Consider the following 144,179-nt stretch of genomic DNA (forward strand, 5'->3'; position numbering starts at 1 on the left):
ACATGTATATATATATATATATATATATATATATATATATATATATATATATATATATATATATATATATATCTGTGTGTGTGTGTGTGTGTGTGTGTGTGTGTGTGTGTGTGTACTTATGCATTTGAATATGTATGTATGAATGTGTAAGGATTGTACGCATGTTGTCAAATGTTAAAGACGATCAAAAAGTTGTTTTGCATTCAATAATGTATGGATGATTTGTTGTGACAACGTTAGGCTACCTTCGATTATTACTATTTTTTTCAGGCGTGCTAGAGCATCGAGGGAAGAACCATACTTGTGGAAGATCATCATATCAATGTAAATGTGTTTATTAACACAATTCAATTCTTTGGAGATTATGCCTTTAATGTTTACATTTTATATTAATTTGTGTAGATATCTTAGGTAGTTATGCATTTCTTATTAAATGTGTTTCTTAACACACTTTAGTTTATTTTTCATTTTGTTGTGATTGTTATGGCAGGCAATTACAAACACGATAAGGAGTCGCTATGTCGAAGACGACAAGCCTTCCTCTCAAGTAAAGTCAATATGGCTTTACTTTGGCAATGATCTAGTAGACAATACAATTTGTGATTTGTTTGTGTTTCAATTTGTGAATTGTTTATGTTTCAATTTCTAAATTGTTTATGTTTCAATTTGTTTAAATTCCTCACTTAGTTCATATGGTTGCAAGAAACACACTTAGTTCACATTAGAAAAAAATCTATTAGAAAATGCATTTTGTGAATTGTTTATCTTTGAATCTTCTCTTCGTGGGACTTTACTTTGGGAATGATCTAGTAGACGATGCAATTTCTGATTTTTTTATGTTTCAATTTGTGAATTGTTTATGTTTCAATTTGTGAATTGTTTATGTTTCAATTTATTTAAATTTCTCACTTAGTTCATATGGCTGCAAGAAACACACTTAGTTCACATTAGAAAAAATTCTACTAGAAAATGCATTTTTTGAATTGTTTATCTTTTAATCTTCTCTTTGTGGGACTTTACTTTGGCAATGATCTATTAGACAATGCCATTTCTGATTTGTTTATGTTTCAATCATCTCTTTTTGGGACTTTAATTTATTTCAATTTCAACATTTATATGCCTACGTTGTTGTGTTCATGTTGTATATATATATTGAGCAAAAGGAAGTGCCCCATTTGTAAAAGAAATTAGACAAAGTATTGTTTTATAGTGCCTTAAAAGATATTTTGGTAGATACTGCCAAGAAGGAAAACTTGGCATCTAACAAGATATCTTGTAAGGCACTAGAAAGCAGTTCTTTTTTCTGGTGCCTTTTTACAAATAGGACACTTCCTTTTATCATTTTGATGCAATGACCTAGTAGACATATTAGACACTGCAATTTATATATGATGACTACAATTTGAACACTTATGTGGCCTCTTTTGATAGTGAGAAATATATGAGATCAGTTTAATTGATATATGAGAAATATCACAATAGAAAAAACAAACATATGAGATTTATAACAACACCATCAATTTATTGAAATATCCATCTGAGATATCTGAAAACATTACAAAATATGGAAGTATGTCATTCTATAATCACATCATAGTTATATCGAAACTCAAAATATGCTCTTCGGAGGCCTCACAAAATATAATTGATCACAGACTCGATCAGTTCTACATATGGGTATTAAATGGAGGAGGTGTCACAAATCCAACCCCAACAGACTGTGGCCTACTAGGGTCTAGCCTAGCAATGGTGTTTTCTTGGCTGGGAGGGGTTTTTAAGCAACTTGCTATTTGAGCAAGTAATGTCTGGTTGACACCTGAAGTAAGTTGCATGGTGTCTGAGGATCCAAGTGCAGTCCCAACTTGCATAGTATTAATAGATGCAAAGGCTGGGGACAAGAGGTTCATCATTTCCATGAGAATTGGGTGTCGGATGGGTAGAGGTTTTGTGACTGTGGCCACATCTTTCATCCTCTTTGCATGCTTGGCTGCCTTTTCAGCTTTCATCCTTGCCTTCTCAAGCTTTGCTTCTGCATCTTTCTTTGCCTTCTCTTGTCTTTGAATGAACTTCTCTTGGGAATCCTGCAATTTTTTGGCCTGTTTTTCCACCCTCATAGCCTCCTTTTCTATCGCTTCTACTTCACGTTGTGCCTTCCTCTGTCTTATTTGTTCTTTCCTTCGTTCTGTCAATTCCTCATCTCTTTTCCTTTCAACCTCTTTATCTTTTTTTCTTTTGAATGTACTCATCAGATGTCAAGATCTGTGATTGGCTACTAAGACGTAGCACCCCTTTCCTACCTCCACGTGAAGATTGATTCATTCTCTACACTGGAAGTCTTAAGAATCTGGTGATTTGCCTTGGCACTTGCTGCCCATCCTCTTGTGTACATGACACAAACTCAGGTTCGTCTTCACAATCAGCACCATCTTGCTGCTCCCAGTTGACTGCATTGGTGAAGTAATGTATCAGATCTGCTGATCAATTTCTGGTAGACTTGGCATGGAAAGGGTTACATCATCATAGTTGATTGCTTCTTGGGTCTAGTTTGGTATGACAACTTGTGTTGGCAAAGACATGCCTACTGATGTACTTTCCAAACCCTCATTTGGCTAGCTGGTTTGTGGGGGTAGACCTGGTTCGATAGTTTGTGGTGTCAAACTTGTACCCTCAAATGTTCCTTGTGTTTCGCTATGGTGTTCTACAAAATCTTGAATATCTTCTTCATTAAAACCAACCAACCACAAGCAAGCCTCCACTGCCATATACTCTAGTTTTGCATCCCTTGAAGTGGCATCATGTTTTGTTCCAATAGTTGGTTGTATGTCAACTACAACCTCAAATGCCTCACTTGGCCTCATATCATTCTGCAATGCAGATCAGTTAAGTGGCCAAATCCTTGTCCTACGAAAGCAACTGATTATATTAGCCGGTGTCAATGCTTGGGAAAAGGCCTTGCTCGCAAGAGTTGCCAACTCTTTCCTTCCAATTTCAATTTGTGGGTATTTTAACATCCATATACTCCTTTGTTGTTTGAAATAATTCTTGAAAGGTGAGAATACAGAAACATCAAGTGGTTGCATTTTGTGGCTTGTATGAGCAGGAAGGGTTACCAAATCTATACCTATTTGCCTTGCTTCTTCAATTTTATTGAAGGCTACATGGCTGCCATGACCATCAAAGATCAGTAGGGCCCTACGTGACGATGAAACTCCACTAGGGACTGAACGTACAAAATGTTCCAACCAATTTAAGAACAACTCCTTTGTCATCCATGCATGTTCTTGGACTACCATGCATGCTCCTGGCTCACAGTTTGCAATGTAGTTTCAGATATGCCTCTTAGATTTGAATAAATAAAATCCAGGACTACTGAAACCAAATGCACTAACACATGCCAAAATAGTAATCCAATCTCTACTCTTGGAAATTAAGTGCGGTACACACCTATGGCCCAATTTGGCTACCACTCTCATTCCACAATTCCTCCCATCTTACGCACCAATCTCATAACAATTCCAAATCTAACTGCTACCATAGTGATTGAGGTTGTACATTACCTCAAAGTTGTTATAGAAAGAGGCAACAATACAAGGTTGAAGCATAATAGCCCTATCGGAGTCCACTCCTCCTGCTGTTCTCATCGTCAGATCAGGGTGCCTTTGTCTAAAATCTGCCCACCATGACCTCCCTGACATCCCATTTTTGAATGGATTAGGCCCATTCTCGGTAATTTGGGCAACGGTTGATTGAAGTTGACTGATTTGGAGACCATGACCAATTTCAGCCATGTCTTTGTACTATTGGACAACTTCATCCTCCTCCTCTGTTGATAAAATGGTGTATGAACCCCTCACAGTCGTGGTTGTGGCTCCCATCAACCATGCCCTCAAAGAGGCAATGGGGATACCATATTTGATTGATGTGCCTCTAAGAGACATGTGCTTGTCTTCTATGCATGATATTGCTTCTTTCATGTCAGATATGCTCCATTTTGGTTTGGGAACCTTTGAGGCCACCTGTACTTGTGGTGTTTCTGGAATAGGATTACAAGCTACAATAGAATGGTCATGTATAACGGTAGTTTCCACATCAGTTGCATTGTTAGGTGAATGATCATCTACAACAAGAGTCATTGGGTCTTCATTTTGGACAAAACTATCTTCATCAGGAAAGTGCACCCCACGAGTGACTCTAACTATTTGATGTCTAACACATCTGTTTCCCTTTCTATCTGGCATCATTATGTTCAGTGAATCTACAACGATAAGGTACCAATGATAAAATGCAATTGTGTGTGCCTATATAATATATATACAGAGACGGATCATTGAAATGAAACGCTCAATGCCATTGAGATAAATGATGAAAAACAAATCAATTTATGTAGATACCAATGAGTACAAATCCATCATTGAACATCTTTGAACAAAATAAAATGGTAGTGTGTCTCTATTTCTATATTCCTGATAATATAGACAATAACCATATAGCCAGAGAACTCGAAACGATCATGTAGGAGTTAAGTATGTAACTGTGATGTGATTGAAAATTAGATATTGCCGATATTCTATTAGATAGTGAACAATTACATCATTGAACATGTTTCAATAAAATAAAATGGTGTTGTGTGTGTATACACACACATAGGTACTGAACTTGAAACATTATATAACAAGGAGAGAAACTAGAATCATGAGATGCATGAGTGAAAGATGTAAGTGTGACGTGATTAAAAACTGGATATTGTTGATATAGTATTAAGATGCAAATTCATTTATCAAATGACTAGTAATTGAATGATGTTGTTGTATTTCTCATATGAAATTTATTGGAAGTAATATATTGTATGCCTGATAATATTATTTACAGTGAGTATATTAACAAATTGAAGGTAGAACAAATAATGAAAGTGCTATATATGTGTGTGTGTGTGTGTGTGTGTGTGTGGACAACAACCTTATAGCCAGTATATAGTCACTGTAAGTAATAGTACTAGGCATACACATTATCGTAATGATAAATAATGAAGGGGTTTCGAATAACTATGAACAATAATCAAATTTTTTTGCATTCTTTGTAATTATTTTGGCATTATAAACAAAGAGACACCATTTAACAGCGCACCCATAAAATGAAATGATAAATAATGAAGGGGTTTCAAATAAAACAAATAGATAATCATTTTATTTTGCCATTCTCTGTGAGGATTTTAGCATTATTATATTGTAAGGATTTCGACATTATTAAACTGTAACAGAGCATTGAAATGAAACCCATATCGCAAAATGAAGCAAACAAAGTGGAGTCAAGTTCACACTATAATGAAGCAAAGAAATTGGAGTAAAGTTCACACTATTAATGGACAATAACCATATAGGCACATTAAACTGTAAGAGAGCATTGAAATGAAACTGTAAACCGCATACAAAGAAATCATCAATAGACAAAGCATAATGTAGGTACGAAGGAGCTAAACCATCATTGGACATCCAATATGGCTGTTAATATTATTTACAGTGACTATATTGAAAGAAATGCTGGATTATTGAAAACAATATAATTTCAATTGAAAGATTTATAACATTTAACATTGACTGCAAAGGGAATTTAGTTATTCTGTGTGTACCAACCTGAATGTGTGCCCTTGAATAAAGAATGTGCAGAGGGTATTTGCAGAGCTCAGGAATATGCAATGAAAGTGACACAAAAAATTCCGTCTTATAATATAATTCAAATGTGCAATGCATTCGATTGTGGTAGCTAGCTATTTCTAAATTTGAATTTTTGTGGGAAACAGCCAATCATGTCATATTAAATATGCAGTCCTCCATTGCTTTGAATTGTTCAGTTTTTTTCTATGCTTTGAATGAAACTTGGTTTTTTAAATTTGATTTTATGCAAATTCTTGGTTACTGGGGAGCCTTACAACAGATGTTGCAAATGCAGGTACCAAATGCATGTCCATTTAATGCATGAAGCCGTGAAGTGATATTTGGAATAATGTACACTTGAGTGTCTAAGAAGTCTAAAGTTGATTGTTTTTATGTCGTGTAATGCACCAATAGATGTGCATATGTAATTGTAATTGGAGTGCATTTGTACTTTTTAGCCACTTGCATAAAGTGGCAAATGTAAACATTAAGTTTTTTAAAAAAGAAAAATGTTTATTATTTGTGCAAGTTGTTTTGTATTAAAATAGGAAATGTACCAGTAGTTGTTTATTTTTTTTACTTTTTTGTTGTCAACTACTAATTCATTTGTGAACATGTATTGGTGTTAAAATAAATATTTACTAGTATTTTTATATTTATGTATTGACAATTTTTTTTTTTATGTTTTGGGGGGTCAACATGACAATAAGGTGACGGTTATATTGGAACTATGTTATCTATTGGTACTCTTCCCCTAATGACTTTAAATAATTTCTATTACAAATTTAGTCAATCTAAAAATTAATTTCAGTCATTAGCTTATGTTTATTATTTTCTTTCAATTGCATCATTTAATTTTCCAAGCATTCACACTTTGCAAAAACACAAGAAAGTGAAAAAACCACAAAACAAACAAACAAAACCAATTTCCTTCTTGCTGACCAAAGAACACAAAAGTCAAAAAAGTAAGTTAGTCTACTACATTCCTAAGTCATCATCTTTCAGAAGCTTAGATTCCTAAATTAACAACATAAAAGGGTTAAAATCTTAAATCATTTTTCGAAAGTCTAAAATCTTAAATTTCCAAGACCTCTTACATTCTAAGAAATAGTAATGATTGAGATGGGCGAGGGAAATATGAATTGACTTGATTAAAAAGACTCAAAGCTAATAAGTGTTCTCTCAAATGTCTGGATTTAACATGGTCGATCTTACAACTTATTTGTGCCTCTTGTCCACCCTATTTTTTTGTTCTTACTTTGTTTAATATCCAAAATCTTGGTGAAAAGTTTTTTTTTGAAGGTTTCTAATTTCAAGTTGCCTTTTGGATGAAAAATAAAAAGTTTTTCTAGTTTATCAAAGTCTGTGATAGAGGTTTAAGGCACATGTTCAAGCCTTTTCAATGACAAGAAGAGTCTCTTGTACTTCAAGATTTTATGAGTTGTTAAGAATAAAAAGATGGTTTTGGTAGCACCAATAAAATTACTAGATGCCAAAGGAGCATGGTGGACATTGACAATGGCGATGGGCATATTTGAAGATTCCCCACAAAGTGTGAGGTCTTGTGCTATACGATCTTAGTTATTATCATTAAAAAAATAGCGTCTTGAACCTACATTATTTCATCATTCCTTTGATTGGTTGCTATAGTTTTCCATTTTTCATCTTGATCATCCTGAAATTCGATGGCAATTTCTCTTGTAATAGCAAACTTATTTTTATTTCTAGTACTTGCTTTATCTTCTCTATGATTTTGAGGAGGTCAAGCTTTACCTTTCCTACAAGCCATGATAAAGCCATCAACATTAAATGGGCCAAGAATAAACCCTTGATTATATTATTGAATTTTTTGCTTATCATTTTTATCTTCTTGTGCCATTTTATTGAAAGAATTATTTGCTTGGAGTTGGGGATAGTCACACAATAGGTGTTTATAATGACGACATTCCCTACATATAAAATGAATAGCTTCATAATCTAGGGTTTAACGCTAAACAAAATCTCCCAACTGAATATTAAGAGGTTTTGGCAAGCAATTCTTTACATCTAGTTCAATATAGATGTGGGCATAAATATCTAGTTTCTAGTCCATTTGATGATACTAGTTATTCTTATTCTCTTGCACATAAGAATGAACTAACTAGATTTATAAGTTAATTTGAACTAGGATTTCAGTATTGGGAAGTTGACATATTCTAAATCCATTATTGAAGATTGTTAAGAGGCTATCTCTACCATTTTATGTATTATCAACTGCACTAAAAGTTGTATTAGGTCTATCGGACTATCAATTTATTTTTTCTAAAATTTTCTTTTAATCATATGAAGTAGGGAACTTGAGATTCGGCATCCTTGGTGACATTCTTGTTAACTAGTTGGTAATATGTACGACAAACATTTCTATGCTCATGGTTGAGCTAGGTTATTATGGTTAAATATGTAGACACCTAAAATTGTCATGTCTAATTAAATAAATATTTTTATTTATTTAATTATTTTAAGCCTAATTTTTCTATTAATTAAATAAATATTTATTTATTTAATTAATTTATTTATCCTCTTCTAGCCTTATTTCTCATTTAAATAAATACATTTATTTATTTAAATTATCCTTTTCTTAAATTAAATAAATACTTTTATTTATTTAATTGATCCCACTTCTTCTATTAATTAAATAAATCTTTATTTATTTAATTAATTCATTAACCTTTTCTACCTATGACACATTTCATTCATATCTTAATTCCTACACTACCTACCCTCTCATTATTTTCTTATTTCCTCTACCTAACCTCTAATCATAGACGACCATTTATCTTTTACACCTCTCAATCTTATCCCTCCATTTCTTATGGTGTCTTCTATATAAGGAGATGTTTCCTTCATTATCAAAACCCTGCTGACTACCCGACTACTCTACGCTTTCAAACTTTCATATGCGATCAAGCCTACTTGCAACCACATTTCCGTTCTTTGTTGAGCTCTTGTGCACACATAAAATCCGAGAGCAAATATATCAAACAAGATCAATGGAGATAGGAAGAATGGAGATCCAAACCCTATTGGACATGTGATGGTATAATCTTTGTGATTTCATTTGATTTGCATTGTCTTAAGTAATCTTCATCTGTTATGGTGGATCTTTGTTGTTGTTAGGCTAGGGTTTTTGTGGTTGAATCTATTTAGTCCTTCAATATTGTTCTTATCCACTTTTCACCATATACAAAATATACATTAGCTTTGTCAATCCTTTATTGCTCTCCTCAACTAACCCAAATTTATGGGGCATTATTTTTTGAGATTAGATAACTAATAACTATGTAATATGTAATAATATTTATTAATTTTAATATTTATGATTAATTTGTATAACTTATTATTAATTTTTTTTATATATTAAATATTAAAGAAATTCTAAAACAATTTTCAATAATCATATAAAAATTAATATTGTCAATTTCAAAAATTAAATCATAAATGTCTAAATCTAGAAATTCCTCCAAAGAGTAAGTAATAAGATGTAAACTAATTAGGAGATCTGACTAAACCTTAAAACTAGATGGCACAATTAGTAGGTCTTTCCCTATATTTAATTTTAATAATTTCAAATTTATATTAAACATTTCAATTGTCGAGTGCTTGGCTCGTGTTCGAATGCAGGGCGAGCGTGTAAACCCCCTGCTCTGCAGCGGTTGGCATAGGTAACTCAGTCAGTTTATAGAGATGGAATAAAATTGGAGGGGAAATATATTAAAAAAACTTTAAAAAAAGAAGATCACCGGACAAGGCTTAAAATCGGATAAGCCTCTAATTGAGAGAAAGCGACACAAATTTAATTCTATACAGAAACGGCATGAGTCCATGTCATTGAGCTTGGTCCACGTGAGAGATTTTTTTTTCTAATAGTTTTCAGCGGTGAATTTGAGAGCTCGTTGTTTTTAAAGGGACGACCTCAGTATTTCGAAAATGTCTGTAGGCTCTACAAAATTTCAAGTGTGCAGAGAATAAGAAGTCTGCAATAAATCAAATTGGGTAATATGGCAGATGTAAGCAATGTGTGTAATACCACTGATGAAAACAGCCCAATTATGGTGTTTGTGTATTTTCACAGGGCTATATGTAATGAGTTGAATGGGCTTGTTGAAGAGGCCTTGGCACTCCAGAATGGCAGCTTGTGGAAAGAGCAAATTCAGAAACTTCGTAAAGGTTATCGTTTTCTCAGGTTTATTTGCAAACATCACAGCAACGCAGAGGACGAGGTGGGTGCTCTGCAATCATCTTCAATTTATTAGTACTATATTAGTTTTAGCTTCATGATGCCGTATATTTCTACATTGCTATCGTATATCTGCTATTGACTTTCATAAGAATGATTCGGATACAAGGCCAAAGTTCATAGGAGTAATTTGGGTGTGAGCTCAAAGTTCATAGGAATGATTTGAGTGTGAAGCCAATGTTCATGAGAGTGTTTTGGTTTGAGACTTATGTTCTTAAGAGTGATCTGGTGTGAGGGTGAAGTGTATAAGACTGATTTGGGTGTAAGGCAAAGTTCATTAGAACGATTCGTGTGTCAGGCCTAAGACTGTTTGTCTAGTGGTGTTGATCTGAAGAGTATTTTTAAAGGCTTTGGGAAACCATCCAAACCATGTTAATAATGTATTAAGGGCAAACTAATAGAGAGGTAGACGAAAAATCTAACATGATCTCATTGCCAGCTATCATGGTGGATGCCAGTGCTTAAAAGTTCTCTTAGTTAAATTGGTAGTTGTATATTCCCTAGATGAATTCAATTTTTGACTAATGCAGTGTCCAACATATTTAATTAGGTGTGAATGAAATTGACAACGCCCAAGCAGGTTATTTTGTTTTGCTTGCAGCCAAAATCATGCGGAACGATGTGGGTGTTTGGCAAAAGACTCTGGCAGTGTTGATTGTAAGAATATTTTCAAAGGCTCTCGGGTAAACTCTCTAAATGGGCATCAATGTAAAAAACATAAACGAACTTTCAGAAACCAAGGTCACAATGAATGGAAGTTAAATCGATAACTATGTAGCCAAATACTGTGTTTTGGCGGTTTATTCCTTGTCTTTTAAGAACTCTGTAGCCTGGCAAAATGTACAAAATCTTACTCACAATGCTGTTGTGGTGACTTTCAGTGCTCCATAAATGAATTCAATTTTGACTAATAAAATTTTCTCTGGATTCAATCGTCCCCTGTGCTTCATAGATGAAATTGACGAAGTACACGGAGTTTGTTTTGTGAGTCCTATAAGTGATTAGGCTAGTAAGAAATGATACCAACCGATGTTGGTTTTAGTGTTGTTTGCAATTATTGAAACAATTGTTTCCTTATGAATGTCAAAAGGATATAGCACAAGAACTGTATTCAATAAAACAATGAATTCCTGTTTTCAGGCCTCTCCTACTTTTTAGACTTCCATGCGTAATGTGTGTGTGTCATGCGAACACTCAACTAAGGATGCCTTGAAGTCTTTCTTTGGCACATCTTTATCAACACCGAGTCTTCAGTTTGGATTATAATAATTTGGTAGTTCGAGAGCTTCTGATCAAGGATTAGATCTGCAAGACATAGACTTATTCTATCCATGGAAAATCAGATACTCTCTTATAAATGCACCTTCCTTCAAAATTTTACTAAGCACTTTTTCTTTGATCTAGTAGTTTTGGATTAACATGGTCTTTAGCAACAACTTTCTTCTTTGTGATCACACCTAACTTGATTGCCAAGTTACTTGATCCACACATTAACGGTTTCAAATTGGTAGGAACAAATCTATCAGGATTTTATGCTCCTTTTAATATTTGACAGCACTCCTAGTTGTCCAATGGTCTAGTCTCATGGCATGATTTTTGCTGTTTCTACCAATTATCAGCCACCTAATCACCAATCAAAAACATATCTACTTAATTGAGGATCAACTTAGCCTGTACATTTTTTTTGCAGCATATAGATAATTGTTCTAGATATAACTGTCAATTCTTTGGTATTCCTCCTCATATTTCTCATTTCATAAATTTCAGTTTTCTATTCTTAGGTTTTGGGTTCCCTCATCCAATTGTTGGGTATTCTTTAAATTTTGAATTGGGTTTCTTTCCCATTCATGCACATATATTGATGCAGATTTAAGTTAAAAAAAAAGAACCCGATTCAGTGTTTTCATTTGTTCCGTGGTTGTGAAAGTGCTCTTCAAAGTTTTTCTTGATTGAATTAAAAAAAGGTTCATATTTTAGTTTTCATTTCAGTCTTATAAGGTAGCAAATATTCATTTTTTAGAGAGGAAAAAGTTAGAATGTGTATTTTGACCTTGAATTTGCAGTGTCAAAACTAAGAATTGATTTATCGTGAGAGAAGAAGCTTGATATCATTTTTTAAAGGTCCTAGGAATTTTTTTGTGAAGACTAGAGCCTTAAATTCAGCATTAAACTATATGGTGAGTGCACATACGTGTTAATTAGTCTTTCAAAGGGCTTTCACTGCTAAGCAGATGCCATATTATATTGAGGAGATCCAGTTAGGAGACTAGAGAGAAATGATGTACAGCAGAAATGCAAGTCTAGAGCAGTGGGATAATGGTAGATATCTTTGTAGGTTATCCCTCCATAATTATATAAAAATGGAGGTACTTGGTTGAATTTATAAAGGGTAAGCATATAAAAATTTATGGAAAGTATTCCGCATTGTAGACACCTAAAATTGTCCTGTCTAATTAAATAAATATTTTTATTTATTTAATGATTTTATTCTAAGTCTTCTATTAATTAAATAAATTCATTAATCCTCTTCTAAGCCTTTCCTCATTTAAATAAATATTTTTATTTATTTAAATTGTCCTTTTCCTAAATAAATATTTTATTTATTTAATTGATTCCACTTCCTCTATTAATTAAATAAATTTCTATTTATTTAATTAGTTCATTAGCCTTTTCTACCCATGACACATGTCACTCATCTCTTAATTCTTCTCTTACCTACCCCCTTTATCATTTAATTATTTCTTCTACCTACCCTTTAATCGTAGCCGACCATTTATTTTAAAGTGTCTTCTATATAAGAGGATACTCTCCTTCATTATCAACCCTAATTGTCTAATCGTTTAATTGTCTAATTGATCTTATGCAATCAAGCCTTCTTGCAACCAAGATATCAACCACATTTCCGTTCTTTGTTGAGCTCTTGTGCACACATAAAATTTGAGAGCAAATATATCAAACAAGATCAATAGAGATAGGAAGACAATGGAGATTGAAACCCTACTTGACATGTGAATGGTGTTGGTGTTGCAAATAAGCCACACCCGGACCGACGATGGACTGGTCCAAGAGGGGCCAGTAGCTCAGTGGTAGAGCACTTCAGCAGTGTATGGAAGGTCCTAGGTTCAAGTCCTAGCTGGTCCATGTCTCAACATGGTATTAGAGTCAGGTCCAGGCTAGGAGCCCCAAGCACACGAAAGGTGTGGCTTAAGGGGGGGTGTTGGTGTTGCAAATAAGCCACACCCAGACCGACGATGGACTGGTCCAAGAGGGGCCAGTAGCTCAGTGGTAGAGCACTTCAACATCGTATGGAAGGTCCTAGGTTCAAGTCCTAGCTGGTCCATGTCTCAACAAATGGTAGTATTGCTTTATTTTGTTGATTTACATGATGATCTTAGGTATCTCTATTGGTATTCTATTGGTATTGGTGAATGTTTCATTCTAGGACTTAGATTGTTTGTGGTTGAATCTTTATGACATGTGAATGGTAATATTACTTTATTTTGTTGATTTACATGATCTTAGGTATTTCTATTGGTATTGGCGAATGTTTCATTGTAGGACTTAGATTGTTTGTGGTTGAATCTTTATGGTTTTACAATAGTTTATCATCACTTTTCACCATATACACCCATCACCATCATGATTCTTTCATTGTTATGAGACTGTATGCATATATGGATCTGATTTTTTGCTGTTATAAGGAGGGTCTTTTGACCTGGATCATAGCAAATTGCCCAAGGTCATTGTAACCTCCAAAAACCTGCTTTAGGATAAAAATGATTTGCATCTGAGATGAAATTACTTATATTTATGGACACTGCTACAAAATAATTGTATTTTGAAGGATGGTAACTTGAATGATAAAAACAATATAGCGAATTGGCCTCAAATGAGGGCTGCCCCACCTTTATGACCATTTTTGGCCTTGATGCAGTAATTTATTGTAATGTTCCCAAAATAATAATTTTTTGAATTTTTTTGCAAATGTTACTATGAAATATAGACCCTCACATGTTCTGATCACCAAGATTCCGATGTGGGCAAGGTGTGAGTATATGGTGGTTGGGATACATACTTTCTGGTGGTAAGCTGCACAACACTATAATTTATGTAGTACAAAATCTTTAAATAATTGAACATGTTTTTGCGGCATTGCCATTTAGACTTGCAATTCAATGGTAATCTGGTGGTGAACCACACAGATGTTTACAATAAGAATTATAATCAATGAAATATTCTTCTATTTTAAATCGAGGAATTATATCAAACAATTGTCCAACAATCTAGAAAAAAATCATTTTGTCAAGTAGTTGGAAAGCAAACTACATAGCTCATAAAATACAAAATATCCAAAATATGAAGCATGAAGCATATGGCCAAATGGAGATGAAGCAGCTGATAGAGAAACTTCAATACTGAATCCAATTGATTATAAACTGCTGTAACAGTAATCCCGAAAAACCCCATGTCTCATCCCAGGTAAGTGGCCTTCCTCAAGGTTGAAAGTTTGTATGGCTTGAAGAAATGTGGCTAGCAAAAAGATATACAACCAAATATTGAGGTGGTGCGGTCTGTGATCGGTATGCAGGTCTGAGGTGGGGATAAATGACCCAGTCTAGGTGCAGAAATTAGTAACCAGCAGTTGGCTGATAGGCCACTTCAACTGCTCAATCGCCCTTCCAAAAATGTTTACACTATGGCCTATTGTGGTAGCGATGAAGTGTAGAGTCCAGCTGGTAATAAACATCAAATTAATAGAACTTTATGTTAGCCATAACCTTGTTTTGATCAGCACTGAGATTTTCATTGTTCTTTATTAAATCACCCTCCTAGATTGGCTTGTTTTGTCCATCCTTAAACTATAGAAATTTCACATAATAGAAACCCGATATTGTAGTAAAACTGCAGCAAATCCAATATTAAATCTTTTACAAGAACTTCAATCAAAATGATATGCAGAAATTACCCAAACAACAATAGTTAGCTTAAATGTGATCTCTATATGAAATCACAATAAATGAATTGGAGAGTTTTTGTCCTCCATCTGAAACTCGAGGGCTCCCATCCTCAAGAGAAAAGACGAATGTTGTTCAATTCTTGGAGGAGAAATTTGTTTTCAAAATGAATGTCTTCCTCACACCCCAAACCCATCTTTTATAGTTTTTTGAGGGATTTTACTATTTTTCCTTTCTCACCTTTTCCCTTAAAAAATAATTAAAAAGCCTTTTAAATACTTTAGACACTTCATCATTTAATAATTTAAATTTAAGTCATCCCTTTTACAACATCCCAATAGCTTGTGGAAAAGTAAAGATAGGCGAAGGGTTTTCATCGGCCTATATCCGGGAAGGGGACATAGAGGCTAAGGGTTTTCATCGGCCTATATCCGGGAAGGGGACATGATGTTTAAGGACATATTATTTCCCTCTCTATTCACTGTCTTAAGGCATTTCTATATTTTCATATAGGTTTTACCTCGTGTAGAATCACAGGAGGCGCATGAATAATTATGTTTTAAATTTCTGCTTACAATTGTGGAAAATCATAATACGGCTGTATAAATGTACTTGTAACCTCTAGAGTTCCTTCTTTATTGTCAAGAATGCAACATGGATGTGAGATGGTAGTGTAGACGATGGTATGATTTGTGCACTTGTAATTGAGGAATACATATTTATGTTTAAATATTGTAGGATGATTCAATCATTGCCAGTGTTTGTCTCTTGAAATACCATTAAATAATCTTTTTTTTTTGGTAGGTTAAAAGCTGCTAAGGGGCAGCACCCATTATATTAAGTCAAAAAAGTTTTACATTCAAGTCTTCTGCAATAGCATCCGCCATTGAGGCATTCAAGACCCAAAAACCACCCCTAATGATCTATAAGGGCTGTGCCCTGCTACCCTATACAAACAAAATATCACTAGAAGAGCAAAATGGTGACCACAACTATATATCTATGGCATCTACTGTCAAACTATTATCTATTATCACTATATTGATAATATTTCCACCGCTGCAAGTTTGGGCAACTGGGTGATTATCACTTTCTTCCTTATCAGGTAGTTGGGGCTGCATTCCATGTGGGTCTTCAGCTGCTCCCAATTGGAGGCCTCCTCCTCTACCTTTGCTGTCACCTTTTCCTCGATGAATGTGCCAAAATCGTCCTCCTCCAGGTCGCAGTCAAGCCTTTCCTCCTTCAGATACTTCTTAATCCATTCGCAACTCCATTCAGCATGATCCCCATCAATTTCTTTAGAAAACCAATATTTCTTGCTACTGCAGGCTTCTTTCTTTCATATGCTTTTGGTTCCACAGACATGATCATTAGTAGCCTTGGCACCATTCTCCCACTTCTCTGGAATACATAATAGTCTTGGGGAAGGGGAATTCTCTTGTCCTCGTCCACATTTGCCAATACATCTTCTATCTCCTCCAAATAGTGGGCTTTGAAAACCTTCTCACTCAGAGCCTTCGCCACCATCTTCCCCTCTCCCATGTCCAACAACATTCCCAGAAACATGCTTGATATGTCGGTATTTACCCTATACCTATGGCATGTCCTTATGAACTCCTCGCCTATGAGACTTCTACTGCATGCATTACGAGGACATGGGATGACTTGAGAATTGTTTTAAGGTGCTTCTCAGAGACTTCCCCAAGGAAGGACATTTGCCTCTTTCTTGATACCAACCTAATAGGAGTTTTCATATTTTAAGTTTGACAATTCTACAACTTAGAGCTGAAAATGGTGAGTCGTATCTGGCCACCATAGGGTATAAATAGAAATCTTCAGCTTGTCTTAGTCACATAAGACTCGTTCTCGGCATGCCTTGTCAAAATGCCACCCAAGTCACTTCGTGTCCTTTCCAATCTGCCAAATCTTATGCATGTCTGGGTATTAATTGCTCCACTTGCATCAACATTCCTCACTCTATCCTTCCTTGCTTTGTTTGTCACATTTTGTGGTGATGCGTGTCCTTTCACTGTTGATCTCTCGTTTACACACCACCATCGTGCATTTCTGATTTATTTGTTTCTCCAATACCATTGTGATTGCTGTGCGTTTCTCTATCCCATTCTTATTCTTGTTATGCAGTATGGGCAATATTCTGGGACCTACCACCCTTCGCCCTAATGATGTCACCATTCCACCTATGCAACATAGTCACCACTTCTAATTCCTTTTGTCCGTAGCCAGCTTAGCCAAACTGTCTGCCATCTCATTCCCATTGTGGTATACATGGGTCACCTTGAATTCTTCAAACTCTCCAATTAGTTCCTTTATGGGTTTGAGCCATCGGTCTAACTTCCAGTTGGGGGTGTTGTTTTGTCAAATGGCATTGGTTGTTATTAATGAGTCACCTTTAGGATGGATTAGTCTGGCTCGTAGGTCCAGTCCCTACTATAGCCCTAGCAATGTCGCCCTAAAGTCTACAATGTTGTTTGTTGTTTCACCCAAATGCTTCTATCGTTTTGCGATGATCTTCCCATTCTGACCGCGAGCCACACATCCTGCCTCGCTTGGGCCTGGGTTGTCCTTAGAGGCACCATTAAAATTAATTTTCATCCATTCCGTTTTTGGTGTAGTCCACTTGATTTCTTCCTTTGGGTTCCCAGGAAGATCAACCTTCCTAACCCCATTAATGTTGGCAAAAATACCATTAAATAATCTTAGTTGCACTTTGTGTACCATTTTTTTGGACAATACTTTGTCATTAAAAGTTATATTACTCAGGAGTAGATGGCTGTTATGTATTTTTACCGTAGTTTTTGGCCTTCCCTACATGTCTTCCTTAGTATTCTCAGGGACACTGATTTTCTTGCATGTATTCTTTTGTTTGTTTGCCTCAGTTCTTCTTAGAGCAGTTGTTTCCTTTGCATATGAGGGGAAAAAGAAAACTTTTGATAATAGGGAAATTTTAGTTAAGTAGGAAGGACAAGCTTGTTTCTAGGGACTTAGTCTAATCATTGGCATGGTGGGGAAGACCTTGAGGTACAAAGTAAAGCCATTGAGTGCATGGGGTACGAAAGGAGCTACTCTATTGTGGGGTGTCAATGATTGACTAGTGTTGGTGACCATAGGGATTATGATTCTATGGGAAGTTTAGTGACGATCATAAACTCTTCCTTAATGATGTGTTTTTAGGAGGCCATTGCTTATTGTAGCTTGATGCATTGATAAACCTCAAGCGTGATGGATAATCATGTCATTAGTTATTCTATTGGTGTACTACATTCTCTTTTTTAAATAAGGCTTCCAATTAATGGATAAAGGATTTGCAATGCTTTCTTACTAAAGAACATGTGTGGTATGGCAGTGTACCCCTAGAAAACCAATAGGAACATAGACTCATAAAGCCCTCATCATGGAAGAGCAGAGGAAGCTTCTTCCATTCTTTAAAAAACAGATTCGAGAAAACGTAGAAAGACCTCATTAGGGAAGAATGTCATGACCCGATATATGTATTGAATGAAACAGAAGATTGTAAGATTGAAATTGTCTTACGAAGTAAGACTTTACAATTTCATGGACAATAGAAACAATATTTGATAACAGCAGTCAAACTTTTGTAGATTGAAGGCAATAAGACTCATTGTTTGATCGACCCTTTTCCCATTTGGCAATAGAAGTTCCCTCTATAAGGGGATGATTGGTTAGGAAAAACAATAAAATGTTAAAGGAATGAGACAGCATGAAGATTCATGCATTTTGCAAGGAAGGGACACCACCATTCCAGCAGCCATGTCTTGATGGAAGGTCACAACTCTCCACCCCGATGGAGGGATATAAGAAGAACACGCCTAGCAGTCAAAGAGGCATGGGAAAAAGACAGATCAGATTTGGATATTAATAATTAAGTATACAGCAGTTTGAATATATATTGCGGTTTTGGTATGAGTTCCTTATACATAGCATGATGAATATTATTTATATCTGCTCATTGCTGATTAATAATTTGTTATTGTTTATGATTGTTTAATACATATATATATTGAATACATGCCATAACATAGGATTCATTATATGTTCTGCTTGATTATTATAATTAACCATGATAAGGGCAATGGGGGATACAAGGAGGGGAAATAGTGATGAAGTCCTCTCTTAAGTATGCCACCTCATGGTGGTGACTGAATGGTCCCATGAGGTGTTGCCCCTGGGCTTAGGAGGGAAGGATTCTTGGGACATCCTGCTGTAATTGTTCTAACTTCCCTATCATGATTGGCCATGAGATTAAGCAATTCACATCATAGGGGGGAAGATAAAGGGAGGATGGTGAGGGGAATGACTATGGGAATCCTCACTAGGTATGCCACCTCATGGTGGTGAATGAATGTTCCCATGGGGCCAAGAGGGATTGAATATCTGCTCTTCGTCCTAGGGTGGAGGAACATTTAGCCAACATACCCTTATCTTAGCCTCCCTATGGTTGAGATCCATCATTAAGTTATGTCTATCTTATAATCAAGTTAATGTTCCAAAACCCTAGTAAGAAGATCTATGTTTTGCTTACAATTTCTAACAAAGATTTGTTTAACTATGTTTTCAATGATTATCTAACATGTTTGTAGGACCTCAATTTGGGTGATCTAAGCTGGTACGCAACCCTATTCCATCAACTACTTCCTTGGAAATTTGATTTTAGGGCAAAGCTAGGGCATTTAATAAAAAGGGACATTACAAGTGGTATCAGGGCATGTTCTTGCCAGCCTAAGGGATGAGCAACTGTTAATGAAACTTAGTCAAAGGGCTTTAAGGGCTCTAGAGAGGGAAAAGAAGAAAACTACAATAAGCAAAGACAACACAAGAGGTGAACAAATGGAACAAGAATTTAGGGCCTTTATGGAACAAACAACCCAAGCCTTACAAAACATAAATGCCACCACAAGTACTCTTAGACCTAACTCAAGAAATGGGAGGCATAACACTCGTAGCCAAACTGAAAGTGACAATAGAACAACCCTAGGGTCATCCCCAAGAACCATGGGGCCTCCCTTCTTAACTAATGAAGGGTTGTCAAGAGGAGATGAGGAAATTAACACACCTAATCCCAATATGAATGAACTTGTCAAAGCATGTGCAAGATTTGATCTCGAAGTCAAGAGAAGCATCCTTTTCTTGGTGTATTGTGAGGCTGAGGCAAGAAGGAACCATAGAAAGAAAATGATTCAACCTAATCAGGACTTACAACACAAGGTAGGGAAATTGTCCATCCCTAATTTTCATGGGTTGGGAAAAAGCATGGCACATGCATGGATCCAAAAACTAGAAACCTACTTGACCCTCAAGCCCATGTTAGAGGAATATGCTATGACATTTGCCATATTACATTTAGAAGGGGTGGCACATGATTGGTGGCATCATGGCCTAATCACCCAAGACCATCAAAGTATAAAGACCTACAATGCCTTCAAGAAAAAACTCATTGAAAAGGTTTGACCAAACACATCCCCAAAAGAACTAACAAGAATAAGGCAAGGGGGAACCCTTGAGGACTATATCACTGAATTCCAAATGCTAGTAGTTATGGTCCCCGAAATATCTGAGGAGAGACTCACTTACCTATTCATAGAAGGATTATTGGATGCACTCCATGGCTTAGTAAGTGCTTTCGACCCTACCACACTCCAGGAAGCAATCCTAAAAGCCACACAACTTAACGCCAAAACAAGGGAAAAGGATCAATTTAATAGGATGGCATCAAAAGATAAGCACTCCTATGAGAAGGACAACCGCGAGAGAGCATACCTCTCTTATGACGACCAAGAAGAATTAAGGAAGAAAGGTCTATGTCTTGATTGCAAGATGAAATGGGAATGAGGACACACTTGTAAACAAGATGAAACCCAAGAGAAAAAGTTATGCTTTAAATGCAAAGAGGCATGGGGGCTTGGACATGTTGACGTGTGAATCATGACTACGTCTAACACATAATAGAGTTGCCCAATGATCACTTTACTCTCTCTTGATCAAAGTTCAATTGTATGCTAAGATTACGATAAATTCAAACAATTGACTCCAAGGTTCCGATTTTGCAATGGACGCGACCCTGTTGGTTTGATGTGATATGTCGGTAATCCAAGGGGACTTACGCACACTTAAAGAAGATTAAACAATTTTATGACTTTCAAGGAAATTGATCACGAATGATTTGTCAATGAAAAGCTCTTTTTTAGGATTTTTGATTTGAAAATGCTGAAAGTAAAATGAGAGAGGGTTTAGGGAAGCTATGCTAAATCTAAGAACAAGGGAGACAATGATTGCTTGAGTGAAACCAACCACACTTTGCTTTGCCAACTTTGTACAACTACACAAAGGCGATGAAATCTGCAAAGGCTGTGGAAGAGATTTTCATAACACCAATGAACACCATCAACAGACAATGCTCATCCGATGATCGAAGTTAAACTTTCACATAAAATGGGCTCAAACTAACCTTGCAATGTTAATAACAATCAGCTATTAACAAAAGGTATGAGGAAAAGTTTCACTACAAACAATATCATCAATCCCATTCATCTAAATGCTGAAAATAAAACTACTCTAAGTGAGGAAAGCAAGACCATGCAAGCTACAAAATAGGACAAGTATACACCATCAAAAGAACAATATATTACAGCTTACTGCTTCAATAGCTTATCGCAACAATCTTAGACAATCTATCCTTTACAAATGAGGGGATCACCCCTTTATATAGGCCTCAAGCCTTGATTATATGCAAACCCTAATTAGGGTTTGACCCCAAAAGATTCCACACACATGATGCAAAAAGATGGGAATAAACATTAAATGCCCATCATGCCCACTTACAATAAATTCTTTCATGCTAAAAATGGCGTCCATTGTGCATTAAATACACTTTTCATCAAATTCGCCCAATATGTCATAATATTCCTCCATGCAAAAATCAGCCATAATGCCATGAATGCTCCATCATCTCCTAAATGTGATAGCTACATGCAAAAAGATGCTCCACTACCTCTGCATGCGTTGACCCAACCGCCACTTGGTCAAATATTCTAGCCATGCATGCGCCACTATGTCAAAAGATTCCTGTCCAGAAATGGACGACCATTATCTCGCTCATTAATGGCATATGCAATGAACCTGGCGATGATGGCCTCCGATTCTCCTACGGAAACACTTGGCACGCTTTCCATCTTGAATTCCATCAAGGCAATTTCTTCTTCACACTTGGAGAAAAACTTCTCCCAATCCGCCGCCAATTCTTGAGTCCTTCGCGTTGTGCTGGAGAATAAGGAAACATTTTCCAGATGTGTGCTAGAAAATGATTCCACAAAGAAGTATTCATGCAATCTGTCCCTAAGGAAATCCACCATCAACTCCTCTTCAGTAGCTCTTCTGGAAAATAGTGCCTCAACTACCTTAAGGATTTTTCCTTGTACTTTCCTGACCGAGTCTCTCAAAGAAGTAGACTCCCTGTTGAACCTTTCAAAATTTTCCTTTTCGGTGTAGATGATAGGAAACTATCGTGGGGAATCATAAACATCGTTCTCTTGAACAACTTTCCTGTCAATCAACGTTTGCCTGGGAATTTTCATTAGTGCTCTAAGTCGCAGAATAGTCAAATCTTGGTAAATGTGCACATCTTCCCATGAACTATTTGTAACTTACAGCTTGCTTAGGATTACGAGAATTCTAGAGTGAAGGCGAGTCAAGTCCTCAATGGATCCTTCAACTAAAGTGAAAACACCTTCCACCCACTCCTTAGAGCATTGAGCTCTCTTCCTGGCTTCTTCAACACCATCAACAATTTCCTTAGGAAGAGAGGAGGGAAGTACAAAGAATGGATCCTCTTCCTTGAGTGGATGTTTAAAACTTTGCACATACTCGCACAAGGCCCGTTTTTTTCTCTTTAGCCTCATGCACTTCTCCTTCATCTTTTTCATTTTCTCCTTCATGGCCAAGGAAGATTCTGCGAAATCTTCCACCACCTGTGTCGTGGATGCACGCCCTAAATTGCCTTCCTTGATTACATATTCATCAGGCTTGATCGTATTTCTGTCTTTGCCTACTATAGGCTCGGCCAAGTGCAATGTTCTAGATCCAGACTCATCACTTTTAATCTTGGAAAACTTTTTGGCCACCTTCTTCTCAGCTGGTTTATCCATCCTACTTAGAAGTCTTTCTAATTCTTATGTTGGATCTACTTCATCCAACTCTCTTCTCATTCTTTCCTTGAGCCAATCAGGAGTGATCTCTGTATATTCTTGAACTTCCATGTGTACTTGCTCCTGTGAAACTTTCTCCATGTCTTCAAGAATTGTATTAATGAAAGCATCTTGGTCTCGTTGTTTTGGGCTGGGAAGAAGTTCCCGCCTTCGATTTGCCGACTGAATTGGTCTGTGAGAAGCACTGGTGCTGAGAATATCTTGTGTTAGTGCCTTATCAAAAATATTATCCTAAGGTTGACTTCTTGGAGCCTCTTGAGCAAACATCTCAACTTCCTACACATTGGAGGAACTAGCTGGCAAGCTGAGGCTCCTCTGGTTGAACTTCCTTCCTCTTCTTTGTTCTTGATCTTTCGGGAAGATTCTTTTCTCTATTATGCTCAACTCCTTCTTGGTGGATTTCACCTTCTTCGGCATAGGCCTATGATGATGCCTCTGTGGCCTCACTATGGGAATCCAAGTTTTCCATTAGTTGGTAGCTCAGGCAAACATTTCCTTCTTTTAGCATCCTAATGTGGTGATCCACCCAATGTCTGGTAAATTTCAGAAGTGGCCTAGCCAAAACTTCTAAATCATCAATTTTTGATTCTGACCAATCCAGAGCTTGGATAGGTGTATCCTTCAACTTTTCAAATCCTGGCTGTATCACATCTTGATCTTCCTTCACCTAATTTGGCACTTGAATAATTGTACCAATTTGGATCATATCAAGGGACAATCTAGAAAACATTATTTGCTTGATCTCAAGATCATCCTTGGCATTTGCCCAAAAATCCTCCAAGTGAAATTTGTGCTTGAACTTCATTCCAAGGACCATCTTGATTTTGTTAGATGGATCAAAGTAGGATCTGGTTGTATGGAATGTCAAGTGATCCGATTCTTCCATAGACTTCTCAACCGCTGCCAATGATGGACACAATTCCACATAGTCACTACGACAATAGGGAATTCAATGGACATCTTTTTCTTCTTCTGAATCATGTCGTAAGCTATCTTCTGCCTAGTGAGTTCGAACAATACCATTTTATTTGAGGGATACCTTGGTAACTTGTGCGACCGAAAGGCAAATCCTTGGACCCGGATATAAGTAAATTTTGGAAACTTGATGTACAAGGATCCAAATTTCTGTATCAGTGCCTTGGCCTCGAGCAACACCCTCGTGTGGAGTTCATTCTACAACAATCTAGTTAAGTACATGGTGAAAGTGTCGTTCACCAACTTGAAAGAATTGGTGCTATATGGATTCAATTGGGGATAGCATTTGTGGACCTTAAACTGTCTTGGTATACATCCCATGGGCCCCTTTCCTAGCAAGCCATCAAAACTACCCATCCTTGCCAACAAATAAATCACATACGAGCTCATGTAAAAGGATTGGGTCCACTTCTCATTCAGATTTTTCAACAATTCATGCACATAATGATTGATCAATCTTGCCCAATCCACTATCCTGTTGGCATTCATAACTTCGCCAATGAAGAAGAATATCCAGGTTTCAAATGTGAAGGCATGCAAACATCCCATTATAATATTCAACATCATTACAAGGTCTGCGTACTCTTGCTTGAAGCCAAAGCTGGTGATTTGTTTAGGTATCTTAGAAATATGTGGTCTTGACTTCTGCATCTAGGTTTTGTTGATCACCTCAGCACATCGTTCAACACTACTCATATACTGCTACTGCTCTATCCTTGAGTCTGTAAGTCATAGAATGATATATCGGAATCCCAAAAGTTTCTCCAATAGCTTTGGCTGTCAGGTTAGTGTTGACGTGTATTTTGTACACAATCATACACAGAATAAAATACCCAAGGGTACCTTATCCTCTCTTGAATAAAGCCTCTGATTGCTGAAGATGTCGCAAAAAAGGATCAATCAGGGTGACTCCAATGTTCTTTTATGTAGGGTCTCTATGTGTGGATAAGCACCAGTGGTCGTTGTGAATGCTGTTTCATCAAGGGGCCTTACGTCATCCGAGCTGCAGGAACAAGATTTCCCTAAACTAACAAGTTCTCAAAAAGATCAAAAGGTAGAGTTTGCAAGGGATAAATTCTAATCTAATCCCAAGAATGACTCAATGTAGGCTAGACTTGGTAAGATTCTACCAATTTCAATATTGCCATGAAATAACAACTCAACTGAAATTGATGCGATCTTCTAAGGTAACAAATGATCTTTCAATTCATCAAGGATCATAGACACTACCACAAAGGCACATATCCAAAGCTCAATGACGATTGAAGGTTTAAGTAATTCGAGTCTCTCCAGTTGACCACACAAGGCGTTCCTACAATCAGTAAGAAGCTAGTGGTTTGGAACATGAATCTCACCAAAGATCAAGCCCAACACTTAGTACTTCAAACTTAAATACTACTTTGACTGAGAATGATTCAAGAAAGTAAACAACCATGAAGATAGCCACAAGAATTGCAATAAAACACCATAACTTCAATATTTTATTGATCTCAAAGCCAAAATAGACAACAATTGCTTGAAATTCTTTCTTCAATACTCAATCTTGCTACAAAATAACTTTCTTCTCCAAAAGCTCTAAACTTCTAACTATTTCTTATTGCTAACTATTACAAAATGAAAATGAGTGAGGGTATATATAGCATCCTCAATTACAATGAACGGCCCAGATCAAAAGAAGATCAACGGCTGAGATTCTAACACCTAAACCCTAATTAGGGTTTTATTACAAAAGTTCCCCTTTTATTGAACAATATTAAATGCATAGCCTAATATTTAATTTGGCACAAAAATCTAGGAAACATAGACCAATGATAATTAAGTTGCCATGTCATCTATAACAACCTTTCTTCTAGAACCTTATTCCCTTTCCAATGCTCCTTTTTAGCATATGCAATGAATCTAGACACGATTCCTTCAATCTCAGCAATTGGAATCTCAGGAAGATTCCTCATTCCTTTCTCCAAGTGGATGACTTGATCGAAAGCCTTGAGAAGAGCCGCATCCCATTCAGGTTCAAGTTCTTTGATCTTCTCAATCAGGAGCATGGTAGCAAACATTTGATCCCGTTGCTCATCTGTGATAACATTCTCATCTTTGCAAAAGATGACCTTGACTCTTTCTTCTAATTCTTGAAGATCCACATCTGTCTCAACCTCGATCCTCCTGCCAAGAATAGTACACAACACTTCAAACACCTTGTCCTAGATAGGATGGATGACCTCCTCAACATGATTGCATTTGGTACTGATGTCCTCGAAAAGAACTTCCTTCATCTGGAGTAAAGTTGACCACTGGAGTAAATTATGAGATCCTCCATCCATTATCTTTTCTTGCGCTAGGATTTTCCTTGATGTTTGTCTGATTACTTGTAGAACAGGAATGATAACATCTCTAGTATGGGCAAAGGCGGCTACAGTTATCATTAGGTTGTGGATGATCTCAAGAACCTGGATAGCTCGGTGGATGGTCTGCATCATTCTTGTTGCAAATTCAATAGCAACTGTATGGGATTTGTCAATCCAAGAGCTCATAAGCTGGACCAAACTCTTGACTCTCTCTGCCTCACCAACTGATTCAATGGGAAGTGCTTGCACAGGAGATACTGTTGGATCCTGACGCCCCAAAGGCTGATTGAGATGGCTAAAGTAGCCTCTCCATGCACCGACCTCTCTCTCAAGCTTTCTATTTTTCTCCATTTCTTCCCTAAGCTTGTCCTTTAGTGCCTCAAACGAATCGGTTGCCTCATCCAATGTTTGCTCAGCGGTGAGTGGACCAAGTTCAAATGTTTCTACATCATATTCCTTTGCGAGGATCTCACCTTCATACTTGTCCACCGCTGGTGTAGCTATCTACAACTTCCTGGATCCTGTCTCATCTCTGATCATCTTGGACATCTTAGTGGCCTTCCTCTTTTCTGTCACTTCTTGAGAATTTCCAACAAGGCTTTCTAAATCAATCACATTATCTTTGTCCTCAATCACAATCACCCTTGTTAGTCTCTCCTTTAACCAATCTGGAATGGCAGACCTCGTCTCCCTAACTTGTATTTCTTTAGGCAATGTCTCTTCTTCTCGGAGGGGAGATGTCACTTCGTCATTATTCTTGTCTTCATGTAGCTCATTGACTTGGAGAGATCGACTTGATGAACGTTGAGGTGCTTGTCCTTCTTCATGTTTATCGTTCTAGACCATTGATTCCATAGATTCCTCCATTTCAAGTGTCCTCTTCTCTTGTCGAGAAGATGTGCCGGATGAGCGATCTCGATTGGCCTCTGGCTTCTTCTTGGAGGATTCCCTTTTCTCAGGTCTCTCTTTTCTCTTTGAGCCTCTAGGATGAGGATTACCTTCACTTGTGCTTTGAAGGTTGCCTTCGCTTGTGTTTCTGAGATGAGGATTGCCTTCACTTACACTTGGTCCTCCTTCCCCTGGCCTTTCCTCCAAAGTAAAAGTCATAGATATGTTCTGCTCTCTCAACTTTTGATGTTGCACATCAACCCATCTGCGAGTACAAGACAAAACTGGAGCCATCAGAGCATCTAGATCCAAAACCTCAGGTTCGTTCCAATCTATCCTCACTGCTTTGTTTTCTCGGTCATAAGATGATTGGAGATGTCTGCCACTGTCCTGAGCTTGATCGGCCACTCTGTAAACCTTGCATCTCCTGATGAAATCCAAAGGCAATCTGGAATGCATCTTTCTTTTTACTTCAAAATCATCTGAGAGATTCATCCAAAAGTCCTCCACCTGAAATTCATGCTTGTATTTTCTACCAACTGTCTCCTCTATATACCCATAAGGATCAAAACTCTCTCTCAAGGCAAAGAATGAAAATGAATATAAGGCCAATTTCCTCTCTGCATCATCCATGGCTAGAACATTAGGACATACCTCAACTGAATTTCCTAGTATGATCGGCACAGGAATTCCATTTCCATGCCTGTGTCTGAATGCCTTCGCATAAGCTGCCAACTATCTAGTCACCTCAAGTAACACTATTCTGTCTGTCGGATATCTCGGCAACATGTAGGGAGGTGAAGGACATCCATGAACTCTAATATAAGTAAATTTCTGAAATTGGATGAACCAAGCACCATACCTTTTTACAAGCTCTTGTGCGTCTTGAGGTAGCCGATTGTGAATCCCGCCTTGCAATGTCCTGGTGATGTTCATCGTGAAGGTATCATTGACTAACTTGTAGTCACTTCTTGGTGGATGATGCAAATGAACATAGGAATCACAAACTCTGACTTCCCCGGGCCCTCTTCCGATCACTCCTCTGTGAGGTAGTCCTGCATATTCAAAACTCCTGATCAAGGCATATATGATGTATGAACTCATGTGGAAGGACTTGGTAGCCTTCAGTCTTCTTAACTGCACGTCCAAGCAATGGCTAATCATTCTAGCCCAATGAATTGTTCCTTTTCCTTGAACTATCACTTGGATGAAGTAGAACATCCACTTCTCAAAATAGAAGGCTTGAGGAGCCCCTGTGACTCGGTTGAGTAAGGTTATCAAATCTCTATACTCCTCCTGGAATTCGATCCTATGTGGTGTGTTTGGAATCTTGCTCAGGCGAGGACAACTCTTGAGTAACCAATTCTTGTTGATGATGCTCAAGCAAGTGTTTGGATCATCTTCGTACATGGACCTGGCTCCTTCTAAGCTTTTATAAATCATATCTCTGTGCTCCGGAAGATGGAGAGCCTCACTTATAGCCTCCTCTGAAAGGTAAGCCAAAGTGTTTCCCTCCTTGGACACGATCGATCTTGACTGTGGGTCGTAATGGCGGGCACACTCGAGCATTAGCTCATGGCACTGGATTGCTGGAGGGAAGCCGACCACCTTGATAATGCCACTTTCAATTATTCTCCTTGCGACAGGTGATGGCTTTCCAATGTAAGGGACCTCTCGAAACTTCTTCACACTGAAGTTTCCCAAGTCGGTATCTCCAATGTTGCTCCACTTTGACACGATCTTGGTCTCCAATTCTTCGTTCTTCTGATCTTCCTTCATGAGAGCTGGACGACTAGTGGATGCTCCTGTCTTTGGGGTCGCCATCCTGATACCTGCACAACATTTCATAATGAGTAATAGATTTTGTAACGTAGAAATATAGATTAGTAAGAAGATTTAAGTTTTAAATTAGGAAACTTCATGATAAATCTTTGAATTATCATTTCCTAAATTTAACTAAGCCACTTGAAATTCAAAATTCAAAATTTGGACAAGGGAGATCTCGCCATACCTCTCTTTGAGATCTAGCTCTAAAAAACGATGCAAAAATTAAGAAATTCGCTAAGCAAAATGAAGATCAAAGTCCTCTAGGAAATGCGCCTCCTTCATCAACTTTACCACCCTTTGGGGTCTTCAACGCCTTGAGGAAGACTCGCTCCACCTCCAACAAAGTTCGCACTCCTTCTTGGATCAAAATTCGCACTTCTATTGCTTCTCCAAATCGCATTTAAATAAATGATTGAATGATGGATTAAAATGTTTCAAAATACCTCTCTTATATAGGCGCTCATTATTGCAATTGCCCATAGGCCGACTTGGAAAATAGGCCAAAAAAATAAATAAAATTTAATAAAAGAGGAGGCCGACCTTGCAAAAAAACATTAAAATAATACCCCAAGCGCACTTTTTTTTATTTAATTTAATAATAATTAATTTAAATGCCTTTGCAATTAAAAATTTCAATTTTTTAAAGGCTTAAATCAATTATTAAATGCCCATGCGTTCTTATTAAATGCTAATTTGATTAAAATATTTGGTTTTTAATGCAATTTAAAAAATATTGGCGCCTAAGTATAGGAAGAATAAGGGACATCAACAACATTGCTCTGGTCCCTGGGAGAGGGACAGGAGCGCTCATGCATTTTTAGCCTTGTGTTTCTCACTTTTCACGTTCAAAGTCTCTTCCTGGACGTCCAAAATAGCATTCTTGCTTGGCATTTTGAGTTTAATTCGTGCGACCTTTGGAAGGAGTGTGCCTTAAAGCACTTTCGCCCTAGTCCCTTGGAGAGGGACAGGAGCGATTTTACCTTTTGTCCTTGGTCCTTGTCTTTTCCAATCGCCAATTCATGTTGCAGGGCAATCAATGATCTTCCTTGTTTGTTCTATGCATGCCTAACTCATTTCTCCAAGACAAAATGAGCTCTTCCAAGGATATTCGCCCTGGTCCTTCAGTGAAGGACAGGAGCGATTTTTTGCTTTTGAGCTTAAAATTGTCGATTCTTGAGGTTAATTCCTTGTTCACTATCTTCCTAAAGACATTTCTCACTTTGCATAATCTCGCCTTGACGTGGTTTTGGAAAGGAATAATTGATTCTATAGAAATCGCCCTGGTCCTCCAGTGAAGGACAGGAGCGATCTTTAGTCCATGGCACAAATCCTTAATCATATCAATATCTAATTATCTTCAAGGCGTAAAACATCACTGCTTACTCCATCTTGAGTGTTGGAAACGAAAGTGGCATTTTAAAATTAGGCATACTTGAATATTTCGCTCTGGTCCCTTGGTGAGGGACAGGAGCGCCTTGGCCACTTTGAGCTCACTTATGTTTTGCTATCTTTCTGAAATTATCTTCAATGGATTGATCACGCCTCCCTTCATTCATGTCAAACTTGAAACGCGCTTTACCTTGGCCAGAAACTTGTCTCTTGAGAAAATCGCTCTGGTCCCTGAGTGAGGGACAAGAGCTTCCTTTAAAAATTGCTCTGGTCCCTTGGAGAGGGACAGGAGCGCTTTAGTTACTTAGGTTGATTTTCTCCTTCATAAGCCACTCAAGTTATATTCAACGAATAAAACATACTTCTCTTGACCTCCTCAAATCGCGAAATCATTTAAATCTTGTGAGGACAATGTAATTTAGGAACTCAAGCTCCGGTCCTTCAGTGAGGGACAGGAGCGATTTTGCAAATCCAAGCTTATCCATCCTTTGTTAACCTTCCAAATTATATTCAATGGATAAATCATGCTTTCCTTGGTCTCTTCAAATCATAAAATTGTCTTGATCCTGCAAGGACAGTGCAATTTTGAAAATCAAGCTCCGGTCCTTGTTGACGTGTATTTTGTACACCATCATACACAGAATAAAATACCTAAAGGCATCTTATCCTCTCTTGAATAAAGTCGCTAACTGCTGAAGATTCGCATGAAGGATCAGTTAGGATGACTCCAATGTTCTGGTTAGTAGCGTCTCTACATGTGGATAAGCTCCAGTGGTATGATGTGATTTGCTGTGTCCTCAAGGGGCCTTACACTCCGAAGTCCTTGTTTTTGCTAAACTAAAGGAGCTTTTCAAAAATAACAAAAGGATAGGGTTTGCAAGAGGTCTAATCTAATCTAACCCTAAGAATGACTTCATGTGGACAAGACTTGGTAAGATTCTACCAACTTCAATTCCGCCATAAAATAACAACTCAATTGAAATTGATGCGATCTTCTAAGGTAACAAAATGATTTTCAACGCATCAAAGATCAAAGACATTACCACGCAGGTACATATCCAAGATACAATAATAATTAAAAGTGATTCAAATATCTCCAGTTGACCACGCAAGGCGTTCCTACAATCAGCAAGAAGCTAGTGGTTTGGAAAGCGAATCCTACCAAAGATCAAGTCTCACACTTTGTCCTTCGAATTAACACACTACTTTGATTGAACATGATTCAAGTAAATTGAACAACCATGAAGATAACCAAGAAAGTTGCAACAAAACACCATAACTTCAATATTTCATTGATTTCAAAGTCATCATGTACAACAATTGCTTGAATTCCTTTCCTCAAAACTCAATCTTGCTACAAAAGTAAAATTGCTTCTAACTCTAATCTCTCTAATACATCAAACTCTCTCTCTAATCTCTAATTTTCTGATTACAAAATGAAATGAAAATGAGGGTATAAATAGCATCCTCAATTACAATGAATGGTCCAGATTGAAAGCAGATCAATGGTCAAGATCATGACACCTAAACCCTAATTAGGGTTTGTTACAAATGGCCTCCTTTTTACTGAACAATATTAAATACATAGCCAAATATTAAATTTGGCACAAAAACCTAGGAGACATAAACCAATGACAATTAAGGTGCCATGTCATCTATAACAACCTCTCATCTAGAATCTTATTCCCTTTCCAATGTTCTTTTTTAGCATATGCAATGAATCTTGATACGATTCCTTCAATCTCAGCAATTGGAATCTCGGGAAGATTCTTCATACTTTCTTCCAAGTGGATGACCTGATCAAATGCATCTAGAAGAGCTGCGTCCCATGAAGATTCAAGTTCCTTTGTTCTTTCAATCAGGAGCATGGTGGCAAACATCTGATCATATTGCTCGTCTGTGATATTAGCGTCCTTGCAAAAGATGACCTTGATTCTATCCTCTAATTCCTGCAAATCCACATCTGTCTCGACCTCGATCCTCCTGCCAAGAATGGTACGTAGTACCTCAAATACTCTGTCCTGGATCGGATTGATCACCTCCTCAACTTGGCTACATCTAGTACTGATGTCCTCAAAAAGAACACTTTTCATATGGAGTAAGGTTGACCACTGAAGCAAACTGTGAGGTCCTCCATCCATGATCTTTTCTTGCGCTAAGACCTTCCTTGATGTGTGTCTAATTACTTTCAAGACAGGAATGATAACATCTCTAGTATGAGCAAATGCGGCTACTGTTATCATCAAATTGTGGATTATCTCAAGAACCTGGATAGCTTGATGAATAGTCTTCATCATCCTTGTTACAAATTCTACGGCAACTGTATGAGATTTGTCCATCCAAGTACTCGTACGCTGGACCATATTCCTGAATCTTTCTGCCTCATTAATTGATTGAAGTGGAAGTGCCTGCACTGGTGATCTAGCTGGATCCTGACGTCCCAAAGGCTCATTGAGATGACTGAAATATGTCCTCCATGCACCTCTCTCTCTCTCAAGCTTTCTATTCTTCTCCATTTCTTCTCTAAGCTTGTCTTTCAATGCCTCAAATGAATCGGTGGCATCATCTAGTGTCTGCTCAGCTGTGGATGGTCCTAGCTCAAAAGTTTGTATATCATATTCCTCTGCTAGGATCTCACCTTCATATTTGTCTACTGCCGGTGTAGCTATTTGCAGTTTTCTGGATCCAGTCTCATCTCTAATCATCTTGGACATCTTGGTAGCCTTCCTCTTCTCTGCTACTTCGTGAGAACGTCCAACAAGGCTCTCTAAATCAATTACATTATCCTCGTCCTCTATCACGATCACCTTGGTTAATCTTTCCTTCAACCAATCTGGGATAGCTGATTTTGTCTCTTGAACCTGAATTTCCTTATGCACTACTTCTTCTTCTCTGGGAGGAGATGTTATTTCGTTGTCTTCTCTATCTTCATCCAGCTCATAATCTTGGAGAGATCCATCTGGTGACCCTTGCGGTGCCTGTCCTTCTTCCTGCCTATCGTTCTGTACCATAGACTCCATAGATTCTTCTACTTGAAGTGTCTTCTTCTCTGGTCTAGAAGATGTACCGGATGAACGATCTCGATTGGCCCCTTGCTTCTTCTTGGAAGATTCCCTCTTTTCAGGCCTTTCTTTTCTCTTTGAACCTCTTGGATGGAGATTGCCTTCACTTGCACATCGAAGGTTACCTTCACCTGAATTTCTAGGATTAGGATTTCCTTCGCTCACACTAGCTCCACCTTCGGCTGGTTTCTCTTCCAAAGTGAAAGTCATAGCTATGCCTTGCTCTCTCAACTTCTGATGCTGTACGTCAACCCATCTGCGAGTACAAGACAAGACTGGAGCCATCAAAGCATCTAGATCCACGACCTCGGGCTCATTCCAATCTAACCTTATTGATTTGCTTTCTCGATCATAGGATGATTGAATATGTCTGCCACTGTCCTGTGCTTGGTCGGCCACTCTGTAAATCCTGCATTTCCTGATGAAATCTAAAGGCAATCTAGAATGCATTTTTCGTTTCACTTCAAGATCATCTAAGAGATTCATCATAAAATCTTCTATTTGGTACTCATGCTTAAACTTTCTACCGACTGTCTCCTCTAAATGTCCATGTGGATCAAAGCTTTCTCTCAAAGCAAAGGATGAAAAAGAATACAAGGCTAACTCCTTCTCTGCGTCATCCATAGCTAAAGCATTAGGACATACCTCAACTGAATTGCCCAAAATGATAGGTACCGGAACTCCATTCCCATGTCTGTGTCTGAATGCCTTCGCATATGTTGCCAACTGTCTCGTTACTTCAAGTAACACAAATCTGTCTGTCGGATATCTCGGCAACATGTATGGAGGTGAAGGACATCCATGTACTCTAATATAAGTGAACTTCGGAAATTGAATAAACCAAGCACCGTACCTCTTTATTAATTCCTGTGCATCCTGGGATAATCTGTTGTGAATCCCGCCTTGCAACGTCCTTGTGATGTTCATCGTGAAGGTATCATTAACTAGCTTGTAGTTGCTTCCTGGCGGATGATGCAAGTGGATATAGGAATCACAAACTCTGACCTCGCCGGGTCCTCTTCCAATCACTCCTCTGTGAGGTAGTCCTGCGTACTCAAAACTCCTGATCAAGGCATAAATGACGTATGAACTCATGTGGAAGGACTTGGTAGCCTTGAGTCTCCTCAACTGTACGTCCAAGCAATGGCTAATCATTCTAGCCCAATGAATTGTTCCTTTCCCTTGAACGATCACCTGGATGAAGTAGAACATCCATTTCTCAAAATAGAAGGCGTGAGGGGCTCCTGTAACTCGGTTGAGCATTGTGATCAAATCTCTGTACTCCTCCTGGAAATCAATCCTGTGCGGTGTGTTCGGGATCTTGCTCAGGCGAGGACGACTCTTGAGTAACCAATTCTTGTTGATTATGCTTAGACAAGCATCTGGATCATCTTCGTACATTGACCTGGCTCCTTCTATGCTCTTGTATATCATGTCCCTATGCTCTGGAAGATGGAAAGCTTCACTTATAGCTTCCTCTGAAAGATAGGCCAAAGTGTTTCCTTCATTGGACACGATTGTTTTGGACTGAGGATCATAATGACGAGCACACTCGATCATCAATTCATGGCACTGAACTGCTGGAGGAAAGCCGGCCACCTTAATGATGCCACTCTCGATTATTCTCCGGGTGACAGGTGATGGCTTGCCAATGTAAGGGACCTCTCGAAACTTCTTCGTGCTGAAGTTGCCCAAGTTGGTATCTCCAATGTTGCTCCACTTCGACACGATCTTGGTCTCCACTTCTTCAGTCTTTTGATCTTCCTTCATGAGAGCTGGACGACTGGTGGATGCTCCCGCCTTCGGGGTCGCCATACCTACACAACATTTCATAATGAGAAACTAGATTTTGCAATATATAACATAGATTAGAGAGTAAATTTTAGGAAACCTCATGATAAGTCCTAGAGTTATCATTTCCTAAAAAACGATTGAGCTAGGGGAATTCAAAATTTCAAAATTCAAAATTTAAGCTATGACGATCAACAATTCAAAATTAAAACAATAAAGCCATATCGCCATACCTCACTAGAGAGCTAACTCTAGAATGCAAAACAAATGGATTCGCCTAGGCAAAATATCGAAAGTAGATGGCCTTGACGTGATCTTCAAATAAACATCCTCCTTATCAATTTCGCCACCCTTGGAGATGTCTTTGACGAGGTCTTAGGCAAGTTCGCCTTAATTCAAACTTCAAGTTCGCACCCCTTTGATGATAATGCGCACCATCTTGCTTGAAATGAAATTCGCACTCCTAAAACACAATTCGCACTTCTCCTTTGTCTTCCTCAAATCGCATGTAAGAGATGATAAATGACGATGTGAAAATGAAAGTTTCACTCTCCCTTTATAAGCGCTCACCCCATATTTACCTTAAGGCCGACTTTGGTAATTAAAAGCAAATTTTAAATAAAATAAAGAGGCCGACCTTACAATCCAAGCGCTCCATTTAATTTTTAATTAATTAATAATTAATTATTTAAATGCCTTTGTTTTTTAAATTAACAAATTCGATTTTTTACAAGGCAAAAATAATTAATTAATATTTTGCGCTATATTTAAATGCTATTTTAATTGAATTTTCAAAACCTATCGAATTTAGCATTTAAAATAAATTCAAAAATGTTTGTTTTGGCACCAAAATTTTGAAGGTGAAAAGTACAAACCTTATCGTCCTGGTCCCTGACTGAGGGACAGGAGCGATCTAGCATTTTAGCCTGGAATCTTGTGCTTTTGACGTTTAAAATCTCCCTCCTTACGTTGAAACTGGCGTTTTCGCTAGAGATTTCGAACTTGACTAACTTGCTTGTGTGAACGAGTGCCTCTTATGACCATTATCGCCCTGGTCCCTTGGAGAGGGACAGGAGTGAACTTCATGCTTTCTCCTTGATCTTGCTTTTTAATCACCAATCTCCATCATAAGGCGAATAATAACGTCACTTCTTCATTCTACGCTTGTTTCACTTGACTTCTACAAGGCATATTCGATGTTTGGAAGATTATCGCCCTGGTCCCTTGGTGAGGGACAGGAGCGAACTTAGTGCTCTAGCCAACATTCTTTGTACTTAACCTTTAACTTCTCGTTCATTGCCTTCCAAACGACGATCTTGATCTTGTGCGACCTTGTTTTGACATGATTTTGAAGGAAAATGAAGGATCTTGTGAAAATCGCCTTGGTCCTTGATTGAAGGACAAGAGCGATATAGCTTCCTTAGCTCAATTGATAGTCTTTTGACGTTTGAAGCCTTTGCATATCATCCTCTTAAGATAACTTAGACCTTTTGTGACCTTGCATAACCTTGTCTAGGCATGATTTTTGAATGAATTGGCAAGTATAGTAGATATCGCCCTGGTCCCTGACTGAGGGATAGGAGCGAACTTCAATGTTCTGGGCTCATGCTTGCTTTCATCAACTTGCCATTGTTTTCATAATGTAAGATGAAGTCCCTTGGTCCCTCTTAACCACTTAATACTTGATAAACCTTTGAAATCTAGGCCTTTATGAAAATTTCGCTCTGGTCCTTGCCTGAGGGACAGGAGCGAACTGGGACAGTTGGTGCAAAATCTTCATCATCTTAATTTGTAATTATCTTCAAAGTGCAAAACGATGTCCTTTACTCCCTTTCAAACATTCAAAATGTGAATAACAACCCAAATTAGGCCTTATTTGAACATTTTCGCTCTGGTCCCTACCTGAGGGACAGGAGCGAACTGGGTGTCTTGGTGTAATTCCTTCAACATTGGCGACCTTGGATACTTCGTTCTTCATTGGGACGCTTCGAAACGCCCTTGCCACCTTTCATCTTGACTTGGAGAGATTTAAACTTGGAGGAAAGGCAACATAATCATCATATTGCCCTGGTCCCTGGCTGAGGGACAGGAGCGATATTGTACTTTTAAGCTCAACTACACTTTGTTACCTTCAAAAATTATCTTCAATGGTCTTGTAGTGCTCCATTTCATTCATCTTTGGCTTGGAAATCATTCAAACTTGGCAAGAAATTCGTCCAAGGCAAAGATCGCTCTAGTCCCTGACTGAGGGACAGGAGCGAACTTGGGCATTTGGGTCCCTTGTTGATGTTTTGTAATCTTCAATTTGTCTTCAACGGGTTCAATTCACCTCCTTTCTTGCCTTCAAACTTAAAACTTGCTTGATCTTTGCCTAAAACATGCCTTATGAAGAATTTCGCTTTGGTCCCTGGGAGAGGGACGGGAGCTACACTGAACTTCGCCCTGGTCCCTGACTAAGGGACAGGAGCGAATTTTGCATTTTGGTCCATTTTTCTTCATGTTTGTGCCTTCAAATTATATTCAACTGGTAAAATGCACCTCTTTGGACTTCTTCAAATCGTCAAGTTGTTAAAATCCTGCAAGGACAAGGCAATATTTGATTTTGAGCTCCGGTCCTTCACTGAGGGACAGGAGCGATTTTGCTCCCTGGGGCATTTCCGTGTTCGTGAAATTCTTCAATTTATATTCAACGGAAAGATCACGCCTTCCTTTACTACTTCCACTTGAAAAATCGTCTTGACCCTGCAGAGACAGTAAGATTTTTGAAAACGAGCTCCGGTCCTTCACTGAGGGACAGGAGCGATTTTGCTCTTACAGGCCAAAATATCATGATTTCACAAGTTTAATCACTTCACAAGGCAAAAACAAATCATTTACAACGCCCGGGATCAAATATCAAAAAACTCAAAATTTGGTCAAAATTACTCAATTGGACAAAATTCACAATTTCATCATCAATACTTAGACAAATTCAAACTCTGCACTCAAAATTCCAATTGAAAATAGACCATTCAGGCGAATTCACTTCATTTCAAAATTTGCATCCTACGAAAGGAAGCTCAAAAAGCTCTCAAGACTGACTGGACTCTGGCCTAAAAAGATCGAAAAGGGAACCCTAAGGCTTGACCCTAATCCAGACAACTGACAAACTACCAAAACCCTAAAAAGCAAAGCGAAGAACAGGCAAAAACGAGCAAAAAAAAAAAGAGGGGGTCCCCATTTCAAATGGGGCGATGTGTGAAATGGTCACAACAGTCCTTCAGTGAGGGACAGAAGCACTTTTTGTCCTCAAGGTCAAATCTTTACAATTTTCATCTCAAATTTCTTTTGCTGGGGAAGATACCATCATTTTGCAAGCTATGAACAAAATCCCAAATCCAAAAAATGTCCAAGAAGGTGTGTTTGAAGAAAATCGCTCTGGTCCCTGGGTGAGGGATAGGAGCGAACTTGTCTTGCTAGGCCAAAAGTTCAACCTTTCATTGCCAACGACTAAGTCTGGATACTCCATTATGCTCGTTTCATCCTTCATTGCATCCTTGATGCTTCAGTTCGATCAACTAGGGCCAAAAATGATCTAAGTAGGCCATTTCGCCCTGGTCCTTCAGTGAAGGACAGGAGCGATTTGGTCTTAAACTTTAAAAACTTGTCATTTTTGAGTCTTCAAAATCTTCAAGATCTTCAATTTACGTCCAATTGCATCTCCTGGCGACCCTGCACAAAACAATTAAAACAAGTCAATAACCAAGATGCACCAAAAATCACTTTCGCCCTGGTCCCTGAGAGAGGGACAGGAGCGATTTTGCCCTTATAAGCCAAAATATCAAAAATTTAGGCCTTTAGATCACTTCATCATGCGGGGTTAGGTCGTCTTCAAGTCCAGGAATCGGTTACTTTGCTTCCAAAATTTGGTTAAAGTTTGCCCAGGCAAAATGTATAATTTAATCATTAAAATGCTAACACTTAGACCTAACTTGAATTTGCCCTCAAAATCCAGACTGGACCCATCCTGAGACACACTTGACTTCCTAGCAGGCTCATCCTATTTCAAAATTGCAACCTTCGGGAGGAGGCTTAATAATCTTTCAAAATTTGACTGGACTTCAGCTTGAAAATATCCAAAAGAAACCCCCAAGGCTTAACCCTAGTCCAGACGACTCACTCACTTACTCAAAACCCTAAAAGTAGAGAGAAGAACAGGCAAAACAAAAGCAAAAAAGAGGGGGTCCCCGTTCTAATGGGGCGATGTGTGAAATGGTCACAACATTTAGCCAGAAGCTTGCTATCCGATGTTAAAATAACTCTTCTTTCTTCATCATAGTGCTTTGTACATTCCAAAATCAATTTCTGTACATTGAATGGCTAGAGGGAACCCTGCAGCTGAGACAATTCCACTCTTGACAAATTTAACAGCAGTAGGTGATGGATTGCGTCCGACAATATGGAAAATCCTGTTTCAGAAAGTGCCTAGCTAGAAAGTTCTCAAGTCGCTATCACCGATTTCCTTCCACTTGGAAATAATCTTTGACTTTGGAAGGAATCCCTTCATCTCGTTCTTGATCTGTGCTTGCTGGGAAGTAGCCACAACCTTGCTGGATTCCACCATTCCTACAAAACAAAGTAAATTAACATTAAAGTCATCCTAAGGAATTAGGAATTAAATAAAATGATGGAGAGGGAATTCCAGCTGATAAATTCCTAATTCGGAATAAAATAGAACCTCTGCGAACAAAAGCTTCTAGAAAATAAGTAAACTCTTCAAATCTGATTTTTCTCCACCTCTCTGACTTCAAATTTCTCCAAATTACGCGTGAGAAATGAATTGTAATTCATTGTTTAAATAGAATTTCTCAAGGATGAAAATATCGGCATAAAATCGCCAAAATCATGATTTCTCCCGAGACATTCGAGCTGCCGATTTAATCAAGCAAAAAAATCGCGACCTATAATTTCAGAAAAAAATTGCAACTCCCATGCAGATAAAATCACGATTAAATTGCGTGAAAACTAATAAAAATCGCTGTTTAAAAAAACAAACCGCGCAACCCTAAAAAGTAAAATGGGTAAAGTTAAAAACAAAAGAAAAGGGCAAATTTGTATGCGCGCGTGTTGGTAAGGAGTGTTGACTTTGGCCAAACCCTGCAACATTCATCCCGAGTTTCAGTTTTTTTCCATATTAAAAATTTAAAACTAGTATCAACTGTGTAAGCTGCAAAACTACAACCTGTGTTGGGTAAGCTTACCCAAATTAGTTTTAATTCCTACCATAGTAAGATTTTTGAGGGTTTTAATAAAAAAATTATTTACAGTAGTTTTTATTCTTAATTTTATGAATCATTGTATATTAATTATTAATTTAGAGTAGTTTTTAATTAAAATTCTCACTGTAAAATTCATAATTTCATACTATGTTGTATTATTATTAATTTAGTCTAGTTTTCTAGTTTTCTATAAATTTAGTGTATGTGTGTTTTTTAGAATATTTTAAGAAATTATGTATTTTCAAATGTTCGATAATTTTGCCAATTTATTGCCCATTTTTTCTCGATTTTTTGCTGATTCCTGATTTTAAATTTTTTTCGGCCAAAAGATTTATTGCTGATTAAGATTTTTACATCTTTAGAATTTCTCCACCAAGTTGCTAAGTTGGCAAGAGGTTAAATGTAGCAGTTGCATGTAAAATGCATCATACTTCCTTGAGAACTCACTATGCAAACAGGGCCTACCGTTAATGTTGAGTTCAAAAATGGAATTTTCCATTATTTCTTAAGTCATGCGTCATAAATTCGGAATATTCCTTTGGCATGTTGCCAACTTGCCAATTGTGAAAATCTATCCATTTCGAATTTTTAGAAGGATATTTTGAAAGATTTTCCTTTCCACTTAGAATTTTATTGATTGTTTTCCGCTTAGAAAGAAATCCTATTTGTCCGGATTTTTTGAGAGAAAATTTTATCCGAGAAGAATTTTTTTGTGCTTTTTGAATTCATCTTGTTCGGAGGGAGCCTTTTGATTAGTTTTTCACTTTTCCTATTTTTTAGGAATTTTTTCTATTTTTAGCTCCGGAATTTAGGAGAGAGAAAATTCTCTCATATGGTCAATTTTGTCTTTGCCTTCAAAATTTCTTCAACTTTTAGTGAATTTTCATGCTTGAGAGACATTTTGAATTTTTCCCCTGAGGAGATTTCCTTTCTTCTCTATCCTTGACTTAATTTCCCTACCCCTCTTTCCAATTTCTTTCTTGGGTGGAATTTCTATGCCATGGAGGAATTTTTCATTCGGAAGGAAATTTCTTCCTAACCCCTGTCCAATGCCATCCACTTGACCCTAGGCGCTGAATCCATATGATGTAGGAATTTTGGTCATGGAGGAAAAATCCTCTACAACCCCATTTTGGCGCTTCTCTCCAAAGTCATGGTATGGAGCGCTAGACAAGGGCAAGGGAGGAATTCTCCCTCCAAGCAAGATTCCTCCACACCATCAAAACACTTTGGAAATTTTCAAGTAAATGCAATCAGCCGGTAAAAATTCAAACTCGACAAAGCATGCCATAGTGCGAAAAATGCATAGTTAAAGCCCTGTGGCTAGACAAAGAATGAACCGATTGACATAATGCCTCAGATATGGCATTCTGTGCAATAGTATGAACCGTTTGACGTAATGCCTCAGATATTGCACAAAATTCAGTTGTCACCAAAAAAAAAAAGGAAGAAAAGAAACAACGTGGATTCATATGCAGGTAAAGAATTTTTAATCAAGTAGCTGTGAGAGGATTAATTTGATATATTTTGATCAAAATTAAGTGCCAATGAAGTTACTTGTGGGATTATTCGGAGGACCAATGAAGCCTACTATAATTCATTGTGACAATCAGAGTTGTATAAAACTCTCCGTAAACCCTGTATTTCATGATAGATCCAAACACATTGAGATCCCTTATCACTATGTGAGGGATATGGTGGATAGAAATGTGAATCAGTTACAATATATTATTACAAGAGACCAGACAACAAACATACTGACCAAACCTCTAGCCAGAGTAAAAGTTGAACACTTCAGAAAAGGTCTTGGTATGATTGAGTTATAATCAGTTTTTGTAATCTGTACTAATATATGAGATGTTTAATGTGTAAACTACTTTTGTTGTGTTACGACTTTATGGGCTCCACCCCCTGTGTACAATTCTAAAAGGTGACGATCTTTTAGACTATGAACACTTGTATTAAACATTATGAGGTGACGATCTTGTAATGTTGATATCATGCTGACTTGATATCACTCTGACTCGTGGATGTGCCATGATATGTTATGGTAGACATTATGTGATGTAAAGTCAGTGCACATGCCATAACTTGGATATAAGGGAATTCAACATTCTTAAGTATTTTATATCCAAGGTATCACATGTTATGTGATATTGATATCGCGTGTTATGTGATATCTATATCATGAGATGATGTGATATATTCCTGTGTCACTCATTATGTGATGCTTCATGTCACGAGCATATGTGATATGATCCTTTGTATTATGTAGTCATATAATACATTTTATTATGAGAAATATGATGCTTATTTCATAGGTTTATAGTTATCTTCCCTAGCTAAGAGGGAGTGTTGAAACTTAGTAGCTTCGGTAAGATAAATGATTGAATGAGAGACTTCATTTATCTCTCATTCAATCATCTACCTTATCGATATAACTACAATATAAGGATAGACCTCATGATTAAATAAATGAACTTGTTATAATCATCTTATATGCATAATCGATAATATTACTCATGCTGTGATCAGACCAGAATTATAACTACCATAGCTATCATATGATAGCATCGATTGATGCTATCATATGATAACTATAATAGTTATCATCCTAAAATGCATGTTAATACCAATCATTTATTTGTTGATTATGATTGACTTATCTCGATCATTTATTGGGTAACTATATTACTTCACGTTGCCCCGATTATTAATAGTTATCGGCATAAGCATGTTAAATGACGCGACTGATAGTTATCGGTATAACACACGATAAAGAGAAATGACGTGACCGATAGTTATCGACATAACACATGGTAAGTGGTTATATTAAACTGAAACGATGTCTATGCACCGATCAAGACATGTCTTGATCGGGCATGTCTAAAAGACATGACCGATCAAGGAAGCATAGAACTATAAGTATATGCAAATGAAGTGCTGAAGATGCATCAAAATAATTAATGTTATCTTCAGCAACCTATGACATAAGAAACAGAAAATATCAGTAAAGAAAATAATAATATATATAAATTCAAACTTGAACATAAATTTGAATATCATTTATAGTGGATTTCACATGGTGAAGGAAAACATGCTTGGAGGAAAGAATCCTCCATTACCTTGTTCTAGCGCGCTCTCCTTCATGCTTGGGCACCAAATAAACATGGTGAAGAAATTTTGGGTGTGGAGGAAAATTCCTCCACAACCCCATTCTAGCGCTCCACCCTCATGCACGGATGCCAAAACCAAGGTGTGCAGGATTGTTAGCTTAGGAGGAAAATTCCTCCATGCGGTCACTTTGGTGCCCAATGCCATGATTAAGATTTCACTGCCTTAGGAAATTTCTTTTGACTTAGCCACTTTTGATCATTTTCCAGATTCGGGATGCCACATTTGGATTGAAGTGAGTTTTTCCTTTGCCTTGGAAAATTTGCAATGCTTTTTCATTTCAGGAAGGAATTCCACACTTAGTCATTTTTCAATAAATAGCCCACTTTTTCAACTTTCCAAATTTAGGCAAATATTCAAGAATGTTTAGTCTTCAGTGTGGGGACCTTTGCCTATGAAGAACTTGCCAAAAATAGACTTACTAAAAATAGTAAGTACTTCAAAACATTAAAATTAGGGTAAATCAGAGCAAGATAACACTTACTAAAAATAGTAAGTTTGATTTTTGGCAAAATAAAGACAATCCGGGAGGTAGTGAAATCCCTAAAAAAATATTAAAAATAAGAACTTTCTAAAAATAGAAAGTTGCCCAGAGTTCGCTCAAATTTCACTGGTAGCTTCCTTGAAGAGTCCCGATTGCAATACAATGTTCAATTTTTTCAAAACCCTAAGGAAAAGACCTCAAATCTAAGTTAGAGGGGCAAAACCCTAAAATGGACCAAACAGGTTCTAGACTTAGCCAAATTTGTTCAAATGACTTGCAGACTTGATCAAATTCACCCAAAACACTTGCAAATTGAGGAGACTGAAGGGACTGCTGTGACAAGATCCAAAGATCCAAAACCAAAAGACCAAGAGGACCTATAAAGTAGGGGGTCCCCATTTGGAATGGGGTGATGTGTGATTAGGTCACAACAAGACATAATTGCAATTGAAGGGGCCTTAAAAGTAAACACTTGTGCTACAAGTGCAAACACAAGTGGGAACCAGGACACATGTGGAAAGGAAAGCCAAATAGGTATAATGGAGGCAACATGGGATGAAAAAGTAGAAGGAAACCCAAACAAGCAAACAAGGTATGAAGAAGGAGATTGTTACATCCATCTTTTACACAACTATTTTGCAATGTTTTAATTTACATTAAGATTTGATGTTATGTGTAATTTCAATGAACATTTGGAATGTTTGATATTATGCAATTATGATTTGATATACATATATGTTTAATGATATGAGGATAATATGTGGCTAACTACAATGTTGTGTCCAAGTGGTTGCAAGGATCTGCCACCTCCGTGAAGGGAGGGGGAGTATCATCAGGTAGAGGGCGTAAACTTTTGTAAGATCAAAATGCCATCTATGCCGCTTTAACTGGTAAGCTTGTGAGATGTCTATGGTTTTTCGATCCTAAGGGCTTCCATGTCATGTTCTAGGGTCTGGGATGTCAAACCCTAGTTTCTTAGTTATTCCGTTAGGGCTTAATTCCTTATGTGAACCACTTTGTCATCTTGAGTTATATTTTATTAAGTTTAAAAGAAAAATAAAATAATGAATTAATTCTTCTTGTGTGATCCTTAACTTCAACAAATTTGAGAGAAATATATATATATATATATGTGTGTGTGTGTGTGTGTGTGTACACATGTAAATAAGTAATACATGAATATGTATGTATACGTATGTATATAGGTGCAATTATCAATAAACACATGTATTTATGTACATATACTTAAGTATTAATGTATAAATAATTACATAGAAACATATTCACATATATATTTAGTAAATATGGATTCAATTAACCGATGAGTATGTTTATTATAGTTTCATCGACATTATGGGATAGATATATTTTGAAATATATAACTATTAAATGATGAACGTATTGTTGATGAACTTGCTTATTCATTAATCGGCTATACTGCCACCTTCCTAATTCTAAGGAAGTTGTTAAATAAATGTCTCTCAATATTGATGAAATTCAAATGGAATTGAAATCGAACTAGTGAATTTCCATTTTGATGAGCAACCGTTCTTGTTAAGCTTAATTGGGAAGGAATTTGAAATCCGTACTTGATATTTTCTTTCGAAAAACCTTCATTGCTGGTCATGTTCAGTGATTCTCTTCACGGAGAAAGGAATACTTGCTACTGAGATTATAGTTGCGAGAACTGTTTAAGAACATATAGTGTTTTTAAAGGAAGAAACGAAGTCGTAGCTGGGTTAAGCATAGTGGGCTAAGGACTAGTCGTGAAGGTATTCACCAATATCGAGGGTCAACATCTTAGTTGCCAAGCATGTCTTTTCGTTTCCAAATCTTAAAGCTTAATATATATGCAACTTTATCTTGAATCACTGAAGAAGAATGTGTTTTGGCAAGTAATACTTCTGTAAAAGCTAGCTGCATCTAATTAGTATTTAATTTGAATGCTCACTTTCAAAAAGAACTTTGCAAGTCTGGAACAAATGATGGGTAGGGTGCTATGCTCCCTCCCGCAAACTCTTTAGTATTTCTGGAAAAGAAAGATTTACTTAAGTTGAAGCTAGCCTTGCACTTTAATGTCAAGGTTTAGTATCCTTGGTAAATTTAAGCTTAAGCCATGCCATTTCAGTGTTGGCTCCAATAGTTGAATGAAACCCAGTCTATTAAGGACAATTCTGTTGTTTAATTTCTTAAATCTTCAGACAATCTGACATGGCAAGGAAAATAGAGAATGGGATTAGTTTTCTTGCAAGGATAAGTAACTTTCCATCAAATATAGAACAAGCGGGACTTAACTCAAAGAGCTATTTTTGACCATTATTAAACAGTATTAGGCTTAGATGAACTGTGGAGCTTTGAAAAGCTGAAATACTTACTGAACAACAATCAAGATGGTGACTAGAATGTTATGCAACAATAGTTTTTCTTCTTGATTAAAGCAAAATTTAAAACTTTTGGAACCAAACCAAGGAGGTTGTAAATCAAGAATGAATGAATGCAAGTAAGAAATAATTATAATAAAATCATTTGAAGATTTTATTTGAGCGACACAGGCACGTATGCATATAGGCAGCTCAGCATGTACATGTATACAAGTAGGTGTCAAGGCTCTTGCAACTCTCAATTATTAAATATGTAATGCCATAATCTTGGCAGTAAGAAAGTTGTTCAATTTTGTGAATAGTAGGAAGTTGAACCCAGTCTGGTCCAAGAGTAACTATTAATGCTAGAAGATTTTTTATCAACGTAGTTAAATGAAGCTAGCAAGCCAGTCAACCCAAATCCCTCCAGGTTGGTAAAACCTTGAGTTGTTGAATTATGTCAGAGTGGGGTGGTGAGCTAGACAATGCATTCAATCGTGCTTGAACTTATTAGAAACCTTGGCTAAGGTGGCACTGCTTGCGCATGTGACTGTCAGTTCACATGAACCAGATACTTCTTCTAGTCGGAGCTTCATGCTAGTTAGGAGGCACCTATAGTGCGTGATCGATTAGTTGAGAGTAGGTTCTAAACACCAGGCTCAGATGGCATTAAAACTTACATTAGTTAATGCTCTTGCGAAGGGTCAGGCCACTTCTAGTTGGAAGGGCTGCGGGAGACCGCCAAGTCTGTAGTTGGGTGGAAAACGCCTCGATGATACTCTCCCTCTAGCTGGTAAGCATGGGAAGCCAGAGATTCAAGATCAGAACCAATACACAGTAGATTCTGAACCCTATATCTGTTCTTATTCTCAGTTGTGCAAAGATATAATAGTTCATTGAGTACTTTAGTTATGTTGTTTAAATAGAATTTAATTTGCAAGTTATCATGCAATTGTTAATGAAAGGAATGACATTTTTAATGCTGAAAGATAGAAGAAGTTCTTTACTTTGTTACCTATTTTAAAAAAAAATTGCTTATTGATTTTGTTCAATCATAGATTTAAATGCGCAAAGTGTTTTCTTCTGTTTATTTTCTGCATCTAGAAGTAGCTTATTATAGAGATCTTAAGAGCATCCCATCAAAAGAAGAGGGGACAATTAACAAAGGGTGCTTTGTGGAGGAACAAATCTAGTAATCATGACACCCTCATATTTGTAAGATTCCCTCAATAAAAATTGTAATATGTCAACTCATAAGAGCCCAAAGTTTCCTTGTCAAGTAAAGGAACACCCTCCTCACTAGACATTGCAGGGAAAAAAATGAATCAATGAATACATTCTAGTCAATAAGAAGGATCTAACAATACTTGCATTTGCGTCTGCATATATTCATGTGTATGCTCCGTGTTTGGCATATCTACTACATGAATATTTATAATTACTATTTCCTATCATCATGAATTCTATTTTTGGTTGATCTAGATGAGAATAACAAGAGTAAACCAAAAGAGATGAATTTATTTAGGAAAGAACATTGCAATTAAGGTCACAGATGTGTGCCATGCTTCTAATCCTCTTCCCAATATATGGGAAGCTTGTCCTTGCTTTGTCTCAAAGAGATATCCATGGGGCCAACCAAAACAGTTCTTCCAATAACAATTGATGAGAGAACTTGTCTTAAACTAAACCTCCAGTTTCCAACTATTGGCTATAACTCACATTCAAATTGAAGGAGGAAACATATAGGTCTTAATTCAAATCTACAACTTATGATAATATCTGAGTAGTACAAGATGGATTATGAGTTAGACCTCGTGATCATTCAACTATTGCTCGAGGACAAGCAATTTTTGGAAGGGCGGACTGTCATGACCCAATCCAAGTATTGAATGGTAAGGCTTCACAATTTCATGGACAATAGAAACAATCGTTTGTTAACAGCAGTTGGACTTCTGTAGATCGAAGGCAATAAGACACATTGTTTGATCGACCTTTTCCCATTTGGCAATAGTGGTTCCCTCTATAACGGGATGTAGCTAGGAAAAACAATAAAATATTAAAGAAATGAGACAACATGAAGAGTCATGCAGTTTGCAAGGAAGGGACACTGCCATTCCAGCAGCCACGTCTTGATGGAAGGTCACAACTCTCCACCCCGATGGAGAAATATAAGAACGCGCTCAACAATCAAAGAGGCATGGGAAAAAGACAGATCAGATTTGGATATTAATAATCAAGTATACATCAGTTCGAATATATATTGTGGTTTTGGTATGAGTTCTTTATACATAGCATGATGAATATTATTTATATCTGCTCATTGCTGATTAATACTATTTATTGTTTATGATTGTTTAATACACATATGTATAGAATACATGCCATAATATAGGATTCATTATGTGCTCTGCTTGATTACTATAATTAACCATAATAGGGGAAATGAGAGATACAAGGAGGGGAAACAACGATGAGGTCCTCTCCTAAGTATGCCACCTCATGGTCCCATGAGGCCAAGAGGGCAAAAGGAGTGTTGCCCTTGGGCTTAGGAGGGAGGGATTCTTGGGACACCCTTCTATAATCGTCCTGACTTCCCTATCATGGTTGGCCATGAGATTAAGGAATTCAGATCATAGGGGGGAAGATAAAGGGAGGATGGTGAGGGGAACGGCTATGGGAATCCTCACTAGGTACGCCACCTCATGGTGGTGACCAAATGGTCCCATGAGGCCAAGAGGAATTGAATATCTGCTCTTGGGCCTAGGGTAGAGGAACATTCATGCACCCTAACATACCCTTTATCTTAGCCTCCCTATGGTTGATATTCATCATTAAGTTATGTCTATCTTATAATCAAGTTTACGTTCCAAAACCCTAGTAACGAGATCTATGTTTTGCTTACTATTTCTAACAAAGATTTGTTTAATCATGTTTTCAATGATTATCTAACATGTTTGTAGGACCTCAATTTGGGTGATCTAAGTTGGTATGTAATCCTATTCCATCTCCTACTTCCTTGGAAATTTGAATTTAGGGAAAAACTAGAGCTTTTAATAAAAAAGGGACATTACAAAGAATAAAGAACACCACCTTTTTTTGTCAAATTATAAATGGAAGGATGAACCCTATAACAATTACAACACCTCTAGACATGCTTGCTATGGCATGGATTAAAAAAGGAGTACTATAATGGTAGCAGCCAATAGGGAAGCATTCGACCACTTGAAAAGTGGACTAGATTCCACCCTCCAAGCAATCATTAACAAATCTTAGTAAGCTAATTGTGTTGCCACTTGGAAGCCATAAAACATTTGTGACACAATGCAATAGTTGCAGGCATGCATATGTGAAAGCATGAGGTCAACTTCTGTCCTAACAACATTAGGACAAAGGAAACATACCTGTAATAACCATAATACTTAAATGGAATAACAACCAAATAAAATAGTACTCTAATGAAATATTAACTTCATTCAATTTCAGCTGAAAGGAAACGATTAACTAACTAACTTAACTACCATCTAACTAACTTACTCAATTGAAAGGGAAAATAACTGTCATATAAAAAATTAATAATTTTACTAAAAGAAATAGAAGGGTTAGAGATTACAAAGAAACGATCTCCTGCTGAAAGCAGATGCATGCCATGGTTTAACATGGGAGAGGGAGAGCATCATCAAGGGGTTTTCCACCCAACCATGGACATAAGTCCCTCATGCCTCTTCCTATTGGAAGGGCCCGACCCTTCGCGATGGTAGCAGACTAAGGATAGAACAATGCCATTAAGCCCTCTGAGCCTGGTGTTTAGAACCTACATTGACTAGCCGGTCATACACTATAGGTACCCTCTAAATAGCATGACACTCTGGCTAGTGGTGTATCTGATTTTTGTGAACTGACGGTCGCATGCTAACTGCAGTGCCACCTTGGCCAAGGTTTCAAAATAAAGCATGATTGTGTGCAGTCTATGTTCACCACCCTTACTCGGCATAATGAAAAGAAGTATTCTTATTCACAACATGACATAGGGTCCTACTGACCAAATATAACCTCGGTTAACCATTCAAAAAGAACAGACAGCAGTGACTACCAACACATTGGGTCTGGTATTAATAAATCAACTTGTTACAGGTGCTGGAAGTATAATAGTCCTCCTGACTCAACTCAGACAGATACTTGAATAGATCGAACAGATATTTGAACATTATTAAGCTTACAAGGACAGGGAAAAACAACTAAATTTTCCTCAGACTTACTTCCTTCTATTGAAACTGATATCACAAAATTTCTTAAAGAAAGATAGACCTTCGGTTCATGACTGAAATTAGACACAGTTTCAACAGAAGAATACTTGAAATGCATGCTCAATCACATGTTACATATCTACAATCAGATTGTTCAGAATCAGCACCATGAATTGGTACACTGAACAAAATCACAAGGATTTCATTCACACAATCAAAACTATGCTCAGAGAGTTAATGCAGCATTAACAAGAACAAATTCTATATGTTCCTTCGAGCACCCTTATTCAGAAATTAACAAGTAAAGTGGTTCTTAATGAACTCTTGACATAAACGGAGGAAAACAACATTTATATATATCTCATTATCGTATCTAATAAAGATTGCTCAATTACACTATACGATGATTGAAATGGATAGACTCATGCGTGATTAAGTAGAATCAGATTGACAATGCTGCCGCAGTCCCTCTTGTTTTGGCTCTGGTTCGAGCTATGAGCTCAACAAGATTCAAGCTTGACGGAAGAAACTAACACCTCAGAGTCTTGAATAAACTCTTTCCTCACTAGCATAAGACAATCATTTGCTATCGACTAACAAAGCTTTGTCTTTTCTTCTCCCTGATATGTATTACTTAATGGCCCCCCAAAAGAATGTCTTTTCAAAAAAATGGAAGCATAAATCCGTGACTGGCCATCAAATGGCTATCTATATTTGATGCCAAAGGGGAGGCTATGAGCCAAGAAACCGACATAGCAAGCGCAAGGTGGTAACGTCCAACGTTACCAAGAAACATAAGCCACAAGAACATGGACTCTTCCAACATGCTTGTCGGTGATCATTAAAAATGGAATCCATCACCAAGGTGTTACCCACACAATCATATGCGTGTAAAATATGAAATAAGGAGCATATATATATTCATGCACGTACGTCCATCTTCGTGCGTGTGAATATGTATATGATCCACTAATAATAATAATAAGACATTCAAAGGAAGGAACTCACACACACACACACATATATATTTATATGTATATATGTACACACACACACACACACACACATATATATATATATGTGTGTGTGTGTGTGTGTGTGTGTGTGTACATAAAGATATTTAACCGCTCAAGAGGCACACTGAGCGACAAGGTAAACACTGGCTGACATCAACAAGAAGGATAGAACAGGCACTACTCAACCAAGGTGGCAACGCTCTTAGGAATACATCCCACTACCTTGGCTCAAGGTTCAATGGCAAATTGTTCTTTTCCAAAGTCTACGATCCTCTCCTTGATGATAATTTCCCTCCCCCTTGAGGGTGTTGCAATTCCTGCATCCACTTGGTTACATGAAAAAAATCAGTTAGCCACATCGTAACCATATTAACATTGATAACAAAATAACTTCATAGTTCATTTTCCATTCATTGAGAATTTTCATTCATAGCAGTTGCAAAAGCAATATCATTGATTAGCTAAACCAAGCATAATAAGCATTTTTCAAAGTTAGGAAAGAGGGATGTAACAAAACCCCACAAAAATTAGGAAGATATAAATATTATGAATATCTAAGAAGCATAAATCTTTAAAATAAAACAACATTTTGTTGACTGATGTCTTCCATAAGGAGAACCAAGCCAGAAAAGCCAAGTACAGTGCCTTGAATAGAGAGGGAGGCTAGGAGCTTATCTCTTTCCCTGCCCTCTATTTTCATTTGTCAAATTGAATAATCATTAGGACCACTAGTTGTATACGTCATCACATTAGCAAACACAAAAGAACAGAATTATAATAGAGATTTGTTTGGAAAGTGAGAGAGCTGCCAAGATCAGTGAAACAAACTGATGGTCTGGTCCCATCACTAGTAACCTTCACAAAGGTCATTGCCTCTCTATTGTTTCTCATGACTCTTAATTAAAATTTTATGGGCTGTCATAGTATTGAGAGTTGAATTCGATTTTGTGTAATGTGTACAGACATACTTATAAAATGTGCAGTACCATCAGTAATTCCAAACAATCAAACCATAGTTACTATCTCATTCCTTCAAGACCATGCATCCTTGGGACCGTCTAACAAACTAGTTTTTTTCTTGATTCAGTACCAGTGAGCCTCATTTCTAGAGAATGGAAACAATGTCAGTTAAACCTTAAATTCTTATTACATGCCGATATACAAATTGAGTATCATCAGTTCACTAGTCTTTAGTTAGTACTTTTGTTGTCTTTTTGGTGGCACATAATTTTTTTGGTAACAATATCAGTCAAACCTTAACTTCTTATTACATGCTGATGTACAGGTTGGGAATCATTGGTTCACTGAATCTTTATTACTTATGTTTTCTTCTAGTTAGTACTCAATTTCTGTTTTAATTTTAGCATGAAGGTTTGTTTTAGGATTTAGGAACCACTTTTGAAATAAAGGTAAAATTCACTCTTACCTATTAGTTGAAGATAGACATAATATTATTTCATTTCATCTTGAGGCTTGATGAAAAGGAAGAAGCTAATTGTCAGAGGATCTGACTAAAGAAAGGAAGTAAGGGTATCGCATTTCCTTTGACAATATTTATTTGAACTGTATCCAATTTGTGGCCTAAACCTCATTGCATCTGAGTTGTTTCACAAAGAATAGAAGGAATCATCCCCACTAGGAGGAGGCACTGTAGTTAAACTATATTTTGAAGTGAATGCATTCAATTGGTGATTTTTTTTGCAAATCATCTCAAGCTAAATTCAAGTACATCTAAACATGATAAACTTTCGTGCCTCGCCTCCTATTATTTTTGCTCCTTAGTTTAGAAAAGTCCTATTGTCATTTTATGACACCCTTGGTCCATCAGTGAGAACCAATCAAAGATATGTTCCATGGACCAGGGCTGCCTAGTTGATCAAGGAGAAAAGCAGTGAAATCATGGTTTGAAGTGTTGCCTAGTCGAAAGTTCCTTGGCCCTCTCTTTCTCTTCTCTGGAATTCCGGAACCTCAAGGTTTCGAGTTTCTTTGCCTTAGCCTCTTTCTTTCCTGCTCTGGAACTCCAAGATTCCGAAGTTCCCTTCCTTCCCTTAGCTTTTCTTTTGTTCTCTTCCCCCGGAACTCCAGAACCACCAGGTTCCGAAGTTCCTAGTTCTCCTCCCCCGGAACTCCGGAACCCCCAGGTTCCCAAGTTCCTTGTCCTTCTACCCCGGAACTCCGGAACCCCCAGGTTCCCAAGTTACTTGTCCAACTACAATGATCCCGGTCTCCGAAGTTCCCCAACTACGGTGACCCCGGTCCCCGAAGTTCCCCAACTACAGTGAACCTGGTCTCCGAAGTCTTCTAAACTTGCTTCTGCCTTGTAACACTTCTGAATGGCGTGATCGACACTCAAGGCTTTAAGTGCTCCGACAGTTTTGGTGACGTATGCACTTTTTTGTGGAGCCATAGGGGTGCATTTAATGTTTTTGGCAGGATTTCCATCAAGGTAGGTACGTGGCCATGCTTGGTGACATGTCATGCCTGACTTTGGAAGGTTAGTCAATCTACCTTCTCAGGAATGCCCTTTGTGTGTATGGCTAGGTTGCTTGCATGTACAAGTCAAGTGCATGCACTTTTCTGCACCTCCAGACTGACATGCAGGGGTCATGATCACCATTGTAACCTATTTTTCTATATAAGGTCGTTAAGCCTCATTGTAAAGGGTTCTCTCCCTGCTGTCTTGAGCTTTCTTATGCTCTTCTCTTCTCTTAAAGACTTGTAATTATTTTTGCATCTCTGCAAGTGTAATATTGGCTTTTGACCTTATGATTAATTGAAAATCACTATTCTTGCCTCCTTCTAACCTATGTATGCTGTGTATGCTTTCTTACCTTCATTATAGGAGTATGTCTTGTGGCTTTTCTCTCCATCTATGCTATGTTAACTTGTTTTCTGAGTGTGACTTGTGGGAATACTTCTCCCCTCTTGACACTTAGTAAATTCTAACCTCCATACATGCGTTTGGGTCACTTATGCAATTGAAGTTGTGCATCTCTTGGGTTTTTTAGTTGGTTCCTTGTGCCATTTCAGTAGGGAGAGAAACGATCTCTTATTGGTGCATCAGCTCCTTTCATTTCAAGCATTCTCTCTTTCCTTTACCTCTACAAGTTGTTAGGGTAGGCTTAGGAGTTAGTTTTAAAGTGTTGAGTTGGTTCAACACCTGCACCTTGGATTGAGAAGGAAGCCGACCTTCTCCAGAGATTCAACCCCCTTGCGAAAGGTCCCACACTTCGGGGTTGTTTCCATGTTTCACAAGGTTGCTGAGTTGATAGCTCAGCAAGGGTGCGAGCTTTTGTGATAACAATACCATTGAGCTGGCATGCTAGGAGATAGTAATTCGATCTAGCTAACAAAGTAACAAGAAAGTGCAAATAGAAATTTTGACTGTGATACATCATCTTGTAGGGACCTTTACATTATTTTTTAAAAGAGTTCATGTAATATGGAGAAGTCTATGCTGAAAGTTATCTTTTACATGATTATATAGACAAAGGTATGTTGCATTGAGAAATTGTTAGTAAATGGCTTCTAGGGGAAGGAAGTCCCTTGTGCTGTTTTGCTTTATAAATGACACGATTAGTCATTATAGGAAACACTCTACATTGCATCACTGTTCCATTAAAGGATCTTTTAGATTTTATCTTTTGTTAAGTATAGTTGTATGGTGAACCTTACATTGAGGTTATTGTTGCTACTTTGTTTTTCACTATTCATATTTGGTCATTGTAAAAATCTCTTTCATTTATCTATTATATTAATTATTTCGACTAATGATTTAGATATTGCTGGATCTTTGATGTAGTCCAACTTTGGTTGGAATAAATTTGCATATATTGGACTACAACAATATTTTGCATTGATTATGTAAAATCTTAAAGTAGACCTTTCAAGACCAATGTTTTTCTGATAAAAAGTTGCTCTTTATTAGCATCCAATTTAAGTTGCATCAATGCCATTTGAAAGTAAAACTTGAGAGTTTGTCATGATAAATATTTTGGATATGCATTGAGAAGAGACAATCTCTAAAATTTGAAGTTGTAATGTCCCCATCTTTTTGACAGGCAAACAGCAGTCAAACTCTAGCCTCTTAATTCCCTGGGTTAGAGTTGATTAATTTAAGAAGTGAATAATTTATTATTGGCCAAAAAGCTATAGTAATGAATAGTTATTATAATTATTCATTATGACTTAAAGAGGGGCCATTTTTAAGTCATAACTTCATTATGTCTAGGTGATAACTTCATGGTGGGCTATCTAATAATTATTTACAAATATTAATACCTTTTTCCTAAGTTGCCAATGAAGAAGCTTCTAGAGGCATCGATGCTTTCTAAGGAGCTATAAAGGGGTTCTAAATGACTTTTAAATCATTATTATTGCATCAAACTTATTTTCTGATTTTGGCGCTCTGCAAATAGAGACCATTGTACAGGACAAAACCCCTATCAAGCAGCTCTGGACGTAGCCCCAGGTCTGCAGTAACAGCTTTTTCAGTACCCCAAAGCCATTAATCTGTTCTGAATACATATCGCAGGTGCTAAAAATGCTTTTCTGAGCTATTTGGAGGTATCACAATCTACTGGGAATTGTCGCTTGGTTAAAGGATTCAATCTAAAGCACTAATTTTCTGCAAATACAATCCAGCCGCCATCTAAAGGAGAAGTCCAGTAAAAGACACTCTGGGGTGCGATCAGGCTATGATTAATTGGTGTGAAGCTGAACCCTTCCAATCAATTGCACAGCATTGTAATCTGAAATAAGTTTCAGAATTTTCTACTCTAGCAATAAAATTAGAAGATTGTTAGTTTAATTGTTTAATATTGTGCTTAATCCTTCATTGCAAATCCTAATTCTTGCATGCATAAGAGTATTTCAGTGGTAAGAATATTTCAGAAGTACTGATCCATCTTGCATTAAGAATATCTCTTTGCTGAAGCATCTGATTGACGTCTGACTAATTTTATTTGAAAGAAATATAAAGAGCTTTCAGTAAAATGATTATATTGATATTTTAATCAGTATTGGGGAAAAACAACCTATCAAAGTTCACCTTCCAAAATTATCATTATTTTGCAGAAAATAGTGGCCTATATTGCAGGAAGCATATCTCCTTTTACAGGCCTCTTTATCAATCCATTTCCAGAAATATTTGGATTTCTAGTATGTTCCTAATTTTTTTTTTAATGGATCTATTATCACTCTTAAAACTTACAGTACAATATTATTTAAGTATTAAAGATAAGTAGGAAAGTCTTCCTTTGGAATGAGAAATAGCATTACAATTGCTTTCGTATGTTTACTACTAAAGACATTTTGCCTTAAATTTGGTGTTTGCATAATTCAAATAAATAAGTGTTAACTTGTACAAAATTTTATAGAAGCCTATGTTCCACAGGGATGCATCCCCATCCCTTGGTATCTGTTTCTGTACCCATGCCAGTTTCCTAACCAAATATTGTTTCTAGGATTTTGGAGGTACTTCTAGCCATCATCTTTTCACATTTTCCCAATTCCCTGACCCTTATAAAAGGGGGCTTAGTGCAACATAGTGAGAAATCTAGCATGACTAGGATCATGTCTCTTAAGGCACAGTTGCAGAGTCCAAGAGTGAAAGTAAATCAAGATATTATTGACCATCAAGATTAGACATCAACTTGATGGCATTGGTAAGCAAAATATGATGACAGTTTTGTTGAAATCACCCTCAATTGTCCTCTTGGTTGCTATCAAGGTTTCTTATCCCCTGTAATTTTGCCGATCAGTTGGACGTTTTGAGGTTTGCAAACTTGTGTGTTTTATTATTGCCAGATGAACTAGGCTCCAAAAGAAACATTGCAATTGAAAAATGCCAAATCTAAGTGTTCAATGGGCTTTATTTAGGCTAATTTAATTAGCATGGTTTGCTCTAGTAGAACTGACATTTCTATGTTCATGAACATTCTAATATGGCCATTTTGTTCTTTGTTTTGAAAATGTATGTCTATTTTGATAACTCTAAGAGTCTAAGCATATGTTTGAGTTGAAAGTCACTCAGTGGGTTATGTGATTGCATTTCTAAGACATGGTTTTTATTGTGAGCAGGTCATCTTTCCTGCTCTTGACACAAGGGTAAAGAATGTTGCTCTAACCTACTCACTCGAGCATATAGGGGAAAATGACCTTTTTGACCATGTGTTTGGTTTGCTAAATTCAGCTTTGGAACATGACAATAATGGGTTACTGGAGTTACGTCGAGAGCTTGTGAGTTGTACAGAGGCCATTCGGATCTCTTTACGTCAACATATGTCAAAAGAAGAGGAGCAGGTATGTACTTATTTAAATAAGATCCTTAGTTATGGATGTTGAGATCATATTATCTACACCATAAGGTGACATTCCATAGTCAGTGAACTATATACAGTTGAGCCTGCATCTGATAACACTACATAAACACACATAAAATGGGTTTATGATCATCTGTAAGGTCAAGGATATTAATTCTTGTTAACTAAACTCTTTTGTTGGTTTGCTGATTGTTTAGCTTTAGCTTTTGCTTCATTTCGGATCTTCTTTCTGACCTCATGTTATTTCAACCAGTTATACTTGTCACATTGATCCATCTTAGTCATCTATATACATCAGTATAAATTCTTTCTTTCTTTCTTTCTCTTCTCAGAAGGCTCCTGCAGTGCATGTTAATGTCTATTTACAATTATTTTCTCCTTTACATGTCTTATGTAAAAACAAATTTAAGTTAAATGCACATTGGCTCTTGCATGTTCCTTAACCAAACTTTAATCAATGAAACACCTTGAATTGGGCAGGAAATGCTAACCTAAAGTTTAAATCCGTCACTAGTGGGTGACAAGTCAACCTAACATGTTGTAACATCACACTAAATAAAAAGTGGCTGTACTTAGTCCTGATCCACATAATCTGTGATTGATGCAAAATATATGAGTACTCATTGAATTGGTTTTACTAATCCATTTACCTCAGCCTGAAAAAATGATTCACCTTTCTAATTGATTTCCTTGCCACTAGAAGTTCTATCATATTCATCTCTTTGAATTATATGAGAATTTTTTGTAAAATCATTACAGGACACAATTTACTAAACATAAAATGCTAAGATAGCAACTGATATTGTAGACAGTTGCTTTTGCAATTAGTTGCACTCATGGGACTTGCAAGGCACCGAAATATGAAATCTTAGTCTATCAAATAATATGCACCTCTGATTTGGAATGCTTTTCCCACTATCAATGATATGGGCAGATGTTCATGGAATTTATAATTCTTAAAAATGTTGCTTATATTATAGAATTCAGCCCTCAATTAAACTTGGCCAATAACTTGATTGGTTGCAGATATTCCCATTACTTACACAACACTTCTCCTTCAGAGAGCAGGCTTCACTGGTGTGGCAATTCATGTGCAGCATTCCAGTGAATTTGATGGAAGAATTCCTTCCGTGGCTTCTTTCGTCGATTTCAATTGATGAAAAGAAGTACATGACAGAATATATGCTTGAAATAGTCCCTGAAGACGAACTGCTCCAAGAGGTACTGTTTTTTGCAAGTTACTTAAGAGAGGCAAAATGAAATCACCCTTTCAAGTTATTTCTTTGACAAGTTTTTTTGTGGACAATGAAGGTTGTTAATACCTGGATGCAAGAGAAGACATTACGAGTGGACATCAAAGATATTATCTTACTCAAAGCTAAACAAACAATATACTTGTTAGAGGAACCAGAGTGTATTGGAGTGGTGGCAGGAAAAAATCCAATTATACATCGTTCAGATGTATTTAAACATGGTGAAAAAATTGGCAAAAGGCCCTCAATTATCAAGCACAACCTTGCAAGTAACCACGCCAGCAATTTGTTGACATCTCCTATCGATGAGATTATACATTGGCATAAAGCTATTAAAATGGAGCTTGCAGAGATTACTGAAGAGGCACGTAGGATGCATCATTCTGGAGAGATTTCAAATATGCCTGCATTCATTGATAGATTGCAATTTTTTGCAGATGTTTGTATCTTCCACAGGTATTCTGCTTGCTCTTCCATTTGAGGTTGAGCTCTTATATGTTACATTTTAATAAACTGACACCCCATGACCAGTGTTGCAGAAGACAACATTTTGTTTCCAGCTATTGGTCAGAAAGTTAAAAGATGCTTGTCTTTTATTGATGACCATGCACGAGAAAAAAGACAGATACATAATTTTCAAAGCCTTGTAGAGAGCTTGCATATTGTGGGAGAAGATTTGAATACATCTGAAAGTTCCAGTAAGTTTTGTGGACAGGCTGACCTGATAATGGAGACAATTCAACAACATTTTGTGGATGAGGAATTTGAGGTAAGATCCTCGGCTCTTTTGTAGCAATTTTGTTAATTACTGGGCAATAAATACATATAGCTCAACATCGAATGGTTGTTCATTAATGTGAATATGTGCACGGGTTATTTTCTTAGGTGCTTCCTCTTGCACGCGAGCATTTTAGTATTCAAGAGCAACGCATTCTTTTGTATGAAAGCCTACGTATAATGCCATTGAAATTATTGGAGCGTGTCCTTCCTTGGCTTGTTGCAACCCTGAGTGAACAGGAGATGAAGGAAATGCTTCAGAACATGCACCAAGCAGGTTAATTTTTCAAATATTTTATGAATGTTATCCTGAGTGTACACACATGCATGTATCTCAAAAAACTGAGTTATGTATTTTATGAGGAAAGTTACTAAATAGGTTAAAAAGCTTACTGCATTTTGTATTTTAAAATTCCTTAATGAGACAGTGGAAATAATTCTTGCTCTTAGTTACTTGTTATGCAGCTCCTAATGCTGATATGGCTTTAGTTACACTTTTCTCTGGATGGGCTTGCAAAGGAAAGACAAATACTGGCTTCATGTCTGGAAAGTTTATTTGCATTTCTTCAAATTCTGCAAAGGGTTGCTGCACAGAGAAGAAAAAAGAAAATGTATTAGACATGAAAGATAGCTGCAATGTTTGTGATAGAAAATCAAAAACCCATGATAATTTTGGACACATCAAAACAGAAATGCATGAAAGGCCTTTAAAACGACCTCACTCTTGTAAAATAGAGCATCTAAGTTGCACTTCGGATCAGTTTACTTCAAGAACTTCGGTTACACATTCTAGAAACCCCTCTCTAAGGCAACTTTATGGCCCTCCTGAACTGGGTAAAACTAGTAAAAACTTGCATACAGTTGCACAATCTACAGGAAGGAATTTGAATTGCTTTCCTTTCGATTCAGAAGCTAGTACATCTTTTAGTTCGAGCATATTTGACTTAGCGGCTAATATTGGTTCCTCAGATGTTAGTCAAGAACCCAAACCTATTGCTCATATTTTTCAGTTTCACAAGGCTCTCCGCAAGGACCTCAAGTACCTGGATGTTGAATCAGCTAAGATATCAAATTGTGATGAAACATTCCTTCGGCATTTCTATGGACGCTTTCATCTTCTGTGGGGTTTGTATCGAGCTCACAGCAATGCTGAAGATGAAATCGTTTTTCCAGCCTTAGAGGCAAAAGAGGCTCTTCATAATGTAAGTCACTCTTACACCATTGACCACAAGCAGGAGGAAAAGCTTTTTGAAGACATTTCCGTTGTTCTTCTTGAGCTTTCAGAGTTGCACAAGAATAGGACTTGGAATAACCTGTCTATAGAATCAGATGCTAGCACTTCTCCAGTTGGAGATCAGATACTGAAGCATGGAATTCTTTCTGCAAAGTTGCAAGGCATGTGCAAGACGCTACGAATAGCATTAGATCTTCATGTATCCCGAGAAGAACTTGAGTTGTGGCCACTATTTGACACCCATTTTTCTATAGATGAACAAGATAAGATTGTAGGTCGGATAGTTGGAACTACAGGTGCTGAATTACTCCAGACAATGCTGCCATGGGTGACATCAGCACTTACACAAGAGGAACAGTATTTAATGTTGGGTATTTTGAGAAATGCTACACGCAATACAATGTTTGATGAATGGCTGAATGAATGGTGGAAAGGATCTCCAATGTCTACTAACCAGTCAATATCTGCATTCGAGGAACAGACTGTACCTCCTTCAGGTACTGCAGAATCATTGCAGATGGTGGCAGATTACCTATGTGAGATTGAGAGTTCTAATTTGAACGAGGACATTTCAGGAAAGTTGAATTGCTTGACTGAAACAGATAGTTCTGAAGATTATCTATTCTCTTTTGAAAATGTTTATAAAGATGGTGACTTGAAGAGTTCTAATGGCATGCCAATTGAGGAGATTAGAGCTTCTGCATATACTGTTGCTCCTTCAAGGAAAGATAAGCAACACAATTTGGAAACAGATGCGGTGCAAGATGTTCAAAAACAGGTCAAAAAAGGCAGTCAGAAATTCAAGCCTGGGTGGAAGGACATTTTCAGAATGAATCAGGAAGAACTTGAATCAGCCATAAGAAAGGTGTCAAGAGATACTTCATTGGATCCACGTAAAAAAGCATATCTTATGCAAAACCTTATGACCAGGTTAATTCTTAAGCATGTTTATATCTTATATAATTTACACAAATATTGAAATCAAAATAATATAAATCTGACTGGATGATTTAATGCTTTTAGTCGCTGGATAGCTGCACAACAGCAATTGCCTCAGACAGAAGCATCTGCTTGGGGCAATGGAGAAGACATACGTGGACAATGTCCATCATATAGAGATGCAGAGAAAAGTTGTTTTGGCTGCAAGCATTATAAGAGGAATTGTAAACTGCTTTCTGCTTGTTGTGGCCAGCTATTCACCTGTAGGCTCTGCCATGATGAAGACAGCAACCATTTGATGGACAGGTTAGACTTCCATGGATTAAAGTTCTTATAATTTTTTGCTATTATAATTCTATGTTCTTTAACGATATCAAAATTTTATTGCTCATCTTATAAGCTATTATTGCAGGAAAGCAACAACAAATATGATGTGCATGAGGTGCTTGCGTATTCAGGCTGTTGCGCCAACCTGTGCTACTCCATCTTGTGAAGGGTTTTCCATGGCACGCTATTTCTGCAGCATATGCAAATTCTTTGATGATGAAAGGTTATTGAAGATTTCCAAAAATCTCTATTTCGTGTTCTTAATCTCTTAAGAAAACATTTTCCCTTACAAAACTAAAGAATAATATATGTTAGGGGAGGCACGGCATCATATACTCTTCTTTACTTTTAAATTAACATATAATTTTTTCTTGTAAGAGGGAGCAATCGGTTGATGACTATTTTTCATGCTGGCTGGTAATTGGGTAGTTTTCCTGTCCCTTGAAGTATATTCCTGCACATGCACATTAGGTATCAATATCGTTACTACCTAACAACTCAATTTTACTACCACTTTTCTCTTTCCTTAATTGATTGAATATAATGCCATATTGTGTAATGTCCTTGTTTAGAATTTTTAGGAAATATGTTAATTCTTTTATTTTCTGATTTATAGGATTTTAAAAATGAAAACTAAGATATGAAATTGAAAACCCTACTCTAATTTGGAGCAGCAATATCTTTTTTAGAGTTAGGATCAGCTGGTACAAGATATAGAATATTAAGAATAAAATCTGAAAGTAGCACAGTTATTAAACCAAATCATAGACATTATATTAATGCAGACTACAGCAGACATTTAATGGAAAAAGCAGTTTATAAATATCAAAACTAAGAATAAGCTTGCGGATATTAAACCATTTTTAGTTTATCACACATGTAGTAGTAGACAACATAAATTCTATTTCAAAATGTTAGTGTGAATAAGGTCATGTCCTAACTTATTTCTTAGTGTGGACCTATTCACAAGTTAACTTAGGTCCTAGGTGTCTTTCTAGAGGTTAGTTGTGATGGGGTCATATATCACATGTTTTTCTTGTGTCCTAGGTCATTTAATATTTGTTCTAAGAGATGCATGTCAACATCTTGGGTGATCCTTCACTCGCCTATATAAGCAAGGTTCATATACACTTTGTAACATACCTCATAGTTCATCATTTGATCATATCTCATAGATCTTAATATGAAGCAAACTCATTTCTTTCATAGTCTTGTGGAAGGTTTGGTGTGTTTTTGAAAGTGGTCTTCAGTGTTGAGCTAATTTTCAACTACTACATGGTATCAAAGCCATGGCTATGCAAAACCCATTTTAGATCTGAAGGTACAGCTATTGCTAGATGAGAGATCTTGGTTGTTTTTAGTAAAGTTGAGTATGCTCTTCTATTGCATTGTACAGTGACTTGGAGAATCAGAAAAGTATTAAAAAACACCAGATTTGAGGTTTCCTCTTTTGTGGGTTTTCATTGCAAGTTCATATTGGAGCGTGTTGGAGCAAATCTAAGCTCACCATTGAGTTCAAGAAGTCAAAGAAAGTCAGTTTTGTGTTTTGTTTCACCCAAATCACTTGTCTAGGCTAGATTTGCAAGGGTTTAAAGTTGGGAGGGGGTTGCTGGATTCAAGAGGTAGCTGAATTTTTGGAGCACTTTGGGCCAAAACAGACCCTGGCATTGCGTTTAGAAGGCCCAAAAACCTTGAAATTGAGTATCTACATAGATTGGACACTCCGTGAGTACTTGTGACTTTTATGCCTCTGCTGGTAACTTGCAGGTTGCACAGTCCAAGAAACTTATCAGAAAACCATTGAAAACTTGTTGAAACACGCACAACTTGCCAACCAAAAATGTATGCTAGGGAAAATGTGACCAAAGCTTGCTAAAATATGCCAAAACAGGGGACAAAGCTGTGACGTGGGAAAAATGTGGATTCAACACGATTTTTTCCCTATGAAACTTCCCACATGAATTTATGATTGTTTCAAATACAATCATCATAAATTCATGGTAGTTATTAGTTAGTAACTAGCTATTGTATCTAGTGATTATCTGGCTTCGCATGATGATGCATTTTGTAATACATATGTATTTCACTATCAATTTTAATAGAAAACATTCCTCATGTGGTTTCTTAGACTCATTTGATACATTTTGTAGCTCAATGTTGCAAAAAGTTTTTTTATAAGAAATTTTGGTACTTTTAAGTTGTTGATTTTTTGCCTAGTCAAAAAGTTTGGGCTTACTAAGTACCCTCTAAGTTCTTGTTTGCAAACTATGGCCATCTGTGTACCCTCTGCAATCTCTTGTGCAGATGAGTGATGTCAGTTAGTACGACTTTGGTGTTTTTCAAATTTTTTAATTAGTGCTGTTTAAATTTTGGTTAGTCCTTGGTCCAATAGAGTCAGTCCTATCAACAATGCTGAAGTGCTTAAATCTTTGTGGGGGTGAGGGGGTGTGTGGGAGCCGCCTCCCCTCCATTGCTAACGAGTGAAGCTTCTTTTTTGTAACGACAATGTGCATGGTCACATGGGTGATCGTAGGTTTAGCACATAGGTCTTATTTTGATCCCTCCAGAGTCCTAGAAGGGCATTTTTTCTATGGAGCATAACTTTTTGCCATGGTATCAAAATTGTGCAAACAAGATATTGACAAAAAGTTGGTTCTATGTACTTCGCAATGGTGGAGGTGATTTTTCCTAAGTTTGTTGTAGGTGAATTTTATTGCCAATGGAAGTTAATGTTTCCATTCTGGATCCTTGAGCTCATAACTTTTTGGCACAATCTCCTATTTTCATGATTTTTGCAATGCTGTAAAGGTATTGAGGAGCTCTATAATTGTGCACTTGCATTTTTTCCAGATTCAAGCCCAAGTATATTTTATTCACTTTTTTGCACATAGGTCATTATGATTGATTACTTGGACATCCTATCTTCTAGAGAGGTTTTGTCTTTTTGGGAAGGCTTCATATGTAGTATTGATCATTTGATAATCCATATGTATTCAGCAATCAAATTTAATCTAAAACACTTGCTCATGGTTTTTTAGACACATTTGATACATTTTGTAATTGAATTTTGCAAAATAAAGTGTTTTTATAAGAAATTGTGGTACTTTTAAGTTGTCAAGTTTTTGCCTGGTCAAAGAATTTGGGCTTGCCAAGTACCCTATGAGTTTGAGTTTGCAAACTATGATCATCTATGTACCCTTTGTAGTCTCTTGTGAAAACAAGTGATATCAATTGGTATGACTTTGGCATTTTTCAATTTTTTTACTAGCGCTGTTAAAATTTTGGTTAGGCCTTGGTCTCATAGAGGTGGTCCTATCAACAATGCCGAAGTGCTTAAATATCTATGGGGGAGAGGGGGCGTGTAGGAGTAATCACCCCACCGTTGTATATAGGCGATGCTTCTTTTTTGCAACAATAGCATGCATGGTCACGTGGGTGATCATAAGTTTAGCACCTAGGTGCTTATTTTGGTACCTTTAGAGCCCTAGAAGGACATTTTTTTCGATAGAGCATCACTTCTTGCCATGGTATCGACATTTTGCAAATGAGATATCGACAATTAGTTGGTTTCTTGTACTTTGCAATGGTGGAAGTGGGTTTTTTTGAGTTTGCTATAGGTGAATTTTATTGCGAGTGGAAGTTAATTTTTCCTTTCTAGACCTTCAAGCTCATAAATGTTTGGCACAATCTCCAATTTTTGTGATTTTCATTACATTGGAAAGGCATTGAGGAGCTCTTTCATTCTGCACATGAAGTTTTTCCAAATTCAAGCCCAAGTATATTTAATTCTTATTTTTGTTCATATGGTATTGTGATTGATTACTTGGACATCTTGACTTCTGGAGAGGTTATGTCTTTTTAGGAAGGCTTCATATGTAGTATTGCTCATATTTGGGGGTTTCTATATGCTATTAAGGGTTTTTGTCTTTGTAAATTTGGAGAATTCTCATAGTTGATAATGGATTTTTCATTTCATCCTTCTTTGATCATCTTGAGAAGGAGAAATTATAAACAATAGAGAGATGGCATCATAAAACATCTTCGATGGTTTCATTTATTGTTACATATGTATGGTCTTGTTTCCCCTTCAAGTACATCTAGTAAGAAACTTGCTTGGAATTGCAAATTTGATCATATCTTAAGAGTTATTGCTATGCATGTTGATGATGACATATTGAAGTCTATTCTTGATTTTGAGTGTCCTCATGTTATTTGGACTAAATTTTGGGAGATATATGGAGATCATCATACTCTGCCATTCCTAGATTGTAAGCAGGAAAATTAGTAAATTAGACTTTTTGGAATTTATTAAAATAAAACAATAGTATTAAGTTATAACTACGGGTAGTTGGTTGTATGACGGTTGATGGCCTAACCAACTGCAAACTCTTTATATGTAAGCTTGTAGCACATTTGGAGGTGCGTTATGGTGGAGATTAATATGATATACATCTGTGTTACATCTGAAGGTTGGCGGGATGGAAGCATAATGGGTCGTCCGTTCGACCAAAGCATTCTTGTAACAGATAGTGACGTAGAGGATAATACCGAAGTAACCAGGGAGGATCAGTTGACACAAAACCTGATTCATGCGTGGGACGTTTCTGTGGACCGGTACGTACAACGAGAAGTGGAATTGAGCGCTGTCTCAGCTGGTACGGTATGGGCATAACTCAACGTGAACCAGGCAGTACATGATCTCTTGGGTAGTCTTCCACGGTTGTTGGCACGTGTACTCTTGGAACTTGAAGAGGAACGAGAAAACGTACGAAGGGAGCAACGTAGACAGCAAGTGCTCCAACAGTACGAAGAAAGGAATTGAAGGGAAGAAGAGCACAGGGACACAACACAACGGTGCAACCCCCGTAATTCCAGTAATTAATGCCAAACATACTCAACAAAGATCGAAGATGACAATCCTGGGAGGAGCAAGAAGGGAACCAAGAAGAATAGTGAGGAGATCCCTGTGCATTCAGGAGCAACTAGAGAGACTTGAAACTCTATTGGATAATTGAAGGAGGAGGGAGCCCGATAAGAGGTTCTGAGCAACATACACAAGAGTGGGATAGGAGTCACAACAGCCCGCAGGCAATAGTGGGTTGTGATAATTGGGAGCAAACAACAGCACCAACTGAGTCCTTTAACAATCCCCAGAGTAACCCTAGGAGTACAAGAAAGATGGCACATATCCCTGAAAAGCAGAAACTTCCCAGATTCAATGGAGTAGGATTAGAGGATCCCACTCGTCACTGTAAAACTTGCATCACCATATGGCAGGCCAATGGCAAGGATGATGAGGACTACTAGCTGAAAGCATTCCTAGCCACCCTATGTGGAATTGCCATTGACTGGTACACGGACCTGCCCACCACTTCAAAGGATACTTGGAAAAATCTTACTAAGGCGTTCCAGGAGGAGTTTCGGTTACTTCGGGACGATGACGAGATCGTAGCAGAAATATACAACACCAAACAGGGCAAGAGTGAGACGGTAAGGTCCTACTACTGCAGGCTGAAAGAATTGATTGAAAAAATGGACAATACCCCAGCTGATGGTCTGAAGAAGCAATGGTTCATCGAGGGACTAACCCCATCCTTGCGGAGAAAGATGAAGGTAGTACCTCCATCTACTTTCATGGACGCGTACAATAGAGCCATGGACATTGAAAGCGAGAACAAGACGTCGAAGGGTAATAAGCGCACAAGTGACGAAGATAGTAGTGGTGGAGAAAGCGAGGAGTCTCGGACGATGCAAGCACTCCGGAAGGATATGAGGCAGATGATGCGGGAAATGCGGACTTAGAAGGAAGAAAGTAGGAGGGGCATGGAACTCTGGTGCACAAAGTGCAAACTGGAAGGGCACACAAAAACCAATTGCCCAAAGAAAGCCTTCTGTGATATCTGCCAAGTGTTGGGACATTCCATTAAGGAATGCCCCTACAACTTGAAGGCAAGGAGTGCCCAGGTACTATATACTCAAGAGCAGGCAACACCACCGACTACACCCTCCAAGAACACAAACTCAGACGCATCACTAGGTGGCTATAGAAATAGTCGGAGGGGGAGTAACAACAATAGCAATAATAATATCCCACGCAGTCGCATTCAATATGATGCAAGAGGTAGACCAATGATACAATGCCGAAGGTGCAACGAATGGGGCCATTTTGCACGTGACTGTCAGAATGGTGTTGGACGAGGAGGGATACTTTGCAAATGGTGTGGGCTAGGCCACCACGAGGATGTGGAGTGCCCAAGACAAAAGGGCATGAACATGCTAGAGGTAGCTCGGCCAGAACCAGAAGTATTGGCCATTACCCGATCTCATGCAAGGAAACTAACGTACCCTGACCCGGGTACATAAAAGGAAAGGTTGAAGGGGGCACAAAAGGAAGTAGAATGGGAAATGAGTGAGGAACGACGGAGGACAGTGTCCAACAAGCCCACTAACACCATACGAGCCGCCTTTGAAGCAACCATAATGAAGCAGCTACTACAAACCACCGTGCAGGTCCGAGTAGCGGACTTGTTGCAGACATTGCCACAGCTGCGGATAGCCATAACCCAGGTAGATAATTAGATCACATCAGAGGGGACCAGGAAGGAGGAAAAGACACTAGGCGACAAGGACGAAGTGGAAGAAAGGAACCACTCGAAGTAGGCCGCTGACCCTATGTTGATGACAGTAGGTGTGGGCAGAACACCAGCCGTAGTAGAAATGGAAATCATGGGCTACAAATGCACCAATACGATTGTGGATGGGGAATCAGCAGTAAACGTGTTACCGAAGGAGACACGAAAAGCCTTGGGGAAACCAACACTGTGGCCACCCGCATTCCACCTGGTAGGAGCAGACCAGCATGGAATAAAACCAATCGGCACACTCATGCGACAAAAGGTAACCATTGGAACCCAACAGTTCTTTCTGGATTTTATTGTTATATCTTTAGAAAGGAAGGGATATGATGCACTCTTGGGAAGAGGATGGCTCATCATGGCCAAAGCAGATCACAATTGGAAGAAAAGCACTCTCTCAATTGAAAGTGAAGGAAAAAAATATATCATTGATCTATGGAACCAAGTAGTGAGTTAGGAAGTGGCTTCAGACTTTGGGTCCCAGAAAGATACACTAGGGGAGGATGGTGAGATGGAACCTGACGAAGAGGGAGTACTCCGCTTAGGGAATTGCTCGGAGGACGTGACAAGTTCTATCAATGGGCTATTCCATTGGCAGATGGAAGATTACGAAATCTTCCACCCAAAGTGCAATGTGTTGGAGATCCTTGAGATCGAGGAAGACAATGCCTACCGCCACAATTTGTCGAGTACAAGGAAGGGGAGGCATATGTAGATGGGGCCCTGGCTCATCAATTTGGAGAAAATGAGGTCGTACAATATGTGGAACCAAAGGTACGACAAACCAACCTTGGGGAAGGAAAGGACCCAAAAGTAATACTAGTGGGGGATGATTGGGACCCCATACTGAAGGCAGCAACATTTAAAATATTCCTCGAATATAAAGATGTGTTCACTTGGACATATAAGGATTTGAAAGGGGTACCTCCAGAATTATGCGTACATCGCATACCATTAATACCAGGGGCCAGGCCGGTACACAATCGACCCTACCGCATGAACAAGAATTATGCGGCTAAGGTGCAAGAGGAAATAGAAAAGATGTTAGAGGCTGAAATCATATTCCGGGTACAAACCAGTGAATGGGTCTCACCCATTGTCATCTCGCTCAAGAAATAAGGGAATCAGATCCGCATTTGTGTAGACTTCAGATGTTTAAATGCTGTAACTGTCAAGGATCCGTTCCCGATACCTTTCACTGATAGTATACTGGAAGAAGTGGTGGGGCACAAAATTTATTCCTTCATGGATGTCTTTTCGGACTACAACTAGATCAGCATAGCAGAAGAAGACAAGCTGAAAACCACATTTATTGTGGAGGATGGAGTTTATGCGTACAACCGGATGCCATTTGGATTGTGCACCTCCCCAACCACATTCCAGAGGATCATACTGCATATCTTCGACAAGATGGCAACTGGAAATTTTAAAGCATTCCTTGATGATTGGTTAGTATACAGCAAGAAGAAGGATCATTTGGAAATATTGGGGGAGTGCATGGAAAGGTGCCGTTGAGCACGACTTGCCCTCAATCCGAAGAAATGTCGGTTTCTCGTCCCACAAGGAAGGTTACTTGGTCACATAGACTCCAAAGCAGGGTTGAAGACTGACCCAGATAAGGTAAGAGTCATCATTGAAATGGAAAGCCCGATGGATGTTACAGGAGTAAAATCCTTCCTTGACCATGTGGGATACTATCGGCGGTTCATTAAGGGATTTGCTGAGGTCTCTCTTTTGCTGGAAAAACTCACGAGGAAGGGGGAGCCATTTGTATGGCACAGAGAGCAAGAGGAAGCCTTCAGGGACCTCAAATCCAGACTTGGAAGTGCACCTATCCTAATATACCCAAATTGGGACAATAAATTTCATGTGCATGTAGATGCCTCCAACGTTGCCATTGGCGCCACTTTCGCGCAGGCAGGAGCCATAGGCTTGGATCACCCCATATACTTTGCTAGTCGCCTATTGTCAAAAGCAGAAAGAAACTATAGCACCACAGAACGAGAGGCCTTAGGGATGGTGTACGCAGTGCAGAAATTCCGTTACTACCTCCTGGCCACACCCTTTACCTTCTTTGTGGATCTCTAGGCACTCATGTACCTGGTTAATAAACCGGTCATCCAAGGGAGAGTAAGTCGATGGCTGATCTTAATTCAGGAATTTACCTTCAACATTGTGGTACGACCAGGAAAAAGCCATGTAATGGCTGACCACCTATCAAGAATAAAATTAGGAGAACAAGTAGAAGGGGGAGTGAATGAGGATTTTTCGGATGGCCACTTGTTCCAAATAGCAGTCTTGCCATCTTGGTACGAGAAGCTTGGACAGTATCTCTCCACAGCAACGATCCTGAAGGAGATGCCCCCAAGCGAAAGAAGGAAGCTGGCACTAAAAAGCACGACATTCCAATTGATCCATGGGCTTTTATACAAAATGGCCCCTGATGGGATACTACGAAGGTGTGTCTTGGAGGAAGAAATTCCTGGGGTTCTTAGGGAATCACATGAAGGATTAGCGGGAGGACATATGGGCCCAGATGCCATGGCAAGAAAAATATTACTAGCAGGGTTATGGTGGCCTACACTCTATGTAGATGCGTGGGAATGGGTGTCAAGTTGTGACACTTGCCAAAGGGCAGGCAAGCCACTCAAACGAGATTTTATGCCTCTTTTTCCATCTCGACCTCAGGAGTTGTTTGAGAGGTGGGGACTAGATTTTGTAGGGCCACTCAGGGTAAGCAATGTGCATCGATGCCGATACATAGTCGTGGCTACAGAATACCTTACAAAGTGGCCTGAGGCCCGAGCTCTCCCGGATAACACAACACTCAATACTACCAAGTTTCTATATGAACAGATCGTAACTCGGTTCGGAATACCCATATAGATCACCAGTGATAGGGGTGTACATTTTGTGAATCAGGTGGTACGCACCAAGTCCGTACTACCTAAGGGCCAATGGGCAAGCAGAGTCAACAAACAAAGTATTGGTATCCATTCTATACAATACTTGTGAAGTAGAACAAGGGGACTGGGAGGAAAGGTTGGGTGCTGTGTTGTGGGCCTATCGTACTACTTACAAAGCCACTACTGGGCATACTTTATTTCAACTCATGTATGGGCAGGAAGCTGTGATGTCAGCATAGTATATTGTACCGAGCTTGAGAATAGCGGTCTAGAACCGGTTAGGAGACGAAGAGAGCCTAAGAGAGCGGTTGGCTACATTACTTCAGATGGAGGAACGTAGGACAATGGCACAATGGGCCACGGAAGTAGCCTAGAGAAGAAGGAAATTTTGGCATGACAAGCATCTATGATGGATGAAATTCTCGTTGGGACAGTTGGTACTAAAGTATAATGGTAGGAATGAACTTCGGCCTGGCAAGTTTCAGGTCCGATGGTTGGGACCCTACAAAATAAGGTAAGTAGGGACAAATGGAGCTATAAAGTTGTCTAACCTAGACGACAGTCCCATCAGAGATCCAGTGAATGGATCAAAGCTCAAAATTTACAGAGGAAGACAGATGGTGGATATTAACATGTTGGGGTACGATGGGATGATAGGTCCAATTGATGAATGCAAAGAGGCCTCTACCTTGAGGGATGAACCATACTCTTCTCAAGAGCATATAACAAGGAAAAAAGGAAGGGCCAAACAAGGACAAAAGGAGTTACAAAAGCCAAGTATGTGGAGGGAATTTTTTTTTAAGAAGTTTGCAAGGGTACCAATAAGAAATTGGGGATTAAAAAATTACAAATGAAGAAAAAAGGAAAAAGAAAATTAAAAAAAAATATGAAGGGAAAGTTACAAGCAAAAATATGGAATGGGAAGTCGGATAGAAAAACAGAAAAAGGCAACATAATAGTTATGATGGTGGCACGAATATATCTTAAAAGCAAGGTAGCATTGGACAAATTCCAAGTTGAGAGTTGGAGATGTCATGTCCCCTTTCTAGAGTGGACATCGGAGACGGAGGAGTTGGCCTATCATTGGAGTCTCGTAGGCTAGCAGAGGTTGATTGGGACTCATTCAGTGCATATAGTGATTGGATTTTGGCTTTACAGGCAGTTTGGAGCCAGTTTGGAGCAGTTCCTAGATTTTAGGGGGTATCCCTAAATTTTAGGAGGTCGTGACAATTGCCAGTCGTGAGGTTATTCATGACCTTTTAGATGGTTTCAGTTTTAGGAGATTTGGGTGTGTTTCCTAGTTTCTAGGAGCATCCCTAGATTTTAGGGATGAGACTGCCAGTTGATCCATGATTTCCGACTTCAGTCACAGACAGGTGGCAAATTCCGTTTCAGGTTTTTGGAGTCATTTGAGCCTTCTACAGCTCTTTGGGATATATTTTTAATATATTTAAATATTTCTTAAGTTAGCGTTTAATTATTTAAATAAGGCTATGTTTATAGCCATTTTGGAGTGATAAGGGGTTTTTGGCCTCATCTGGATGCGTATCCCTTGGTGTGATAGCTCGTTGGAAAGGTCTTGGACTTTTCTAAATATTTCTCTTTTGACTCAGATCCTTTCGGTGAACGGATTTCTTTATATTTGAAAAAAGGTCATTTTCTATGCACTTGACAACTTAAAATGAGAAGTATAACATTTTAACCCTAAACGCCCCATTGAGTCACTTTTAGGGTTTGAGCTTAGTGGGAAGGTGTTATAAGGAAGTTGAGACCTAATTCTTATTATCTTTTACACATTTTACATCTTGGATTTGTGATTTGGCTCTGGAAGAGCTTTTCAGCATCTGGGATGCCAACCCCAATGCCTTGCCTGTTTGGGACGTAGCCCCCAATACAGTGGTTTTGATTTGTTTGCAGCTATTAGCATCTTGGAGATTGTACGGCATTCTTTCTGGAGGTTCAGCAATTCTGACAGAGTTCAGCGTGGGGTTTGGGGTTTCTAACCAGTTGGGTGTACTTGGCAGCCGTACGGCTGTACCTGGCAGCCACTTTCCTTCCCACGTGCAGCACTTGGAGGGCTGGAATCTTGCCACAACTTCATTCCTAGTTATGTTACTCTTTCAGCATCCAGGTTGGAATTATTCCTGATTGTAATCTTCCTGAAATTATTGGAAATCTTCATCTGGTCAAATATTTGATTTTATATTCAGAAATCTGCCTTGAATCGAATTTGTTTTGGCTGTATATGAACTTCATTTTCAGTACTTTGTTCATGTACTTGTACTTCATTATTTACTTGTTGAAAAATCATCAAAATACAAAAAGAATTCAACCCTTCTGCAACTTCTGTCTATTTCTGAAAGAAAATATTAATAAGCAGGAAAAATCAATTTAAATAAATAAAAATTACAGCAGATTGGTAAAAGAGATCCATCGGGGATCTTTCAGTGGTATCAGAGCTTTGATCTTGCCAGCCTGTTGGGTGAAGATCAAGAGTTCTAATTCAGATTTGAGTTTAGTTTGGTTGAAAATCAAATTGGACATCATGACAGGGTTGTTTAGAAATAAACAAGCAGGAAAAGAATTTGAACAAACACCTTCAAGGAGTTCCAGACAGTCTAAGGGTACAACTCCTTCAACAAGTACAAGGAGAAGGTCTCCTGCCAAGACATTCAATGATATAGTTATGAACAACTATGATAAGTATTGCTCTCTTCCTAAAAAGATACGTGACCACCTTTCCTTCACACAATTCATGGGTGTACCAGTTGAAGATGACTTGATGTTTTCAAGTCCACGTCATCAACCAAGAACAAAACAAGAGTCAATTGAGAGCAAGGGAAGCAAAGGAAGAGGAGCAGATATGATGTTTACTAGTGAGATTGGTAGGAAACTATTTGAAGATTTTGAGAGACATGTAGATCCAATTGGTGCCTCTTTGGTTGGTTACAACGCTGTCCCATCATTTTTGGTGGAAGATGTGAAGGAAGAGTTTGTAACTTCAAGCAATACACAAGACATTCATGAGAGGTTTGATGAGTTTTCAGATTGCCCAAAGACTGATTTTGAATCAGCAATTGATGAAGAACATGAGGTTGAAATGGACAGCGTAAGTTTGGATTCATTTGTCACACTACTTCCTCTTCTCAATTGGGAAGACCATGAGGAAAGTCGAAATTTAATGGTGTGTAGTGAATCCAAAGATTTGTCACTACAGTATGATCATAATTCTGAAGTCCATAACAGCAGTGACGTAACTTATCTTCCTCAAGATATGACAGCCTTTGGTCATGAAGAGAATAGAGATTTGCATTCTACATTTGCGGGTGCTTATGGTACAAGCATGGGTTATGCTGATGCAAATAATACAACTCACCATAAGTCTGATTTTGTGTACTTTGGGGCAGCTGATATAAAACATTGCCAAAAGTTGAACGAAGATTGGTTACATAGAGCTGCCCAAGCAAAAACGCTTGCTGCCCAAGCAAGACACCACCTCCAAAGAGTCAAAGAGCGTCACAATCGGTTAGATGACGCAAGGATACAAAGAGAATCATCCATTAGATCTTTATTTCTTCCAAGGGAAGAAAAGGACAGCAAAGATATATTGAATGGAAATAGAAATCAGTTTGATTTTCTGAGTTTGATCAGCAATTTTCCTTCATCTAATGAGTCAAATTTGAAACCTTGCATTGAGAACATTCAAGTTGGGAAGACTAGGTGTGAAGTTTATGAGTTGTTAGGTGGCATTCATAGTGGACCAGCCACTGAAGGTTTATCCATGTTGCAGAACAAAAACATCTACTATTCATTTGTAGACTTGTCACCTCTTTCATATGATAGGGCAGCGATGTACTTATTAATTGGTGACTCAGTTTTCTTAGATGTGATAGTGGGCTATGAAGATCAGCGTGTAAGAGACTATATTTGGTGCATGGCTAAACAATATATTTATTTGGCATCCTCCAATGAAGACATACTAACTTGTGGAGAAATTGGGCAAGTTGCAGCTGCTGATCAAAGGTTTTGGAGAGGTTTCCATCACACTTTGCTTGTTGGAAATTGTCTTATTGATGGGTCCATTTCAACATTGAAGATTGGTGGTATTTATGGTTTCACAGTGGCTATAGAGAGACACGGTATCGAGGATGCCTCTTACTATCATTGTCTCTTCATGACAGATGGATGTGGATTTAGTTTTATTTGGGATCCAGGTGTTGATTCATTTGTTACAGCGTCTTATAGGGATTATAGTATGTTGCTCCAGATATTAAAGATTATATGGCACTTATATCAGAGGAGAGCAGCAGGAGCAGTTTATGTCCTACAGGTGGTTTGTGTGGGATCATGGTATAGACATGTGTAGTACCTTCCTTTCGTGGATCCTACATGGGTTGCTTCACTTCAAATGTATAGATGTAGTCGTGGGTGTACAATGGTTGTTGACACTTGGACGGTATGTTCGGAATATCACGAGGATGGAGCTGGAGTTTACCCACTATCCATCTCAGTTTATCGAGCAGAGTGGGACGACAGTTGATCCTCAGGTTGATTGTCATCAGATAGCTGGCGTGGATGAGTTATGTGATGTTACTCCTAGTGAGTACTTTGAGCCAGTTGATGTGGCAATTTCACCTGATTCTCTAGACAGGGTGATTGTTTCATTGCTAGTTGGTGATTACATATTTTTAGATGCCAACTTGGACAGTGATGATTTTAGTCAGTATTATATATTGTCTAGTGAGTTGGCATTAGATCTTCCGGCACATCAGCAGCAGTGTGTGGCAGTTGTGTGTCACTTGTGTCAGATGGGGTCAGATCACAGAGGGCCTTCCATGGATTGGCATTCATTGGATATTATGACAGATGTTATGCATGTTGGTGATCACAAACACACTAGTGGTCTTGGCATTTATGGATATTTGATCTATGGAGATGATATAGTTTTCCATTGCTCACTTGAGGTATTCAGCGGGAGCTATGCTTCGCTCTGGGACCCAGACAGTGTTGATTTGACAGCACAGGTGCTTCAGCATTTTAAGGAGCCATTCCAAACCGGGGCATTGCATGTTGTTTATATTAGAGATGAGCAGCAGTTACATGCAATGATTTGTTTACATCTTATTTGGGATGGTGGAGGATTGGTGTTTCAGTTGCTTGTGGGCAAGCAACTCCGAGAGGGGAGGCTTGTCATGTCCCCTTTCTAGAGTGGACATCGGAGACGGAGGAGTTGGCCTATCATTGGAGTCTCGTAGGCTAGCAGAGGTTGATTGGGACTCATTCAGTGCATATAGTGATTGGATTTTGGCTTTACAGGCAGTTTGGAGCCAGTTTGGAGCAGTTCCTAGATTTTAGGGGGTATCCCTAAATTTTAGGAGGTCGTGATAGTTGCCAGTCGTGAGGTTATTCATGACCTTTTAGATGGTTTCAGTTTCAGGAGATTTGGGTGTGTTTCCTAGTTTCTAGGAGCATCCCTAGATTTTAGGGATGAGACTGCCAGTTGATCCATGATTTCCGACTTCAGTCACAGACAGGTGGCAAATTCCGTTTCAGGTTTTTGGAGTCATTTGAGCCTTCTACAGCTATTTGGGATATATTTTTAATATATTTAAATATTTCTTAAGTTAGCGTTTAATTATTTAAATAAGGCTATGTTTATAGCCATTTTGGAGTGATAAGGGGTTTTTGGCCTCATCTGGATGCGTATCCCTTGGTGTGATAGCTCGTTGGAAAGGTCTTGGACTTTTCTAAATATTTCTCTTTTGACTCAGATCCTTTCGGTGAACGGATTTCTTTATATTTGAAAAAAGGTCATTTTCTATGCACTTGACAACTTAAAATGAGAAATATAACATTTTAACCCTAAACGCCCCATTGAGTCACTTTTAGGGTTTGAGCTTAGTGGGAAGGTGTTATAAGGAAGTTGAGACCTAATTCTTATTATCTTTTACACATTTTACATCTTGGATTTGAGATTTGGCTCTGGAAGAGCTTTTCAGCATCTGGGACGCCAACCCCAATGCCTTGCCTGTTTGGGACGTAGCCCCCAATACAGTGGTTTGGATTTGTTTGCAGCTATTAGCATCTTGGAGATTGTACGGCATTCTTTCTGGAGGTTCAGCAATTCTGACAGAGTTCAGCGTGGGGTTTGGGGTTTCTAACCAGTTGGGTGTACTTGGCAGCCGTACGGCTGTACCTGGCAGCCACTTTCCTTCCCACGTGCAGCACTTGGAGGGCTGGAATCTTGCCACAACTTCATTCCTAGTTATGTTACTCTTTCAGCATCCAGGTTGGAATTATTCCTGATTGTAATCTTCCTGAAATTATTGGAAATCTTCATCTGGTCAAATATTTGATTTTATATTCAGAAATCTGCCTTGAATCGAATTTGTTTTGGCTGTATATGAACTTCATTTTCAGTACTTTGTTCATGTACTTGTACTTCATTATTTACTTGTTGAAAAATCATCAAAATACAAAAAGAATTCAACCCTTCTGCAACTTTTGTCTATTTCTGAAAGAAAATATTAATAAGCAGGAAAAATCAATTTAAATAAATAAAAATTACAGCAGATTGGTAAAAGAGATCCATCAGGGATCTTTCAGGAGAAGGCCAAACGGAGGCACCACGCAAAGCGAAGGGAAAAACCAAGGCGTACATTGCCATGGTAGGGAAAGCGTTGACGGAGGGTTGCATGCGTGCACGACGCGAAGGGGAGATAGACAAGTGTACACGGTGCATCGATGGCGTTCGAAGGCGTACAAGTGGAGGGGAGGCATACGCCAGGAAGACCATCGGAGGCGTACGCAAGGAAACCGATGCCGTGGTGTTGTGCGCTCAAGAGGTGAGGCGTACAGAGAAAACCAGTGACGGAAGGCAATGCGTACACAAGCACAGGGATCGGCTACAAGCAACAAGGCACAAACAAGGTGTGGATAGCGTACGGGGCGCGCATTGCAAGTGAATACGCATAACAGGAGATCGTCAGCGTACGCTTGTCAAGAGGGCAACTTATGGAAGGAACCAAGGAGTAAGCGTACGCAGTGCGCAAGGCGTCCACTGAGTATGCATAGGAGATAGGAGCCGTGACATCCAGGGTGAGCATAACGTACACAACATATAGGGCCGCTGCGTACATGGCGTGCACAACATACAAGGTTGCGACGTACAAGGTAGCGGGAGCAACCGATTCCACCAAGGTGTACACCACAGAATGCCGAAGTTATCTATCGTGGGGCTAAGCAAAACACCGAAGGGCATACAAGCAAACAATCGCCGAGGCGGTCCAACATGGTGAAAGGTAGCCACAGAGACCTTAAAAAGGGTAGTTACGACATAAGTTACAAAGCCCGTAACTCCAACAAACAGGCAGGTATAACGACCATGGCCACCCCAGATACCATCAAGAAAAGTCGGACGAAAATTCAAGAACAAGTGACTGTCAAGAACCTGACATTTGAAGGAGTTACTGGAATGGAGTGCAGAAGGTGGTGGGAAAGCAGTGAAGAAGATCACCCCCTGAAAATTTCATTGAGAAGAGCAGAGGTTGACAAAATCATTTTCATGCCTATCTTCAATCTAAAAGAATTTGAGCCCATATTGCGAGCTATGGTCCATGGATATGAGCAAGACAAGCATAGATTAGTAATTGACTATTTGGGACAAATGGTGGTCATTTCTTATGCACCCAAGGAGTTCAAGAAAGTTTTTGGATTTCCAAGTAATGGGGATTCAGTGATGAAACCATCAGCCAGAATGTCTACGGAAGAGAAGAAGTGGCTATTGAAGCACATCTGTTGTAATACGCTAACAGAAGAGCAATGGGACAATTTGTGGCAGAATAATAATAGAAGAGGCTTGAAAAAGTCCTACATCACCTCACCAGAATGGAGATGCGTAGTGGACGTCTTGAAGAGCAAGCTAACCGCAGCAAGCCAAGCATCAGATGTTGCCATATGGATGCTACACCTCATGTACGGCCTGAACAACGACAAAATATACAATTGGGGTCGGGTCCTTTCCAATCGGGTAAAGGAGGCTATGCTCCTGAAACATAAAACACTGTATATGCCACATCATATCATTTCCCTCTTCTTGGAAGCATTGAGGACTCAGGTGGCGTTGGAGCATAGAGGGGATTTTGTGGCCTCGAATCCGGTGGAGCCTTACAAGCCAGCCATGTACTATTGGCTACACTTGGACACTTTTATAGTAGTTCCCATGGAGACACCCAAGAAGAAAGCAAGGCAAGAACCTGCAGGGAGCACGAAGGATGGAGGGGAGGAAGATGACAACTCTAAGGAAGAGGAAGAGACATATATCTTATCTTCATTTGATGAAGACGAAGGGGAGTTCCGTATGGAACAAAGCCACACTATGCACGGATCAGAAGGTGATAAGGAGGATAGGGCAGGCCCAAAAGTTGCAACATTGGAACCAATGGGCATGGCACAGGAAGGGAGGCACGTAGGAGATCTGCCTTAAATAGAGCCAGGAAGCCATATGGGGGGCATACTAGCCGTCGCAGGATGGGGAGTGAAGAAAAAGATACTTTTAAAACCATCACAAATTTCCACCACGACACACTTGGTGCCAGGGGTCGCAGGGAACTCATCTTAGTTAATAGACTTGAGGAGACATAGTGCAGGGGCCCACACCCTTCATATAAACACACCAAGGGGTGTGGAAGCCGCTAGAGCCGTCGCATTGGTAGTGGCACCAATAACTGACTCTCTCGCAACTATGGATGGAGGGAACACAAAACAAGAAACGCATCAAGAAACACATCTCGTTAGAGAAGAGCCAGAAATAGGAGACATGGGGAAGGGTACAAAGGAGAAGGACATGGAAGTTGAAGCGGACAGTTTGCTCGCGAGGTTTCAGATGGACATAGAAATCTCGCCACCATCACCATCATTAGGGTTCGGCCAACAAGGGGAAAGCCCAGCAGAAACGAGAGAAAGGGAAAGGAGCACAACACGTCTTCTTGTAAGGAGGGCGCCATGGGGTTTGAGATCGCTACTTAGCATTTCCTTTCAGAGCTAGAAGTAATGAGGATGACCACGTAGAGGATGATAGATCACTCTCGGGGGTTAGATATGGACATGGCAGTGAGGGCAGCTGAGGCCCTATTGACATTTATGAGGGAAGGATGTGGAAGAGAATTCTTTGAGCGCCTTAGAGCCTAGGGCTGGCAAGAAAGGGAGACTCTGGAAATGATAACAGATTGGGGTGTGCCACAGATCCTTAGGGAGCACACAGGGGATCGGAGGGTGATGGATGCCCTCACCACCATGGAGCAAATCTTCGGCACAACTTTTTGCAGCTGGAGAGGATGACTTGGAGAGCTGGCAAAGTGGCAGAAGAACACACCGTATCATTGGATAGGGAGGTTGCACTGAAGATAAGAATAGAGGCTCTAGAACAAGAATTGGCACAAGGACCATGAGGACGGGGAAGGAGCAGGAGTTGGCTACCTCCGAAAAGGATCGAATGGATGCACTCATTCTCCTTAAAGCAACTCAGGGGAAACAACTCGCGGCTGAAAGAGATCTGAGGACCTTCCAAGAGCGTGCCACGTCAGGAACAAGGACGCCCTCTTATCCATCCTAGTAGATAGTTTTTATCTCTTTTGTTGTTTTGTGTTGTCTGGAAGACAACAAGTTTTGGGGGGGAATGATGTAAGCGGGAAAATTAGTAAATCAGACTTTTTGGAATGTATTAAAATAAAACAATAGTATTAAGTTATAACTACGGGGTAGTTGGTTGTATGATGGTTGATGGCCTAACCAACTGCAAACTCTTTATATGTAAGGTTATAGCACATTTGGAGGTGCGTTATGGTGGAGATTAATATGATATACATCTGTGTTACATCTGATATATTCCTGCATACTATTCTTGCGTTGATTCGTTATTGTGTGTTGTTGGTTCCATGACTGTGTCCTATTATGCCATGGTGTAGTAATTCGGATCTCAGTGTTCTGTATGCTTATAATTCAATTCACTTAGGCTATAACACAGATGATCATGTTTTAGGCTATAACACAGATGATTGTGATACTACTCAGTACTTTCATTCTTTAAGGTTCTTTGAATCTTTAGAAGATGAGGATGAGGTTGCTTTAGAGGCTCCTACTTCTCCATTAGAGACATTTTTCATCCTTCACCTTTAGTGATTCCTTGTGCAGAGTTATTGATTGATACTTATGTCAATCCCATCAACTCGATCATCATTGTCTTTTAGATTTGGAAGACATATTTAAGGGGTTGCCCCTCCTCTTTGGTGATGGTCATTGCACATCTATTGTTTCTGTATGCTTATAATTCAATTCACTTAGGCTATAACATAGATGATCATGTTTTAGGCTATAACACAGATGATTGTGATACTACTCAGTACTTTCATTCTTTAAGGTTCTTTGAATCTTTAGAAGATGAGGATGAGGTTGCTTTAGAGGCTCCTACTTCTCCATTAGAGACATTTTTCATCCTTCACCTTTAGTGATTCCTTGTGCAGAGTTATTGATTGATACTTATGTCAATCCCATCAACTCAATCATCATTGTCTTTTAGATTTGGAAGACATATTTAAGGGGTTGCCCCTCCTCTTTGGTGATGGTCATTGCACATCTATTGTTAAAGCATCATTTTCTTGGGATCTTTGTAATGTCCCCTTCTCCTTAGCACGTGGACATTCATGAGGTTGGCCTATAATTGACCCTCGTAGGCCAAGGAGTTGATTAGGGGGCCGACTTGGCGGAGACTTGGTGGCTTCACATTCCATTTTATTTGGTCTTATGGCGAGATAAGGGGATAACACGTATCATGAGACGTGTGCACTTTAGTAATAATGAAATAATATTTTTAAAAGTGCATTTAAAATAACATGTGTAAAAAAATAATAATAAAGTATACCTACCCCAATCTTCTAGAAGGAATCTTATGATGAGTTATGAAAAGAATAAATAGAGGAGGGGAATAGAGGGTTGATCATCAGTTGTTTGTTATCTTCTTACACATTGAGGTTGTGGAGCCAAGAATTGTCCACAGATTTGGTCCTAGGGAACGATACCTCCCTTCGATCCGCATAACTAAGGAGGTGAAAGATCCTCTGAAGGGTTGCCTTGAGAGTGAGGAACATTCAGTTCTTCACATTGAGCTAATTAGAGATTTTCATATCAGTCAATGGTGGATGATTTTGGTGGAGTCTTCAGATTTTGGGTTTGGTGTTTTCAGCTCTTTATTTGGCATATATGTGCATCGATTATTATTGAAGACTAGGCGATTTTATCGGAGGTTATTTGGGGGTGAAATTGTGGAGCTAACTGCATATTTTTCAGGTCTGAGACAAAGACCGTCCAGCACCCTGTGCACCTCGATTTTGCTCATATGTCATTGTGGAAGCATCTTCTCAAAGATTTGTAGACGGCGATTTCATCTGGAAGGAAGGGCGATCTTCTTTGATGGCGATTTGAATGAAGTTGCAGCTTGTATATCAGTCTGAATCATATTCGAACACCTGCCACCCTTCCTCATGATTTTGCTCATATCTCTTCCTTCCCAAATTGGAGCGCCCACTCTTGAGGGGTTAAACAATGATGTTCGTGGCTTAGAGGGAGACCAAGGAGCTGAGAGTAATTAACTACTGCTAATCTCATCTGCAGCAAGGGCGATTTGGAGATAAATTCGATTTGGCCAAGGGGAGTCTCAACAAGTGAAGATATTGCTTGCCTCTTCATCTCCAAACCTAGGCTCTACCTTTCAGGTTCATTTGGCATTAAAGATGCATTGTATTTTCAGTTTGTATGTGTGAATCTATGGCTGTCATATGTCTTCAGATAATTTGAAAGTGTCTATGTTTGCTAGTCAATATATTTTGGTATAAATTGGCTAATTTAATGAGCCTATTTGATTCTAAATAAAGGAGTGAAAAATCTGGTCATATGTGTCTGATTGCATGCCAACTATTTGTCATTTCTTTTGTCTGCTGTAATCTTATATTTCTGCATACCAATTCATGTTATTAAATCAAATATTAAGAATTAGAGTTGCATTATCATCCTAGATCATTGTTCTATGGTTTACAAATCACTTTTATTGTTAAAACAAAGGATTATAATGTCAAGACAAGTCTGAAGTACCTTGAACCAGTCATATGCCAAGTGTTTGACAAAATTCTCCAAGGGGTCAAAAGTCTGAAACTTATATCAGAATTGGCAAGGGACAGTACAATCTTGTTCTACATGAGTTTTTGCGAAGTCCTGGTTTGTCACCTTCTTCTTTGGTTGGGCAAGTACTTGATTGAATTGTGGCATCACCATCTTTCATGGACAAGGAGACACCTGAGTAGTTTTCAAAGACATCATCATTCATCTTCATGCTTCTTCATGTCAATTCTTATCCAAAATGGGAAGCATTCTTGCATTTGTGCTTGGTTTTGTTTCTTTCAAAATGGAGACAAGTTTGTTTGTAGACATTGGATCATGTTTCGTCTTTAAACACTTACCTTTGTTGCAAGAGATTATTCATTGCGGGGGGCGGGGGCTATACTCTCTTATGGGAGGGATATTGATTGTATCTTCGTGATGGATGTAGTTTTGGGGGATAATGATGAGTCCTCCATTCATCACTCATTTCATCACTTGTACATGATTGCTTTCTGCATTCCTTTTTTGGAGAGAGGCTATTTCTAAAATGGGTTTTCTCCTTTACTATGTTTGTGAGAGATCTTTTGTACATGGATACCTAAAACAGCCTCGTAGCTGGGAACCATCTTGCATCTTGCATCCTTGTATCATTTGCATTGGTTTTGTTCCTCCCTAAGTCACACTTATGGGGGGATGTTATGTGAATAAGGTCATGTCCTAACTAATTGCTTGGCGTGGACCTATTCTCAAGTTAATCTAGGTCCTAGGTGTCTTTGTAGAAGTTAGTTACAATGGGGTCATGTATCTCATTTACTTCTCGTGTCCTAGGTCATTTAATATTTGTTCTAAGTGGTTGTCTTATAACATAGGATTAAGACACATGCCAACATCTTGTTAAATCCTTTCATTCACCTTGCCTATATAAGCAAGATTCATGTACACTTTGTGATATACCTCATAGATGATATCTCATATCTCATAGATCTTAATATCAAGCATACTCTCTTGTGAAAGGTTTCTTGTGCTTTTGCAGGCCCTCTTGGGTGTTGAGCTAATTTTCAGCTCCTACACAAATACCCTATAACAGCCTTGATAACTCAATACAGAGAGAGAGAGAGAGAGAGAGAGAGAGAGAGAGAGAGAGAGAGAGAGAGAGAGAGAGAGAGAGAGAGAGCAATTATATAAATAATGATGCAAAATACATTAAGGAACCCTCATAGAAAGATATGACCACGCCCTAGTCCTAATACTTCAATATTCAAAATTGTAAGTGATTTCCAGAAATAATTCAAACTAATCAGTGATGCCAAAATAAATTACTAAAGCTTCAGATCTGGCCACTAACATTAATGCAAATTATCACTTGATCAACAGTAATAATCAAATCTCTGATTAAAAGCTGTTCTGATCCAAAATAGTAGAGTTTGACAACAGCATAATATTATATGAGAAGTCATCACAAAGTCCAATCAAAATTCAGCAATGTACTAGCTTACGAATTAAGGACAGTAGATCAGCTGCTGTATAGCTACTCTCAGGTGTATGGTGGTGGCAAGAGGATAAAGGAACAGTGCCAAATCCTACCTGAATCTGCTCTGAAAACTTGATTAGGGTTGACACAACGATTAATTTGTCAAGTATGAATTTAAGCCCTCAGTATGTCTGATCAGAAATCAGGTGCAGCAGTGTGTGATGTCGATTTACTTGCAAATAAAATTGTTTATAGTTAGAGAACAATCACAAACCTTGTGTAGAATCACCCAAATTGGAGATGAGAATTTTTGTCCCCAAATCTTCATTCCAAAATTCCAAAGGCAGCCCTGGTAAATGAACCCACACAAGAAACTTAAACGTATCTTTCAAAGGGTTAAACTTAGGAGTCCAATTTCGAATACAAAGACAATTCATGCCCAGAAACTAAGGGCCATCATGTAGAATCCTAGAGAAATCCTCCAACCAAGAAAAGGGAAAAAGAAAGAAACCATTCGACATTACAGTTACCTCAAACTGTCCTCTAAGCTTCAAAATTCGAAGGACCCATCTTCTCACAGTTTCAATATTGGGACGATTACCACGAAATCTACCAACAAGCAAGCTCCTTGACCAAGTCATTGACTCAGCAAGAAGAGAATCAGGAATAACAATTTGAACCTACCCTTCCTTCATAACCTCATAAGGTTCACTGAAGCCAGAACAACTAGTGTGTCCCAAAGAAACCCTAGGGGAAAAGCAACAACAGCCTCATTACCCAACAGACAAGGTTTCTTTGAATCCTTAGGGGAAGAGAAAGTAGCCACCATCCCACAACCTTCAAGAGCAAGCTCAGATTGAATAAAATTCATCTTCCAAATAGAAGCCACAAGATTCATCTGGGCTTTGTCACCCTTTTGGAGGAGAAGAAACCCTTTTCTCAAACCCAACCAAAATCACTCTTGTTGTCCTCATTTTTGTTTTCAAAAAATGACGGACCATTACATAAAATTTTTGTCAAAAAATGAAAATTTTACTCTATGGTACACTTCCCAAGGCATAATTTCGCCTTACCCTTGGACTAGACTAATCCTCAGTCCATCCGCAAATCATGATTCAAAATTCATCACATTCTGGTTTCGTTTGCTATGTTTTTCCTTCAATTTCGGGTTTTCTCTCCCCGACTATAGGTGGGAAATTTTCCTTAAGTTGCAAGTTTTAATGTTTTCCTTTGTTTTAGTCTTTGTAGGGAAATTTTAAGTTAATTACAGGTGCACCTTTATGAAATTAGAACTTGTAACTTACTTTTTATTTCCCCCTTGATGTTTTTTGGCTTTTTAAGTCACATAATAGGAACTTTTTGGATAAGTTACAAGTTAATTTTAAATTATAAATTTAAAAGTCACTTGTAATTCTTTTATAAAGTTCCTATCTAAGTGATTTTACTTGTAATAGGGATTTTATTCCCCTATTACATATTTTATTTTCAAGTCACTTGTAAAGGGGATTTTATTTCCCCATTACAAGTTCTTTTTACAAGTTATTAAAACTTGTTAAGAGGATTTTATTTTCCCCTTACAAATTATTGTGACTTGTAAATCTCTCTCAAAAACCCGATTTGCCTTATGAATGAAAATAAAGGCATTTAAAACTTGCTAAAAGGTTTTAGAAACCCAATTGCATGTGTTTGAAGGCATTTTTGAACTTGTTGCTCCTTGCCAAGAACCCGACCAAGTATTTTTCCTCTCCTAAACCAATTTTGCCACAAATTCTTCCCGATTTTCGTGGAGAAATTCATGGATAAAGGAGGCGATATGATAGCAAGGTGGTTTTTGTGAGTTTGACAACACGTCATTGATTTGATAGCCGTTTCATGCTCCATTAAATTGTGTTTTACCTCTTCAAAGACATTTTTGCATGCACCGATTTGGGGTTTGCTTGCCACGATTTCACTCCATGATTAGGCGTTTGGCATTGTTCTTCTCCTATTTGGTATTTCCTTGAAGATTTGACTCATTCTACTTACATTTTGCAACACGTTTTTCCTGTTTATTCTTCAAATCCAAGTTTGGAAAAAACGTGGCAAGGGTTTTTGGTGTCTATGTCTATTGAAGAGGTTGATTCTTCCTTCCAAAGATTGTTTCATCTCTTGAAGAGGCATCTTGGTTAAGCAAGGTAAGATTTCTTTTGGTTTTGCTTTCATTTTTCTTTCTTGCTTTGTTTATTTTCTCTTCTTGTTTGATTTTTCTAGTTGTATATGTTTATTTTGATAGTTCTTGCCTAAAACGGTTTTGTGAGAGAGATTTTCCCCTTTGCAAAGCAATTTGTAAATTGCATTGATCTTCCCCATTTTCCCTCTTTACTTGCATTCGGGATTTTAAATCCCGATTGCAAGTAAGATGAAAATAATTGATCTACTCCTTTGGCTGGAAAATTTTAACCATAAATTTCAAATTTCTAAGTTGGAAAATACCCATTCTTTCAAAATCGGATTTTTAAAACCGGATTACATGTTGAAAAGTTCTTCCCATTTTCTTGAAAGCAATCTTCCCAAAATCCTTCCATTTTTGTTCATACTCATTGCCTTTATCCGTACATACCATTCACGCCATTTCCCACATGTCAAAATCTCATTTTTCACCCATTTCTCCATTTTTCTTTTTACAAGTATACTTGCATTCGGTTTTCAAAAATCCGATTGCATGTTTGTCCTTCCCCACTTGTATACTTGTAAAACGTTCCCAAGATCCGAAATTGGTCAAAGTCAAGTTTCAAACATTCTCATTTATTTCCCATCTTTCTCTCACAAAGTTGTGAAGTGCAAGTGTTGGAGTTCTTCCCATTTGAAGAAGAAAAAATGTTAGTTGCAGCTGATCTTGATGTTGCTTTAACACTTTTAAGTCTTCATCGTAGCATACCAAGTTGTTCTTCAATATCAGATTTACCATCATCTTCCATTCCAAAGAAGATGAAGTATACATATGACAAGTACCAGAATGAAGTTTCCCCTTCACAAGTTTCTTCTCCTTTGGATCATATCAAGGATATAGAGATAGGGCATGTTGACATGTCAGAATTCATCAAAAGGGTGGAGGATCCGCAGGATAGTAATATGCAACGGTTGTTGGACAGCCACATTCATCATGCATCTTCTTTTCCAGTGGCTGCCCTAGAACCTGAATTTGTTCTTGCTTGCGCTCACCATTTCGACGAGGAGACGAGAACCATTAGAAATGTTGATTGTGAGGCAATAATCTGCCTTGATGCGGATACTATTGAGAAAGACTTCAGAATGCCATCAACACCTGTGTATATGGAGATTTTTGGGCTAAATTGTACCGTTGTGACTTCAAGTGGGAAATTGGAGACATCATTACTCTCCTCAACAAGATGTTGGGTCTTGAGCATTCTAATGTTTTTGAGCCCTGGATGTATCAATTTATCATGTTCATAAGGCAATCCCATCATATATCATGGGGAGAGATTATTAGTGATGCTTTGTGTGAACAACTTGCAGCAGTCCCTACTACCATGACATTCTACATGAACTCATACTTAGTGTATTTGGCAGCATCACTTAGACATTTCCCTGGTCTTTCTACCAAGGATGATCGCTCGCTTATACCTATGTGGGAATACTATGATCAGCTGCCCTTGAGACCCAACGGATTACATTTCAGGAGGGTTCGAGATGCATTCTTTGGTTACTTCATGTGCCAGTTTGACAAGACTCTAAAGAACAGAAGGGTGTCAGATGAAGCATGGGAAAGAGTGAATGAGTATGGTTACTTGTTCCTTCAATTCCCGACTTTCACTTATATGAGAATCGGATGCTACAGTTGGCAGCCATACATGCTTCCTAGATACTCAACTGATAAGATTATATTGTTATGGAGTTGGGAAGACGGATCATGGCTGTTCATGCACATCAATCTGTCAAACATAAGGTTGGGATGGGGATTTCTACAACTAACCCATTGAAGATTGGCCGGTACTCCCTTAACACATCCACCAAAGCCAAAGCTATGGAGATCGAGATGCAGAAGATTAAACTCAAAAGGTTTAGGTCAAGGGCAGATTTTGACTATTGAGGTATGAAGGAAAGGATCAAAAAGTCCTTCATACATGTGCATCACATTGAGGATATCTGGGTGGATCTCCATACAGAAAATGAGGTTCTCAAGATGGACTACTACAGGCTCACCCTTGAGCAGGTTACTGATTTGAACCTGGTGGACATTTCGCAAGAGATGATTGATGATGGGAATGTACTCGATCTAGAGTACGTATCACGAAGAGTTGATGAAGCCTCACTTCCTTTAATCCGGTGGTCACATAAAGAATGCACTTCCATTCTTGAGAGATTTCAGCCTATCCTAGCTAACACCAACACTTGGCTCGAAGGTAATGTTGTTAGACTCATCAAGATCAAGGTTGGAAAAGAAGATGATTCTACGAGGCCTCTTGGACGTAAGTCTGAGATTCGGATTCACAACAAGGAAGGTGCATCATCTTTAGGCACAAGGATCAAATTGCAGGTTAGTCGGGCAATAGTGCTTCCTCCTGAGGAGGCGACAGTTCGTGGGAAAGAAAAGTCTCAGATTTACATTCATGTGATTGATCCTGATGATCCGGAGGAAGGACAACAATCAAATGACGCTCCTAAGTCACTGGCTTCAGATTCACCTCATGAGATTCCCTTCTCAGTTTCCATGGAGCTGCCTCTATCTCCCTTTGACATAGTAGTGGATGAGTCTCCTCAGAATGTCGTTCCCATTTCAGTAGTTGAGCCACCTCTTGATCATCAACAAGAGAGTTTGTTGGAAATCTTCGAGGATATTCCTACATGCATTCATTTGTTAGAGATTGATACCTCTACTTCCGGCTTTGAAGAGTTTATGAGACAATCTTCATGCCCTTTGGTTACCGAGCAAACCATGGTTGCCATCCAGACAAATACTTCTCCCAGGGTGACCACGACTGTTCAAATAGATACTGCTTCTCCTTTGCTTTCAGTTGCTACTGAAGGAGAACTAGTCATTTTACCTCCATGGCTTAGTTCTTTCACTCCCAAGAGGAAGAAGCAAGAAATTTCTTCTGATGTCTTTGATTATCAGCAGGTCAAGCAATCTAGGCCCAAGGTTGCTAAGAGAGCCAAGACGATCTCAATGGTAACAGTTGACAGCAACAAGATGAAAGTGGCGGAAATTGTTGAGCCCCTTGTAAATAAGCCACACGTGGAAATGCAAGCTATTGATTACAGGGTTACAAGGATAGAACTGGGTAAACAAACGCATGAAGTGGTCAAGCATGATGCCCAACAATCTGTAGCTTCACTAATACAACGGTATGATGAACTTCTAGTGAATAAAGACAAGCTAGAAGAGGAGAATAGGCAACTTGTTGCAGCTGTTCATAAAATCACAAAACCTGCTGGTGAAGGGAGTAATCCTTCAAGTTCTTCCGGTTCACAAGAATCAATTCGAGGAGTCGAAAGAGATGCTAAGAAGGTACAAGTGTTGGACTCTTGGGTGGATCAACTTCATGATTTGTGTGCGCAAGTGCTAAAAGACATATTCCAAATGTTGGTTAAGTTGGAGACCATTGAAGAAAAATTGAATCATACCTCTGAGACTTTCAAACAGAACTTGGAAAGGGTTGAAGGTAGCTTGATGGTTTGGCGCAAGATGCCTCGACAGCAGTTAAGTGTTCTTCAGGAGCATGCCATTATTCCTTCCAAGGTCATGTATCTGGAATTTGAAGAGCTTCTAGAGAACAAAGCCCTCGTTCTCAAATCCCTCATTGAAGAGATTGATGACGCAATGAGATTGCGAGTTGAAGTATTCCAAGGTGTTGTTTCTCACTGTGAGAAGGCCTCTTGCAATATCATGGGTCAGAATGGGGAGTTGATACCAGAAGAAGAAGTACTCGCAGATCTACAGATGAAGATTCATAATGAGTGGAGGAGTGAGCAATTTTCAGCTGCCTCAATTCAACTTTTGATGAAACATCAAATCTTCTTGCATGAAATCCAATCCACTTTGGAGAAGAACAACTCTATGCTTCTTCAATGCCATGATACCATTGTGAAGACCATGATTGTTGCCAAGAACACCCACGAGCTGAATCCTGCTGAACTACGAACAATCATCCAGAAGTTCGAAGGATTCATGTCTTCACATGCTGCAACTTAAGTGTTTTTCAACACTTAGTTGCATTTTTCAAAGTTGTAATCTCTTAGTTCTAGTTTTTCTTTTGACAAATTTACTTGTAAAAACATTTTGCAAATTGAAAGTCAAGTCATTACTTGCACTTTTGTAATAACAAGTAGACGAGTAACAAGTCAATTTAGAATAGGACTTGCAACTTTGAATAAGTCATAGTTAGTTATTGAATAAGTCTTGGTGGTTGAGAGAATTTCTCAAGTTAGTTAGGATCTTCCAACCTTTTTCTCAAGACTCCTCTCCTATAAATACTTGAGGGGGTCTATTGTAATCTTTATCTTTTGGAAAGCAAGGAAAAACTTTGCCAAATTTGCAGCAAAGAAGACTTTGAGCTTTTATGTGTAAATTGAAGAATTGAAAGGAATAGAAGAAAATTACTCAAGTATTGAGACTTTGTGCTATATTCTTGAGTTTATGTTCAACATTACTTTTCTTGCAAGTGTTTCTTAAAGGGCTTAATCAAATTTGATTTGCAGACTTTGTGCTGCAAGTATTGGAGATTAATTTAGTTAAAATAGAAGTTCTATTGAGAAAAGTTGTAAGACTTTGTGCTTACACTCGTTCTTGAGAGAGATTAGAAGTAGATTTTATAATAAAAAATAGCTGTGAAACTTTGAGCTCACACTAGTTCTTGTTGTCTTGTATAGAAAGAATAAGTTATTTCAGACTTTGTGCTGTCATAATTTGTTCTTGATATCATTAGAATAGAAAAGGGTAGATAGGACTTCACATAGTCAAGACTAGTTCTTGTTGTCCCGTCCCGAAGGAAGTGATGGAAATCTTTGAACTTTCAGGAAACTTCATTTCATTCCTCTCATTTCATTTCAAAAAGTTGTTATTGCTGTTTTATGTTAAATTGCTATCACTTTTCTGTGAAGAGAAAAGGATATTGGCTTTCTTGAAAAAAGAAGAAAGATTGTTGTTCCATCCTATTTGAGTTTTAGTATTAGATAGATAGGGGGAGCCTTCCCTTAATTAGGAGAGTTTTACTCACACACTGTGGTTGAAGTCACAATTTTGTATATTTCCCCAAGTGTACAAAATTTTCAACCAACAACTCTCAAAGCCAACCCAATCATCTTGCCTTGCAACCTTAGACCCCTTAGCCTTCAAGTGTCTAGGAGAAGCTCATCGTCCTCTTCAATAGGATCAAATCCACCAACCTCATCCTCTGATACTTGATAAAATCATCATTGTCATCAAAACCCAAAACAAATCTATCAAAGGATAAATCTGCCTCCCCAGTGCCGAAATGCTAGCAATCCCCTACAAACACGTGTTTCCTGCAAAGGAGGCCAACCCACATCATCAATGTCTGCTTCTGCCTCATCTCCTTTACCTTCACTTGGAGAAGATCCAGCTGCCCCTTTGGATCTCCCACCCTTTTGCAACCTCTCCTAATGCTGCAAACTTTCCTTCCTCCCCAATTGTTTTGTCCTCTCCTTTCGCTCCATTAGTGAATTGTTAATAAATAAATCAATATTAGTTTGGGGAAGTTATATTCATTTAGTAGTTATTGGAAAATCGAAAGGCCTTTAAAAAGCCATTTGTATTGTAATGAAAATAATCTCAAAGAATTCAATCAACATATTATCCTCTTTTATTTTTGATATTCATGTGCAACAATGGTTTAGTCTTTGTGTGTGCTCACCATTTTAATACGAACCTTCAGACAAGGAACTTCATCTTAGACAAGAACTCATTAATACTAGGCTGGGCCTATTATCGTATGAGGGGGTCCATCTTAGTGTAGAGATACATATTGTCTAGGGCTAACGAATTCACTACCAAGACCAAGATGTTTCACAAGAAGGAATATCAAAACCAAAGGTAGGCCCTTCTTGAAGCAAGGAGTTCATACAGAAGAGGCTCCCATGTTAGAGCAAGGAATCATCATAGCAAAGTTTGCCCTCGTTTGGGGCAAGGTGTTCAGTACTAGCAGTAGGCCTCACATAGGGACAAGGAAAATGTATATATATTTTTAAATAACTGATGTGATATGTCCAGTGAATGGAATATTTATGATAATTACATTTTATTTAATACAACCAAGTTTTCTTTGAGCGGGTTTTAACCTTTTGTAACAACTCTGATTTTGTGGTCTAAGCCTTATCTATTGATTTTTTTCCCTTGATATTAGATGCTCTGTTATGGAAAATGAATTATGTATTTTATGTTGCTTGCATGAAGGTTGAAATAGTTCTCTAGAGGACCTTCCTAGGAATGTTCTTGAAAAGTGCTCAAGCATTTATGACAATAGAATGAAAGTAATTTTTTCATTTATAGAACAGAAAAAGAGATGAGAAAGTATGCTTTGAATATATCCAACACAATTAGATAACAAGTTTCCTATGCTAGGAAAGGTTATAAATGACTTAGGATATGGATAACAAAGCCACTACTAGGCATAATGATCACAAGGTTCATTTTAGTTTGAAATAGGTAGTTCTTTTCTTGTGAAACAATGATTGTAAAGGGTTAAGAAAATTAATATGTGGGGCTAAAGAGTTTTAATTGCATCCTCCCATAACGGTGTATCTTTTGTTAAATGTAAATAGTGAGGAAAATGCATTATTTACTTTATTATCATCAAAGAACATTTCATACGAGTCACCCTACAGGTCATCAAGTTAAGTCATGTGGAATGTAGTACATATGAAAGAGAATATAGTCTTTATGAGAACAAAGAAATTTTTTAAGGTGGAGATACTTTGCGGCCTTGTTAAGAAATTTATTATATAAGGGATATGGCGCAACTTTTGTTTTGGAACATCAATGCCTGAGAAAAGTAATTGCATATTAAAACACGAAAGAAATGTATTTGTAGTTTGAAGGGTTAAGCCCTAGCCATGTGATCAAAGTATGATATAAATAGTTATGTGAGGGCATGTCCCCTCCAAGGAAAAGTAGAATGATTTCTTAGAGTTATTGAGCATTTCCATCATCATTATAAATTAGCAATATGAATTCAAGCAAAAATCAGGGATATTGGTAGTTACAGAGAACACTTCCAAATGAAACTTGGATAGTACAGTTATATTATTTGTCAAGCGAATGACCACTTGGGGGATGCTCCTAGACTCAATTCTTAGCTTCTCTAGTTTTTCACAGTAGTATTCAAGGTGATATTGGCTAAGGGATAGTTAGGGGATCTAAACTTAAAGGCATATATGGCTTGAGGAGTAGTTGCAGAGGTACATGACCCACACTCTTTGTTTTTTATTAAAAAAGTAGTGTTAACTAGGGCGCTGACCCTTTACATAGCCATAGGCTATCAACAACACTTCCACAACACTAGAATAGTTTCAAAATATCAAAAACTTAAGATCGACAAGAGTTCAACAACAAAAACCAAATGACAAGACTAGAGAAAAAAAACAAAGACCAACAACCTAAGACCTAGGGGCCAATTTATGGACCCCAGTAATGTCTATGACCTTTTCCCAATTGTCAGAAAGGAAATTGTAGAGTTCCTTGGCTGCTTGTTTGTCAGCTTAATCCTCAACAATCCTTTTGCGCAGGAGGGAGAGCATCAACGTAGCGCTGTGGAGCACTTGGAGGTAGAATTTGTTAATGCTGACAATCTGTTTGTCCCTAGTATCCAACCTTCCTTTAATTTTGTTGATTTCCTCCTTCAGTTTCTTAGTTTCTAGAGCTGGCCCCAAGCTGTCAATGTGGTTTAGCAGCTCACGGACCTCTCCGTTAAGCGCTTGCAGCTCTTCTATACTAGGGTTGCCTTTGGGCACCGCTTCCTCTTCCTTCTGCATATTCTTGTTTTTCTCTGGATTAGGCAATCCAATCCCACCATCCTTACCATCGCCATCCTTGCCAGTCTTCTTATCAATAATCCCAGCTTCAACAATAACCCCACATTACCTTGAGCCCCAAGATCCAGCTCAGAAGCCCTACGAACAACAAGGTCCACCATTTCCATAATTTGGTCCGGGTCCACAAGGTCAATTTTATCAATAGGTTCCTCATTGTCTGGAGTCAAGTTCTCCGAACCCAGAGGGGGCCTAGAGACCTTCATATCGACCAATTCCATAGAAGCCTTTGTAGCAACTTCTCCCTCCAACTCATTCAAATTACCACCACCCTTGCTTTCCTCAATATCCTCCTCAGTGTTTGTAGCATGTTGGGGTTTAACTTTCATTTCCGTGGAACCCTTAGAGGCAAGTTTCCGAGATCTTCTCCTACCATTTGTATTAGGAGTAGGGTTTTCCTCATCCGACTCCTCAGAGGAAGAATTATCAATGATAATTCTCCTATGCTTTTCTGGGGACTTTCCTTTTCCCTTGTAGGACATGGGTTTATTATCCTTCCCAGTAGCAGGGGAGGGGAAGGTGGGTGGGCTCATCTCAGTAATAGAAAGAGAGGACGAAGGAATCGAGGAGGTAATAAAAGCTTCATTAGAGAGCTGAAAAAGTCTAAAGGGGGCCAAGCCGATAGCAAAGGCCACCAAAGGATGAGAGACAGGCAGCGTGGGTTGGATGAGCATGATATTCTTGGGAGGGTAAAGAGATAGGTGGTAGCGGTAAAGCCTGTAGATAAGGCCCCGATGAAGGGGGATGGGGGGCTTATCAACATTCTTCGGGTCAAGGGCCTCTTTGATGGAATTTTCCATAGAGCGTGAAAGATAAAAGGGCAAGCAAAGCAAGTCATTATTGCGAAAATGGTTCAACAAGGGCAAATGGTAGTAGTAGAATACCTTGTGGCGGCCCTCGAGAGTGAAATACTTCATAATCATTAGGCAAATCAGGTCCCACGAGTATCTGAGCTCCTCTCTAGCAAACCCACCTTGCAATTTGACCGGTTCTTCCTCCCCCCTGAAGAATCTGTTCAGGCCCTCACTGTTGGCAACATGGCTGGTCCTTTTCCACCTTCTGTCGTCGAGAGATAGGCCAGTCGCTTGAGCAATAGTTTCCTCAGTCACTTAAAAGGATATCCCTCCAACAATGACCCTTCTGTTGTTCCAGGAGACTGTGAACTCAATAGATAATTGCTCATCATGACCCTGCAGATTTTCCATGAATTCTGCCTCCCCTCCTTCCACACAGTAGTTCCAAACCACAACATCCTTTTTGAAATCGTTGGGTTTATCAAGCTCGCAACAAACTTCGCCCCTTCCCATGGCCGAATTAGAAACATTAACAGCAAGAGCTTTTTCACGAAGACGAGACATATGTGTAGAAGCAAAGATTTTAGCCAAAAGACAGAGCTTAATCAAAATGTAATTGCACTAATTGTGAAAGTTGGAGATTTTGATGGAGATTTGGTGATCATGTAGAGCTTCTGCAAAATAATTACCATAATTAATCTTTGGACAAGAAAAAACGTGCGAAAGGTTACTCAAACCTTTCAACGTGACTTTAGACATGAAGAGAGCCATCTCGAAGTCAGGGTGAGGGTAAAAATCATAAATGCAGCATCCACGTATCACAATTTGCTCAGATCGTCAGTGGACACAGTCCTTCCCGTATAATTCACATGAGAAATTTCACTATCCAACTTCATAATTAGCGGATACAAAAAAGAAACTATGCCAACAAATGATGAAAATGTGAGCAGCACGCTTCATGGCCTCGTTGGCAGTCCAACTCATTTTACCTTTAGGATCAATCAGCAAAAGGTTAGAACTTTTCAAATTTGAAAATTCCCTCCTCCAGCGGCCCCTGCAAGCCCAAAGGGAAGGGTGGGAAGGAGAGGCCAGGTGCTTATCCATGGGGGATAGTTTTAGTACACTCTCCATGCGCGAGTGAGGTAACATTGAGAGGCAAGGAATAAGAATTCTTCCAACACCTCAGACATTGATTTAGGAGCCCGAGTGCCGCAAGAGCATCAACAACCCTATTACCCCCTCTATAGACATGGTTAATGCTGAAAGAGTGAAACCCAAAGATGAGCCTGCAAATATCACTAACAACACCATCAATAGACTAGTTGATCTTGTTGAGCCCTTTGATAGCATCAATGATATTTTTAGAATCTTCCTCAATGGTAATAGACATGATGCCAATGGAGAGGGCGATAGGAATACCCCAGGATAAGGCCATAGCTTCAGATTTATTGCTGGAGCAACCATTTAGATTCCCAGCATAGGCAACAACTAATTCCCCTTTGTTAGTTCTTATAATACCTCCCCCTGCAGCCAACCCACATCTGGCAGTGCCATTGAAAGTGAGTTCCAAGCAACCAAGATCCGAGGGGGGACCACTTGGTGTCTTGCCTGAGAAGCCGCTTGGAGTTGCCAAAGGCAACAAAGGAGCGAGGAAGGTTCCAACAAAGAGCAACCTCCCAGTCCTTGCTCGAAGGAGGATCAGGTGGCTTCTTAACCAAGGGGATAGAAATATTTTCTTGAACGAGTCTGAGAAAACCACATAAAACAGTTTCCATAGAGCTTCCTTATCCCTGAAAATCTTGTTGTTCCTTTCCTTCCAAATGCTCTAGCAGAGGTGTGGAGGAATCTATATCCATAGTTGTTGAACTAGTGGGTTGGAAGTGCGCCCCCCCCCCTCCAGCAGCAGATGTGTCATATTTTCATTCATAGTCCAACAGAGTTTAAATTTTCCATAGACCATACCCCAGAGAGCTTTGGTAAAGGAACAATTAAGAAAGAGATGGGGGAGTTTTCCTCTTCCAACTTGCATAAGACACATCTGTTAGGGAATTGAAACCCTCTCTTGGAGAGGTTATCCTGGGCGAGAATTTTGTTGTGGAGAGTAGTCCACCAGAAGAAATTGATCTTGGGGACCCCAATGGGATTCCAGTTCCAAATAAATTTGTCCTCTCTCGAGAAGAGTGGCAGTTTAATCAAATCAAGCTTATCCTGCAACTCTCGGGCATCGGGCAGCAGATGGGGGTGATTGTGGCAGCAAGTAGACATATCCTTCCAAGTGCTGTTAGAGAAGTAATTACAAACCCACTGGCCAAAAAACGTCGTGGCAATCCCATAAATCCTTCTAAGGGAAGGGAAGGAAATCAAAGCTTTATCCCCCAGCCAACAGTCCTTCCAGAAACGAATGTTTCTGCCATTGCCAATGAGCCACTTTATACCTTGAGAAATGGTATCTCTACAATTAAGAATGTTGTTCTAGATTTTGGATCCATCGGGGATCTCTTCCTCCCTCAGAATCTTGTGAAAGCTACCTTGGCCAAGGTATTTAGCATGCATAATTCGGCCCCAATCACTATCCTGGCAGGTTAACTTCCACGCCGTTTTGGCCATAAGAGCTTTGTTAAAGTGGGAAATTTTTCGGATCACCAGCCCGCCATTGATTTTTGGGTAGTAGACTTTATCCCAACTAACAAGTGCAAGCCTTTTTTTCTCTTCCATGCCCATCCAAAGGAAGTTTCTTTGAATTTTTTCCAACTTGTCCGCCATGGAGGCTGAGATTTTGAATAGGGAAAGGAAGTACACCGGGATCCCCTACAGGAGTAGGCCAGTAGCTGAAGTTTCTCGGCACTATTGAGAAATCTTCCCTTCCACTCAACTAACTTTTTCTGCATTCTCTCAAGAATGGAAACCCAAAAAGAGTTGGCGACTTCCTTGATAGTAAGTGGCAGCCCGAGGTAGGTGCCAGGGAGGGAGGCAACCTGACAACCTAGAATACCCTTTATTTTAGCTTGGAGTTTGTCAGCAGTGTAGAAAAACTAGATGTTGCTTTTGTCATAATTGATATGTTGACCAGAGGCAGTCGCATAGAGATTGGGGAAGGACTTCCATCCTTTAGCCTTGACAACCGAAGATGACCCAAAGAGGATGGTGTCATCAACAAACTGCTTTAATATAGTAGGAGGGACAACAGAGGCAGGTTTGATGCCCATTAAGGATCCCCTACTGATGAGAGCGCTGAAATTCTTGGTCAAGACCTTCGCCAAAATAATAAAGAGATATGGGGATAGAGGGTCCCCCTAGCGAAGCCCTCTAGACGCCCTGAAAGGTTCTTGGGGAACACCGTTGACCAGAACAGAATACTTAGCAGTGGTAATACATTCCCTGATGAGGTTTAGCAGCTTGGGCCCAACACCAAACTTTTGGAGGACTTGACATAAGAAGTTCCAATTCACTCTATCATAAGCCTTGGAGATATCAAGTTTCAAGACCATGCCAGGCTTGCGACTTCTCTCCATAGAGTGGATGATTTCATGAAGTTCCAATTCACTCTTTGTTGATAGCTCTCAAAGGAAAACTAGCATGGTGGTGGTGTAACCCACCTAGAGGAGGATGGTTTTGGGGTTAGTTCATAAGTTACCAATTTGAGAGCATTTAGCGACTCTGGTCTATACTAATTTCTATATGCTCAGATATTAGAATGGTTTCAGACAGTTACCAGTTCACAACAAAGGAGGATTACTTGGGTGACTTTGACAAAGGGAGAATCTAAACTGAGATCTGGATCTCCTTAAGCCATAGGATAGCCCGCAGTAGAGTTTATTTGAATAATACTAGTTTTAGTCTTTGGAGTCCTACTGGAGCCATTCAAGCAAAATCAAATATAAGATCTCCTGGATGACATTTTTTTATTATTATCTTTAAACTTAATAGTTTCTGGTATTTTATTTGCACAGGCTTTGGTCAATCTGACAAATTATCTAATTTCGAAGAGCTCTCTTCATTTTTTTTTAATTTTTGAGTTGCAATGAGTTTCAGTACTTAAAAAGTTAAGATAATTGGCATTGAAATAATTCTGATGAGGTTTTCACTGATACTTGGCTATGATTGTAATGTCTGTTATATTTGTAAAGAATCCCTGACATTTTATCTACCCCTCTAAATGACAATTGAAGTTTTGCAGCAGTGCCTTGTATTGTTTGGCTATGTGAAATGTGTGTGGGGATGACAATAGAATTTTCATTCATATATTTGTCAATGGCAACAAGCAATTGGGTGTGCATGATACAAAATGAAAATTTATAGCAATCTCGCAGCTAATAGAAACCATGACTCATCTTCTGTTTATTTGAAAGGAATGTGTGCATCTCCTCAAATTTCTGCATTCTGACATGTGCAATTTATAATTGTATGACAGGAACATTTACCACTGTCCATTTTGCAACTTATGTCGGGTTGGTAAGGGGCTTGGTATTGATTACTTCCATTGTATGAATTGTAATGGATGCATGTCGAAGAGTGTCTCAGTACACAAATGTCGCGAGAAGGGTTTTGAATCAAACTGCCCTATTTGCAATGATTTTATCTTTACATCTAGTAACCCAATAAAGGCACTTCGTTGTGGGCACTTAATGCACTCAACTTGTTTTCGGGTGTGTATTTCTTATTTTATGTTGGGAGGAAGAGCTACTTAAATAATCTAGTATGATCATTATTAAAGTAGAGTTCTTCTACTCTTGCTCAAGAAACACAACTTGATTTCTCTGCAGGCTTATACATGCTCTCATTATACATGTCCAATATGTAGCAAATCTTTGGGAAACATGACTGTAAGTTACTTATCCAATGATTAATATATATATTTTTTGTAACCACTTCAAGGCTGTATGCATTGTGCGATTAAAGGAATGATTTTGTGTGCTAATTAGTTGAGCTTTGAAATAAAAAAATTTCTTGGTTTCAAGCATTGATTTCCAGATAGGGAAAAAAAAGAAAAGAAAGAATAAAGAGATCATATTATTATTAAAAAATGATCAATAAACTATTGAATTCAATGAGTCTAGACTTTGGACATAATAGGCAACCAAAGGAGTAAATTTAGAATAAAGAGATCATATTAATATTAAAAAATGATCAATAAACTATTGAATTCAATGAGTCTAGAATTTGGACATAATAGGCAACCAAAGGAGTAAATTCAACATCTCTGTTCAAGACTTAACATGTGAGAGATGAGTGTAGAATCTGATAAGTGACATAAATAAAACTCCTTGCAAGATAACATTATGCAAAGGCTTCAAGATATGTTGAGCACTTTTCATAGCATCCAACTCAGTGACTACTTGCAGAGTTTGTGAACCATGGGTGCCATCAACATGGAATTTTGAAATTTTTTCCTCGAGGCATTGGGGAAAGTCATTGTATTTGCCAATGCCAAATGACCAATACTTATTCCTAGCGACAATGGAAGCAGAGGTGGACCATCTTTGTTATGAGTGTTCTCACTCATCATTAAAATATGTTCTTTATTTGATGTTGCAAATATTTTAACGAGTTAACAAATTGTTGATGAAGATGAGCTTTTGTTTGAATGTGCTTGATTGAACATCTAAAAGACATGATCTAGAAGTCTTGTCTACCTTTGTGAATTGATGGAGACGTTTTTAACTAAAATTAGTGGTGGTAATTGGTAAGATTGCTTTTCTTGTTGCAAGCTTGGCATGTAGTAACTTGTACCCTAATGAGTCACAAAAAAATGTTAGCGTTTCAATATGTCTTTTGCCAAACAACACAAGATAGAATAGTGTGTGAGGTAAAACCTCTTTTCAAAATAGGAAGGGAAAATCCCTGAGATCCATCTAAACCTAAAACTAAACTAAACTAACCGTTGAATAGAACTATAGAAAAGTTATACAGATTACTTAGGGAGGTTTGCATAAATGAAAATGATTAAGTGCCCATTTTTCTGCCTAAGATACATATGTTGGACTGCTAATAGTTGTCCCTTGCAACCATGTTTTTGAGATGCTAAGGATGAAACAACTAATCTAAACATGTACAAACAACACCTTTAGGGTGCTAAAATAGAGAGTAGCTATTCAACACAAACAAGCATTTGAAAGGAATAACAACACAAGCCAACAATACTCAATTTAAAGACTTAAATCATTAAGCTGTATATAATGACAGAAACTAGCTATGCGATATTGCCAATACAAAGTTAGACACTACTATTTGCATTCAATTTGATTTATCAAATAATAAGAACAACAATAACTTAAGTTAATTAACAATTTCTGCAACATAAACCTCACTTCAAGTATCACTAACACTATCTTTTGCTCAAGGCACTTATTTATAGGTCACACTGAATGGCTTTTAGGGATTTGAGAATAATTAAATATCTCTACAGTTGATCTTTTAAAGAATTTTTTTCTAAAGTTGTAGAAAAGCACAAAAGAAAGATACTTAAAATAAAATCTATCCCAAACTCTAGGTTACCAAATTGGCACTAAAATTAAGCATACTCAGGTGTGATTCATTAGAGAATCAAATTTGTGTACCAAATATCTCTTAAATCATCTATGACACATTTTTTTGGTGTGATTTGTCTGGAATTGTTTATGAATTTATTTGGGAGATTCTAGGTTGCCTGATGTGATTAGGATGATTCCACTAGCGGGCAAAACTTTCCATGCATTTCATTTGATTTTTGACTACAAAAATTACACCATAGACCCTAAACAACAATTGGTTTCACGAACAATAGTAGACATTGCTGAATTTGGCATTCTTGTGAAGGTTTAGCTATTTTGTCTTTTGGTGAATGTTTAGGGATCTAATGAGACATTCCAAAATGTGCACCAAAGAAATAACGGAGGCTCTCCAAAGCAAGATAGCAACAAGAAAATCCTTCCTTCCAACCCCTTCTCTGTGCAAGAGACCAATGAGATTGAAGAACCTATCTCAACAAATGAAGAAGAAATATTGCAGCCAGAAAATGTGGGGAAAATCTAGAGTCCCCTTGGCCCACTTAGCTAGAGATTCATAAAATTCTTTTGCAAAGCAGCAAACAAGCCATGGATGAAACTGAGGTACTCACAATTCCCTCTTTTAGCTAGAAAGCTACCAAAGGAAGGAAAAAATCGTGAAAGTGTGCACAACAGAAGTAGAAGATAACATTGCAGCAGGCCTACAGCATGCAGGCAACAATGGATTTGATATACAAGGCCAAAAATAAATCAGGGAAGTGATGTTAGTTATTTCTAAGAATGTTGGAGGCATAAGGAATGTCCATAAAAAATCCTAAGGATCTACTCTATATCAGAAAAATGGATATCCTTTTCATTCAGGAAACGATATCCAAAAATTTTGAAGCTTCTAGAATCATAAAAATTATTTGACATTCTTGTGACTGGTCAGCTATTTTGTCTTCTGATGCTTCTGGAGGAATTTTAATAGCTTGCTCCTCTGTTTTACTCTCCAATGACCCTGAGGATAGATTAGATTGTTAGACTTCCATAAAAAATAATGCTACCCAATTTAACCCTCTGAACTGGATTTTTGGTGGGGAGCTCAATCTGGCACTTTGTCAAAATGAAAAGAGAGGCGGACTTACTGTTTTGGGCAGAGAGAGAGAACATGTGGAAGATATCACGAGCCTTCATGACTTGGAGGACATAAAACCTAGGAAGGACAAATACACTCGGTCTAATGAAAGGAGAGGAACATCATTCATAGCTGCTAGGTTAAACAAAATTTTAATTTCACAAGACCTTTTGGAGGAATTCTCACTCTCAAATCTTGGAAATTGTCCCAAATCCTAGATTGCATCATAAGCCTACTAGTTTATCCTTGAAACAAAAGATCCACTGGGGGCATGATCCTCTTCATCCATATCTGGGCCAACAACAGGTTAAAAAGTTGCAGCAAGGGACAGCATTATTGGTTGGTTGAAACCTCAAAAGGAAATTCAAAGCACCTCTTCTCTAAAACTCAGCTCAAGGAAGTACAAAAAAAGCTGAAGCAGAAGTACTTTCATAAAGTATTGCCTTGCAACAATGGAAACCATCTAGTCAGCTTTATGTTGCAACAAGGAAGAAAAATCCTGGGGACTAAAATCCACAATGCTTTGGCTTGAGGGCAATAGGAACACCAAATATTTCTTTAAGAAAAGTCAGTAGCAAAGGAATGCAAATACTAACTCAAAAGTGAAGATGGCTAAACATTCACTAAAGGCTAAATATCTGAACATTAGATCCCTAGACATTCACAAGAATGCCAAATTCTTGTAACAATTCTAGATGCTTCAAGATTTTTGGATTTAGTTTCCTGAATGAGAAGGATATCATAATTTTCAATTTTGTCTTGGGCTTGGAGGACAGTTGAGAAAATGGATTAATGGTGGACTGCCTTTTTTACAGAAAAAACAATTTCAACTTGGCTAATTGCTGCCTCAAAAAAGACTCCTTTGAGAGGAAGACTCTTAAATGAAGAAATATGGTAAAGGCTTGGGAGTTAATTTACACCAACCTTTCATGTGTGCCTGAAAACAGGCAACAAATTCTTATTTTTAAAGACCAAGAATTGCAGCTCCTAATGGGTGCTAGGTGGCAGCTTGTTGATTCTAGATGGGTGTTGTCTATGTAAAGTTGTAAACAAACATATGTACGAAAAGAAAGCAGGTTTAGGTAACATGGGAAGCTGTGGGATAAAGGAGACAGAGCAGTTATCTTTTCATACTTTTGCTGGTGATTATGGGAGTGTGACAAATAGCTAGAGAGGTTGGAGCAGTCTGAAAGCATTTGTATGACCCTGTTGCCAGGCTGTGTGCCTATGAGAACTTAGAATGTGAATCTGCATGTCTGAGTTGCTGCTATATATTGTTGTTGATTTTGCTGAATTTTATCAATTGAAATTTGTGTGGGGCTGTTAGGATTGATTGCCTTTCACTACGTTCTTGATCCTTGTCTACATCAGATATGATGATGCACAGCTGTCCAGAACCCTAGTAAATTAGTCAAATACATAAAGAAATACTCTAAACTTCAAGGATGAAATCTGCTCACAGAAGCCACCGAAAATCCAACAGAATTTAAGCACTTTGATGAGGCAACTCAGCCAAAAGTTCAAAGATTAAGAGTGATTATCATTTAAAACCCTATCACTGTCTTTCCATGAAAGTCTGAATTTTTGAATGACTCCCTTGTTGACAACAAAACGATTCTGCTGCAAACCATTGCTGATATCAATCACCCATAAATTTGCTTGAAATGCAATAACCCAGCCAAAGATCAATGAAAGCTCGCTGGATTTCTGATAGAGAACCTTGCTGTAGATGACAGAAAACTCTGAAGACCTGCTAGTAACAGCTGCTCCCTTACTTTTCTAACCACTTATGATTAGACCAATGATGGGCATGTCTCTGAGCTGAATATGCCACTTAAACTTGTTTCTAAATGTCAGGAGGAGATATTCAATGGTTGCTCAACTTGCAACCAATGAAAAGTGTGCATAGGCAGCGAGATAGGACATATAACAAACAAGTAGAAATTTTCATGACTTAAACCAGTTCAAAAGTGCTGGGTGGAGATGCACCATGGTAGAATGTAAGAACCCCTATCAAATGTTTTAGACTTCTAAATTTTTTTGACTTTTACTGCTCAAACATTTCATCAACACTTGCCAGAATATCAAACCAATACATATTTCTGAATTAATGTTTTAGAACAGCTGAAACTATCTTCATTTGACATTGGCATATTCACAAACACTTGCAAGCTTTGAAACTATTCATGGGCATTTTGACAAACAGTTGTCAATCGTTATCTATTTATCTTTAAGAATCATACATCAGCTGATTTATTATATGCTTTAACAAGAATACTAACCATGTCAATGGCTATAGCTGCTCAACCAAAGGTAATTTGAAGTTTTGAACATTTGAAACTCTTCTACTTCTCTTAAGAATGTTTCCAAGAGGTACTGACAATTTGAAAATATATTAAGTTGTTCCAGAAATTTTTGTAGCTGCCAGAACTGGTATAAAGCACACCAGGATCAAACAAAAATCTTCTAAAAATCTAAACCAAAGTTTTAAAACTCGGACTCGGCAAACCAAAAAATTGGACTCGGACTCGGACTCGTGAAAGACTCAGCAGAAAAAAAAACTGCAGTTTTACAAAAAAATATAAAGAAATTAATGCATTTAGAGAACATAAGAGCCATAATTGAAACATTACACATCATATGATCTCCAAACACTCAATACTTGAAATTTCATCATTCATACTCGTAGTTTCAAACTTTAAAATGTATAATAGCAGCATAAGTTTATAAATGTTTACAAAATACAAAATTACATATAATGATAATTCTAGATCTTGGGGGAGAGAGGAGAGACTGAGATAGAGAGTGGTAGAGAGAGGGGATAGAGGAAGAGTAATAGGGAGATAGATAGGTCTAAAATTCGGGGCAGATAAAGTGAGTGAGATAGAGACGGCGAGAGAATGCTAATAGGAGCCTATTGATTACTGAAATTTGACTGTCTGAAAATTTAAAAGATCTTCTAAAACCTAGAATTTGCATTATAATTCCTAGAGATCTGAAACCACTCTCAAACATCCTGTCAATATATACATGAAATATAACTTAAATGCCACTTATACTTAAATGTTATATTTCATGTATATATTCTGATGAAGAGAATGAGACTGACCTGAAAAAGAAAGATTTAGATAACTTTTTGACGCGTTTTCTGGGTTGCACGAGTCTAGTCAAAAGACTCGCGAGTCCAAGCGAAAGACTTGCGCGCCAGGACTCGCCTCGCAAGTCCATGGTGAGTCGACTCGTGGTGCCACTAGACTCACGAGTCTGTGGCAAGTCCATGAGTTTAACTATGATCTAAACCACACCCTGAACTCATTCGCTGCTCTTCAAACTGAACGCCTCTCCCAAGGCCCCAAAGAAATTTCTTAGTTCCCATGATTCCTCCTAAACTCCTCATATCATTTATTTTTCCTTGCTCAAAGTCTTCCAAAGGTGGCAGCTAGGAATATAGTATAGTCTCCAAAGACTTTTTTAATGAGGGCTGACTCCTTTTTCATGCTCTCACGATTCCTTATTCTCTTTGATTTGTTTTTAATCTTTCAATGACACTAAAGGTGGTGTCTAGCACAAGTGCACCCATTTTTCTTTTAAAATGCTTCAATCTTTTTAATACGACACACAATATCCTGATGCCAAAGCCAAAGCTCCAAAATTGGTCTCTAAATTGTTAATTACATGACAAACTTCATTAAGTGGTGGCAGAAAAAAGTGGACAAGGGGTTTTCAAATATGCATCGCTCCACCTATATGCTCATGCACCCATTAAATGGGCTATCCTTTCTTTTATTGTTAAATTCAAATACTTTGCAAAACTTCCATTCTTTAATTTTATGACAGTCTAGAGCCTTCCTTTGCCCTTCCCATTTCCCCAAATAGTTAGGTCGACTCCTTCAAAGTGTACAGCTTCATAAAGGGCTGATAAAATGGAGTCGTTGGGTAAAACCATTTGATAATAATTTTCAACCTCTTGAATTGAAAATTCCACTAAACCTTCAAAGGGAAATTGAAATATTTAGTTACAATTTCAAATCAAAAACTTCAAATGCTAAATCTTTAGCACTAAGGCAATTTCTGTATGAATCTTCCCTTGGTGGAATTTGAGGGCTTATGTTCCCAAATTCCAAATCTTTAGCACACGTTCAATCCCTAGTTGAAACCACATTGCCTTCTAGGTTTTTGTCCATCAAGAAACAATTGGGGTTTTCATCCCTTCAGTAAGAATTTAGCCACAGGCACAAAATCTCAGAAAGAGAAATAATCAAACTTCAAAATGAATTTTCTTTCTTCTCCTCATCCTCCTTTTATAACCCCAACGAAACTCTGGAATTTATATTAATATAAATTCACTTTTTAAATATTTATTTCTTTTTGCTCATAAAGCAACTTATAATATTTTATTTTATTTTGGCACCATGGAAAGTTATATTATTAAAATAAAATATTAAACTCAAACATAATTAATTGAATATAAGTTGCCTGAAAATATTAATTACATAGAACCAGGTTAGGCATGTGCTCTGAGTTTGTGCCATGGCAAATAAGGAGTTGCATGTGCCTAAGATCTTTTTGCCGCTTTATACAAACTTGGTGGAAGTTTTAAGGCCAAGCATGGCACATGATTAGCTCATTTGAACCCACTTTGGATGCTTGGTGGAAATGTTTGTTGGTTAGGCCATGCCTAAAGTATGTTGGGTGGAGCTGCTGATCCCTAAAGCCCATGTTTATGCTTTGGTAGAAATATTAGATGGTTTAGCCCTCTTAAAGTGTGCTTGGGCCATGTCTTATGCTAGGTGGGATCTTTGGTGGATCATAACATCAATGGTGCCAACTTTTGTCACATTAAGCTCAGGTAGAATTTCAGTCTACTATTGCAAACTTTTCCTCTCAACACTTAGATGGAATTCATACAATTTAAGCCAAAATTGGAACATTTTAAGATCTAAGTTATTGATGTGAGGCTAAAGTTTGGAGTGGCTTAGCCACTACTGGCATGTGCTTGAACCATTTGAGCCAGGTAGAAGTTTGGATCATTTTAGCCTTCTGTTTTGATTATGTTTGGTGAGAGTTTACAAGATTTGAGCCACTTTTCAAAAGCTGGTGGAAAATTTAAATGTTTAAGCCACCAAAAAAGTGTGCTTATTTACTAGTATAAAGTGGAGCCTTAGGAAGGTGATGCCAATGCAAGTGCATGCCATGGAAATCTGCTGTCTTGTGCCGTTTGATTTCCCCAATTTTGCTCTTAGACATTGCTCCTCAAATGCTGCAATCTGCTCTATCAGTTCCAACTCCTCTGCTGCTTTCAATATTTTCACTTACACCAGCATTGCTTCTTATTTGACTTGTGGCCTTCAATATTTTCATATACGTCATCATTTTCTTTTTACTAGAATTGTGGAAATCATCATTATCCTCTACAAAAAGTGTTGGTTGAAGCATCCACCATGACAAGATAACCTTGAAAACTAATCAAGGAGGACACAAATACCAGGGATCAATGCACAACCAATGACCAATTTGATGACAAATGAGTAAAAGGTAAGTACAAACGTTGAGTTTTGTAGGGGTGCAACACCACCCCTATACTTCTTAGCAACCCCCTAATTGAGAAGAATTTTTTAAGATATTGAGGAAACATTAATTTGCAGGTGTTCTTCATGAACAAATTGTTAACGAAGTAAAAAGAATGGAGCATTTTACAAAGAATTTCTTTGTTCAAAAGTACAACAGAAGCAATGTAATGAATAAATTCTATGGAGTACAATAATGCTAACAACCACCTATAATTTGGTATACTTAATGGTCTTCTGCTCTTGAGCAAAGCATTCTTGATCTAGTGGAGTTCTCATGTTTATTTGTACTAGTTGATTGATTCAGCAGATCCGTCCACTGAGTTAGTGCATGTTGGTGTATCTCATGGAATCAATAAATATAATGTCAGCATATTTCTAATTTAGGTTCGTGCAGGTGTATTTTGGAATGCTTGATGCTTTATTGGCAGCAGAGACACTCCCAGAGGAATACCAAGGCCGCACTCAAGTATGTTATTGTTTAATAACTTTTGAGTCTTGGACACATGTTTTGACATTACGTTTTTAGCTCTTTAATCACTCTTTTAAGAAAATTTACTTGCAATTCAGTTGATTCAAGATTTCATTACCTTGCATCAATTGCAGGACATTCTTTGTAATGATTGTGAGAAAAAGCAAAAGGCTCCCTTCCATTGGCTCTATCATAAATGTAGCACATGTGGATCATATAATACTAGGGCAATTTGAAGCTGGATCAAATTGTCTTAGCTAATTCTTTAAGTCCTATGCATGTTCAATCGTTGTACTCATCATTGGCATGGATTTTCTGTGCAGAATTTGTAGTTTACTTTGCCAAGAAAACAATTTTGACAGTGGAACCATTTCATTGAAATGTGGGAAAAGGATATGCAGTTTCAATATTTTTTGATAAAACTTAAAATGTCCAATCAACCAAATTCGTAATCAATAACTGATTGGTGCACAACACAAGGCATAGATTTTTCCATTCTTATGACAGACAAACTCAAGGATATTAGCTTGTACAAGTGACGGATGCAATTTGACTTTACCTTGGGGACTGAATCTGCAACTCGTTTTCCAGACAAAAGGCAGGGTCAAGCCAACATTTTAGTGAAAGGTGATTTTGGCATATAGCAACATGTGATGCATAAATCAATTATGCATAAGAGGGAATTTTTTAATTGTATTATTTCTGTTTCTCCACAATTTGCAAACTCCAAATTGTAAATATGCAGATGTATAAATCCATCATTTATAAGAAGCATTTTTTATAATATATTATTTCTGTTTCTTCTCACAACATTGCAAAGCTCAATTTGTAAATATGCAGAAGAGGCCGGAATAAAATATCAGTCATAATGTATAATGCATTTCTCAAAATATAGTGTCTTGGGTGTTTTGCTTTGTTGATTCCTAAATTAAAAGATTGAGGATGACAGAGTTTACTATAGGCATTATATTCTCTCATTCTTAAACAGTTTATGTGGGACTCAGTTTATTAGATGTACTCAGTTTATTAGATGACTCTACCACATACGACCAATATTTACATCATCTATATATTATAAGCATCATAACAACCTCTAATGACTTATTTGTTGCAAAATCGCAAAATTACAAAGTACATCCACTGTAAACATGGATCTCATTTATTTCATAAGGGTTCATAAATACTTATAGTAAGACTATGTGACAAACTACAAGTTGAGTGATAATTATTGTAAGTCATTGGAAACAGTAGCTTTGGTATATTATACATGCAGATTCAAATTTTCTCACTACTAAAGGTCAATTGGATGCAAGATGTTTTAGAGGTCTTGTATGGAAACTATTTGGAAATGTGTTGTCCTCATTTTTGTTTTCAAAAATGAAGGACCATTACATAATTTTTTTGTGAAAAAATGAAAATTTTACTCTATGGCATGCTTCCCGAGGCATAATTTCGACTAATCCTTGGATTGGCTTAATTCTCAGTCCATCCTCGAACTACGTTTCAAATTTCGTCACGTTCTGGATTCGTTTGCTATGTCTTTCCTTCAATTTCGGGTTTTTTCTCCCTGACTGCAGGTGGGAAATTTCTCTTGAATTGCAAGTTTTAATGATTTCCATTGTTTTGGTCTTTGTAGGGAAATTTTTGGCTAATTACAAGTGCACTTTATTGAAAAATAAAAACTTGTAATTTGCTTTTTATTTCCCCCTTGATGCTTTTTGGCTTTTTCAATTAAAATAGGGATTTTTTGGTTAAGTTACAAGTAAACTTGTAATTCTTTTCTAAAACCCCTACTTTAATGGCTTTTGCTTGTAATAAGGATTTTAAACCCCTATCACATATGTGCAAATGAATTAAAACTTGTTGTAGGGATTTTATTTTCCCTTTACAAGTAATTTTAAAACTTGCTCATCTCTCTCCAAAACCCGATTTTTGCCTAGGAATGTGAAAAAGTGACATTTAAAACTTGCTATTTTGCCCAAAAAAATCGATTTTCCATATAAAGTGCATTTTTGAAGGATTTTAAACATGTAATTGCATTTTAAAAACCCGATTTTGCTTTGTTGAGAGAAAAGTGACATTTAAAACTTGTTATGTTGCCCAAAAAACTTGATTTTCAACAATACATGCAATTTCGAACTTGCTATTTCCTTTAAAAAACCCGACCAGCAAGGAGAAACGCTTTTGTTGAAGATTTCAAGCAATTTTTCGTGGAGATTTTTTAGGAAAGAGAGGCATTTGGGATTCTTCCCTATCTTGTGCATTTGCAAACATCTTTCACACCATTCTAGGGTTTTGGATTGCTGGTTTCTTGGTGTCAAAAATGCAAACACGTTTTTACCAAAACCCACGTTTTTCTCTCCTAAGTCACCATGAATCTCCAACCTCCTAAGTCGTTTTTACTTGCTGAGGTAAGGCGTTGAAGTTTAAAGAGGATTCGACCCCTTCTTGTGCCATTTTGCTTGCATTTGTTACCACATTTTTTTGCCCTAGGCGTTTTGGGAAAAACGTGGCAAGGGTTTTGGGAGTTCATTCATTGCTTATTTAAGGGATTGTTTTCTTCATTCAAAGATTAATCATCTTGTTGAAGGAGCATTTTCAAATTGGAGCAAGGTATGATTTATTTCCTTTTCATGTTTCATTTTCTTGTTTTCTTGTTTTCTTATTTTTCTTTCTAGTTGTAAATTTGTAAATATGTTGTTCTTGCCCCAAAAATCGGTTTTTGTGAGAGAGTTTTTCCCCCTTCATAAGCAATTTTTGAATTGCATTGATCTTCCCCATTTTCCCTCTTTACTTGTATTCGGGAATTTAAATCCCGATTACAAGTTGGCTTAAAATCTTTGTTCTTCCCTTACGGTTAAAGAATTTAACCATTTATGGTTAAAATTCTAAGTGGAAAAGATATGAAATACCATTCTTTTCAAAATCGGGTTTTAAGAACCGGATTACATGTTGAAAAGTTCTTCCCATTTTTATCCATTCATGTCACCCATATCCGTACTTTCCATTTTCATCATTTTTCGCAAGTCTAATTCTCATTTTCCACCCATTTCTCCGTTTGCAAATTTACAAGTGTATATGCATTTGGGTTTTAAAAATCCGATTGCATGTATGCTCTTTCCAACTTGTATACTTGCAAAAATTTTCCCAAGATCCGAAATTGGTCAAAGTTAAGATTTCCCCATTCCCATTTATTTCCCCTTTCTCTCACAAAGTCGTGAAGTTCAAGAGTCGAATTTTTTCCCATTTGAATAAGGAAAAATGTTAGTTGTAGCTGAATATGATGTTGCCTTAACACTTTTAAGTCTTCATCACAGTATTCCAGGTTGGCCATCAATGTCAGATTTGCCGTCATCACTAATTCCAAAGAAGATGAAGTATAAATATGAAATTACGAAAACGAAGTTGCACCTTCCCAAGTTTCCTCTCCTTTGGATCGCATAAGAGATACAGAGATAGGGCATGTGGACATGTCAGAGTTTGTCAAGAGGGTTGAGGATCCACAAGATAGCAATATGCATCAGCTGTTGGATAGCCATATCCATCACGCATCTTCTTTCCCAGTGGCTGCCCTAGAACCTGAATTTGTTCTCGCTTGCGCCCATCACTTTGACAAGGAGACAAGAATCATGAAAAATGATGATGGCGAAGCAATAATCCGCCTTGATGCAGACACAATTGAGAAAGTCTTCAGAATACCTCCTACACCTGTTTACATGGAAATCTCCAAAGAGAGTGCTGAGTATTATGTGAAAAGGGAAAAAGACTGCAAACGTCATATCAACAGGTGGATCCATGGTCACGAGCCGCCTTTTCAAGATGGGCTAAGTTGTACCGCTGTGACTTCAAATGGAAAATAGTAGACATCATAACCCTCCTCAGCAGGATAACGGGCCTTGAACCTTCTAATGTTTTTGAGCCCTAAATGTACCAGTTCATCATGTTCATAAGGCAGTCCCATCATATATCATGGGGAGAAGTCATCAGCGATGCCTTGTGTGAACAACTTTCAACAGTCTCTTCCACCATGACTTTCTACATGAACTCATATTTGGTGTACTTGGCAGCATCGCTTAGACATTTTCCAGGTCTTTCTACCAAGGGTGATCGCTCGCTTATACCGGTATGGGAATATTATGATCAACTGCCTTTGAGATCCAGCATATTGCATTTCAGAAGAGTTCAAGATGCATTCTTCGGTTACTTCATGTGCCAGTTTGATAGAACTCTGAAGAACAAAAGGATATCAGATGAGGCATGGGAAAGGGTGAGTGAGTATGGATGCTTGTTTCTTCAATTCTCGACCTTTACCTATATGAGAATCGGATGTTATAGTGGGTAGCCATACATGCTCCCTAGATACCCAACCGATAAGATCATTCTTATGGAGTTGGGAAGATAGATCAGATAGATCATGGTTGTCCACGCTCATTAGTCTGTCAGACATAAGGTTGGAATGGGGATCTCTACAACAAACCCATTAAAAATTGGTCGGTATTCTCTTGTTACATCCGTTAAAGCCAAGGCCATGGAGACTGAAATGTAGGAAATTAAGCTCAAAAGGTTTAAGTCTAGAGCTAATTTTGATTACCAGGGTATGAAGGAGAAGATCAAGAAGTCCTTCGTGCACGTGCATCGCATTAAGGATATCTGGGTAGATCTCCGTACAGAGGTCGAAGTTCTTAAGATGGATTATTGCAGGCTCATTGTCGAGCAAGTTGTTGATTTGAACTTGGTGGATATTCCACAAGGGATGATTGACGATGGGCACATACTTGATCCTGAATATATTTCACGAAGGGTTGAGGAAGCTCCACTTCCTTTAATCCAATGGTCACACAAGGAGTGCATATCTATTCTTGAGAGATTTCAGCCTATCTTGGCTAACACCAATGCTTGGCTGAAAAGTAATGTTGTTAGATTCATAAAAATCAAGATTGGAAAAGAAGATGATTCTACGGGGCCTCTTAGACGTAAGTCTGAGATTCAAGTTGACAACAAGGCGCATCATCTTCGGGCACAAAAATCAAATTGCGAGTTAGTCGAGCAGTAGTGCTTCCTCCTGAGGAGGCGACAGTTCGTGGGAAGGAAAATTCACGGTTTCATGTTAAGGTGATCGATCTGGACAATCTAGAAGAAGGGCAGCAATCTGATGATGCTCCTAAGTCTCCAGCATCAGACTCGCCTCATGAGATCCCTCCCTCAGTTTCCACTGAGACGCCCCTTTCTCCTCCTGACTTGATTGTGGATGAATCTCCTTAGAATGTCGTTCCTATTTCAGCATACGAGCCGCCTCTTGATCATCAACAAGAGAGTGTGCTGGAAGTTCCTGAAGATACTCCTGCATGTATCCAGTTGTCAGAAATTGATACCTCCACTTCTGGTTTTGAAGAATTTATGAGGCAATTTTCATGCCCATTGGTTACTGAGAAAACCGTGGTCGCCATCCAAACGAATAATCCTCCCAGGATGACCACAGTTATTCAAGCAGAAACTGCTTCTCCTTTGCCTACAGCTCTTTTACTCCAAAAAGGAAGAAGCAAGAAATCTCACTTGATGCCTTTAATTATCAGCAACTTAAACAGTTTAGATCCAAGGTTGCTAAAAAGGCCAAGACTATCTCCAGAGTAACTGTTGATAGCAACAAGATGAAAGTAGCTGAAATTGTTGAACCCATTGCAGATAAGCCACTTGAAGAAATGTTGGCTGCTGATTAAAAAGTTACGAGGATAGAATTGGGTAAGCAAACACATGAGGTGATTAAACATGATGCTCAGTTTTCTATAGCTTCATTTGTACAACGGTGTGATGAACTTCTAGCAAAGAACGACAAGCTAGAAGAGGAAAACCGACAACTTATGGTAGTTGTTAATAAAATTACAAAACCTGCTGCTAAAGGGAGTAATCCCACAGGTTCTTCCGGCTCCCAAGAATCAATTCGTGGAGTCGAAAGGGTTGCTCAAAAGGTACAAGCATTGGATTCCTAGGTTGATCAACTTCATGATCTATGTGCACAAGTGATGAAAGATATTTTTCAGATGACGTTTAAGTTGGAAACCATTGAAGAGAAATTGGATCAGACTTCCGATACTTTCAAAAAGAATCTGGAAAGCGTTGAAGATAGTTTGACAATCTGGCATACCATGCCCCAACAACAATTGAGTGTTCTATAGGAGCATACCATCATCTCTTCCAGGGTCATGTACTTGGAATTTGAAGAGCTTCTGGAAAATAAGGCCCTTGTTCTTAAATCCCTCATTGAGGAGATTGGTGATGCAATGAGATTACGGGGTGAAGTTTTTCAAGATATTGTCTCTCATTGTGAAAAGGCCTCTTGCAACATAATAAGTCAGGATGGAGAGCTAATACTAGATGTCATGTCCCCTCCTTGATCGTTAATTATAATCTAAATGAAACAATTATTATTATAAACTAATACAATCAACAAATGATTATTTGAAATTATTAATATTTAATTATTAAATATTATTATTAATATCTATTAATATTTAATTATTAAATATTATTATTATTATTCACAAATTAATATTGAAAATTATTATAAAAAAATTATTTAGTAATATGTGAATCACATTTTATTATTAATAGAATTTAATATTGTTAATACAATTAATATTACTAATGCCCTCACAATTAATTTTGACAATTCCTTGTGTTACGAGTATGACACTTTTTGGTATGGCCTCACAACTTCGGAATGTGTAATGTACCCAACTTAACCTTACAACGTTAGTACTTCTTCAATTTTGTGAAATCTCTAAAAGAAACAAAATTGCAAAATGAATCGAAAGGTCATTAAAGGAAGTAGACAAAGAAATGAATGATCTATTACAATCATATCTTTATAATCCAGATTCTCTTGTGTTTGTGGCTCCTTGATTTGAGAATCCTTAATTTGTTGTAATATCCCTTATATTTTGAGCATTCTATTTGAAGAGGATCTAAACTATTTATTTTGTTCATTAATCAATATTCACAATAATTATTAAATAAATACTGATTTGTATTTATAATCACAAGCAATATTTATTAACTAATATTTCCAATAATTATTAATATCCACAATAAATATTAACTTGCATTAATAATAATTACTGTTAAGTAATATCTGCAATATCTATTAAATGTATTGCTAACCGGTGCTTGTCTTGATCACTGATTATATTTGCTAAACTAGGGAGTAAAACACATAATGGCAGACCAGATCTGACGCATGTCAGATCTGTCTGCCTTTGCAAACACTTAATTACCAATACAAGTATAAAAGAGGCAAGCTAAGTTGTGTTAGGAGATATAATAACTAAACAAGAGGGTAGTCTATCATATCCTCGTGTCACTAGTACTTGATTAAATAATAATATTTAATATCATGATTAATAATAATATTTAATTACTTTGGTCATCGATGATTGTTTATTCATTAAATAGAATGAATACCTAAATATTAATAAGACATCAATAAAACAAGATCGTTGCCACTAACCATTGTATCTCTTGAGCGTGGCTATTGACCACGAAAGAAAAGGGATAAATACGTCCAAAAGGAATTAGCAAAACATAAGGATAGAAAACGAGAATAAACTACTTCAATAATCAGACTGGCACTTGGAAGGAAGGCGCCCAGGTATGGACTCTCAGCAATATTCCGCACTATCCATATATATATCTAAATAACTGATTCCGGTAATAGTATTTACAGATCTCATACATATGTGGAAATAATATTCTGTATACTTGAATATAATTATATTATAAGGCTGTAACAAACCAAAGTCTGATATGCTTAGTCATTCTGGATTTCTGTGCACATTAATCTACATTCTGAAACAAATCTGTATAAACACATCACTGTATCAAATGCATATATATTTTTGCATACCTCGTATGGTGAATACCAATTATACTTGGAAATCTTATGTTAGAAAATACACTCAATTCATGTTGGTTACTTAGACTCAAACTATGTTATAATACTGAGAGACTGTTCTGAAGTAAGCATGATGGAAGGGGGAGAAATTATTATATATAGTCTGTGATTATAAAGGGAAGTCAAGTTGCATCACTGATGAGCACCATCAATCACATTAGATCAGAACTGTTATTAAATTACAGGCAGTGACATCCTTGTTCTTGGTGGTATGCATGGGGACATGCTTAATATATGAAGCACAGTAATGTTCTTACACAAAATTTATTAATAATATAATAATAGAATGATTATAATTATTATAATATTTTATAAGAATAGGTAATTGATAAATAGATAACTAATAGACATATAAATGATTTATAATATAATATAGTTCATTTATGTCAAAATCAGATTAAAGATTATATATAAACATATAATGTCTTAATAAGACACAAATTAAAATAATAGATTATAAAACTGAAAGAGCTAATTAGATAGTGAACGGTAAGAAGAATTATTTACCTAGTATAGGGGATGAACAATTTTATAATTGATAATCCGATTGAACTATGAAATATCCCTGATTTGGTTCATGGTTAAGATAGGTTTACTTCCTAATCAATCTAGTTTAAGTCATAAGAATATGGAAATAGATTAATTATGGTTAAATCAGGGCTAAACCTAGAAGGGGACATTACACTAGAAGAAGAAGTTCTTACAGATTTGCAGATAAGGATTCATAATGAATGGAGGAGCGATCAATTCTCAGTTGCTTCAATTCAAATATTGATGAAACACCAAATCTTTTTGCATGAAATTCAGTCCATCATGGAGAAAAACAACTTTGCGCTTCTTCGATGCCATGATACCATTGTAAAGACCATGGTTGTTGCCAAGAACACCCATGAACCGGATCCTGACAAACTACAAATGATCATCCAAAAGTTTGAAGGATTCATGTCTTCATGTGCTATAGCTTAAGTGTTTTTCAACACTTAGTTGTATTTTTCCACATTTGTAATCTTTAGTTGTAGTTTTTCTTTTAACAAGTTACATGTAAAAGTCTTTTTGTAAAATGCAAGTTAAGTCATTACTTGCACTTTTGTAATTACAGGTAAGGCAACTACAAGTTGTTTTCAGTTAGGACTGTAGTTGGAATAAGTCTTAGTTAGTTATTGAATAAGTCTTGGTGATTGAGAGAATCTCTCAAGTTAGTTAGGATCCTCCCACCTTTTTCTCAAGGCTCCTCCTCTATAAATACTTGAGGGGTCTATTGTAATTTTTATCTTTTGGAAAGCAAGCAAAAACTTTGTCAAATTTACAGCAAAGAAGTCTTTGAGCTTTCATGTGTAAATTTAAGAATTGAAAGGAATAGAAGGCAATTGCTCAAGCTTTGAGTCTTTGTGCTACATACTTGAGTTTGTGTTCTATATTATATTTCTTGCAAGTGTTTCTTAAAGAGCTTAATCACATTTGATTTGCAGTCTTTGTGCTGCAAGTAGTTGAGGTTAATATAGATTAAAATAAATATTTTGTTGAGAGAAGTTGTAAGTCTTTGTACTTTCACTTGTCCTTAGGAGAATTTAGGAGCATATTTTGTGAGAAATAGTTGTGTCTTTGAGCTTATACTACTTCCCATTGTTTGAAGTAGAAAAGAATAAGATATTCCAGTCTTTATGTTGTTATAATTTGTTTTTGATAGAATTAGTATAGAAAAGGGTAGATAGGACTTCATATAATCAAGTCTTTGAGCTTGATATTGTTGTCCTATCCCGAAGGAAGTGACGGAAGTCTTTGAGCTTTCAAGAAACTTCATTTCAAAAGTTGGTACTGCTGTTTTATATCGAATCACTATCACTTTTTTGTGAAGAGAAAATGATATTGTCTTTCTTGAAAGAAGAAGAAAGATTGTTGTCCCATCCTATTTTATTTTCAAAGTTGTAATTAAACAGGGGGAGCCTTCGCTTAATTAGGAGAGTTTTACTCACACGCTGTGGTCGAAACCACAATTTTGTATATTTCTCCAAGTGCACAAAATTTTCAACCAACAAAATGGATTGTTAGCTTTGAATCATGGTCACTTGTGATTACAATTCAATTGTAAACAATCTTAAAATCATGGTTAGTTACAACCTTGATTGAGGATACTATTTACACTTCAAGAATGAAACCTATTTCATACTAAATCACACATAAAAGCTTTCATCTCTAAGTAGAAAATGAATTTTTTTCTATATTTTAATGTTTTATTGATTATTTTTGTTGATTGGTTGATTTGAAGTTGAATCTAGTTACCGAATCTTTAGTAGGCCCTGGCAAACAGCTCGGCACCAATAAATGTTTGAAATATACAATCGTCGGCTAACCTTATCAAATGGATCATTGTAATGTGCCCTTCTCGATGATGTGCTTTCAATGGTCCATTGACCTATTCTTGAGACCCGTAGGCTATGTGGAATGAAGAATTAGGGTTTCAAACGTTGGTGAGCCGAGAACTTACTATTTTTAGTAAGTTAGGGGTTGTCTGTTTGGATGATGTTGTCCTACTGAGCTTTCCATGCTTTGTCATTGGGTGCGAAGATCATGCTTTTCGGAGCAGTAATTCATGACTTACTATTTTTAGTAAGTGGGAGTATGGAGTATTTATATTTTTGGCAGTAGACAGGGTCCTGGTCCTGCAACAGTTCTTTGGTCTTATTTACTCCGCTTCATCTTGGTTTCTGTTAATGATCAATATGGAAGTCATAAGTAATTTAATTAAATATTATTTCCTTGTCAAAGGTTTAATATTTAATATTTGCAGTTACTGATTAATTGTTAAAGATTACTTAGGGAAAAATAAGTAATTGATATTCATGTGTTATTTCCTAAGTCAAAGTGCGAAATTGTTTGTGGCAACTTAGGAGGATTAAACATCTTTTGTTTGATGTTTAAAATTGCAAAAAAGACACCACCTAAGGAAAGTTCGAACTTGCCTAGGGAAGGTAAGTGGACGCCATGTTGGTGGGGAGACATAAGGCGAAATGAAAGTGAATTTGAATGGAGTTTGGTGCCATTTGCATTTGCATTTGGGAAGGCGTGAAGTTATAAATATGAGCCTTGGGCTCTCATTTTGGTCATCTTGAAAATTTGCATTGTTATGTTGCCGGATTGGCGTCAGAACTTTGAAGCTTCGGAGTGCGGCTCCATAATACTTTCCAGTTTCGTACTTGAGATATAGTACCTAGCTGTGTACTTTAATCTATGATACTTTCATTGCATATTTCAATGTTTTTCGAGTTTGGAGTGAATTCTAGAGTTGCTGGTTTCCCTGTGGCTGAAGCACGTTTTTGTTCACACCTATCTGCCTGAGTGTTTGGTCATTTTGGGTATTGGCTCAATCATCCTTCCTGCTGTTGGCGATTCATATTGTAAGTTTGTGGCACCTTTCATTGAGTATTGAATTTATTAAAGCAAATCGAAAATACTTAGCTAGGAGTGGGTTTTAGAGGGTGCATTGGGATGCGTGCCAAATAATGTGGGGGGTTTTGATGGCTTTCTTTTGGTTTGTTTTAGTCGCTGCTATTCTAGTGTTGATTTGGGGTAGTTTGAGTGAGTATTGAGAGAGATATGAGTAATTTAGTGGGTTTACAGGCTATTGGTTATGCATTTCCAGCTTGTTGTTTTTGATGTTAGAATAGTTTCATGATCATTATCTTTTATGTTCAGCATTATTCTTCTACTCTCATTTTCCCTTTTATTGTAAGGTTAAGTAGTAGTAGTACTACTACTAACCCATTCTGGATTGTAAATTCTCATCTCGCTGAAAAGTGGAAGAGGTTGGCTTGCTGCCTACATCTGTTAAATTGTAATTCAATCCTCCCGTTGCATAAGAGGTCGAGTGATGTTGGTTGTAATCGTCCTCCCGCTGCATAAGCAGTTGAGTTGAGTAATTTGTAATTCAGTCCTCCTGCTGAAATACTGCGGTCGAATGATTTGTGTCTACAATATTGTTCTCTTGGCTGGTTCACCGCCAAGTTCCTTGCTTTCCCACTGGATAAGCGGAAGGTGCTGGCTTGCCGCCCAGTATTGTATTTGCTTTATCATTTCCTGCAGATTTGTGAGCTAACGAGCCTCTTATCACCGTATGCTCTCACCTTCCCACATTGGGCACTTGGTGATCAGAAAGTGGAAGGGTTGCATTTTCAGCAAGCTTTGGGTTTATGTTTCCTAACCTTAACGGGTTATGTGTTGGTTGGTAATTCTTATTGCTCTTAAAAACAAAAAAATTATCCGGGATACTACAATCATTCCTCTTATATGTGCTAACTTTTAGGACAAACCATACGGCTGATGTTAGTGCTGACAATAACAAGGAACAAATCATTGACTAGATTAATTCTCACCTTTTGTTACTTGAATTTCTGCTACTTTGTGCAAGAGCTGCTATTTGACTGAGCTTTTGCATTGACGAAGAATTACTGCTATGTTGCCTCGTTTGACTATTTTACAGTTAGCTTGCTTGAGTTAACTAATTTTGACATTTCTACCTATTCCATTGATTTAGAGATACATTGGATAGTCAATATGTAGTTGACTAAGGAAGTCACAAGGTATATGGACCATAGTAGCATTACACTCCAAAAAATCACGGTTAATCCCGAGTAATTGTGACGAGTCACATTTGCCATGCCATTTTTCAAGCTTTTCCTGACTTTTTCTAAATGTAGTTCTGAAATGTTTTTCCATAAATAATCCTGTTTTTGGATTTTTGGCATATAGTAGCAGAAAAATTAGACTATAGGAAGACCGGAAATTTTTTAGTTTAGAGTTCATGCTAGGGCAATTAAAGTTTGTTTTAGAGTTGGAATTTTAAACACTAATGAGTTTTTTTATTTTAATTTATACCCTATTGATTCTTTAGGTAAAAAACATGGATTTTCCACACAACATTATGCTTCATTATGGTGGCACTCACTTTGTTTGGACAAGCCTTTTATTTTTTATTTTTGTTAACTCAAGGGTATCCCCGCAACCCAACCAAGTGCCCAACCTACCTTGCCTTGGTCTTACTTACTGCCAAGTTGGACCCAGGAAGGGGCGAGCTGAGGCGAGACTAATCCCTTGGGGATGCACATAATCCATCGTATAAGTAAAATATTTTTTTCAAAAAGTTGTCTTCTTTTATAATTGGATTTTTTAATGTACCGTGTTTATTTCTAGTCTCCATACATAATATTTTTTTTTCTCAAGATAAACCTAGTTTAGGTCCAAGAACCGTAAAAAGAATAGGAGAGAAAATTTGCCAAAGCACGAGATAAACTATTCACAGACTTAGAAGCTCACAGTTGCTAAGATAGAGCTCAAACAAATCAAAACGACTAAGAAAGATGGAGGAGACCAAACCGAACAGACAACAACAACTCAACAAAGACCAGAAAACAACAACTAGCATCCTTTGTCAAGGAACAACACCATCTTTTAGCCACATGATATCATCTTGTAACAACCTAATTGCATTCAAAGGAAAATCGATCAACCAAAGTTTGTCCCTAACACCTAAGTCACCACGTTCAAATTCGAATTCGAGTTCGACAACCATAAAATTCGGATGAAGTTCGGCAAGGGTAAAAAATTTGGAAAAAATATTCGACATTAAATTCACCTTATATAAATTTTAAATTTAAATCTAAGTAATATATTTCATAAATTATCAAAATAGTTTAAGATTGAAAAATAGATTTGAAATCATTATAAACAAATTAAAATAATAATCAATTAAATATACTAGATATTAATTTTTAATATAAATTAAAATTACAAAACAAAAATTAAATATCCTCGTCACATTAAGTAAATAAAGCATTAATATCCTCCTTACATTAAATTTATTTATTGTTTTATTTTATAAATAAATGAGGATATTAATCCTTAATTTTAATAATTGATTAGATAAAAATCCAAATTATAAAACAATAAATAAATTAAATCCTCCATACATTAAATGGAAACAATAAATAAATCAAACATTAATGTCAGGGAATCCTAATAAAAAAATTGCACTGTGAATGCAAGAGAAAGCATTGCACTGCAAACGCAATAGAAACAGTTGCGGCTGGGCACGGGAATAACGATGGCTAGTCAGGGGCTCACGATAGAGGAATAGAAGGGACGAAGAGCTTCAATCGGGATCAAAAACAAAACGTGAGACTTAAAAATATTTTTCTGAAAACATGTCATCATTTTTTCTCTATACAAATATGATCCAAATTTTTGCGAATTTCATAAATGTTTTTGAAGTTTGGCGAATTTTGAACCTGAAGGTAGAAATTCGCCGAATGCGGTGACTTGGCCTAACATCATCATCCTTCAACAAATTGAATCCAATATTCATCGCCCAGTCAGCCATACAATTTCTAGTTCTTATGATGTAAGAGAGCTTAATGCCTTTGGGTTCCTTGATTGCCCATTTAGCTTGATTAATAACTACTTCTATTTTCCAATTCTGCATTGTTCCATCCTTCATTGCTTCAATAATCAGACTAGAGTCCCCTCCAATCCACAATTTCTTCCAGCCTTTCTCCCTTGCAATCATCAATCCCTACAACTGAGCTCTAGCCTCAGCCATATTTTAGAGTCATCCCTGAAATCAAGAGCAAACAAACTGACAGATTGACCATTAGAGTCTCCAACCCCCCTCCCCCCACTGCCAACCTTACTTGGATTATTCTTTGCTGCACCATCAAAATTAAAATTAAGCCAGTCAACCTTCAAGGGAAGCCACAAACACGGCTAGAGTGGAAATGTTGCCCAGCATCCCCTCAAACCTACTCATTATCTATGAAAGTCCAATTGCTGTCCTTATGAATATCCCCAATCTCACCAATTGAACTTTCCACCATATCCCAAACTCTATCAATCGATTTCCTAGAGTTTTGAAAAGCTCTCCTATATCTTTCTAACCACAACTTCCAAACAATACTTGTCGGAGCCAAGTTCCAGATGAGCTTCAAACTAGGGCTGCGAACATTAGAGCCTCAACAATCTAGCAATGAAGGAATATTCTTGGGGATTGCCCGAGAATTCTTCCATCTCGCAAGAAAACATGTCCAAAGATGCCACGCAAAACTTCAATGAATTCAATGAAGGAAGAAATGAGTGTTGTCTTCCTCATCAATCTCACACCTCACACATCTTGAAGGCTCAGATCTATCAAAGGTCCTTAGTATATCCCAAGTGAGAGTCCTTCTCTTCCAGACAATATGGAGAAAAGCGTGCATTTTGGAGACACCATACTTGAACCAAACTACTATCCACCCCATCAAAATTGCCAATGTTGCAAAAATATTTGGAAAAAGCTTCTTTTGCCATGACTTTGCCCTCACCGTTATCCCCCCCAAACAACTCTATCCTTCTCCTCACTCTCTACTGAACTCAATCGTAGGGGCAACCAAAGCCTTATAGCGTCTATTAGGGGGAGATCCACCATGTAATCCACCACCCTCACTCCCACAATATCCTCAAAATGGGAAGGCACAGAGAACCCCACCATCCAACCAATGATCCCTTCAAAAATTGATCTTTCTACAATCACCCAAGCGCCACCTTACATTAAGAAGAAAGATACTACTACAATGACTGATGAAATTCCAAATATTGGAGCCCCGAGGAAGAAGGATATCCTTCTCAAATAGATTATCAATGTTATTTTGAAGATATTTGGCTCAAATAACTTTACTCCACAAGTTATCCCTCTCCTCATACACTCTCCAGGCCAACTTGACACCAAGGACAATATTCATCTCATTACAATTACGTCTCCCTAGTCCCCCAGCTTTATCAGGCTTACAAATCACATCCCATTTCACCAAATCGTATTGGCAGTTGTCCTCACAACCTAGCCATAAAAAGCTTCTTTTTATAACCTCAATAGGCTTAGCCACCTTCTTGGAATTTGAAAAGTAGACCTAGTGTAGGCCAAGACAACAAACATAGAAGCTTTTATGAGAGTAACCCTACCACCCAAAGAGAGCCAACGCCCCTTCTAGGAGTCAAGCATACTATGATTTCTATTTAGAACATTACTTCAATCACCAACCATGGGCTTCTTGAAAGCCAAGGGCATGCCTAAATACTTACTAGGTAAGTGATCAACCTCAAACCCCAAGATCCACTTAATATCCAAACACTCAAGCCGCTGATCCTTAAGGAAGAAGATCCAAGACTTAAACCTTCTTCCTAGTTGCTTGATCATATTTGACTAGCACATTTGTGAAAACCCAAGCCTCCTTGGTTTTAGCCTCGCCAAATAATAAGGTATCATCAATGAATTGAAGATGAGTGATGTTGCTAGAGCCATGTGAAATTTGCAACCCTTTGAGATTACCAATCATAACCTCTTTCTATATACTTCTTCTCAAAGCCTTGACAAGAATGAGAAACAAAAAAGGTGACAAAGGGCCACCTTGACGAAGCTCCCTTTTGGCTTTGAAAAAATTGGAGAGGGCACCATTAATGAGAACCGCATAGGAGATGGAGGAGATAGAACTGAGAATCCACTTGCACCAAGAATGATTGAAACCAAGTCTTCTTTTGATCTTAATGTTAAAATCCCAAGGGACTTTGTCATACACCTTATTCATATCTAACTTGATAGCCATGCCTTCCTTCTTCCTACTTTGGAAGATGGCCCTGCATAACTGACACTCTTTAGCTGCAAGTCAACCATCTTCACCAACAAGGTGCCAATTATTTTGAAAAACTCAATCTGGAAGCCATCTGGACCCGACGCCTTCCAAGCACCCATAGAGAAAACAACTTTCCTAATTTCCTCCTTGGAGAAGGGAGTGAGCAGAACAACATTTTGTTCCTCAAAGATAATGCTAGTAATGTTCAAAAGCTCCTCCTGGGCAGCGATGTCTACCTTAGGCAAGGAATCAAGCAAGGAAAGAAATATTTTTTTGCCAGCCATACGAATGACCTCCACATCCTCAACAATATGCCCCTCAGGAGTCTGAATCTTAAGGACTATTTTTTTCCCTCCTGATCTTGGTGGTAATATGGAAGAAGTTTGTATTTTGATCACCCTCTCTCAACCACTTAAACCTAGATTTTGGTGCCAAAAAATCTCCTCCATGCGGAGCAGCCTATTGAGATCATCCATTAGCCCAATCTCCTTAATGTTTAGCTCAAAGGAAAAACCACTGGAAGCAATATCCTTTTCAATCAAACGCAGGTTCATTTCCACATCTCCTTGTTTTTGAACAAATCCCCAAAAGAGTGTTTATTCCACACTCTCACCTGCCTGCTAACCTCTTTAAGTTTACTAAAAAGAATGAACCTTTTGTAGCCCTTAAAATCAAACATCCACCACCCCTTCTAAAATCGTATCAAAATAAGGGTATTCATACTAGATTGCCTCCATCTTGAAAGGGACGCCTCTAGGCTTGAATGCCTTCTGCACTAAAAGGGATATAGGCCAACGATCAGAGCCACCGTGTTGGAGAACCTCAAAGCAGAAACTATCCGAGCTCAGAAACCAATTTGAATTGGTTAAGAACTTGTCAAGCTTGATCTTGATATTGTCTTCTTCAATATGTTTGTTAGACCAAGTGAACCTTCCATTCTTGGGTTTCATATCTGTGAGATCCAGATCCTTACAAAGATTCTTGAAAGCCAAAGAGCCCTGAGAGGCAACAACTCTACCCCACAATTTTTCCCTTGGGGTCAAAATTACATTGAAATATCCACCAACCAGCCAATTCCTTGTCCCATTGATATCTATGAAGTTAGTCTATGCTGAATTTCTGGATTAGATTGTGTTTTGATTTTTGCATCAACGTTTTGAATCACACTCCGTGATCCATCATCAGGATAGTAGAGAGAGCTAGGAGGCAAAAAATCATGGAGTGTGATTTGAAACGTTGATGCAAAAATCAAAACACAATCTAATCCAGAAATTCAGCATAGACTAATATTATAGATTGTGGAAATCTTATATCATTAATATGTGAAGTTCTTGAGATGATCCCAAACCTCCAATCTTTCCCCCATCAAACTAGGGCCATGGACATTGGTAGTCAGCAAAGAAATCATTGCATCTGAGAGCACCAAGCCGAGATACAAAAATGCTTAGCTTCAATAACCATCCCAGAAATAGTGAGCTTGTTACAAGCGATGGCAAGCCCCCAGTAGTGTTGGAGGCATCACTAGCCATCCCTTTCTCGTTCCTCCAGAATCTTGGGACTAATTCTATCTTTCCATCTTGGTCTCTTGCAATAAAAGAATATCAAGGCACTCTATTTCAATTAGTCGCTTGAGAAGGTGGCACTTCTCCTAGACATTAAGGCCCCGAACATTCCAACTCAAGACCTTCATGATCTACTTGACTCAGGGGGTGCCCACCTCCATTAGATACAAACCGCCTCATTGTGGCCTATGTGTCATTTCGTACTTCCTCCAAAGCTTCAAGCTTAGCCCTTGTAGCCTCTGCTTTTCTCCCACCTCCATTAGATACAAACCGCCTCATTGTGGCCTATGTGTCATTTCGTACTTCCTCCAAAGCTTCAAGCTTAGCATGAATTAGTATACTACTATTGATTCTAAATTTCTTTGTCCTCCTGGGTGCCATGGACCATTCATTCTCCTTGTTAGACTCCTCTGCTAATAGGCTCATAAGCTCTTTTTTTGCTTTTTGAGATCAAAGCATCATCAATCGAGCTAGAACATCTAGCCCCAACTGCTTGGCGATGAGTGTAGGTCTTCACCTCTTGATTGTTGCCTCTTCCTTGTCTGTGTGTCCTCTAGCACCACCACACAACACCTCCAAAAATTTGAGAGTATCCAAAGCCTTTGTTTGAACAGACCCACCTGAGAGTTGAACCAGGGCAGAGCCACTTACCCTACCAGCTGCAGCACGACCCTCAGGTAAGCCATTCTACAACGTATGCTATTAGAGTGATCAACTAATTGTTAAGTTATTCTTCTATTGGAGTGGCTGCATTCATTCTCTGACAAAGTGGACCATTAGATGGAAAAATTGCACTGCATTGCATATAAGAAAAGAGGAGCTGTTGGGGAGCTGTTTTAGAAGACATGTTTGCTTGTTGGAAGCATTGGAACTATTTCAGAGGCTGGGAAGAGGCAAGTCAAGGGGGTGCTGGAGCTGTTATAGATCTGCACATCAGTGTAGTGGTATGGAGCCATACAAGTGTAGTAATTAACAATTTTTGATCTGCCAAACCTTTCCTTTGGTGTAACATTATAAAAAGAGACTAGTAAAGCAGTGTAATCGTTAATTAGAGGCACAAAAAAGTCAAGCACAACAAAGGAAGGCACAGCCTACAGCCAGGTGAAGTTTTGATAATCATATAGCTTATTTAATAATTTGTATATCCATTATTCGGGCAACATAGTTCATTTATAATTTTATAAAGTTTATCTAGAACTTTATACAATTTTTTAAACTACCTAATCAAGTTCGGGAGGTTTTTAACTCTGTAACTTTTGACTGGAAGAGCATTTCTGCTTGCAAATTGGTTTACATTGTGGATGGTAACCCTATGAAGTCTCCAGTCAATTTGTTTTACTGCAGCATTTTCTAGTCTCCAGTTTTAATTGTTATGGTAATTTGCCTGAAAACATAATGTTAATTCAATATCTTTTTATCTAAAATATCACTATTAAGTGATTTTGTTCCAGCTGTAACAGTTATCTTGATTTGAATGGTAGGAATCCAAATATTGCTTATGCTTGATTCTCAAAAAGTTCATCAGAAAGAATTATAGTTTGTTGAGTTACAAAATACTCGCCATTTGTGAGTATTGTGACCTTGATCAAATTGTGTTCAACAAGAAGGCATGATCTAAAGATCATCAAGAGGACTATGTCAAAAGGCATAAGGAATCTTCAATGCTTCTAAAAATGTCTATTATTGATGCTTTATTGCCAAAGGTTAGAAATGCCATTGTAGCTTCTGCATTGTGGGAGAATCTCAAAATAGAATATCAAGAATCAAAAGTTGGGAGGTTTTAATTTTTTTGTGTGTTTTCCACTAAGTTGTAGGGAGGAGGATCTGTTGTAGTAAATCTAGTAAGTTTTCTTGAGTATAAGATTAGTAGTGAATGTATTTCTTGAGGTGATGGTTGGACTCATTCTGTAAAAGGATGTAGGAATGTTTGGGTGACATTGAATGATTGTGTAAATTTGGATTTACAAATGTTCGTATGCCCCTGACATGAAGAAAAACCTACTATCTATAAGTGAGATCACGAAGAATCCTAATTTATATAAAGTTTCAAGGAAACAAATTTATGGTAACTACTCTTCAATATAACAAGGTGATTTTTGTTGGCCCTAGTGAAAAGGGATTGTAAAAATTGGAATCCTAATTATTAGTACTTGTGTATGCTTAGTAAGAACAATCTGGTGGATGGGCTTCTATCTATTCACAAAAGTTAGAATGCATGCTTGGCGTATTAGATGGACAAACAAAGTTGACATCCATTTGATATTGATAAGGTATGTTAAGCCAAAGGGGTTTTAGATTCTGTACATATTGATTTGCATGGTCCTATTAGACACCTATAGTGTTTGGTGCAAATAATTTCTTGTAAATTATAAATGACTTCTCTAGAAAAATGTGGGTTTATTTTTTGAAGAATAAGTTAAAATGTTTTTTCAACTTTGTGGTGTAGAAAACAAAAAAAAAAGAAGTAAACCAGTCAAGAAACTTTGACTAGTTTAAAGAATTCTACAAAAAGGAAGATATGCATTGACAATATGCTACCACATTCCACAACAAAATGGAGACATGGAAAGGAGGAATATGATAGTTATGAAGATGACAAGGTGCATGGTGTACAACTGAAATGTGTTATATAGGTATTCTTGATGCTCAAATTTGCATTCAAGGACCAACAATGGGAAATCTTATGAATATGGGACTTTGATTCATAAAATGAGCCCCGGATTTTATAGAAGCCTACTCTTTTGAATTTTGATTTTAGGAAAGCGGAGGAAGAAAACTCAGAATAAAATCATACAACTATCTGATTCTAAGGCAATGTGTCAAGAATTGAGATAAAATTCCAATTTTATGAAAGCATAGTATAATCACAAACAACAATATCATAACTAGAGACTTTTGAAAGGGCAGACTGAATGGTTTAAAAGTACTAATTAATATATTTAAATCAAGAATTACACAAGCTGAATGTACCACATAAAGAAGCAATGACTCCAGAAACTATGAGCACAAAAAATTGCTAACCCTTCTTTCATTTACTACATTTGTATTTAAAGACATGCAATTTGCCATCTGGTAATTATCTTGGGTAGAAGACAAAGATAGCTTGGGCTTCTCGACCGCAATCATATGAAAGGCACGAACATGCACCATCTGCCTGTGTTGAAACCAATAGTCGCTTCCCCTTTGATTTCACATGAATTGGGTGGCTGGAAAAGGATTCTGCTCGACCAATAGCACAACACCTTTACCTTGTCAGAAATCCCTTAGCTCTAATGAAGTGCCATATTGACAGGTGGCTCTTCTCTTTTCCTTTGTTGGGCCCCACTTGCTGAGTTGTTGTTAGGCCTTTCAACCAATGTCACGGCTCCTAGGAGTACCTTCTTTATGGTTCTTTAAACTTAACACTGGGACAGCACGTGGCTCATTTGATGCAATGCTTGAGAAAAGTACCGGCAGTCTTTTTTACTTTTCGAACTTGCATCGTGGCACCATGTGGTTCTTTCAACCAATGGTGCAATGAGAAGGAATCATCAGTGATTCTTTGCATAAGGACGTGCGTGGAAGTGATACACATCTTGGCCTTCCTTAAAAAGGAAAGCATTATGAAAGCAACTTTAAACAACAAAAATGTTCTTTCCATTCTATAATCTCCACTTGAAACGATGAAAGGAAAATATTTTGTTTCCAATAACGCCTCTATTCAAAATGTAGAGTCTACAAGTACTTGGCAAAAGCTATGGATACAATATTCTACATCCTTAATTGTATTCCTTGTAAATGGTAGTAGAATGTCACTACTATAGAAGTCTGGTTAGACATATGACCACCTTTAAGTGATTCTCAAATCTTTGGTTGTATTGCTTTTGCACATTTTTTTGAGATGAAGTAATTTTGAAGCAAAAATTGAACCATATTTCTTTGTTGGCTATAATGAACAATCCAAAGCATATAGACTACAAAATGTTATTACAAAAAAAAATTGTGGTTGACAGAAGTATAATTGTAGATGAGAAAAAACCTTCTTATTCAGTTAATGGTAATTCTATAGATAGTAGTGAAGGGCTCTAAGGTGGCACATTTGAAGGAGGATATCACATCATTTTCAGACTTCTGCAAAAGTGATGAGTCGGAGGATGTTATGGTGGTGGCTCCATTGGGTAAGCATATGAATCGGATGGCCTTTCTCATGCCCTTAGGAAGGGTTTTTTTCTCCCCACTGTGTCTTCGCCCCCTGATGTTGCTTTTGGAGTTTCTGGTGCGACTTTGGGTGCAATCTAAAACCCTTGGTGCATCGCCGTCATCCTGTAGTATTGTTGAAGATGGTGCTGCGATTGTTGTGGTTGGGGTAGCAGCTGTTCCTGATGATGCCATGGACAATTGGGGCCACAATTGTTCTAGGGACGGTGGTGGAATGATTGATGGTGAAGGCTATTGCTGCAGTTAGTGTGTCTGAGACTTCTTTGTGGAATGGGTCTGATGCATCTTTGCATCCCACACCTGGTAGTCCCTTTGTGCTTTGTGTGGAGGCAACATCCCTTGATGTTGCTCCTGTTCAAGCTCTTGGGGATTCTGCATTCGATTTGTTTGATAGTTCGGTGAACGGTTCTAGGGTGAATGGTTTTCAGGGTCTTCCTGGACATGGAACTGCTTCCCCTACTCATGCCATGGTGGAAGAGAAATTGTTTGTCTATGATTCTCTCTTGGTTAAGACGATTGCATAGTTTCAAAACTCATTGGTTGGGATATTTTGTAGTAATCGGCCCAACATTAATGTTGTTCGAAAATGGGTGTTTCGGATTTGGAAACCTAACGGTCAGGTAGAGGTTTTCTCTATGTTGAATAATTTTTTCTTGTTTTCCTTTTCCTCTTCTAAAGATCGCTCTAGGGTTCTTTAGGATGGTCCTTGGTTAATGGGGTCTAATGCCCTTTGTCTTAAAAATTGGTCTCTGGTTTCAACCCTTTGAGTGATGCCTCCTTCAAGTTCCCTATCTGGGTTTGTTCGCTGGGTTTGCCTTTGGAGTTTTGGTACGAAGAATACTTATTGCCAATGTCTTTGGGCAATACTTTGCTATTGATAAGCTTGCTAAACTCGAAAAGTGTTTATTATCTGCTCGTTTTTGTGTGCTTGTGGAAAAGGACAAAGTGATCCCTTCTCGGGTCACTTTATCTTGCAAATTGGGTGTTTGGGTTCAGTAAATGGATTTTGAAGACTCTTCTGTCATTCGTCAACAGTGTTTTGAAGTGGGCCATGCCATAGCCAGCTACCTGATGTCAAGAAACAACACTCCATTTGGAGAAAAAAGCAGGTTTTGCCTATTGTTGTTGAGGAATGTTCCACTTCCATTGAAGTTATGCAAAAAAAATGATACTAGGGAAAAGCTCCTATAGAAGATACAACTATGGATCCCTCTTTAATGGTCCTTGGACTGGCTAAAGTTGTTGCCAATGATCATTCCCAAAAAAGAAGTATTGAACTATTGGAACCTTGCTCTAGGATGAAGCAAAAATCATTGGCTCATTTTGGATTCAAACCACCCTGACTTTGAGATGGTTGGTTGTAAGGTTTTGTAGTTCTTTCAGTCTGTCTTTGTCTTTGTCTTTGGTATGTTCCATGCTGTCCTATTGTGCTTAATGCCTATCTTCTCTACTTTTGTACATGGGTCAGGACCCTTTCAAAATCCATCCTTACTTTAATCAGAACATTAGTATTAAAGTAGATACCATCATATTTCTCCTTATTCTTGTACCTTTAATATTATCATGTTTCTCCTTATTCTTGTATCATACACAGTAAAAACATTACCTTCCACTATAATGCATACTTGATCAGTACCTTTTGTATCATAGTTGAAATGCTTCGGATGAGAAGAAATGTTCAACCATTCTCTTATACTAGAAGGCATGATCTATTGATCATCAGCTACCTCGTTAGTAATATTTGTTAGTAATCTTCAAGGATTTCTGTTGTATTATTTATTATATATAAGATTATTAATCCCTAATGGCTTCTAGCCTCCACGATCGTAGCTTATCTTCATAATTTGTAGGATACCACGTATTGACGAATGATATTATACTAGATGAGATTAAGCACACTGCATGATTAATTGTGTAATAATCTACCTGCTGGTGATTTAGGAGTAGTAATGCCTGTCATAGAACCCATCCAAAACAACACATTCATTGCATGCTTATCCAAAATATCAACCTAGATGTATTCGACACTGTAAAATATGATGCTAATTATGAATTTTCACAAATTGATTGAAGAAAAAAATCTTTACATCGAGAAAAAGGAAGTATAGACAACAATGTTACCATACGATTGGTCCTGGATACCATCCCGGATGATCTGAAATAGATTCCATTCTTATGCAAGAGAACTTCAAAGCAAAATTGGCTAGTTTAGTCTTTCAGTGGGAAGGCTAGGAACTGGAATTTGGGGAAATTACAGTTGGGAAGGCTGAGGGGTTGCAGATTAACTAAATCTTAACATCTTACACGAGAACTGGAGAACATAAGAGTAAAAAGTGAATTGAAATTTTGCTTTAGGAGGTGCTTATACCAACATTTGATCGGTTACCAATAGCACTTCCACAATGTGTGAGACATAGAGGAGGGGAGAAGTGATAATTTTATGCAGCCGCAGAGAGATTTTCCGCTGGTGCTGTTAAGAAAATGGCTTGTAGGGAAAGCTCCAAAGTAATAGGCCAATGCAATCTAATATCCTCATGTACCCTGTTCTGTATTGGGATGACCCATGGGACGCAAACGGCATTTGGCTGTTATGTTATAATGTACCCTTGATTTTGAAGGTGATAGTGTTTTTGACAAAAAATGCATATTTGTTTTTTGGTTCTTGTGGTTGTGGTGCTCCAATTTTGAAACCCACCGTTACAGACAATAAACTTGTACAATTGAGGCCACTAATTAAAACTTCTTATTTTAAAAACTTTTCAGATTTGCAAAACACAACGTTTTGTTATTGGTTTTTTTATGGTTTAACAACAATGGAGATGCAGAACAAATTTGATTAGATCTTAGATATCCTTGATCTGGAAAAACTACTAAACTTAATCTACTTTTCCTAGGAAAGGTTATGCACGCTCGATTTTCTTTAGCAATCTGTACCAACATGGGAGTTCTTGAAACACAAGCATTTGTCTAAAATTGCAGGGACTTCTGATGGCTTTGACAAGTCTTATGGCTTGTGTAATAATGATTTGAGATAGGAGTTTTTGAACGCAAGCAGTTGCCTAAAATGGCAGGGATTTTTTGTGGAATAATAATTTGAGATAGCCTCTTCGCCTGTAGTTTATATGTTTGTATGGATTATATTTCTCTCATAAATGTCATCTCTTACTATTTTGTGTGAATGTCACGCTGAATTACATTTTTGACTATATCATTGATGTTGGACGAGATAAACAAATTTAAGCTTGAATTGCTATCTAATTTGCAACTTTACATTATATGTAATTAGATTAATGGTATTAATTTGAATGTTTATTAGTTTTGAAGTAGAATTTCATTTTAAATGTTGTAAAATTAGGTTCTTTGATTTATTAAAAGAGAAGTATATAATAAATTTTTAGTTCCTGGCAGAATATTTATCCATCATGTTCTTAAATATATTAAATAGCTATTAGTCATTGTCTTTTGGTAACCAATCAGTGTGTAAAATTTTTCAAACTAAAATAAATGTTTGTTTTTTCAAAAATTGACATGCACAATTTTTAACAAAAATTATTTAAAAACATGATTTATTTCTCATCTGATTGACCTACATTTATTTGGATAGACATAAAATTTAATTTTTATAAAAAAAAATTACATAATTATTTATATTATGTCAAATGTCAAATCATATGTTTGTTTATTTTCAATATGCGTACAATTAATTTGCACTTTAAGTAATTTATCACTTTTCACTATGTGTGTCACCTATAATTTTAAATGTAAAAAGTACTGCTCAATTAATAATGAGCACAAAAATGGCTGGGTCCTCTTTTTAATACACACCACCTTTTTTAAAATCATGTTTGTTAACTTGAAAATTTTAGTTTTGCAAAGTGGTTTCATCTCCATGAAGAATTACATTAATGAAAGAAAAGTGCAATTATATTTCATTTATTTCTAATTTAGATTTATATATTTCTATTACGATATAAATAAAAATTCGATAATGAATTTTACTTTAAATTTTTTATATATATATATATAATTAAAATCGATTTTTAAATAATAATTATAATATTTAGGTATATATTAATTTATATTTCAATTCTAAGAAATTATAAATTAACTTTACCTTTTTAAAAATTATTTATTAGTTTTGTGAGATTTTGCCAAGATCAAGAGTTCAATGAAAAGTAAAAAATACAGAGACAAAATATTTGACAAGAATAAACTATATTCTCATCAATAGATAAATGATTAATAGATCAATAGTTTTTACATACAATGAATATGAGTTTGCTTATATAGGCAAAAGGCTATATGGATATGTGAGCACACAAATATGACATGTGGCTCAATAAGAAACAAGGGAAGGTAGGGATAAGTAGGGTAGGTAGAAGAAACAATAAAATATTCCACATGAAGATAAGACCACAAAAGGTGGAAATTCTTCTACACACACTATCTCAATGTGGCACAAACACTTGAGTGTTTCATACCCAAACTACTATGAAATGCATTATCCTAAGTAAACTTAAGTAAGGTGTAACAATATCCAACATGAATAAATAATTACACCAACACCCCCCTTAAATGCAACTTAGGGGAATGCACTTAAGTCTACAATGCAACTAAGCAATGCAAGATGAGTCACGGCTATGAGGCCATTTAGGTACCCATGTACAAATGCAAATTGAAAGCAAACCAATGCAATGAAATCTCTCATAAAGCGGGGAAAGAGAGAAAACCCCAAAGGGCAAAAACCCTCCCCAAAAAGAGATGAAAACTATACAAGAGAACTCTCATAGAAGTGTGTGAGGAACAAAACCCCATGTGAGGAAAAAGTCCCCCCCATATGAGAGAAGTAGAGAAGCTAGGTAGCCCCCCCTCAATGTAGAATTTGCAACAATGATAGAAGCTCGAGATTGAATGAAGAAACTGCTCCATGAACGTCGAACAACATTCCTCCTCTTAGGAAGAAACAAAACCAAAAGTGTATCCATGAAGTCTCCCCAATCATGAAGGGAAGATGTAGGAAAAAAACTCATGATGAAAGGAATCTCTGAAAACTGCTCAAGTGTCTCTTGTCGATGCTGAAAGATACCCCCTCCAAAGGTGGCAAACTACTCCACATTGCTAAAAAAGGAACTCAAAGATCTAGTGGAGATGAATGTATAACATGATCGAAAGACTTACATGTCTCCTCTAAGGATAAAGAGAAGTCCTCCAACTATTGTACATAAGAATCTACAATCATGTGAACCTCGGAAGAATGATCATATAAAGAATGAACAAGAGGGTCAGAGTTTTCCCTCACAACAATCAAAGAAGGATCATCTTCATCAAAGAGAAGATGAATATCATCAATGATGTCTCCCAAATCTGCAATGTAGGACTCCACAAACAAACCCGCAATGTCTGTCAAGTAGTCATCCAATGAAACTGAAGCTGGAAGACAAGATATATCTTGTTGCACTAAATCACAAGAAGGCAAAATTGTTGCATCATCTGCATCATCAGGTGCAATAGGTGATGTAATATCAATAGGAGGAGATGAAATGCAAGGCTCAAGAACGGGGTCACGTGTGAGAATCCCCAAGTTCAAGTACCCAAAGTTCTCAAAATTTGAATAATCATAAGAAGTGTGATCATAATGTGTAGAATCATCCTCATCAACAAAATCTGAAAAGGAGTATAACTTAGATGCATGATCAACCACCCCAGTCGCAATGATAGCTCTAGTCTCCAAGTCGCTAATGAAAATTGACTCAAGTGTGAACTCCACAATTCTCTTAGTTGCCTCATGTGTGATTTGATAGATGGAAAGGAGATTGTTTGTCAAATGGGGTACACACAACACATCACTGAAGGAGTTATCCCCAATGGCAATAGATCATTTCCCAATCACATCCATGTATGTATGATTGTCCATCAAAATCTGCGGCATGGTGTAAGGCTCAAATGTAGAAAACATAGACTACGAAGATGCCATACGATGAGAAGCCCCTGAATCTAGAAGCCATCTCCCTGAATCATGACTTGTAGTAGCAAAAAGAGCTTTTCCTTTTCTTGTCCCAAGAGAGTGAGTCTTCCCACTTCTAGAAGTCATGAATGCTTGATCTTTCCCCTTTGAATGTGAGGAAGTGGAAGGTGATGAATTGTCCTTCTTGTAGGCATTAGGTAAATCAATGTTGTGCTTTTTGAGGATTTGTGTGAGCTCATCAATCTCCTTAGAATGGCAACGACGCTCCTCATGACCAACCTTTTTACAATAGGCGCAAGTAGGTCTCTCCCTCTTTGGTGAATAGTCCTTCTTGGAAGATGATGAATCTCCTTGTTGTGGAGAATGTGGTGCTTTGTCCTTAGGCTTTGATTGCCATTTCTTCTTGTTTGAGTTGTCATTTCCTTGATTTCCTTTGTTCCCTTGATTTGCCACTAATGCTTGAGACTTAGAAGTCTTAAGAATGCCCATGCTTATCAACTTAGTTTGTTCCATTATCAACATTTCGAAGAAAGCATCAAATGTAGGCATTGTGTAGCTTGAACCCATTGTCATCCTATGGGTTTGGAAACTAAAAACAAATGTTGCATATTCTTGTGGAAGTTTGCCCATCAAATTGAAGATCAATTGAGTATCCTTCTTATCAATGCCACAATCTTTGAGTTGTGCCCTCAACTCTTTTGCCTTAGTGACATAATCTTGTATAGTATCAAAGTTCTTGGGATCTAACATGGTGAGATCACTATCAATTTGATATCCTCTAATCTCATCAACTTGACCATACAAGTCTTGAAACTTTTACCAAGCATCCTTAATTAGGGTACATTTATCAATATGAAAGATGAGGTCCTTTGATACATATTTTCTTAAGGTACCAATTGCCATGATATTCTTAGTGAGCCAATCCAAGTGAGAAATAGGATCAGCGGGAGCAACAATAGTTCCATTAATGTAATGAGTTAGTCATTTTTCCATAAGTTTACTCTAGTCATTTTTCCATAATTTTACTCTATGCATCAATTTTCCAAGTAGTATAATTATGAGAAGTTAAGAGAGGAAACTTAGGAGAACCCATAGCAGCAAAATGGAAAGAACACAAGAGCACAAAAGCACAAGAGACACCCCCCAAAATTCACTCAATCAAAGTACCCCCCAAAAATGATGATTTTGACACTTTATATGTAGTGTGTGTACAATAAGCCACTTGCAAAACAATGGCAAGGTGGACTTTTGATTTTGTTTCACAACTGCTCCAATAGGTTGAGAACTACAATGCAAAAGACCAGAAGAGATAGATCTATGAAATACAAGTGTCAAATTGGCCAAAAAAGACCATATGCTAAAAGTACAATTTCCACTCAAAATCACTACAAACTGATAGCAGATTATGAAAGTAGACAAAAAATTATGCACTTCCAAAAAAAATGACACCTGAAAAGGAGTTCGTATGAGCCTAAACAGAGTCCCGAAAGTTGAAGAAACGGGGATTGAATAGGTATAGTCACCAAAAAATGAGATTTTTGAAAAATATGTCCACCAAAATAAAAAAAATAATACCACCACGAGAAAGTAAACGAAAAATTAGCCCATTTCAAAAAAAATTGCACAAAAAAAGGAGCAAGATATGGCCTTCCAAACTTGAACTGCAAAACTGAAAAAGCTCAACAGTGAGGGGTAAAAAAAATTCAAAAAAATGATGACATCAGCAATCTGCGAGCCTAAATTTGATGGTCGTATGGTCATCGCCAAAACTTCGCCTCCTTGCCTGCGTGGCATCCATACAGTAAGGACATGCTAACGTGTAACAATTTGATTGGTAGAAAAAATGACGTGGCAGTACAGTGTCAAGCTGATGTGGCAGCCATGTGGATTGTTGATGTGGCAGTACGGAAGGTTGACTTGGAGTGTGATGTGGAAAGTCTGCGTGGAAGGTTGTACTGATGACATGGATGCTTGCGTGGATGCTGAGGTGGTGGAGGGTCTTGCGTGACGGTCGACGGTTGTTGGATGGTCATCGGAGCCACGGGACGGCGGTCGAAGGATGCAGCGGTTGTCGGGCGGTGAGAAGGCCAGCGAGAGGATGGTCGACGACAGGAGACGCCAGCAAGCGGGTGTGGGGCCATGGGCAGTCGACAATAGCTGGGAGATGGTGGCAGATGTCGGGAAAAGATGCACAGGCTACAGCAGGTGAAGTATGGCTTTAGTCTGCAGCGAAGGACCATCGGAGGTCGGAGCGGGAGTAGTCCGGTGTGGCAGCAGGAGGCAGTCGATGGGACCGGTGGAAGAGTCGTCGGTGGTCGAGAGGCAGCAGCGGGAGACCGTCGGAAGCAATTGTCGAGGGCTGGCAGGGCTCGGGTGCCAGGAGAAAACACTACAGCCGGCGGGGCATAACACGGTGGGGGCCGGAAAAACTCGGTCGACGGAGGAGAGTACAGAGGTTAGCGCCGATGTGCAGGGTACAGCCTGCAAAAAAAATAAATGCGACCTAGGTACGGTGGTGGGGGTTGAATACCCCCCCGTAAAACAATAAAAAAAAATTATTATTTTTAAATAAACTTTTACAATTTAAAAACTGCTAAAATGAATAATGAAATTTTTTTAAAAATTCGTAGAAAAATAATTTTTCTTTTTTTTTCGAAAATTTTGTACCGTATAACCAAATAGGTTGAGTTTTTGCTCCAAGCCCCAAATTTGACTTTCACCCAATATAGGGAAATTTATAATCAAAATTCATGGAAATAGCCACCCGGATGCGATGGTGAGGTCAGCTCTGGTCTAGAACACCTCCAAAAGATGCTGCTCCTCAGATCTGTCTCTTGATGCCGCAATAATGTTTCTCAAAGACAAATCAATGACACTCTAATGGCTCTGATACCATGTGAGATTTTGCCAAGATCAAGAGCTCAATGAAAAGTACAAAATAAAGAGACAAAATATAGGACAAAAATAAACTGTATTCTCATCAATAGATAAATGATCAGTAGATCAATAGTTGTTACATACAATGAATATGAATTTGCTTATATAGGCAAGGGTATATGGATATGTGAGCACATAAATATGACATGTGGCTCAATAAGAAACAAGGGTAGGTAGGGATAAGTAGGGTAGGTAGGAGAAACAATAAAATATTTCACATGAAGATAAGACCACAAAAGGTGGAAATTCTCCTACATACACTATCCCAATGTGGCACAAACATCCAAGTGTCTCATACCCAAGCTACTATGAAATGCATTATCTTAAGTAAAGTTAAGTAAGGTGTAATAATATCCAACATGAATAAATAATTACACCAACAAGTTTAATAAGTTTATTATTCATTGTTATTTTTTTCAAAATTATTATTTTGATTAATATTTAGATTCTAATATAGTTTGATTTGGCATTTACTTCATTCTATTTTATTTTTTACTTTAGATTTAACATTAAAATTTATTTTAATGATTTATGTGCTTTTATGAAATTAAAAATAATAATTAAAGGTTATTATAATTAATTTAATTTATAATTATTTGTCTTATTTAATTTTTTCTTGTGATAAATATAATATGAATTAATTAAAATTGATTTAATACACTTAGTATTTTTTCTTTTAATTAATAATAGCATATTGTTTCTTTAAATTTGTAGGTTTTTTTAATCCAATCTATATTTATTATCAAATAAAATAAATCTCCAAAATTGAAGGATCTCATCTTTCAAAGGTTCAAAGTCCAATATCTTGACAAATTCCTTCTCACTATATCACACACTAAAAAAATGAATCATATGGTGACTCAAATGATAGATAATAAGATGTAATAAATAAAAAATATAATGTACTATACGTTTATTATATATTAAGAAGATAATTGATTTTAATAATAGTATTACTTTAAAATATCCCTCTCCTCCTTTCTATCTTCCTAAGTTATATGTATCCTCTCATTTCTATCCTCTATCTCTCCCTCTCCCTATATAGTTATCTATATCTTCATCTCTCTCTCCCTCTCCCTATATAGTTATCTATATCCTCATCTCTCTCTACCTCTTCCTTTCTATTTGTCTATCTTCTTATATCTATCTCTCTATTTTTATTTCTCCATGGACCTCTCTCTATCCCTCTATCTATTTATTTCCCACCTTTTTCCCTCTATCCCTTTACACTTTGAGGAGGAACTCGACGCTTATCTATCTCTTCATCTCTCTCTACCTCTTCCTTTCTATTTGTCTATCTTCTTATATCTATTTCTCTATTTCTATTTCTCCATGGACCTCTCTCTATCCCTCTACCTATTTCTTTCCCTCATCCTCTTCCCCTCTATCTCTTTACACTTTGGGTAGGAACATGATGCTATGCATTTCTTGTTTAAAAATGGTTTCAACTTGACTGTGCATTAGTAATTTTTTTAGGATTGATAATGTTGATTTAAATTTCTATCTCAAATTTTTACATCTCTTTTGATTATTGATAATGTTGATTTAAATTTCTATCTTAATTTTTTACATCTCTTTTGATTTATAAGCACAAAAAATCACTCATATATATGCCTTTACTGTGTTTACTTTCTACCTCTTTTGGTTTATTAGCACCAAAAACCAATCATATATATGCCTTTACGAACTTTACATTCTACATCTTTCTTGGTTATATAAGATTTTGATCATCATACATTTTTTTTGCCATCTCTAATTTATACTCATCTTTTTTTAATTGACACCAAAACATGTTAACCTCTCATATATATGTCTTTACTCTCTTTACCTTATATCTCTTTTTGGATTTTATGGGATTTTAAACATCATATATTCCTTGTCTTTTTTTGTTAAAATTAATTTAAAATATAATTAAAATAGATTTGACCACATATTATAGAAAGCTAAATAGAAAATTTTGCAAACAATTTTTTTTTGGTTGATAAACGATAGAGCCAGAGGTATTAGTATTAAGAAGTAAATATTTTCAAAATAAATAGAGATTAACAGTTAGCCAACCCTTCAGGGCCTTCCTTGAAACTAAAAAGATCAAAATATTGACGTAATCTCTAATGGGAGCTATTTTCCTTCCCACAATATTTCAAGAGAGTTCATCTATAGCATTTCAGATATCAACCTATCTTCTTCCATTCTAAGAGATTATCATCAAACTGTTTTTACAAATTTCAATTAAAAATTATACAAAAAATTTAAAATCAAAATAGCAAAAAGATTCTTATCTTTCATTTTCTTCTAATAAATTCAACTCCTAGGTAGGAGACCCAAGGTGAGGACTATTATGTCTGCAACGTCAACCATGACCAGCGCCATTGCGTCTCTGCAGGACTGTTGGTTCTTCTCCACTTGAGCGGCTAGGCTCATTTTCTTCCTTAGGAATAAGAAAGCCATTTAAATTGGCAAAGTCCTTGAGCTCTTCCTCCTTGTCTA

At 37.7% G+C, this 144,179-nt stretch overlaps 1 protein-coding gene and 1 long non-coding RNA gene across 12 annotated transcripts; both read left to right on the forward strand.

The window, feature by feature from the left end:
- The first annotated feature begins 9,298 nt into the window (after positions 1 to 9,298).
- Positions 9,299 to 111,218, forward strand: LOC131026812 (zinc finger protein BRUTUS). Of its 11 annotated transcripts, none has more exons than XM_057956795.2 (14): positions 9,809 to 9,910; positions 56,470 to 56,643; positions 58,017 to 58,238; positions 59,285 to 59,479; positions 59,570 to 59,967; positions 60,043 to 60,280; positions 60,397 to 60,565; positions 60,739 to 62,452; positions 62,546 to 62,767; positions 62,874 to 63,011; positions 101,203 to 101,437; positions 101,555 to 101,614; positions 110,358 to 110,429; positions 110,567 to 111,218. In XM_057956795.2, exons 3-14 carry the CDS (start codon positions 58,218 to 58,220, stop codon positions 110,666 to 110,668), a joined length of 3,564 nt encoding a protein of 1,187 aa, XP_057812778.2. In that variant the 5' UTR covers positions 9,809 to 9,910; positions 56,470 to 56,643; positions 58,017 to 58,217; the 3' UTR covers positions 110,669 to 111,218. The 11 variants fall into 11 exon arrangements, 7 of the variants coding, with proteins under 7 accessions (XP_057812775.2, XP_057812773.2, XP_057812777.2 ...); XM_057956797.2 differs by lacking the exon at positions 56,470 to 56,643 and having other exon boundaries at positions 9,810 to 9,910; positions 58,017 to 58,043; positions 58,129 to 58,238; XR_009102389.2 differs by lacking the exon at positions 56,470 to 56,643 and having other exon boundaries at positions 9,299 to 9,910; positions 101,203 to 101,243; positions 110,567 to 110,633.
- A 13,202-nt stretch (positions 111,219 to 124,420) lies between these two features.
- Positions 124,421 to 129,846, forward strand: LOC131026811 (uncharacterized). The gene is made up of 2 exons (XR_009102388.2): positions 124,421 to 129,270; positions 129,374 to 129,846. It is a non-coding gene; the product is annotated as an uncharacterized LOC131026811 (long non-coding RNA).
- The last annotated feature ends 14,333 nt before the right edge of the window (positions 129,847 to 144,179 follow it).

Source organism: Cryptomeria japonica, chromosome 1, assembly GCF_030272615.1.
Source record: "Cryptomeria japonica chromosome 1, Sugi_1.0, whole genome shotgun sequence".
NCBI lineage: Eukaryota > Viridiplantae > Streptophyta > Pinopsida > Cupressales > Cupressaceae > Cryptomeria > Cryptomeria japonica.

What these genes read in the sequence shown, in the direction of transcription:
- LOC131026812 (XM_057956790.2), top strand. Translation starts at nt 9,689, where the DNA reads ATGGCAGATGTAAGCAATGTGTGTAATACCACTGATGAAAACAGCCCA. An exon ending in AAATTCTTTGATGATGAAAG is followed by an intron (nt 63,012 to 101,202) that starts GTTATTGAAGAT and finishes ATTGTATGACAG; the next exon opens with GAACATTTACCACTGTCCAT. An exon ending in TGCACTCAACTTGTTTTCGG is followed by an intron (nt 101,438 to 101,554) that starts GTGTGTATTTCT and finishes ATTTCTCTGCAG; the next exon opens with GCTTATACATGCTCTCATTA.